Here is a 144179-nt window from a genome sequence, read left to right on the forward strand (position 1 = left end):
CATGGTAAAGAAACGTTTTCAAATACACGACACTATAAATCTGAGTGGTCTAGGACGCCTGATGTGATATCTGCGATGTTACCGCAGATGATACAGTTCCTGTCCTGCGGAGGAAACGACCAATTTTACAGTTCTTATACAGCATTTGGAAGTTATGCAAACCCTAATATGCATACCCCAAGCAAAAATCGTGTAATAATCAATAATTCACATTCACGCTTTAAGTATATTTCCATGTAAAAATGGAGTTAGACAAGGTGAAAAAAAACCTTTCTCCTGTCTTGTTTGCATTTTTCTTTAATCTCAGTTTCCGACATAGAAAAGACGTCTAACTCCATCTTTAAACAATCCTAATTTCGGGGATTTGATACATCTACCCAAAAGAACTTGGGATAAAGGATACTACAGACATTATGAGGGGATTATCTTGACCTACTCTTAGAGATCGATGGTAAAGGAAAACTATTGACCAAACTTACAACAAACGTGATGACTTTTCATTCAGAATTGCCAACTTTCCTTTTGTCTGAGGTAACATCCCTTCGGCACCTTGCGTATGGAGTTTTCATATCACAACTCGTACGTTATGCCAGAGCTTGCCGTAGCTACGTAGACTTTTAGTATCGCGCTAGACTTCTTAAAATTATGCTTCTGGAACAGGGCTATGTTGCTACAAAATTGAAGTCATCACTACAGAAGTTTTATAGTCGTCATCATGAACTCGTGGATTGTTACAGTGTATCCATCTGTGCCATGAAAACTGATTTGTTCAACGTGTCATAGTTTCCCTTTCCTCTTTCGTCTACCCCGGACTTGACTTTTTATGAGCAACTTGGCGGGTTTCTGGAAAAAAGGACACTTACGTTACCGGTGCACCTGGTCCATGCTCCAAGTTTTTAGTGGAGTCCGAGTTGCTCATTTATTTTTGTTACTTTGTCTGTATTATTTTAGATATTTATGTTCTTTTATATGTTTGTCTGTTTTCCGTGTCTGGTCTTTGTTCCTCGGATTACATTCTTTTGATTTCTGCTAGAATCTTGGTTATCTTGATTACTCTTTCAGAAATGATTTAGAAAATTTAATGGACATGCATGATGTAGTAAGCCTAACTTCATTATCGAATGAAATTTAAAATGAATCAAGTGTATTTATAAAAAAATATGTATATTATTACATGCGGATGATACTGTATTTCTATGACGGAAACTAGATTGTTTTCATCAATATTGTGTAACTTGGAGACTTAAAGTCAATGTAAAGAAAATAAAAAAAACAGCCTTCCAATGTCCCCAACGTAAAAAAAGTGTGGAAAACTTTAATTTAACTGAAATTTTCTAAGTTCAAGGGCCGTTTCTTCTGTAAAAATATTCAACCATAACCAAAGTTGAACTTAATCTCTAACTCTTCATAATAAGGTCATATACCAAAAACAAACTTATTTGATAAAAACAGTTTTAAAAAATGCGGAAGACGCGGACGGACGCCCGCCATTTCCATCACGACGCGTCGCGGGGGACAATGAATGTGTGTTTTTGAAATGACAAAATGCCAAATAATATAAGATTCTTGTATGATAACAGGAATATTGACTTGTAAATGATTTCTACAATTTAGAGATACAATAGCAAGCAGATAAAGGGCCAAGGGTTGTATATGAAATTCTAAAAAAGGGTAAATATTACAATTTATCGATTTCCTGACAGTTAGGTTTGTTTGATAATACTGTAAAACCCATTTTTCTATATGGCTCAGAAGGCTGGGGCTTTAGTAATATTTATTGTGTTGAAAGAGTACATTTTAGGTTCAATAAATTATTACTGAATTTGAAATTGTATGATACACATGTATATCTTGTAGTTATTCACTTAGCTAAGATATGAAGCAGTGAATTATCTCTCACTGGATTAAACTTTTAACGGAAAACATTAAAAACTATATTATGCATTTACAAAATCGTCTTATTTATAAGATATTTGACGATTGTATCATACATACGAATTTCCCAATCAATTGTAAGTGATACATGGTTGATACTGACCATTGAAAATAATCTACAAGGTGTGGAGCAATATGATTTATGATAATTTAAAAGGCATAAACTATAGAATTTTAAACGAAGATTTTTGTTTCGAAAAGATTTTTTTTGGTTTTTTTTGTACAGCAAAAAGATTTTTGTTTCATTAATATAACAGTACAAAACATGTTAAGCCCCAGAATATTAACTTCACGAATGACCCGATCTATGACCTGAATTATGACAATCATGATCTGACAGAATAGTGTAGTGAGTAGACTGGGTACATTCTAAGACATTCACCTATTACAGATATATATATAGGTTTATATTTTGAAAATCCGTCCTTCGTAAGCGAACCAAACAGCTATATGTGTCAAGCAGTTACATGCACATGTATCAGGTATCAAAAACTGCGAATACAAACGAGTGTTTAACACGTGTGTTTCGTCGCTAGAATGGAAATAAACTCAATCATATAATATTTTTTTAGGTAATATCAAATAATTCAGATATTTTGTAACATTTATGTGTATATTCTAACGATAGTGAAAGTTATTTTTCTTCTCAATAAAAGGAAACTAAATCTTATACATGTAAAATATTAATACAGTATCATACCAAGGAAACACATCCAATTTACATTTGTCGTTAAAAGAAAAGACGAGTGTGCTGACAAACAAACACACAGACAGACAGACAAACAGAAAATTTATTTAAAATCGTCGGTATACAAATACAAACACAAGCGCTGTAGAACTTTTTACCGACATGTGGAGCTTGTACACAATTCATTACAACGTTGACAAAACCGTTTATAACGTCAATCCAAATTCAGAATAATTTCCTTAGCTAGAAAAGCCAATCAACGTACTCTTTGAATGGACATTTTACGAAACGCGACATGCTGTGTGACAGTCTCTATTTTCATCATGTTCACGAACATTCTGTCAAAAGATAATTCAAATGCATGGCCATGTAATTAGTATAAATTAACATGGTTCAACAATAGAAATGCGAGATGCGAGATAAAAATGAATGGCCCAGCAACGTTCTCTTTTTTCAACAGTCATACGATGTTCGTAAAAAAGAACCACATATTAACCCATAAAATTTGATAGAGAATTTCGGCAATTTTACTATAATGGCCTCAGTCGGTCATAAATATTCTGATTTGACCAGACTTGACCTTCAACGATCAGCACGACGGCTGTCCTGTAAAAAATGGAACTAATTGACCTTCAGGACAACTTGACTTCTGTTGGTACAAATCACTTATTTTTCGTCAAATATAACACATTTATTACATATAAACATCAATGAAGTATGTTGTTTCAATGATATGCTTACTGCTATACTATTACTGCTTACGTGTATAACTCAGTTGTGGTTGCTATAGCTTGTAATTAGCTTTTGCAATAGAGGAGGGAAATGTGATTAAGAAATTAACATTTTTGCTGAGTTTTATAAACCACGATTTACTTGGGGGTTTTCATTACCGAATTCATAAGTCACACTAGTTTGGCCGACGGTTTTGACGAAGGAACGCATTAGGGGAAAATAAGTGAAATCGTCATAAGTTATACATTCAGGAACATATATGTTCAATTCAAATTTTTAAAATGAAAACATGGATGTTTAGATACTGTTCCGTTTTTTTTTGTACTCCTGAAAGCGTTCAAGTCTTCAAATCCAAAATAAATTAAGATACATAGATCCTTTTTGGAGATTTTCGGACTCTTTATTGCGTTCTAGTACTAACACCCTTCAAACAATAAAATACTGATGCTGTTATCTCAGGTCTCCCCTTTCGTTTATGGACTGAAGTGAAAATTAGGTTTTTTTTTTCGGTTATGGATTATAATACCCTTATGCAATTGAATTGTTTCAAACAATACAAATATAAATACAAATTGAAATGGATTAAAACAAACGACCAAGGCAAAATGCCACAGAATACAAAACAAAAAAATAACATAACTGAACATGAAAATAAAAACAAATAAAAAGTAAACAAACTAAGTGAAATTAAGTAATAACATGTCATATGTTATGATCGTTCTCGCCCATGTGTGTAAAATGTTGATGTATTCCTTAAAGTCGACATCAAAACGCGATTGATTGATTGATTGATCATTGGGCTTTAACGCCCGATCAGCAATATTTCGGCTATATTCAGGCGATGAACATGAAATAGGTGATAAAATGAACATGAAATGATGATGATGAAATGAAAAAAGGGATGGGACACAATAGGGTCGACAAATTTTGATTGCCACTAGAAAAAGAGATGGGTAGGGTCGGGCAATTAGCCACCCGTGGCGGAGCGCAAAGGTTCCTACTCCTGTCGAATACCACAGCAGGGTTCTTTAACGTGCGAGGAACGTAGCATCTTTCCCAACACGGTGCACCACTATGGTTTGCGGTCCGGTTTTCCGTATTATAGCCTGACAACCCCAGCATGTAACATACCAGGGGTACCTATTCCATCATCTGGGTCACACAAACCAGTTGCTCTGTTCTGAGTACTATTCAGTCGCCTCTTACAACAAGCTTAGCGCTGCTGCGGGCCTATTCTTTTGACACCCGAACTCGCACAGGACGACTAGACTAGGGTTATCAGCAATCGCCGGTGAATATCACTGCAGATATTTAATTTTTAATGCAAAATATCACAGCCATGACACACGGAAACGAACGACTGAACATAGAAAAAACTTGGTTTACTGCTCGTTTAAACACCATGAAGAAAATATTTTCAAAATGAAATATTGCTGAAGTCATTACAAAAGACCACGGTTATTGAACTATTTTTCAAAATTTGTTTTATTTACAAGTAATATGCATGATATAGACGGAGCAATATTAAACACATCATGATGACAAATCTTTCTTACAGCTCTGAGAATGACAATTTTCATAGTATTGAAAAATGATGATAAACATGTCATTTGAATGTGAATATACTCGATACGTGAAATAGACAGCCTAATCTACATAATATAAGTTTTTGACCCGTTCATTTCGGTCGCTTACTCAAATACTCAATATATATTTCGTATGCTTACATTTTCCTGTATAAATCGATTCATCACCAGAAAACATGCAATATAAAAAAGAGCGATAAAATAAACGGATGAATATTTCCGATATTTTTTCGAATTTTTCAGCCGTAATATATTTACACACAGAGAACTACACCTTTGGCGTTTAGATATCGTGGTTCCCGGGACTACGTTCCAGGTATTAGCTTCTAGCTATACACTGTCATACTGAATATTGCGACCAGTCTAGCGTTTAGATAACACATTTTAAATTCTTACACTATACATTGAATTGTTCCGTAAAGATCATAGGATAAATGTTTGAAAAATATTAATATGATTAACACTTAAGGTCCACTTACCCTCTACATTAATCTTGCATGCTACAAAAATGAATGAGAAATGAAACAAAAATAGCTTAAACACCCTCACTTTCCGTGTCAACGCCTCGTAGATGTTAGGATGTAACGATGCTCAAAATCAGAATGTTTCATTTCAAGGCAAGGTTGCTATTATCAAACATATTTGTCATGTTATCACGTAATATGACATTATTCTAATCACGACGTTATGAAACGCGTGCAAATTAACAAATCTGATTAAACTATATGATGTTTTTGATAATGTAAAACATCCACTCCGCTGACCGGGAAGATGTTCAACCTAGCTGCTTTCTCGTTTGATCTGTGAAAAATTCGGACATAACATATACTGTTTCCGGCAAAAGGCTAATAAAAACCGATTTCACCTTTGCATTATCGCTAGATTCAGCCACCTCAGTAGTAGTTAAACTAGGAGCACATTTCGAAAAAGGTGAGATAAACTATAGTTTATTATATTTTGAAAGCAGTGAACCGAATTGCATTTTCATTTCATATTAGAGTTATGTAAACGAGTCTAGATTCTATGTCTATGCATGAAGCTATCACCTAGGATTATACATGTATGTGAAACATTTCGGCTTCTCACTCGGATGCCTTATAAGCAAATATTTAAGTATGAGGATAGACGACCTTCCATTCAATTATAACTTGATTCAGTATCTTCAGGTTTATATCTAAACATGCATTGTTTATGTTTTGTTGCGCCGGAACATGTACAGTTCTACTGTTTAACAATAAGTCTCGAAGACCGTTAACTGATAAAGTATCGATAATATAGTAAGTGAGTATGTAGTAATAACTATTTTGTTGTTAATGTAAATAGAAAAGTCCGGGAAAACAACCGTGCAATATTCATGGGAGCTATAAATAAGTACCAATGCGTTCCGAGATTGACTCCGATGGTCAAGTTTTTGACGCCGACCATTCCAAAATGCATTTTATTTGTTGTTGTATGCTCCGCATGGATATTAAAAATTCAAAATTTCAAAGTGAGATGTACATTTGTTCTCCAGTATGAATTTATTAGCAAACTAATTTCCAACAGCCATCCGAACCTCTGGAACTTCCTTAAAAGACTTTATATTGATTTGCTGCACCCATGGGTTTTCATTTCACCGTCTTTGTATGTGGTAGTGCGTCTCAAAACGTCTCTGATCAAATTATTTTTAGATATCAGTCCGTCGAAAAATATTCATTTTTTTTCTAAAATAGTGAGTTGCGATTGTGTTTTTGTAAATTGTTCTTTGTGCTGATGTGACCACTGATTTACCGCGGTTACGGCAATAGCATGCAAATGTTATTTAATCACCACTGGTATATGAACGCCGCAATAGGAGAGGGAGGATTTAGTGCTCTGTAAGACCTATGTTTAACCCACTAATTCGTTTGCAGTGTTTGTACCAAGTCAGGTCCATTGCAGTACCAGCTCCTCCGGAGGTGTAATATCTATTTTGCCAGAGTTATTTTTGTGTGCTGATATGGATAGAAGTGTCATCAAACGAAATACGCTTTTATATATTCTATCGAAAATAATGCCGTGTTATTCAGCAAACATGAAACCATGAAGAAAAATGGGAAAGTTTTCTAAATTACTAAAATTGCAAAAATACATAAACACTATAATACAGAAAACATTGGCGACCATATTTGTGTGAGATTATTTTAAGATTGATATCAATTTCAAATTGCATACTATCCCTTCATATGTAGTAACATTTCAGCTGCTTGATAGTGCTGATATTTTTTTTTTCAATTCATGAGCATTGCTCGGAATTTTACCACTACAGCGATTCGAAGGCGGTCGTCACATTGCAGGAGCAGATTCACGTACGGGCGTACCGGGCGTACGCGCCTTCCAACAAATTTCTTGCCTCGCTCGGCTTTAATTCTATTAACGCCCTTAACATGAAATCCTGGATCCGCCCTTGAAATGATCTTTTTTGGTCGATATAGACGATATTCCAATTTTGGGAAAAAAACTCCTTTATGCCGACTTATCTGCATTTCCGGTAAAGATTTTTTTTTTTTGGGGGGGGGGGCGGGGGCAGCAAGTCATACAGAATAGAGCAAGCGAGATTTTCACGCGGGGCGGGAAAACGTTTTTTATGGATTTAAAGTAAAAATAGATTTCTAAATGCATCTACTATCTACAAAGGTAAATTCCGGATTTCTCGAAATGACATAACATCTATTAAGAGTTCATTTACAATAGCACAAACTACATACTTTCACCAAACTTGATCTTCAAAGGACATTACAATGGGGGTTTTGTAAGTCGTTCTGTTCCCTTTGTGCAGTAGAACTGTACGAATTTTCCTATTGGTACCCTTGACATTGTTTTGCCCGCGAATATTCCTAATTTCTTCTTACACCCAATATGGCTGTTTCTTTCTTTGTTTTTAATATTACGTGTACATAAGGAAACTGAAATCATAGAATACTCAAATCTGTCAAGAATATTTCTTTTACAATTTGTTTCTTTTTTATCCGCATCTCAGGACGTGAGAATTTTTTAAATCGTCTGGTAGTTTAAAAAGGAAGATTTTTATGGTGAACTTCTGTTGAATCATGGATTACATATTAAAAGACAAATATACCTTTGAAAAACATTTTGTAATTCGTATTTTAAAAGAGTAATCAAGGGAACCAAGGTTATAGCGGTAATCAAAAGAATGTAATCCAGGGACAAAGACCAGACATGGAAAACAGACATTCACAACAAAGAACATAAAGTAACTAAAATCATACATACAAAGTAACAAAAGTAAATGAGCAACTCGGACTCCACTAAAAATTGGGAGCATGGACCAGGTGCACCAGTAGGGTAAGCGTCCTCTGCTTTTCTAGAAACACCCGCCGAGTTGCTCATAAAAAGTCAAGTCCGGGGTAGACAAACGAGGAAAGGAAAACTATGACCCGTTAAATACATCAGTTTTCATGGTGCTGATGGATAAACCATAACTATCCACGAGTTCATGATGACTACCATAAAACTTCTGTAGTGATGACTTCAATCTTGTAGCAACATAACCCTGTTCCAGAAGCCTATTTGTTAGAGTTCTAGCGCGATACAAAAAGTCTGCGTAGTTTCGGCAAGCTCTGGCATAACGTATGAGTTGTGATATGAACACTCCATACGCAGGAGCCGAAGGGATGTTGCCACAGATGAAAGGAAAGTTAACAATTCTGAATGAAATGTCATCACGTTTGTCGTAAAGTTTGGTCAATAGTTTTCCTTTACCATCGATTTCTAAGTGTAAGTCAAGATATGAGGCTGACTTCACAGTGTCTGTAGTATCCTTTATCTCAAGTTCTTTTGGGTAGATGCGATGTATCAAATCCCCTAAATTAGGATTGTTTAAAGATAATACGTCATCTATATAGCGGAAACAGAGATTGAAGGATCTAGCTAAACGATATTCTGTCTTTCTGATCAGATCATTTATAAATTCAGCCTCATAACAGTGAAGGAATAGGTCAGCAAGTAAAGGAGAACAATTTGTTCCCATTGGAATGCCGACCGTTTGTTGAAAAACACGTCCACCACACTGGACAAATGTGTTGTCGATTGAAAATTCCAGCATTTTGTAAAAATCATTTTATCTTGTCAATCTTCATTTTGGGATGGAAATGTTTTATCTAAAATCGGATCTTCTTGTGTAAGAACTATTTTTTGCATGGTACCAACATCATGGTTTTTGTGTTTTGGTCACACCATGAATCCCAATGCTTAGCAAAATGAAAATTTCCATTGAAAACATAAGGTTTCCGTTTAATTCATGAATTCAAGAATCCACGCACTAACACAATTTTGATGACAAAAATGATAGGGAAGAACATTATTCCATACACAGTGTATACAGTAATATAATTTTGAGGTACCTTTATGGGAAAGTTAACTACTGCTGTTCTAAATAATATACAATTATGGAATGTATTCGTTTTGAAACAGTTTAAAATATATTGCCAGGCGTAATAATGTAATGTGACGTACTGGTCATACAAACCGTGTTAAATCTATATGCAGCGAGTTATGTATAAGAAAAAGTATCTATTGCAGGTGGACCAGTATGGAGCGACTTACTGCTATCGTTGCATACTTAGTTTTCGTTACCGGTATCCAATGCATTCGTAAGTAGCATACAATTTATAAGTGCAAATCACAAATCATTTTATATATCAATGATGTTTTAGTATACTCAGCCCTAGTATGAAGTTAAGCCATCATTAAATAAAATTCTGCAATCCTTTTCTCAGAAAGTCTTACGTGTAAAATTGGTCGTAAGTTATGACATCATGATATATCAAAATATTGTGACGTCATAACTAATTCTACACTTATGATTTGTTTTTGTGAAATCGACCATTGGTCTTCACGTTAAGAACGAATCGTTTTGAATGTGTCAATCAGTATATATATCCAATTTTAGTCATTTCTTACAAAAGAAGATTACAAAGAACCAATGCAGAACAAACTTAAGAAAAAGAATGAATCATTTTTGATGTTACATTTATTGCAGCAAAACCTATGCCTATGCCTATGCCAGGCGGTGGAGGTAAAATGGGTGGCGGTATGCCAATGCCAATGCCAATGGGAGGTAAAGGCGGCATGCCGATGCCAATGGGAGGTGGAATGTCAATGCCTATGCCAATGGGAGGTGGAATGCCCATGCCAATGCCAATGGGAGGAAAAGGCGGTATGCCAATGCCAATGCCTATGGGTGGAAAAGGAGGTATGTCTATGGGAGGAGGCGGTATGATGATGGGTGGCATGATGATGCCAATGATGCCAATGAAAGGTGGCATGATGCCAATGCCTATGGGAGGTGGTATGCCAATGCCTATGGGAGGTCCAATGCCAATGGGAGGAGGAATGCCAATGCCGATGGGTGGAATGCCTATGCCCATGGGTGGCATGATGCCAATGAAAATGGGCGCAGGAGGTGGAATGATGCCAATGATGGGTGGAATGCCAATGGGTGGAATGATGCCAATGGGTGGGATGATGCCAATGGGTGGTATGATGCCAATGGGTGGTATGATGCCTATGATGGGAGGTATGCCAATGATGGGAGGTATGCCAATGATGGGTGGTGGTGCTGGAGCCGCTGGTGCTGCAGCCCCTGAAATCGAATTTGAACCACCAGAAGCTGCTGGTGCCGCTGGTGGCGGTGCTGGTGCTGGCGGAGCAGGAGTAGGTGGTGGAGCACCGATGCCAATGGGCGGTATGATGATGATGATGGCTAAAATGCCCGGTGGTATGATGCCAATGGGTGGCAGTGGAATGGCAATGGGAGGCAAAGGAGGAATGCCTATGCCAATGCCAATGCCAATGCCAATGGGTGGAAAAGGTGGAATGCCGATGCCTATGCCTATGTCAATGCCAATGGGAGGCAAAGGAGGTATGCCCATGCCAATGCCAATGCCAATGCCAATGGGAGGAAAAGGTGGAATGCCCATGCCAATGCCAATGCCAATGGGAGGTGAAAGTGGTATGCCAATGCCAATGCCAATGGGAGGAAAGGGTGGTATGCCTATGCCAATGCCCATGCAAATGAGTGGGAAAGGAGGAATGCCAATGGGAGGTGGTATGCCTATGCCAATGCCAATGGGTGGGAATGGCGGTATGCAAATGGGTGGACCTATGCCAATGCCGATGGGTGGTAAAGGCGGTATGCCGATGGGAGGAGGTATGCCACCTATGATGCCAATGGGTGGTCCAAAGAAAAGTAAGTATACATTTATTTCTTCGTTCATACGTGAATACATACAAGTTTTTTTTTCGGGAGGCATAATTGTATATTCTGCAAATTCAGAAAGGGAAATTTTACATTGGATTATTAAGATATAGAGTGCAAATGAATGTCTTGGCAAAACAAAATGCTAAAAGGGAGCAGATTTTAGAAATAAAATGGAGTCTTGATAGGCGCTATTGAACTGATACTTTGTACATTTAATTACAGTATTGACTGTGTCTACAGTAAATTCAATTCGTAAGATAATTTTTCAAAAAACATTGCCGTAATGTCTTAATGTATAATAAAGCATTACAAAATAATTTATGCCAAGATATAAATGAAAAATATAATCTTGAATTATTTTTTTTAGGATACAGAAGATATGCATCTAAAGGTAAGCTTTATATCCACTTTACATTTTATTTCTTTGTACAAATCAACTCTTTGTTACAGTAGTTGCGGTAATTTAGTGGGATTTTCCTCTGATTTACAAGTAATTACTATTTCACATCTCACTACTATTGCAAAAAAAAAAAAAAAAAAAAAAAAACTCCACGCTTGAAAAAAACATTAACAACAATAGTCTGCCAATAATCTATCTTTTATCTCAACATGAATGTTTGATACCATGTTTTGACATACTACCAAGACCATGTTTTGTCGTACTGGATGTAATACTTCAGTTATAGAACGCCACAATCGTCACAATGTATGTTATAAATTATATAATTAACCTGGTAATTTACTCAAGATTCATACTTATGAAACGAAGGGGACTGAGAAAAAAACTGTAGATTTCTTAATTTTAAGATGTTTCATATTATAACAATTGAAAGCCAGTTGATCAATACATACTGCAGATTTCTTTTTAATTTCAAGATGTTTCCCGTTTTTGCAATTGACATTCAATTGATCAATACACACTGCAGATTTCTTAATCTCAAGATGTTTTCCGTTTTAACAACTTAAAACCAATTGATCAATACGTACATATATAAAAACTGAACAAGTCTGAAAAGACTCCATCAAAATATAGCCACAATTAAGAGTTCAAACGAAATTCCATTTCAATTAACTACTGTTTGAATTGGATAAGGAAAAGGCGGTGGTATGCCAATGGAAGGTGAGAAAGGCATGGGCGGTGGTATGGAAGGCGGTATGGGAGGAAAGGGAATGGAAATGCCAATGATGGAAGGTGGAATGGGAGGCAAGAAAGAAATGATGATGCCAATGATGCCAGAGATGGGTATGGGTGGGAAAAAGGAAATGATGATGATGCCAATGGAAGGAGGAATGGGAGGCAAAAAAGAAATGATGCCAATGATGGTGATGATGCCTGAAATGGGTATGGGAGAAAAAGGCATGGGAATGATGGAAGGTGGCAAAGGAATGATGATGCCTATGATGATGATGATGCCCATGGAAGGCGGTATGGGTGGAAAGAAAGAAATGATGATGCCAATGATGCCAGAAATGGGTATGGGTGGGAAAAAGGAAATGATGATGATGCCAATGGAAGAAGGAATGGAAGGCAAAAAAGAAATGATGCCAATGATGATGATGATGCCTGAAATGGGAATGGGCGGTGCAAAAGGCATGATGGAAGGCGGAAAGGGTATGATGATGCCAATGATGATGATGATGATGCCTGTGGAAGGTGGAATGGGAGGCAAGAAAGAAATGATGATGCCTATGATGCCTGAAATGGGAATGGGAGGAAAGAAAGAAATGATGATGCCAATGATGCCTGAAATGGGAATGGGAGGCAAAGGAATGGGTATGATGGAAGGTGGCAAAGGAATGATGATGCCAATGATGATGATGATGCCAAAGGAAGGTGGTATGGGAGGCAAAAAAGAAATGATGATGCCAATGATGCCTGAAATGGGAATGGGTGGTCAGAAGGAAATGATGATGCCTATGATGCCTGAAATGGGAATGGGAGGCAAAAAAGAAATGATGATGCCAATGATGCCTGAAATGGGAATGGGTGGTCAGAAGGAAATGATGATGCCTATGATGCCTGAAATGGGAATGGGAGGAAAGAAAGAAATGATGATGCCAATGATGCCTGAAATGGGAATGGGTGGTAAGAAAGAAATGATGATGCCAATGATGCCTGAAATGGGAATGGGAGGTAAGAAAGAAATGATGATGCCAATGATGCCTGAAATGGGTATGGGTGGAAAGAAAGAAATGATGATGCCAATGATGCCTGAAATGGGAATGGGAGGAAAGAAAGAAATGATGATGCCAATGATGCCTGAAATGGGAATGGGAGGAAAGAAAGAAATGATGATGCCAATGATGGCTGAAATGGGTATGGGTGGAATGGGAGGCAAAGGAATGGGCATGCCAATGGAAATGCCTATGATGGAAGGTGGAATGGGAGGCAAAGGAATGGGAATGCCTATGATGGAAGGTGGAATGGGAGGCAAAGGAATGGGAATGCCAATGATGGAAGGTGGAATGGGAATGCCAATGATGGAAGGTGGAATGGGAATGCCAATGATGGAAGGTGGAATGGGAATGCCCATGGGTATGGGAGGCAAAGGTATGCCTATGGAAGGATCTATGCCAATGATGATGCCAGGAAAAGGTAAACATTTTTTGTTTAACACGTTTGCTTTTCTCAACATTAAATTTTGAAGTATTGCTTTAATTTTCAGTGAAACTGAAAACAACAATAAAATTGATTTTTTGTATGGTTTTTAATTCATTGTTTTGATACTTTCGTTAATATGCTTATTTTTCATTACTTTAATTGCGTGCATGGTTCAACTTTGATCTCAGTTACTTAAATTGCCATTCTTCCTTTCTTTTCAGGAATTTACTAAAGAACTATGAATAAAACACAATCCCAAAGGTCTTTCAGTGATTTTCAAGCTTTGCATTGCGTCCCGATATAAATGTTTTCAACTATGTATATTTTGTTTATGTGCTCCAGTTTGTAAATTTACATAGTAAATGTTCTTGCAAGAATCAATTGTCTATATTGTTTTTTCAGTACTGTCACAGTTCAAAAATGTTTGTGAAAATCGTTTATCCTTAGAGTAATTTCATGAAAGCATAAAATAACATTTATACAATCTGATATGTTCAAGCCAATAACCATTCGATACAACGTTGCATTTACAATCATAAAGGTTAACCGTACTATTGCAGATCTTCATTTGTTTTAAATGGTATATGTAGCCGATAAATTATTTCGATACACTTGAAAGCGTTACTGCAAGGATCAATTCGGTAACGCTTACTTTGCATTATCGTAGTTATACAAGGAGCTTAATTATAAATATTAGACCCTTAATTTTCAGTCATTTTTCGATGCACAAGACATTTTTTTAAAGAATAAAGAAAGTCAACTAAAACATAAATTGTGAAAACTACAGTATTGAGATAAAGAGTAATTTTTGCCATGAAATAATGAATTCAGCTAAATGTAAGATTGTATATTTCATTTTTCGGAGAAAGCTGTGACAAAAAAGTGATAATAAACAACTAGTCAAGATTAAAAGAAATACAAAAAACAAAACAAAAGAAATACAACTGTAGATAAATAAAATTAACAGTGAACCATCACTCAGATCGAGTTCATCCAAAACAAAAAATGACAGGACACAACAAGGGTAAATTAAATGAGACAAAATAAACACAAGTAAACTTAAGGAGGTAGACCTAGGGTATGGGACACAACTCTTAAAAATCATCGGAACGTTTGTATTCAGCATTTCACATCAATCTTACGTAAGCATCTTATTAACTTGGATTTATTTTAGTCTATTTCAAACGAAAGTTTGAGAGGCTTTAGTGAAATTGGATATGAAACAAACATATTACTGATTTTATGAGCTATGTCCCTTACTCTAGGTCTACCAATAGCAGCATGGGGTTTTTGTCCAGTTTCCCTTAAATCAATCATTATAGGAATTTTAATGTAAATGTCATTCTTCAGTTCTAACATATACGTATAGGCAATATAAGGAATTATAACTGCTGTCATAAATTTGGATGTTGTTTTCTAATGCGTAAAACATTATCAAAATAAAAGAAACGGAATTATAATCGGCGAACACTTGACTATCATATTTTGTGTCGGTATCTCGAAAGTGTAAGAAAGTTAATGGTAGATAATAATCATCTGTTCCCAGAGTACAATTCTGTATTTATTTAATGTTTTCTGTGTAGTTCCATTTCTGTACCAGTCGTCTTAACTTTGTTTTATCACATGACTTCGGAGACTTTTTCATATCACTTGTCTAGTACATTTAAACATATGGAAACAAAGGAAACAAAATAGACAATGAAACAAAATAGCATTATTTAATCAAAAAGTGTGAATATTGTTGACTTTCGTCTTTGTGGTAGGCTTCTTACCCAAAAATTCATATTCCAAGGAATGGAATCATGAAATTCCATGAAACTAGAATAATTAATACTGTGAAGAAAACGTCAAAAGAAAAAAAAAACAAATAAATAAACAAACAACAGAAATTGTCACAGAAAACTATGAAAACATATGCAACAAAATCATTTAATTTTTTGCTGTTTTTGTTTTTGTTTTTGTTTTTTTTTTCATCTATTTTAATGAAATGTTAACAGCAGATCTAGCATATAAACAACAGATATTACAAAGAGAAAAAAAAAAGTTATTTACAATTTATAGGTAAGATTGATCAAATGTTTTATTCGTCTACTTAACTCACCTTTCAAAGTACTAATCAACACGACTTGCTCATTTCTCATTTGCATTATTAAAACCTGTAGTTTTATTATGAATACAAACATTTTGGCATTATCATCAAAGATATATCAAAAGATAAATATATAGGAGCTATAACGCAAAAATCATTTGAATTTAAATCAGTACAGATCATAAGGGTAACAACAAAATTACTGAACACTAATCCGATCCATAATTTAGTAAAGTCCAAAATAAATCTGACAAAATAGATATTACAACACCGGGGGAGCTGGGGTCCCAACGGTCCTGACTTGGTTGCAGGCATTTGAAAAGAAATGGAGAATTAAATCTAGGTTTTACAGCGCGTCAAACCTCCCTCTTCCATTGCCGTATAAATATGTTGGAGATGACGTTTCAAATAACATTTGCATGCTATATTGTCATAATCGGTAAATCTGTGGTCATATCAGTACAAAGAATAATTTACAACAAGCAATCATTAATTATTATTTCAGAAGTAACTGAGTATTTTCAACCAAGGACCGATATCTGGAAAAAGAATTTGGTAAGAGACCTTTTGAGACGCATTTCTTTATGCACCTGATTCAGGAGTCTTCTACGCAGACCATAAAAGAGCAAAAGAAAAGAAATCAAAGAATAAAACATAAAGATAATTTAGAAATACGTGACCAATACGTGAAATCAAGAGAAGATCTACATATACTCTGTAAATAAAATACAATTACATATAAAGCTAAATATACATGTAAGTAAAACATGACTCGAATTAAACAAAATCAAAACCCTTGCGAAATGAACTCCAGTAAAACCAGAAGTGACATTTTGTGCTTCGGACGAACAATCATGTTCTGTTCCGCCAGCGTTAACCGTCAGAATATTAATTTATCAATCGATTCAACACGACCTCACTGCATTTCATAATTTTAATGTGCGAGTCAAACTGAGTCCACACTCGATTTCTTTATACAGTGTTAACAGCAAAAATGTCTTAATTGAAAACAAGCAAACTGAAAAAATACAAAAGCAAAAACAAAAACAAACGAAAAAGAAAAGATTTTATTAAAACGTATAAATTTAATTAGAAAATTATAATCACGAGTGCCGATGAACTCATTAGTTTAGCAAGTGTGTAGAACTTGTTCCGTGCACGAATCAAACCTTCAAGATTTTCTCCATAATTTATGTCTACTTTTAACAAATCATTTTTTTGTGGGGATCGGCGAAAAATGTTCGTGTTGAGACGTTTTATCGGGAGACAGTTCGAATATATTTCATGTTATCGAATCTTCGTTGTACAGGGAAAATTCGATAATCTGCTTCCATCTGATTTCTATATACCATGAAAGAGTAATCAAGGGAACCAAGGTTATAGCGGTAATCAAAAGAATGAAATCAGGGACAAAGACCAGACATGGAAAACAGACACACACAACAAAGAACATAAAGTAACTAAAATCATACATACAAAGTAACAAAAGTAAATGAGCAACTCGGACTCCACTAAAAAATGGGAGCATGGACCAGGTGCACCGGTAGGGTAAGCGTCCACTGCTTTTCTAGAAACACCCGCCGAGTTGGTCTCTACATAAATGTAAAATAATATATATACAGATAAATATGTATACAGATTTTTCTTTAGTTAAATATATGCTTGAGACTATATTACTGTAACTTTCATTGATTAGAAATCACTTTATATGGATAATTTAAACGGACGATTTACGTTGCCAGTAAGCATATAAGTAACAATTAAGTTTTCTCACCTACCTTAATACCTGAGAGTTTCAATGAAAGGAAATACCAAAGCATACATAGACAGTTATATTGAAAGTTATTTTTTTTAAATATCATAACTTATGTAATTTATGAGTCGAAAGATCGTATATACTATAAAGATACTAATTTTTGCTATTTATGAAGTGGGCAGAAAATCGCTAGAAATAGTATACGCCAAATTGATTTGAAACATAATAAAATGCTAACCCTTATTTTTTTTAATTGCGAAAATTGATGCCTTTAAACACGTCCACTTGAAAGAAACCTCGAAAATCAGCAATCGCTAAAATTAAAACTTGAACAGTATGTATTTTGATATGTTGTTCAAAAAGCTTGAGAGTATTTAGGTTAACTTTAGGATCAGAATAATCTTTCTTCTAACGATCAATTGAATGAATATACACTGTAAAATACAAAAAAAAGTAATCCTGTTATGCCATGACATCGTTTATTATTTTCCATTTATGTAGAGACCAATGAATTACCTTGCATGATATTTTTTACGGCAAAGAAAATGTCAAAAACTACGTTAAAAAAAGGACAATATCTTAAAAAAAATTTCTACTGAAGCACTTAATGTTCAATGATTCTTCAGTGGACAGCTAAATGATAAGATGACCTTGCATTTAACGTTGACTTGAAAGGGAGATTTTCCTAAAAAAACATTTACCTCAAGCTATTAAACGTTAATTTGTAACTTTTATGATATGTAAGTGTAACAAAAAAAAATTACTGAACACTAGTCCGATTCATAATCAAGTCAAGTTCAAAATAAATCTGGCAAAATAGATCTTACACCACCTGGTACCGCAATAGTCCTAGACTTGGTACAGGCAATTCAAACGAAATGGTGGGATAAATCTAGGTTTTACAGCGCGCTAAAGCTCTCTTCTCCTTTGTGGCGTTAATATATTAGTGGTGAGTAAAAAGCAATTGCTTGCTATTGTCATAACGGTAAATAAGCGGTCACATCACATTAAGAACAATTTACAAAAAAAAAAAAAAATATATACTCATTATTTTAGAAGATAATTTTTTTAAACAAGGACTGATATTTAAAAATGAATTTGGTAAGAGACATTTTAAGACGCATTTCCTCATACCCCCGAATCAGGAGTCTGTTACGCAAATATTTATGGCGTTCAAGAAATTTCAGATTAGTTAGTACTTGCTCTAGCTAATCAATCATGAAATGTAAACACCATATGCAGGAGATATAGGAACGACATTGACGCACAGGTAAGGACAATTTATGATATTGAAATCAAAGTTGTCTCTTTTATCATGAATCGTAGCGATGAGATGACACAAGTTGTGAAATTCGTGATGCAGGTCTAAAAAAAAGATGCAGAAAAAGCTGATTCTATAGTCACCTTTATCTCGAGCTCTGATGGATATATCAATTTATATACATTGAGTGCAATGATTATGAAACTATGCCAAGTACCATATAAAGTAGAAATAATGATGAAGATCCACTTTTTCGCGAGAATCTGTCTACCGCAAAATACATTGGCAGTAATCATATGAGATAAAAAGTAACAATTCAATTTTTTAACCTACCTTAATATCTGTCAGTCTAATCAATAAAAGGCAATACCAAAATGACCTTTCATTTTAACATTGCACAGAAAAATAAATGTGTACAATAACTTTAATCACTCACATTAACCACACTCTTACATCTGTTACACATGCTATTAATCTTACACGGTACAGGATAACACAGCATGTAGGCTAATGGAGCTTTGCCATGTAAGACCTCATTGACCATTTATTTCTAGGAACCTGTTATATATCCTGCCTTGTTGTTGTTGAATGCATGCTCAAGCATAAACAGACAGTTTAACTTATGTTAACAAATATGTTAAAGAACGATTTAATTTGTTACTTATTTTTTTACATTCGATTATGTGTGGTAAACTTTGATGAATTTGTATAACGTGTGATAAAACAACATTGATACGAACAGGTCGTGTCTCCCTTCGTGAAATGTACTAAAAATTTCCGAGAACAATATTACATTATACGGGATTTTATCCCTCAATCATTATGTCATCAATCTGAAATACAAAGTGTCGATTACAGATGTGCATGCACTTTTTAAACTGTATTTTAATTCATACCAATGTGTGACAAGCAATCAACTCCACGAGATGAATTAGGGATACATTATCATAAAAAATACAGTTTTATCGCCCTTAAATTGTAGGATGAAATAAATATGAGGATGTTGTATGTGAATCAAGTCTTGAATCCAGTATGATGTTTTTTATTTGGTTTTTGACTTACTAATTCAAAACGAAATCATAAAAATTACCTGAATAGAGTATCATTTCTGTTTATCCGGTATACTTTACACTTGTTCTTTCCTCCTACGCTTTACACGTGACTTCATTGTAAAACTAGTTTGAACTTTAATGACCATACTTTATAATACATCAAGTTTTCATTTGACTTTTGATTCATACTAATTTTTTGTGTGAAGAATTTACGCTGAAAGTGATCGTACTCTTTTGGGTTTGAAAAATTCATCAAACGAAAGAAGTGAAATCAATACTGTTTGTAGCATTATGATAATTGGAGGTACAACATAGCAACTTATAGTTTACTAAACAAGTTTAAAAGTCGTCGTGAAAAGTTTCGTTGTTCATATATATATATGCCTGCATAAGTGATGGTGGGGAAGTATTAATCAAATAAAATATACATAGGTTACTTAGTCAGACTTATTTGACCCTAAAATGTATCCTATATTATATTTTTCAAAATTTGGAGTTAAACAAATGTCAAAAGATCTAAAACGCCGAGGCTTCATTCCTTGTTTTCCACATGGTAGAATCTCTCAGTGATAGATTTGGCTTCCTATTTGTCTATTGTTGGTTTTGAGTACAGCTTGTATATATTTTTTTTTGAGATTTAGATCTTCCTATATATTTGATTCTAATGACTATAGTGAGAAGGTAACTCCTTGTAACACGTGTACGGCATATCTAAATTTGCAATATATATCGACAAAAAAATAGTGGAGTCCGAGTTGTTCATTTGCTTTTGTTATTTTGTATGTATGATTTTAGTTATTTTATGTTCTTTGTTGTGTATGTCTGTTTTCCATGTCTGGTCTTTGTCCCTGGATTACATTCTTTTGATTACCGCTATAACCTTGGTTCCCTTGATTACTCTTTCTCCTCGTATTGGTATTGTAGGCCTTCGGTTTCATGTCTTATAATTTTTTTTCTTAAGTAAAAGATACTGAATTCGATTCTCTGGACTTATATCGTTGACTGTCTAGTCAAAGTATTTTAGTATAAGGGTTTTGCAAGTATCACTTCAGTATAATACTCATTAAGAAAAGAATTTTGTGAACAGTGTATAACTGGCATTTTTAAAGAAATATATTTTCGAAATTTAGCTGTTTCATAAGACCGCACATTTAAAACCGAAAATAAATCTCTTTATCTACAGCAGTTTTCACTCCTAATAACTACTTCAGACCGCAAAATTGAGATTCATGAAATACACATTTAAGACAATTTACCGCAAATCATTCATTTCATAAACTCTACTTGCTTACTGGTAACAGATAGTCTCAATAAAGTATTTGAAAGACACAACTGTACTTCTTCCATTAAACAGAAGTATGCAATACAAACAATTAGAATAATTTTATTATACAGAAAGAATTCCTGTAGGTATATCTACTTTATGCAAATGCTGTTATTTCGTAGCCATAGTTATTATGTATTTAACAAATACAAGTTCCAAAAACCCGTATAATTTGGCGAACGAACAATTTAAAGTACACACATTTTATCTTTACTCAAACATTAATTTTTGGAATCAAAATATAAACTTATCCTCTTTTATCCCTTTAAAGATTAAGAAGCAAAGTTCTAAGCATTTTTTTCAACAATCTGAAGCATGAACCGTTTCTGCATTAAAGGTACGCAAAATTGTTGACCTTGTAAATTTAAAAAGAAACAGAAGCCCTTTTATAAAAACATTATCATTATATTCTATTTCTCCTTCCTCACTTTATTTCCAGCTTTCCCTATAACATTCGTCACAATTTCATATTCTGCATTCTGCAAACACCAAGGTCTGTTATAGGTACGAACATTCTTAAAATGACCTGATTGGTAACAGGAAGTCCAAATAATTATATAGTACTATAGGACTTCATTATATACTAGTACAGCTTGTCAAATAATCTCGTAATGACAATCGATTTGTGGAATGTATTTTAGTTCAACATAACAGTTACAAGCATTTCGTGTGATGAACAACCTTAAATAGCCTTAAGTTATCACAAATAAAAAAGATTAACAAGTCTGATATCTTTTTATCCGGATGATGCTGGCTTGCAGTTATCCCACCTTTGAGCGTTGGTTTGTTAGGGTTGCCCCCTTCGAACTGACTAATTCCTATCAAATATGACGAAATGATTTAAGTCTTGCATAATGATAAAACTTATTAAACTTTATGATGTTATTGAAAGTGTTTTACACAAATACTATTGACCGAATGCATGTTTAATCTAGATTACCTCACGTTTGATCTGAAGGAAAAGTCGGTATGACATGTTTCATTTCCGGCAAAAAGCTAATAAAAGAGCACTTCTGCCTGTCCTTACCGCTTGATTCAGCCACCTCTTAGTAAATTAACTTGGAGCATAACCCGAAAAAGGTGAGATGATTTATTTTTTTTAGCATAAACATGCGAATTTAATTTTACTTTTATTTTTCAACCGCTCTCTACTAAATACATGATTGTCTTCCACATGTACTTTGGATATACATTAACCTAGGAGCATTTTAAATGTTGTGCATTTTTAAAAAAGATAGCAAAACTTAGATAATAAAAAGTATGTTATAAAAATAAGAGCAATATTATAAATGCTGCATTCACTTTGTTCGTTTTGTTCAATGTTCTCAGCATGCCACACCTTGACTTAAGTACAAAATTATCTTTAAATTCCTGTTTTTTTATTGTACTTATTAGGCAATGTTTTGTTGAAGGGTTAACATCGTTGCAAAATCATAAGCCGTGATTGTTTTTCTTTTTGTCTGTATATTGTTGATTAATTTATGACTGTTTTCTTGTATACAAACTGTTTAAACAAATGTAAATATGACGCATACGGTCATATTTTGTTAATCTTAATAGCAACTATATATTTTACAGATTTTGTTGTATATACAGTGAACACGTCAAAACCGAAATCCAATGGAACATTAGAATTTGGTTGCTTCGAAACCGAAACCCTACTGGACCTTAGAATTTTGTTGATTTAGATAAATTTACTCAGGTTTAAAATATAGCATAACTGATATGGATTGACTTTAGAAAGTTCCATGGTTTTGTTTTATTCAGGCTTTGGTTTTTTCAGGTTTTCATTATAATTTTCCATAATTCCAGGTGTACCAGGATGAATACATTTACAGCCATTATAACCTACTTAGTTATTGTCAGTAGCGTTCAATGTTGGCGTAAGTTACAATTGTGTTAATATAGAAACCAAAAAAGATATAGTTATGTGAGCCTCATTTGGAATTTCAAACTTCAGTTCTTATAAATTTTGCTTTACATTTTTGTTTTTTGTTTTGCATATATTGATGAGCGGTTTGCAATTTTTTGATTGTCAATCTGTGAATTGTTTTGGCTTGTTAATTTGTTAATACGCTTGCAGGGTATTTATCGGCAACTGTATCGTTTTACCAATGTTCTTACAGCCTAAAGGCTTCTATCTCTGGCTTTTGCAGTCATACTGAAAGTAAGATCGGCAATTTCCTACCTCAATCTTACTGCACCGATAAATAGAACATCGTCGGTTTTGAATTCTTGTCAGAACACCACATTTTGCTCTGTTGGGCTCAATAAAATAGTTTTTATCCCGTCTTTAAAACTGCCGATATGCTTGGTCTTACACCTTAAAGTTATAACTAAATACCGAAAAAGGTTGTTAGAGTTTAAACTGTCATTGGTTAAAGCATGGATTGGTAAAACTACAAATTTGATTTTTTTTTTAACAAAACGTAAATATCCATCGCAAATAAACGATTTATACACGCCAGGCTCTAAATATAAACATTGATGATTTATTCAATGGAACGGATTGTTACTCTCCCCCCTTCCCTTTTGAATGAAATGTGTGAATTACCATAAAAATGTATATCATTTATTCGGTAATGTAAAGTGTCTTTTTTATTCAGAGAAACCAACAAGCGGTGGAGGTAAAATGGGTGGTATGCCAATGGGAGGTGGAATGCCCATGCCTATGGGAGGCGGTATGCCCATGAAAATGGGAGGAGGTATGCCAATGGGCACAGGAATGCCAATGATAGGAGGCAAACAGATGACTGGCGGTGGCGGCGAAGGAATGATGATGGGTGGCATGATGATGATGGGTGGAGCAAGACCTATGCCCAATGGCGCAGCTCCAGAAATCGAAATTGAGCCTCCAGAACCAGCTGCAGGTGCCGGAGGTGCTGGGGCTGGAGGCGCTGGGGGTGCAGGAGGTGCAGGAGCACAAATGCCAATGGGTGGTATGATGCCCATGGGAGGCGCAGGAATGCCTATGGGTGGTGGTATGCCTATGGGAGCTGGGGGAATGGCAATGGGAGGTGGTGGAAAAGGTGGAATGGCTATGCCAATGGGAGGAGGCATGCCAATGGGAGGAGATATGCCTATGGCCATGGGAGGAGGCATGCCAATGGGAGGCGGTATGCCAATGCCAATGGGCGGTAAAGGAGGAATGCCAATGGGAGGAGGTATGCCAATGCCAATGGGAGGAGGCATGCCAATGGGAGGCGGTATGCCAATGCCAATGGGCGGTAAAGGAGGAATGCCAATGGGAGGAGGTATGACAATGCCAATGGGAGGAGGCATGCCAATGGGAGGCGGTATGCCAATGCAAATGGGAGGAGGTGGTATGCCTATGGGAGGTGGTGGAGGTGCAGGAACTGGTGCAGCCCCTGAAATTGAAATTGAAATTCCGGCTCCTGCTGGAGGTGCAGGTGGTGCTGGTGGACCTCAAGGTAGTACCGGTGGAGCAGCTATGCCTATGGGCGCCATGATGATGATGGGAGGTGGAGCAGGTGGTATGCCAATGGGAGGTGCAGGTGGCGGTGGTATGCCAATGATGATGGGAGGTGGTATGCAAATGCCAGCAGGAATGGGCGGAAAAGGTGGTATGCCCATGGGAGGAGGAGGGGTCGGTGGTGCTGCAGCTCCAGAAATAGAAGTAGAAATTCCATCTGGTGCTGGAGCTGGTGCTGGTGCAGGAGCAGCTGGAACTCCAAAACCTGTTGGTGGAGTAATGATGATGATGGCTAAAATGCCACATGCTGGCGGTGCAGGAGGAATGATGCCTATTGGTGGTGGATCACCAATGCCAATGATGATGCAAGGAAAAGGTGGAATACCAATGGGAGGTGGTATGCCACCAATGATGCAAATGGGTGGACAAAGTGGTATGCCAATGAGTGGACCTATGCCAATGCCAGCGGGAGGTAGTATGCCACCAATGATGCAAATGGGTGGACAAAGTGGTATGCCAATGAGTGGACCTATGCCAATGCCAGCGGGAGGTGGTATGCCTCCAAAGATGCCTGTGGGTGGACAAGGTGGTATGCCAATGGGTGGTGGAATGTCAATGCCTATGGGAGTTGGAATGAAAAGTGAGAAAAGTATTCACATGTAAATTACAACAGTTTCGTTTTTTTTCAGAGTATGTTTAATTTAGGCAAGATATATACATCCGAACACATAGACACATAATTCTACCATAACTATCTTAAAACACACACAAGCAAATAATTTATTATTGTAAAAATTAAATAGAATTCGACAGATAATAATTTATTTATCAAAAACAATCTTATTTGGTCATTTAGTAAAAAGTTGTGGTAAAGTAAAAGAGTATGTATCTTGTACAATAAAACCTGTCCAAACCGAACCCTAAATTAAATAGAAACCTGTCCGAACCGAACCTAAATTAAATAGAAACTTTTCGTAACCAGACATATATACGCGTTGAAGCTTCACTTTGCTAATTGGAATCATCATCATAAACATATGCGACTACAACCGAAAGTGTTTCACAGTAAATAGTAAATTTATAATATTGTTTTTTTTGTTTTGCAGGATATTAATTAATAAAAAGTTTAGAAAGATGGAAATCCCAGAGGACTTTCAGTGCTGTTATCATTTATCATCGCGTCCCGGTTTAATTGTTTACGACAATAGTTTTTGTTTATTTATTCGTTGTGCTTTACGTGTTTATAAATAATCAAAGTATATGATCTTGCAATGCCTTTGTTTCTTTCTTACCAAGACTTCTAACAAAATCAAAATGAATTATCAAAAATATCAAAAGGAAAAGGCAATAATAAGATATGGTGTATTTTGACCACAAACTACTTACTTCAATAAAGCAATTAATTTTATCTTTTCATCTTTTCAATTTGAATTCGAGTTGCGTCACAGATTTGCCTACTTTGTTGAAAATAAAAGAGATTTCAAAGTTAACCAGGTATACAAATCTGCAGAAAAGTGTAGAACTCTTTTTCTTTAGAGGTAGTGTCCTTTTAATTCTTTTTTTCAAATAACTACAACACTGGTATTACCAATAGTTTTAAAATTAAATCCTAAGAACCGTAAAAACAAAATTACTAAAATGATAGAATCTATACAGTAGTCAAAAGGAAAGTCCATGTAACAACGGCAATATCAAGGTAAAAACAGAAAAGTTGGGAAGAGCCCTCAAAGGAACTAAGATTCTAGTGGAAATCAAAAGAATGTAGTCCAGGGACAAAGGCCAGACAAGGCATTTAAAACAGACACACACAACAAAGAACATGAAATAACCAAAATAATACGTACAAAGCAAAAATGGTAAAGTAAAATGGGGAACTCGGATTCCACTAAGCTTGGAGCATGGACCAGGTAAGCCAGTAGGGTAAGTGTCCTCTGCTTTTTTAGAAACAAATATCGAGTTGCTCATAAAAATTCAATTCCGTATTGACGGAAAAAGGAAGGAAATATATGACACGTTGAACAAATCGGTTCTCATGGTGTGGTACAGATGGTAACAATCCAACGAAAGCACCAAAATGGTAATGACTATGACAATGCATTATTAAAAATATGTCTTACTTACAATCTTTTCTGATACTTATAAATGTATCTAATTCATATCGCCAATTTTCCTGTTAAAAGCACCAATGTATCAATCATCATAATTCTATTGTAAGACTCCCACCCAAAGCAAAATTAATATATCTGATTTCTTCAACGATTCTAACCTAACCCTAGAACTTAATTTGTCCGGCATGCCAAAAATCTTCCCATATCGAGTTGACTATATATCGAATGATAAGGACAAAAAATGGCAGCGCCTATCAGGCTTATTTATAATTTGTAATAGTGTCTCTGTGAAGAAAATGTGTATTTTTATATATATATGTTTAATTTAAATGCTACTATAATTAAATATTTCGTATGTTGTTCATGTAATTTAGCTTTGTAATAAGAAAATCAAGCCGTAGAACAGTTAAGTTTTCTTAAGTCAAAAGTTAGAATGTGTATTTAGGACAATAAGATGTTTTGATTGTGGTCATAAATGGGCTGATTTAAGCCTTTACATCCCTCGTCTTTATAATTGTTGTAAGGTCCTTCTAACTATGATATTTACACATATAATTAAGATAATTAAAAACAACGAAACTCAAAAAGCAAAAACAAAACAAAAACAAAAATTGATGGATAAAGAATGACCAAGTAGAAGTTTTAATTAATTATATATAACTATAAAACTATAAATCTCCAGGATTTAAAAAAAAATATTCGAGACTGATTTTTCTTGAATAAAACTTGATATCAATTAAATCTATGCTCGGTAACAGCAAGTGGTGGTTTTTTATGACAAAAATTATCATATTATACATGTTATTATATTAACAATAATATATGTGTAATATTGTTAAGAGGAGCAAAACATTACAATACCGAAATTAATTTTAAAACAGATTAAACTTCCTAAAATTGTTAGATATCCTTTCAAATAACGTATTTTTTGACAACCAAATTTATATCACTTCTTGATTATGTTAATACAAAGGTTTATTGTTTCTATGAGTTCAAATAGGTCAACCTAATGTAAGGGACATAACTATTTAAATAAGTGACATGTTTATATTATATTTCACCAAAGCCTATCAAGCTTTCATTTAAAACAGAATGAAATCAGTCCAAATTACTTTGATGCTTACGTGAGATTTGTGTAAAATGCTGTATACAAACGTTCCAATGATTTTTAAGAGTTGTGTCCCTTACCCAATGTCTACATCCTTAACATAAACGTTCAACCTCCTTTGAGGAAAGCTAGGTCACGGTATTAACGTCAGTATCAATCGTCCGATTGCTCTAGGTTAAACCAGACTTTATTTGAGTAACCCCAGTACTGTAATAGATAATAGGTGTTAGTTTTAACTTGTTTCTGGGAACCCTGCAAGTAGCTCATCAATACTCAAATTATTTTCCAAATTAGTGGATTGATCATATTTTGTTTAGTTTCAGTGTGCTTTACATTTAGTATCTGCTTATTATGAGAATTCTATGTTGACGTGATAAGTATGCATTATGTCTTCAGAAAAGATAACTGAGGGAGCATTTTTAAACAAAAAACAAAAACATCGAAAATAAAGAACAAGCGATAGAAGAAACAAAATGAGACAAAATACACAAATTTAAGCATTGACTAGAAAAATGGTATCAAAAACAGCAACAGAACATTTTGTCTTAACTGTTGGGGAGTATTGGTGCGCGCTAAGTATAAATCTTTGCAAGGAAACTTCTTTTGCTGATCCAAATTCATACCTCGCGGAATTGTATGCCACGGATGATCATCGACTGCCCTCCAGTCAAGAAAATATGGTCCATATATGGAAACTTTTTCGTACATTGTCCACGATAGTAAACCTAACGGAGAACTTGCTTGATTGAATAATACAATGAATTATTTTACTCTTACAATTGAAAACTAAAGAGTGAGAAAAAATATGTGTTACACAAAATTGCATCCTCATGTTAGAATTCAGTGTTTTAAAGAAACTGTTAAGAGTAAGATCATTTGATAATTTCGAAATCGGCTTATTTTCTAATTATGTTTATTCGAAGTACAAATCTATGATAAAAAAAGCAATTCAAACTGTAGTAATATGGTATTGTTAACATGTTACTATAGTTTGAATTGCTTTTATATTATTGATTTGCACTAAGAATAAACATAATTTTCACATCTTATTATTAAAGATTTATTATTTGATATAAACTTATTTTAATGGTTTCTGCCTTCATAAAGACAAATAAGAAATGATTGATTGTTCTGTATATATCAGTAAGATACAGTATAATGTAATAATATTTGGATGTTGTTTACAAGCTCGTTTTCAATTTTTGAACAATACAAAAATATTTCAATGGCATATTTTTCCCGAAATATTTCCCTATATGAGGGAACATTAAAAGGGTGTCCATGGAAGACCCAGGCACATGCCACATTTTATTTTCAATACCTTTTCATCAATTGGAGGTCACACACTCTGTGTGTATATATAATGTTTAACAGTATATTTTACTTGTTGTTTTGTGGCTGCTCGATTTATGTGAGAGTACAATATTAAATTATGTAGACCTTATTGCTTTGTGTTATATATTGGTTTAAAAAAAATGTTTTCTTAGTTTATTCCAATCAATAAAAACAATCAAGTGTTTGACCGATTTTATTCTACAAAAGCAAAGGATGATATATTTTAGATCAGGACGAATCTCCTGTCAAGTCTGACCACAGTGTAGTATGTTTTACGATAGGTTTCTAAATGTATTTGCAATCTTGACAGTTACAAAATTTCATTTACAAAATCTAGAACAAGATGTCACTGTCATTTGGAGACTGTCCTGAAAAGAAAAAAAACAATTAATAGAAATTATATATGAAAAAAAAGACAAAAAAAAACAAAAAAAACGGAAAGACGTTAACATTACAAAGAAGTAAAATGGAACTCGTGCTAACTATGAGTAATGCTATCTAAGCTCATTTCCCCCAACTACTACATACCCCTTTTGACAAATGACCTTGAAATATTGATCACAATTTATAAAGGAACACCTTGTCTTAGGTAAGCTCCATGGTTTTACAATGGACCCCTCCCAAAAAAACATATTCAGATAAAAACATGAAATAGGAGTACAATAACTTTATTTCTTTACATATAAACTGTTAGACATGGGTACCCTTAAAATGTCAAATAAATGGTTTGCTATGGAAGTCCCCTACAAAGCCAAAAAGCAAAAACAAAAACATGCAGATTAACATGTAAAAGAAAAGTTTGACATTTTTATGTTAAATAAATAAACTGTAAAGGTTGCATCAAATTTTATTCAGCGATGTTCAAAAAGTAGCGGATAATAGAAGGAGAAACCTCTGTATAACGGGCGGATGTACTCGGATTTGATAAGTGAGGGTATGATATATAACATAAAAAATAGTATGTTCGAGCAATAGTCAGCATCAGATATAAACCAAAACAGAAAAATCTCATTAGCTAGACTAAAACGAATCAAAACGTATACTTTAGACCTACGAAATACGCCTAACTATGAATACATGTAAAAAAATTATTTGTGTATTATCTTTAAAATTTTTGTATGATAAAACTTTCAGAAAAGTAAGTAAAAAAAATAAAGACAGCAACGCCAATTTTTTGTTTCATCATGTTCTTAAATGTGGAATCATACATAATCAAGCAATGCATATAAGCAAACATCACGTACGAATGTCGACTATATGCATGTTCAAATCAGTACAGACATGCTCATTAAGTTAAAACATATAAATGTTGTGACATATTAACCACGATTTTACAAGGTTTTACATGTATACTACATATTACACGTTAAAACCATGTCTGAAATTAGTAGTGACATTTTACAACTTGTTTAATGTTATAATTCAATATAATTTAAACTACTGTAACTGATGTGCAGAATATAACCGAATCTATGACAATTCATATTAACCGAATTCGACTTAAACGTTTTTATAAGTAGCTACAAGGGCCTTTTGAAAAGCACAAGTAGTGTGGTTTGATTTTGTGATGATAGAAATTGTATGTTGTTATATTTTACTGAAACTGAAAATAATCAACGTAGAATTCGAATTCTGGTTACCTTGATTTCCGCTTAGTTATCAATGGGTGTTTATCCTAAATCAACACGAAAATGAGTGGTTGCCTAGATGTATTTACGCGTGATTTTTGACAGCGAAGAAATAAATGAAATTTCTCCAGAAACTTGAATTGACAATTCATTTATTTTGTGCTGTCAATGTGGAGACTTTCATATTGAAGTTACTTGAATTAGATTATACATCAGAAAAATTACAATGTGATAAAATAAAGGCTATTTAGTTATTTTGTTGACCTTTTTGTATGCATTTGCTGATTAAAGGTGAAAAAAAAATAAAAACCTGAATACCATGAGCAATCAAATTCAATATTGGCAGCACAATTTTCATGTCTTTAGCTTCATGCGCTTTCTGAACGTGAATGTTCCGACTGAAAAACTGTCATTTGTAGCGTTTCTAAATGTCTCCAGTTTACATACAAAGATTAACTGTCTAATCGACGTATGTATAAGACAAGCATTTTGTTAAGAACGATTTCTTAAATATATAATATTTTCATAACTGTCCTGTCGTTCATAAAATTTCAAAACTCACAGGCTAAAAGGTATTTCTGACAATCATGAATTATAATTCAAAAAAGGTAAATGGTCAGATTACAATTTGTTTGTATAGTTAATCAGTTTATCAGTAATATGTACATTCAAGGTAAATAGTCAACTTATTCTGTATTATCCAAATCACAATAATCAAGATTTATAAATCAAATAAGGAGTACTGAGTTGGTTCTTTCCCACTAGTAGTAAGGTTTATTGATCCATCTGATGGAATGATGTGAAATGATAGTAATCAGTTACGAACAGTGTTCGATTTAGCGCCATATATTTAAATTGTTCATTTTTAGTACATCTTGTATATAATTCATTTTTGATACTTGAAGTTCCTCAGTATTTGCTTCTAATTCTGTTGAAGAAAAGTTACTCCTTGAATCACGTGCGTTAAGATACCGAAATTCGCAATATCTATATGATTGATATTTTCGTATTTCGATTTCATGCTAAAGAAACACATTATTATTTTTATTATATATATATATATAATGTTCAAACGTGCAGTTGTCCGTTGTTATATATGTTAAATGTGCTTTTGTCCGTCTAGTGTTGTGTGTTTCTTTTAAGTAAAAATCAGCCTAATGTCTGAATCAAGCATTAAATGAGTTATCTAGCTTCTTGGGCTTGATTGTTTACCTAAAATTCACTGACATTTCTACATTTTGATCCACCAATCGCAGATTAAGACGAATTGAGTATTGGTCTGCCTAAACACCAGGCAGGGTGTAATTCATCAATGAAACTGTCTAAACACATTTGTGAAGTCCTAAAAACAACTCTTCCCATGTTAATTTCCTTAGATCTGCTTTATATCGTGACTGGTTATAGTGTACACATTCTGGCGGAATAATTTACCTTACTTTTCTGTAACATTTTATGTAATAGAATGTAACCATATTTTAAGTGTTTATATCTCCATTGGCCAACTGACATTTTCACTTATATTTCCAAATAGAATTTCTATGAGTCATACTGAAGGATTTCCAATCAAAAAGTATTTGGGAATAAAAAAATGCATCAATCATACGCTTCTTGTTTTAAAGCAGAGCTGTACAAAAAAATTGTAATTAGGTGTATTGGATAGATATATTGCTTGGTGTTTACTTTATTCTTTAAAGATTCCAACCGAACGGAAATAGAAATAAAGCAAGATGTAAATTTCAATCACCAGCACATCTGAACAGTTATCTAATTTTCGTCCAGTTAAATCATTCGAGTTCGATAAATTGTATTCACTAGTACCTTACGCTACAATATTTGTAGTCAATCCGTTTAATTCAGATGAATTCGTTTATTTCCAATTGCTTGAAAAACCTTAGCAATTGTAAGTCTGCTCATGATATCCTGAACTAACTAATGTTTTTAACATTCCGGTAAAATTATTTTGCCAGATTTCTGGAAGAGGGTAGCATTGTATATCAAATTCATAGGAATCATCCGTCTTCATACACTCATACTACCACACAGTACACGTGCTCTTCACTTCACTAATTAAACCAATGAATCCGGGCATTTGAAAGTCTACAGAAATATTCAAAAGAAATGTGGTGTAAATATGTAAATATTTTAAAATAGAAAACAAAAACATGCCTCGCACTGATAACACCTACATCTATTCCCCTCCTCTACAACAGACCTTGTCATATTTGCGTGGTGACGGGATCTTTGTAAAGGTCTGACTAAACGCCATCCAATCGCATAAAATTATGTAATTATCAAACTCGTGCAAATTAACGAAACTTATTAACCTTTATGATGTTAACAGGCTGTGTTTTACATTAACACTATCGATCTTGCTGATGTTTTCGCTGGCTTTCTCACGTTTGATGTGTGAAGAATTCAGGCTTGACATGTATCATATCCGGCAAAGAGGTAATAAAAAGTTGTAAAATCTTTATATTTGGGCTTGATTCAGCCGCCTTCTATTGGAACATTCGGATTATATTCACGGAAGGTGAGGTAAAGTTTTAAGATTCTATAAAATGTAAAACGAAATTATCTTCCTGTGATTAAAATTTAAGTGGAACAATTTTCACTGATGAATTCAGAGTATTAGCTTCAAAGTAGAATTTTATTTAACAAGAAAAGCAATAACTCCATATTACTTCAACATACTCAAATTAACTTGCTTAAATCTCGCGCAAAGTTCACATTGTATCTGAGTGTTTAAAAATAATCTTTAAAAAAGCGTGCAGAATTTTAGGTAATTTTAGTTAAAGCTTTTGTGTTAGAAACATAATGTTAAAAAACACAATGCATGAATATCACGTTAACGTCTGCAGCAAATATCATCCGATTGAATGGAATAAAGAAAAATCTAACTTCAAAACAAAATTGAAGACCAATGACATTTTAATCCCGGTGGGGATGTTGTCTGTTTAACATATGCACCATACCTATACTCGTTATATTAACCAACGTAATAGATATTCTAGTCATCAGAGTAGGTTTTTTACCCTCTAATTAATACTGTAATTGTTTACGATAATGCCATGGATCTTTATATATTTTGGTTTTATATTTCAGGTGGCCAATATGGATCGTATTGGAACAATAGGAATATTCTTATACTATATGACAGGCATTCTGTGTCTGTGTAAGTTTAAATCGTTTGAATTAACAAAAATGCCATTTCAAGGATGAATGCGGCATTTTCTTTCTTTTTTTGTGTTATATTTCTGTGTTGCCTAAAGGTAATGTGTTAATCTTGTCATCACTGTAAGACCAAACCCATTATGAGATAATTTTAAACTTTTTTATATAATCAAATCACAAATAACAAAAAAACCAATTATATAACACAAAAAAAAAAAAAAAAACAACAAAAAACAAGAAAGTCATATTGCCATGCTCAACACTATACCATCGAATTGTTGCCTTATTACGCTTTTCTGTTGGTCAACATTGTAATATTACGTATAAGTGTACAGTTTGACAGATTTTTACTATTGTTTGTTTCGTTTGTTTGACTTGTTTGTTTATTTGTTTTGTTGTAGTTTTTTTTAAATGATATTTTTTTTAATTTTTTGTTTTTGTTTTTGTTTTTGTTTTTTTGCTTTTGTTTGTTTGTTTGTTTTTTGTTTTGTTTTTTATTGTTATTAAATTACTGACAAAGGAATAAAAAAATCAATAACAAATGATGTGTCTTATTTCCATGGTGTTTGTTGAATAATGTTTTTTTTCTTTAATTCAAAGCCCCTATACAAATGCCACCGAACGCTTTGCCAATGCCAAAAACGATTGACAGCACTGTTAAAATGGGTGGCGACATGCCAATTGGAATGCGAATGTCGATGCCAATCGGAAGTGACAATCCTATGCTAATTGGAACGGGCAAGCCTTTGCCAATGAATAGTGGTATGCAAATGCCAATGATGGGAAGTAAATCAATGCTAAAAGAAGGTATGCCAGCCACAATGTCACCGGGAGGAAATGCAGGTAATATGATGATGGGTGGCATGATGGTGCCATCCGTGTCACCTAATAAATCTGGTATGGCATCAGCTGTTGGTGATATGTACATAGATGGAATGCCGATGGGTGCCATGATGCCAATGATGGGAGGAATGCCGATGCCTACGGGGGGAATGATGCCATCGATGGGTGGCATGATTAATAGTGGAATGCCAATGAATGGTATGATGCCATTTATGGGAGGAATGCCGATGGGTGGAATGATGCCAATGATTGGTGGTATGCCAATGGGAGGAATGATGCCAATGATGGGTGGAATGATGCCAATGATGGGTGGTATGATGCCAATGATGGGTGGTTTTGGAGCTGCCCATCCACCACCTCCTCCGGGAGGAGAGGTTGAATATGAGCCACCAGAAGGTGCTGCTGCTCCTGCAGCTGCCCATGCACCAGCACCATCTTCAACTACAGGAGCAACTCCTACTGGCGAAGCAGCCGCACATGGAGCAGGAGCTGGAACTGCAACTGGCGTTGAAAGCACAGCTGCAGGTGCTGCAGGACCAGAAGCGGTCCCTGGAATTGGCCCCGCTGGTTCAACAGGTTCAGTGCCTATGAACAGTATGATGGCACTGTTGGCTAGAATGATAGGCGGAATGTTAGGAATTGGAGGAGAAGGAGGTATGCCTATGGGTGGAATGCCATCGCCCATGCTTGGAAAACCGGGTATGTCAATGGGAAGTATGCAAATGCCAATGGGCGGAAAACCAGGAATGCCAATGGAAGTAATGCAAATGCCAATGGGAAGTATGCAAATGCCGATGGAAAGTATGCAAATGCCGATGGAAAGTATGCAAATGCCAATGGGCGGAAAAGGTGGTATGCCAATAGGAGGTATGGAAACGCCGATGGGTGGAAAACTGGGTATACCAATGTCACAGGGTAGAAAACCAGGTATGCCAATGGGAAATTTGCAAGTGCCAATGGGTGGAAAAGGTGGTATACCAATGTGGGGTATGCAAATGCCAATGGGAAGCATGCAAATGTCAATGAATGGAAAAAATGGTATGCCAATAGGAGGTATGGAAATGCCATTTGGTGGCAAACCAGGTATGCCAATGACTTTGGGTAGAAAAAGTAGTATGTCAATGGGAGGAAAAGGCGGTATGCCAGTAGGAGGTATGGAGATGCCAATGGGTGGTATGCCTATCCAGATGGATGGTAAAGGTGGTATGCCAGCAGGGAATCTGCCAATGCCAATGAGTGGACAACTAGGTGTGCCAAGAATGCCTACGCCGATGGGCGGTAAAGGTGAAATGCTTATGCCTAGGATTGGAAAAGGTGGAATGGCTATGGGAGATCCCATGGCATTGCTGATGGGAGGAAAACTTGGAATGCCAATAGAAAAGGGTGAAATTGGATTATCACCAATGTCTTTGAGTGGAAAAGATGGAATTCAAGTAGGAGGTATGCCAATGACAATAGGCGGAGGAGGAATGCAAATGACAAATTCTATGTCAAATCCGCTATTTAAAGAAAGCATACCAATGTCAATGGGTAGTAAAAGTGGAATGCCTTCGATGCTGTCAATGGGAGGCAAGAAAAGTAGGTGAAAAGTTCTTTGTTTTTGTTTTATTTTTCAAACGAATTTAAGTTTTAATCTTGTATTACAGTAAAAAGACTTAATTCTTGTAATGTTAGTCATGGCCATGATCAAGGATAAAGCGAAATAAGAGCTTACTTGAACATGCAAATTAAGAAAAGATTTATACAGACCAAAAAGGAAAAAGCAAAATTCCTCATTCGTGCTTCCTTATGTTTATAGCATTCAGATTACAATACATTATACAGCGCGACCAAAGAGTAGTCATTAGAAAAATTTGATTTTGAAAATTGAAAAATTTACTACATGAAGTTTATTCTACTGAATCGCTGAAGAGTTTAACAGTAGGCGGAATTCGTTCCTTCTAAATACGTAAAAAAAAATACGATCAATTATATTCATTCACTTACAATGCATTATAAAACTTTCTACTTACAGACCTTACCAAACATATACTTCTTTTCTAACAACGACACAATTACCCTTGATTCTCTCTCATTCAATGAACAGGTAAAAATTGATTATTTCCGATCACATGATCACTTATTATACAAGAAAGTTCTCTTCAGTTCAGATTATTTAAATCAATTCGTCATACGATTGTGCCATGCATGTCTTAAATTATCCCTTATCCCATATCCCTCAAGCCTGAAAGAACTATAGTAAATACAAATCATTACATGATGAATGTCTATATTCATTATTTATATTTGGATAACTTTTAGAACAATATACAACTGTTTGACGATTTTCACAATTCTAATTCATGTACATCTTTTAAACTTTTCAGGGTTTAAAAGATCGTTATCAGCAAAAGGTATGGCTATTTCATAACCTTATTTTCAAGCACTGCATGCATAATGCATGTAGAAGGATTTTACGGATGAACACACTAGATAATCAAAACTATGCGTTGAACGTATAGTTAGCAACCTCATCATTCGTAGACCGTCAATTATTTGTATATCTGGATTGGGAAGCTAATGCCTCAATATTTATCTGCTGATATGTGGTTTGCTGTGCACTGACTGCTTAAACTGTCATATTTCTGGACATTATTTATTTTTATAACTTTTATATACAGTTCTCCCATTACCATTCCCTATTTTCGAAATATGGAGATATCTTTTATTTATACGAGTTGTCTTCTTCTATTCCAGGTATCTTGTAGAGGATGAAAAGTACAAAATCACGTATATATTTGTAATTTTTAATTGTGTTAGGCTTAAGACCCAAAATACTTTTGCAAACCTAAATTTTACATATTTGGATTGAACACGGGTATACAAATTGCATAAGATTCCATTGTGGGTTTACAAGACACTGCTATCAGGAAAAGAAAACTCTTTATATCGAAAATAACTCCTGTTCACTGCTGAAGGAACATTCTCATTATTTGCATGTATTATTGTCATTTTAATCTATGTTTTAAACATGATATAGTATTTTGTTATTATAAATATTGATTGGGTTAATGTTAATGTTACCGATTCATATATATCCTTCATTGGCAAAACTGGATTGAAATAAGGCAAAATTATTTTAAACCGTTTAAATTGTTTATCACACACTACTTTATAAATCAAGATGGGTTCAGTATTAACGTAAAAATAAAAACCAATCGAATTTGCATACAGACAAAATACACCCCAAATCGATTCCATAAATTCAACGATGTTGTTCTGATTCTTTACAACATTTAAGTAAAGCAAAAACAGTTTTGAATCACGCAGAAAATAATTAAACATACAAATAAAATATAACTTAAGATGAATCTTATCTGTTAATCACAAATACCTCAAATTGTCGATATGGAAATATTGTAAAACACCTTATCAGCAACTATAGGATACAAAATTTAGATCAGAATGGAACTGTATGTATGGTTAAAATCATTGTGTTAAGGTTTTAAAACGTGTCTTGGGAGTTCTTTACTGTCACTACATGTATTAAAAAACCCAAACAAGTGGCAAATATAAGAACACGCATTAGAAATGGTACATAACTCTACTTTTAGATGTGGTGCTGAAACATGAATTTTATGTACATCCAAAACAAGCTCACTCATAAACCTTTGAAATGTATATGTATGTTTGTATTTGCACACCATGAAAATGCTGAATTAAGATAAAAAGGGATGTTTCGAAAACTTGATGTTCCACAAATTATTCCCACAAATGTTCGTGACTGCTCACATCCTTCTTCCAGATTTGAATCGGATTCGCTCCTAAAACTGGTAACTGCAATGGTGCTCTAACCAAATAATGACTACAATATGAAAGTCAGTTATATCAGATTATCGTATATAAAACATTTATATAAAAACCAGAACCAAGAAGTAACAGAACAAATCAGAGTGGACATACAGTAAAACCTGTCTTGAGGAGGTAGACCTAGAGTAAGGGACATCACTCTTTAAATCAGTGATATGTTTGTATCATTTTAAATTTCACCAAAGCCTATCAAACTTTACTTTGAAACATTTGAAATCAGTCAAAGTTACTTTATTGCTTTCATGTGATTCGAATGATTTGTAACAGTTGTATCCCTACCCTAGATCTAACTCCTTAAGTGATTTCCAAGGGAGATAAAAATCATGGTCACACTTGACAGGTAGTCTTCATATACAGGTTGATGTTACATAGAACATACTACACAGGGATACTTTAATCATACAAGTAGTCCTATAAGACAGTTTATATGTTGAATATATGTGGTAACATTAGCAAGATAAGTGCATTTTCAATTTTTCAAACGCACTTTGTAATACAAATCTCCACGTTCAACACACAAAGACTAAAAAATCATGTAATATCAGAAATATAATCAATTGCAATTATCGATTGGTTGTATCTTATATTTTAAATAAACAAAACGTTAGTGCTACTATTTAGATCTTTTTTATTTGGATATCAATATAATAATTGCGAAATCAAGGTTAGCAATCATAATAATAATGACAGAACAGAGAGATATAGCCAGAACCTTTGGTAATCTGTGGTCTTTTTCACAAAGCATCATAAGTGTAAAATTAGTCGTCAGTTATTTTGACGGCATAGTAGATTAAAGTATTTTGACGACTTGTTTTACTCTTACAATTTTTTGTGAACATGCCTGCTGGTAAAAGAACTTAACACCAGAAAAAAACAATATAAAAATAGTCAACACCAATACTTGTGTAGAGCTTCTTTTGCCGTAATTTTTGTGTGTTCGGTGTATTTCTTGGTTGTTGGGGCCTTGAACGAAACATGTAATCATAACATGAAAATGTTTCCTAATAATTGTAATCAACACACACAGCCTACAATATTATAAAAAAATATATTATAAAAAAGATAAGGCAATAAAATTGACAATATTAAAGAAACTATTTCTACTTTTTTTATGTAAAAGTACTGTTAAGTATTGGAACCAATGCATTTTTATGTTGAAATAAATCTTAAACGAAACTTGTTATGTTATATTTTTTTTATTAAACGATACTTTATAATGTTGGTCTAGTTGTGCAGAATTGTGCAGTTGTTGTTGAATAATGATTCGAATTTAGAGCTTACTATCATCTTCACTTAGATCAAGTTTTACATATTGAATTATAAGTCGTAAAGAAGATATACAAAAAAACTTGATCATGGTATAAAACGCAACAAAAATAAACAAATAAGTAACTAACAACTGTCTTTAAGTAAATAAACAAAATGCAATCGTAACCAAACGGGTGCACAGAATAAGTGGTTTAAATAAATGTCTTCAAAGGAAGTTTGTAAATGTTGAGAACTGCAATACCATTACTGAAAGAGTTCAGTATTATGTTGAACTTACTGAATATTGGTATTTTAAATTTGTTGCTATTAAAAAAAATGTACCTAACACTTTTATGTTTTTTTTTCTTCTTCAGAGAAGCCGTTTAGGTTTTATATGTATCTAGTATTCAAATTCTAAATATTCCTTTTGATTTGTTAGGAATAAATAGAAGAATGTCATCAAAAGTTGGAAGGAACGATAATCAAGACATGATGTCAATGATATCGTCAGAAAGCACAGGTAAAAATACAGAAAGCCTGTACAAGATGATGCTTATGGTAAGGATGATGTCTGTTATGGGTATAGATAGAAGTCAAACTTTAGAAACGATGAGAAGTGGTAAAGAAAGAAAAGGGGAAAAGATGATGCCACAAATGGGGAAAATTGAAACAAATATGGAATTGACGGCCAAGCGAAATAACGCCAACATGGCAAATGTAAGAACAGATGAAATAGGCATTGGAATGAGAGAAAATGGAATCAATTTGACGATGCCAGAGATGATGTTGATGATGCGGATGATTGAAAGAGAAAATACGAAAACAATAAAGGAGACTATGATAGAAAAAATCAAACGAATGCACAGAATGAAAAGTAAAATAGATAAAATTCAAATGGATTTACCAATGATGATGATGATGATGCAACAGATGGAAGAAAGCTCAAAAGGAATGAATACGGTGAAAGGTAGAAGGGACAGCGCTCCAAACGTTGTTTGGTCAATACGCAGCAACAAAGAAATGGAAATGTTAAGGAAAATGGCGGACGAAATAACGAGAAAAGGGGAACCAGTGATGACGCCATTTATGACGACGACACCTGAAATTGAAATTGGCAGTAAGAGAAAGGATAGGATGGAAACAATGACAAGAATGATTCCTTTAATGAGATTAGAAGATAGAATCAAAGGAATGATGGTTTCCGGAATGACAAAGAACGACAAAAAATTAGATACGAAGACAATGTCAGATGCCAATATGGAAATGATGAAGCTATATATGATGATGAATGAAATGGAAATGCGTGGTAGAGACGTAGGAATGATGATAAAAGGGAAGGAAGACAAGAACAAAAAGATAACACAAAAGAGTGAAATGTCTGGGAAGGACAAAGGACTGAATATAGAGGAAAGAAGCATGATAGAAAGAAAACATATGATGATGCCGATATTGGCGGACAATGGAAAGGGAGTGGGCACTGATGATAGAATGTCAATGATTTCCAGTAAAGGTGATGCTGGTGGCAAGAATGAAATGAGCATGCCAACAAAGGAAGAACAAATGAATGCAAAAGATGTAACAATGTTTATGAAGGAAAAAGAAGTTGCTGACAAAAGCATTATTGTACCCTTGGAGAAAGGTGAAATGAGAGGCAAGCAGGAAATGGCAATGCCTAACATAGGAGGAGTGGACGGTAACAGCATGATGATGCCTATGTTGATGATGATGATGTCAACAGAGACAGGGAAAATGAACAGTGACAAAATGGATAACACAAGAAGGAGTATGAAAGGAAGTGGTATTATGATATCTGGTGAGAAAGAAAGCAAAAGCATTAACTCTGGTCAAGGAATGATAATGCCGATTATGATGATGATGCCAAATGTTGAGTTGAGAGATCAAGATATTGTAATGAAAACTGACCAAACTGAAAGCCAAGCAAAATTAAGTGCAAGTAGATTTCAAGAAGATGTGAAAGGCCGTCCTGATAAATCAAGAATGTCTGTGTCTGATACTGAAACTGAAACTATGATAAAAAAAGCGATACAAAATGTATTGCCTATGACGACGGGGGGAACGGAAGGCAAGCAATTTGTGGTGTCGAAGAAAGAAGGGAAGGACGTCAAAGGAATGACTGCACGTATGACAAATATTGATAATGGAAGAAAGAATGGTAATAATGGAAATGAAAACCCGATTACAGAGGCTGTTATTAAAATTCCAATGCCGGATGGAGATGTAGGAATCAAAGGAAGAGGAGCACAAATGACTGGATTTCCTACAAGACAAATGTCAGGAAACGATATGATGATGCCCGTGTTAGGTTCACAAATGATTTCCCAACCTATAATTATGTCACAAATAGACAGAAACCAAGGCACCATAGGTGATATAATGACTATGCTGGAAGGAGAAACTGGTAGCAAAGGAATGGAAATGTCCATGGTGGAAGGTGAAAAGGGCAGTAGACAAATGGAAATATCTATATTGGAGGGTGAAATCGGCTCCCAAGACATAGCAGTTCCCATTATGGAAGGTGGACCACAAGTTGAAAATACACGTCGGCCAGGGCTAGAACGTGAAATGACCAGACAGGGAACCACAATGGAAAGTGGTAGAGGAGAAAAACAAATGGAAATGCAAATGTTAGAAAGTGGAATTGGACCACAAAACATGATGATACCCGTGATGGATCAACGAACTAAGATACCGTCAATGGAACAAATCAGAGTAAATAGTATGATTCCTATGTTAGATGGACAGGCTGGAAATCGAATTGGAACGGCTATATTTGAAGGCAGAATGGGGGCCAATTTTCCCATATTAGAACGAATGAGAGAAAATCGAATGGAGATTCCCATGATGGAAGGTGGTAGAGGTAAAAGTCCAATCGAAGTGCCGATGCTTGAAGGTGAAATAGGAATCCAAGACGTCATGATGCCGTTAATGGGAAGAGGAATAGACGGACGAAAGCGTGTAATCCAAAATGTTGAAGGTTCAATAGGACAAAATGGCATGATGATTCCAGTGTTAAATGGAATTGAAATGCCAATCATGCGCCACGGAATTGGTGTTAATGGTATGATGACTCCTATGTTAGAAGGTATGCAGGGTAGAGGAATGGTAATGCCAATGATATTGGAAGGTGGAAGGGGTGGAAGTCTAGGCATACCAATGTTGGAAGGTGATATTAGTGGCAGAGATAAGGGGGTGTTCTTGATGGATGCAATGGGACTCCCTATGGTAGACGGTGATACGGGAGGAAATGGGAGAGGAGGGCAAATGATGGATGGAGAAATTGGAAACAATGGAATGATTATGCCATTAACACCAGAGGGAATTATTAACACAGGAATTCGGCTACCTAGCGAAGGATCATTACCCCTGATACCCGGTAATAGAGGTATACATAATATTACAAGATTTCAACAATAGTTTATAACTTAATATCTTCTTCTAATTCACACTGATACAAATAAATCCAAGACGGCAATGTTATTCCAGACAATGCATCATCATTACATCAATGTTTTATTTCTATCGAAATAATTAAGAAAAGCAGTTTTATCTAAAGCATGTTGTAATCATGTTTTTTTTTTCTATTTCTAGGGGTGCATTACGGCTTTATGGTTTGAAAATCTGTATGCTGACTATGATTTGTACTTCGTCCCGTTTTATTTGTTTTAATTATAATATTTTGCTATTGCAACATTTTAAAATTTGTAATAAAAATTCTTGCAAGAACAATATTTTTATTAAAATAAGCAATGAAAGAGACTAAGAAATGTGTATGTCAACCTCAGCTTAAACATGCCTTTATTGTACATTTCTTTAATAACAGGTATGGTTATATTTTTTTTTAATCTTGATGTCTCGTTCTTTCCTCTTTCTGACAAAAACTATTCCGTAACGGTAATATATGGAACGATTCACCACATCTGCTTCGTATTATGGGAAAAAACTTCCCCAATAGTTTTGCCCAATTTAAGTACAATACGACAAATTCCTTGAAAACTAACCACTGTTCAACACAAATATATTGCACGCTTTACTTAATATTTCTGACAGTACTTTATAATAAGTATTGTTTATTTAAAGTGCAACTTAGAAAAAATCAATAATTGCAGAAAAGCAAACAATGATATCACAATTGTCATAACATGCAGTATAAAAATATGTGTATTATTACATGTAGTTTACCAATCAACCTCACAATAAGCCGGATTTTTGGACAGCTAGCACTCAGATGTAACAGCCAACAGGCGTGCGTATCACTCTTCTCAGATTAACTGTTCCCATTACAAGCACTCTATCTCCTATATACGGGAAGCCGAACGAAACTTGATCTTTTTTGTAATCAAAATCAATTTTGTGTACACAAAATTGAATTCTGTCACAACAAAACCATTTTTGTAGTACAAAACTATGTTATAATGACTTGTTTTATGATCACTTCAATTTTGTAATGACGAAATTCATTTTTAAGACAAAATTCAATTTTGTGAGATAAAATTAATTCTGTCACAAAATTCAACTCTGTATCACAAAATTCAATTCTTTGAGACAAAATTCAATTTTGTGTCACAAAAGTCAACTTTGTATGCAAATTAGTTAACTGAATCCTTCAAAATGTGCAGCATCATGTACACGTGTACTACAAACGTTAAGCATTCACTGCAATACACTGGATAAGGTACTAATGTGCAAGGTTATAATAAAGCACATAAGTAAAAGAAATATCGGATATCGTAATCGTATAACCCACCGTGTCACTTAATCCTTCAAGAATGCAGATAGATCATTTACGCGTTTAATGTAAACAAAAGAGAAACAAAAGTTAGACACGTACTATGTCGGTTTTTCATCTCGCCCGACCTGTTCCACTCAACCGAATGTCTTGTGTCACACATCAATAAAATCGGAATGAAATGGGGAATTTATCTGTATCTGGCAAAAATCGTAAGGGACTTTTATAGATAAACAAATTTCACCGCACAACATATTTCTAATATTACATTCTTGACTAATCTGACGATTCGTTTCTTTTTCCAGCACAATTTGGGACAAAAACATTGATACAAATTATCCTGTCAATTTTTTACAAATTTGGTTGGGATTAACAGGTCGGGTAAAAGCATTTTATAGTTGCGTTGAAAGATGTCAGGAAATGATCACGTGATTCACCAGGAAAATAAATCTGTTGAAACTGGAGAAGGATGACAACCAACTTTTTTTCTGACTGACAAAAAAAAACTCGTATTTAGAGTTTCAAACTAGTTATTCTCTTAATCAGAGACTCTGGTAGCTCACACAAAATATCTTGGATAATATTTCGGTTATAAAATGTGTGTATTTCAATCTCTAAGACCCAAATTAGAATAAAAAAATACAATGAAAGGCCAACTTTGAACCATTTTATCTGAAAGAAAAACGTTGATGTCCGGTTGACATGTCGCGTAAAAGATAATTATTACTTTATTTGTTATTAGTTACTAGTTAATACTTATGTGTTATTAGTTATTAGTTATTAGTTATTTGTTATTTCTTATTTGTAATTAGTTATTTAGTAATACACATTTGTTCATACTTATTTACTATTAGTTATTAGTTGATACTTTTTTCTTGATTAGTTAAAATTTAGAACGTATGTAGTTACTTATTTATTTGAGCTTATTTTTTATTAATCGAACATCGAATCCATTTCAAGAGAAATATGGCTTGTCCATTGTCATTCTTATCAAATAACACATAAATCCTAATAAATGATTCGAAACAAATAAATATTGAGTAGTTAGTCCAAATGTCCCTCTAGGGCTTCCTTACTATCAGGCGCAATACACACAGAAAAATATCTTGTCCGAAGTGTCGTATTTTTTTTTTGATAAGAGTATTGACAGGAGGTTGGCATCACAAATCTAAAACTATTTTTTTCATTTGAAATGCAGCGTAGACGTTTTTACAAAAAGGCACAAAAACAGGGTAGTGGAAAGAGTAATACAGAAGTATGAAGGAAATGTCAGTGAGACAACAATGCCAGTATTAGTATAAATATGTAAAATACAACAGGAGTTAGTCCTATACACGGAGTAGGGCTTACTCCAAACACCAAGCCCTTATCTTTTCAACGTCAAATTTATACATAACACTCAGAAGACAACAATCAGAAAAAGGATACACTAACAAACCATGAAGACAAAGGCTACCTACATTCTAGCGGAAATCAAAAGAATGTAAACCAGGGACAAAGACCAGGAGGGTAAAACAGACACACACAACAAAGAACATGAAATAGCCAAAATAACGTATATAAAGTAACAAAAGTAAAAGTAAAAAAGTAAAACTGGACTCCACTAAAAACTGGTAGCATGGACCAGGTGCACCGGTAGGGTTTATAATATGATAAGCAAATATCAAATAAAATCAAACGTCTTATTAACACATAGGTCTGCGTGCCGACAGTTTAGTTGGCATATAGGGGACTTAGTATCGAACGACGTTCAAGCAAAAGGGTTTAAATCGGGTTATGGAAGCTCATCGAGCAAAAACAAAAATACAAATAGAAAGATAGAAAGAGGAAAAAGAAAAATTGGAATAACGTTTCATCAAACTAAATAGATCATATTTTAACGCACTTTTTGACATTTTGATATCACTGCGCTGATTGAAACATCGACAAATTTCTAAACCAAACTGGAAATATACAAGATTTCAGATTTGTTTTTATAACTACAAACTAGAAAATATGTAAGCAAAGCTCACTAAAAGCATACCCCGCTTTCCATCCAAGAAACCTAACATGACAAAACAAAGTCGTCAAGCCGGAACGTTTGAAGTATACCGGTATAGCACCCCTACTTTAAGCTCAGACTATCAAGTGGTCATTCTGTGATAAGCAGTTGCAGAAAATACCTGACCCCCTTGGTAAACGAATGACGAAGTCCATGTATTGAATGACGGATCCCCAGTGGTCATTCCAGTGGAAATCTACAATTGATGAATGTGCATTATGACATCATGTAATGAAGAATGTGTGCTAGTTGCATCGAAGTTTCGGAGGATCTGCTGATATTAAAATGGCCACCCTCCAGTTGAGGAATGGCGAAGTTCCTGTTTTGCATTAGAAAAACACAAAAATCGTTCCGATAGAAATCCAAAATAGTAGGTGTACAATGACATCATGTGAAAAATGGTGTGCATGTGAAAGATTTATTGGTTCCATGCAGCTGTTTTGAAAGAGGAGCGGATGATAATCGGAGCCAGACGGACAACACGACCACTACATGTATATAAGCCTCTCGTTTTCATGCAAACAACTAACCATTAAAAACTTTTATAACTTGTTTAAAAGTATAAAAATGATGATTTTACAATTTAAGCGCGCCAGGACTATAAAAATACATGTTGAATCCTTATTTCTATTTTCTGCACTCAAAACATTAAATTTAAAAAAAAAAAATGTTTGAACGCATCCCAATCACATGAATATTATTGACGGCTAAGTTATTGACGGTTAGTTTCAGTGAGGGCTTGTACCGATGTCTAGCTTTACAATGGTCCATTGGGAGCCATTTAAAAATTAGGAACATAACTAAATTTTAGATTATGCAGCATGGACGAAAAGGGTGCTGAAACGAGAAGCAATATTATAAAAATAATTATAAAGGATCTCGAGCAATAAAACCGAAAGTAGTAATCATTTAAACTAATACAAAACAAAACAAAACAAAACATGCTAACCAAAACCAGTTTTAAAAAAAATCCAGTTGAGCAATGCAAACATCAGCTGAACAGTAGAATGATATACTAGCTCGAACGTTATAAGCTCTCTACACCACTATACCGCATGAAACTTTGTTCCATTAATTAAACGTGTAATACTAAACAGCAGTTTAAAAAATTAAGTATACTTACACTTACCAAAACAACAAGTGAGTCCCTTTCAACTACAACATAAAATACACTGCGTGTCTACTTTTTAATGTTTTTGTTAGAGTATATAAAATTAATTCAAATTGAAAATTTTATGATTCATTTGTATGTTCCGATTAGAGTAAATGTCATTGTCCTTGTTCGGGATCTACTTTCATGTCCATTTCATAATAATTTGTCAATAAAATAGTTTGTTTACCTTTTCATGTCTTCACCTTGAGGTTAAAATTAATGACGACTTTGCAAAACTTTGCGGTTATAAACTTTGAAAATTGGTTGTTTTGAGATTTCCGTAATTAGAAATGAAAATAAAGTTATAGTATAAAAGGTCCATTGGCAGTCCATATCTACATTGTACAGTCCTCCGCAGTTCGCTACCACAAGCCTTGTTAAATATAAGGTAAGTTAACTTCTTTTCTTGTGAAGTCTATTTATTTTATTTTGCATTTTTACAACTTATTAAAGATATTCATGTCCATTAGAAAAAAACGGACATTGTTAAGCGGAATAAATGCCCCAGCGTAACTATGACTTTTACACAAAGGTATTACATTCAGAGACCAAAAGGTCTTCAACAGGTGTAAACACACCTTTATCAAGCTCTGAACAAAAGTAATATGTACATTTCTAGAAGTTTTCAGTTGAGAAAGCAGGCAACACTTTCTATGTATCTTATAAGATATTTCTAAAGCCTTTCAAAAGAGCATTACATTATTTAAAGTACGTGTATACTAGTGTGTTAATAATTAGAACTTGTAAAACGAAAAAGATTCGCTAAAAAAACGAACAAAATACTCAATTACATTTCTTTAAAATGATAACGTATTTGTTTGATAAAATACACCTACAGTATTTTTTTCTTAAAAATTAAACCTGTCTAATGTCAATATACGTGTACATGTATTAAAGAATATAGAGTACAAGCAATATCTTTCTTAGATCAAAATGAACTGTCTCCAAGTCATCTCAGTGGTAATGGCAGTCATGGTTGCCGCCGCTAGTGCCAGCGGTTACGGCAGAAGAGGTGGTGGTTTGGGTGGCCTTGGTGGAGCTGGCGGGTTTGTCAGTGGCGGTGGTGGAGGATTCCGTGGTAGCTTTGGTGGCGGATTCTCTGGTTCATTAGGTAGTAAGTAAAGTGGTGTTGTGAAGATTTAATCTAATGTTCCTCGGTGATTTAGCAGTAGCATGCTGGATCCGGGTGAAATATATGTCATTAAAAGATCACAGCATTCACTACACGGTTGAAATCATCAATTATATCTAGAATAGAAAATTTACATTGTCCTTGTTCAAAAAGAACAACTTCCGTGTTGTGATAATTCTCAAAAGGTGTTATTTTATTATATCCATTTGTAATGCCAATGGTGTTTATTTCCCTTTGATTACCAAAGAAAGCAATACGTTTGATATCTCCAACGACCACAATACCTGGAAAGTTTCATAACTATCTGTTGTACATTCCAACAGGACATGTAAACTGTCACAACCTGTTTACGCAGATTCAAAATCGAAAAAATATTGAGATGAATTAAGTTTACTTGCGGTTCTACAGCTCTTCAAAGAGAATATTTGATGTCAGTGTTTCAAAATAAACAGCTAATTAAATCTTATAATATTAATGCTTTTGTCTTTAATTGAGTTTTAGTCTTGTTACTAAGTAACGAAAAGACTGGCGACGTAAAATACAATCATATTGTCTTGGTTACTTGACTTTAAAATAGAAAAAAAGTGAAGGTATCACTTTATGAATGAATATCAGCATAATATAACAATATCCATGATTTTCCTAATAGGTGGTGGATCAGGACTAGGAGGTGGAATGGGTGGACTTGGAGGTGGATTCGGGGGATTAGGTGGTGGACTTGGAGGTGGATTCGGAGGAGTAGGGGGTGGATTTGGCGGTTTAAGTGGTGGACTTAGTGGTGGGTTAGGAGGCGGTCTTGGTGGAGGATTAGGAGGCGGCCTCGGCGGAGGATTGGGTGGCGGACTTGGCAGTGGATTAGGAGGTGGTCTCGGAGGTGCTGCCCTCAGAGCAAACCTAGCTGCTCGTCTTGCTTTGTCAAGCGGTTTGGGTGGTGGATTAGGCGGAGGTCTTGGTGGTGGATTGGGAGGTGGTCTTGGCGGTGGATTAGGTGGTGGTCTTGGTGGAAAGAGTAAGTTTTCTTTTACCCTGAGGCATTTCACCGACTCCAATTTGTCTATGTTCCGTAAAATAATCTTAGGTGAAAGGAAAACACGATTTGGTAATAACGTTTTTAGGATAAAATATTGTAAAAAATACTAATAGTAATCCTTGTTAGAATTATTCGGGTAGTGCGTGCACATAGTTAACGTCAAGCCTTGGCAGTTTACAGATCTATGATCTAGTTCTAAATGATATTGTAGAATGCTCATTAGAGGGGGGGGGGGTCGGTTCAAATCAGTGCAGTCGTATTTCATTACACAACTAACTTGGTTTGATATAAGACTATGACCAAACATGTTTTATCATAACTAATATATAAGGTTCATCCTGAATTAGTGTATTCGTGGCTTTATTGTCTTGTCTATCTCTCCCAACTATGTAGGTTTAGAGGTTTAAGTATTGATAATGAAAACGTTTATATTTAGTTGTATAGAATTCATATGATAAGTGTTGTCTATAGAAGTTTCATTGACCGGAAAATTTCCATTTACCAGCAAATCCTATCTGCTTTTGCCTATCACATTTAATTCAATTAGAACTATTCACAATACTTTTTTTATCATTACAGGAGCCTATTGAAGGACTATACCTACAAACCGTATATGGTATAGCTTACTGGCTGGTGCTTGGTTACTACATTTCATAAATCATCTTTAAAATAAAAACTTCGTCATAAAACCTTTCGTTATCTTTCCATAGTAGTGTAATGGACTGGAACTGTCAAAGATGAAGTCAAAGCCATCAATCCTCAGTTACACAAATCTTTTAAATCAACACTGGTTTACATATACTGTTTCGCATAATCATCAAGTTTCCGCCACATGAAATCCAGTTAATTATAAATTACTTTTCAAATATAAATAGTGTGGTTTTATACGTTTAGCAATTCAAGCTTACAAAATATTATCCCATTTGGTATTAAATGAAGTCCTATAATTCGAAAATGTAAAATGCGTGAAAATTGAAAAAAAGCTCACGTCTATAAAATATATGAAAGGAAAAACTCTGAAGTTTCATGGAAAAAAATTATGGAAGTTAGACAAATGGACCGACGGACAGGTGAACGTGGACAACTTTATACATGTAACACTTTCTGCCCAGAAAGAGGCATATAAAATTTCAGTTAACACAATTTAATTATCACGTTTGATTCTACAAGAATAGTATGTTTTGTTGGGCTCAGCTTGATACAGCCGCAGAGGTCGAGCCCTGGATAGTTGGGCCAAGTATGGATACACTATGCAAGCTTGATACATCTCTGAATTTCTATTCCGATTTTTAAAATATATGACAAATAATAAGAATTTCAATGGAATCAAAGTGGCATCTTTTTCATAAATGCTTCCAGTTAAAACCCACAAAATAAACTCCAGACTTCAGTTGGAAGTATGGCAATTCGTGGTACAATTTCCAGAGAATCCATTCACTTTTAGTCAATTTATTGCCTTGATATCACGAAACAAGAGCTCCCGGGAGGCTGAATCGCTCACATTGTTATTTTTTTTTGTCTTTCAAGGGCAATAACTCTGAGACGGAGTTATCCGACAATTTTGACTCAAAGATTACTTTGGTAGGACTTATCATAAGGATCATTTCATCATTTGAAAGTTTCATCCTGTCTATTATAGTTTTCAAGATATTGGCTGATAACTGCTAAAACATAATTTTTGCCTTCCAAGGCAATAACTCAAACAAGGAGTCGTCCAAAACCTTGGTTCGCTTGATTGATCTTCCAAAAAGATTTGATCCCTGCAAACTGTTGTAGGCTTTATCACAAGGATCATTTCAGAAATTAAACCGAATGGTTTTGGAGATATATGCGAAAAACTTCTGTCTTACCCCTACAATCTATTTTCAGTAACGACGGCCATGTTTTTCGACGGATCAAAAATCCGCACATCAATTATATGCAGGATACCCTAAGGAACATTAATACCAGTTTGGTTTCAACTGGCCGAGAAGTGTCAGAGGAGATGATTTTGGAAAGAAAACATTAAAAATTGCAAAATAACGTTGCAAAATGGCAATAACTCCAACACGGCACGAAAATTTCACCACAGACATCCATCATAATGCTGAACACTTTTACTTCAGTCAGAATTTGGCTAAACCTAATGGTTATGGAAATATATGCAAAAAAAAAAAAAAAAAAACTACTGTCAGACCCTATGTTCTATTTTTAGTTACAACGGCCGTGTTTTTTTCATGGATCAAACATCCCCATATCAGTTTCATGCAGGATACCCCCAAGGAACATTCATACAAAGTTTGGTTCCAATTGGTCCAGTAGTGTCACAGGAGAAGAGTTTTGAAAAATTGCTAACGACGACGAAGACGATGATGGACGTGAAGTGACGGCAATAGCTCACATGGCCTTTAGCCAGGTGTGCTAAAAACTTTTTTATGGCCCGTAATTCATAAATAGTTAATTAATCCCAGCATTCCTTTTTGGTATCATTGAAGTATAATATCATGACATCTAGATAATCATTAGGCTTCCACGGTGGTACCATTGCATGTCTCCCCTGGACTTGACATTTTATGAGCAAGTCGGCGAGTGTTTCTAGAAAAGCAGAGGACTCTTATCGTACCGGTGCACCTGGTCCATGCTTCCAGTTTTTAGTGGCGTACGAGTTGCTAATTTACTTTTTTTTACTTTTTATGTATTATTTTGGTTGCTTTATGTTCTTTGTTGTGTTTGCCTGTTTTCCATGTCTGGTCTTCGTCTCTGGATTACATTCTTTTGATTTCCGCTAGAATCATGGTTTCCTTGATTACTCTTTCATAAAGTTCCATATACTTTTACTCATAAACAATTGATAAGTTGTTGTCTGGAAAACAAATTGTCTATGAACGATGGACAGCATCATGTCATTGAACAACCACATTTTTTGCAACTCAATAAAAACGAATAAGATTAAAATGGATTAGTTTTATTCATTAGGAATGATAGTGACATTATTATAAATACAAAATTATATCACAGATAAACTATTTATAGACTTCTACAACACAGTTATGAACACATGTCAAAAACGGACACAGCATACAAAAATCTGGACAAAAGCTTTTAAGCAATCCATATAAAAACCTTGCAGAAGAAACAAGAACAACTTTTAAGCTTAAACCAACTAGAAACAAATGTGCTGTTTAAATAGATGCCAAAATATCACAACAAAATTTGATACATGTATATGTCTTTATAGCATGAAAAAGTGCCTTTTTCTGAGAATGTTCACTAACATGCAAGATTTTCACACAGATAACAAAACTTCACAGCTGACATGACTGAACCAAGAACAGTAAGTAATGACTAGAGTAATGTGCTTGAACAAACACATGAGTTATCAAAACATCTCTCAATATTTCTGAGCTATTCCATTAAATAACAATGAGGAAGGATAGCTAAGGATTTCAATGTATAATTTTTCACATCGAACTAATAGGTATACAGTGAGTTGTCTTCCCTCCTCCTGAATGACATCTTTTTTTCCCATCAGAAAATGGTTTATTGCTAAAATTAAATTATTTCAAGACATTAGTATGTGAAGTACATGAGTATAATGTATACAGTCTAAATTTAATCTGTAGAAGAAATTACCTGAGAGCCCAAGTAATACATTCAATGATTAATCTACAAATATTTCCCCAAAACTCATCAGGGAGGATCTAGAATTTCAGTTTTAGGATGATGTTATTAGAATTAAAGAAACATTTTTGGGAGAGGAACTTGTAAAAAATCAACATTTCAAAAAAAAAGATTTTAGGTGGGCGTAACCTGGCAAACCTATCTTTGGATCCATGCTTGCTCTTATGGGTACAAATAGATCCACATAGCCAGTAGTTACAGAAAACCTTAAAGTAAACATCTATAATCCGTGTTCTGACAATAACGCAAGTATAAACTGATTCACCAACTTTAACAGAAACGCTGAGAAAAGAAAAAAACAACAAAATATTGAGTAAGTGTTTTGACAATAATGCTGGTTGTGAGAATACTACTACATGTAAGTACAGAACAGTCAGTGTAACAACATGATAACAAAAGACCTGAGATCATAGAAAAGACCATGATGAAATTCTATACCCATACGTCATTAAATCTTGGAATTGACCATTTTATACTATTATTTAGCTAAGGTAGTCTGCATTGATTGGTTACCATTAGGTCAAATATTTTATATCGAATGTTTAAAATAGTGAAAGATTTTAAAGCAGATTAAGCAGGATAAAAGCTTCACATTTAGACTCAAGATTGAGCTTGGTTATCACACAGCTACAAATGTACTTTTACTTTTAATCTTCATTTTATGTGTTCAATATAATAAACTTTACAGGTGACAATCATTGTGATCTAATGGCGTTTTTTGCAGTATCTAAAAGAAATTAACCAAGAAAAACACCAATGAAATATTTTAAATGGTGAAAGCTTTTTTTTGCATTAAAAAAAGCAAGACACTGTAATGAAATACACTTCCCCTAGCATAAAAATGATCAACATACATTCATATATAAGTAAACATAAACATCTATGTAAGTCTTACAAGATGTCCTGTTCCATACATAGTGGCTGTGCAACAAAATTTAGAAACAGCATAAAAACGATATGATCTGCATATGTTCACATGCATGTATCACTCATCATAAGCTGATTTTAATGCAATTTTTAAAAACAGAATGCACATGACCTGTGCCATGGAGATTTTCAACATTTTAAATCATCCTACAGTGGCTGTGTAATAAACTTTAGAAACTATTTCATCATGGTCCTCTCAAAAATAAAGATATAATAACAGTAACACACATATAATCTCTGTTTAACAAATACTAACATTGTAAACAAACTGGTTATCACAAATCTAGTCTACTAGCACTGGTAATACTGGGGGTATAGAAAGTTGTCTACTAAAACAAAAGCATGCATTTGTGGGATACAGGTATACCAAATTTTGAAGAGTTTACCAAAACTAACAATTCCATTCAAAAGGACCTGAGCCTGGAATTTCCTGAACAGGCCCAGAACTTATATTTTTATATAAATATAAAACAATCAAGCTTAGTTAAGAGACATTTGACAAAGTGTAAGAGAATAATCAAACAAATGTTTTTTTTTCATGAAAAAGTCTTATTTTTCTATCTTCATGTAGGTGAAGAACATTAAGGATAATGTGTGGCACCACTTGGTTTCTGTAGAAAAATCATCACACAGAGTCTAAAAGCATAATTCATACTGTTTAATGGCTATTCCTTTCTCCAATGGAAAACTTATTATCACATCAAAAAAAGTTTGGGTTTTTTTATAAGAAGTTAATTATCCAAAAATGCAACAATATTTTGTTTCAAAATAACAGATATAAATTTCATTGGACAGTAATATCAAAGAAGACATACCTTTGTAGTCAGATTATTTAGTTCTTCTATAGGCAAGATAACCAACTTAGTACTTTGACGTCATCAAAGTTAATGGGTCCACAGTCCACAATTCAAATGATTCCAAACTAAACAAGTCTTTGATGAAGGGACAAACCTTAATTTCAACTTCAAGTGATTAGATATTTAATTATCAGGATTATGTTTAATTTTTGAACAGGTTATGCTCGCAAAACCAACTTTGAGGCAGTTTATAATGTTCATTAAGTGCTTCAGGGTTTATGAAGTGTAAACTGCCCCAAAGTTGTTTTTTCCGTCATTACCAGGTCAAAAATAAAAAAAAATCCCTATATACATTGTCAGATGAACTAAACAAATAGTCTCTCTAAAAATTAACCTAACCCTTCTCACACTTACCATATATTATATGTTATATTTGAAGTCATGATTGAAGATGTAACACTTACAGCTTTACAAATTTTGCTGGTCATAACACTCACATATACTGACTAACACCAAGGTAACGATATAATAATGAAAGACATAACAACCTGTGTTTTCTACGCCTTAAAAATCATGTAGTACAAGTATTATTTCAATAAATGCTTCCATATCTTAAACCAACAAATTTTCAAGGCTGTCATTTGTGGTAACCATAGTAATTTTGTCAACTGCATTCAAAACTTTGTAAAAAATTTTGTCACTCAGGGTCAAATTGTCCACTTCACAAGTTGTATAAACTGTACTATACTTATCCATTGGAAAACCTTTGTCCAGTGAATACCCCAGGGCCCAAGAACCAACACACATACCGATTATAAAATGAATTTACTCTATCTGAAGGTAAGTCCAGAGTAACAATAGGAAGATCTGGATAAATGTAGGAAATCTAGAGAGAGGCCCCTTTTCTTCTAAAGAAAGGGACAATTCTTGGTAAAATGGTAAATGCAAACCACAATATTAAGCTTGATCTGTATTTTATTGTCCACACTATTGCGCTAAACTTAAAATAGATTTGGTTTAGTGGCCCTATAAACTTTATTTTGGAGAAAGAAAGAGAGATACACTAAACAGAAGATTGTGAAGATCACCATTTACTCTATATATAACAAAAACTCTAAGCCATTGTTTATCCCAGGAACAAAGTAGAGGAATCATCAGGTCACTGAGATTAATAGTTAAAATATATGGTTAGCCTTGTTAATAAAGTTCATGATTTTCTTTTTAAATTTATCTTTAACATCTATGAATTATTGAACATGTAGTTCTCCATGAAGATTAAGGAAGCATTTATTGGTAGAGTTTAACAACAATATCTTCTCAGTTAAGTTGTAGCATTCATAAATTTCATCGGCTTAATAGCTTCAAGGTTAGTTTTGTGATTACTCAATGTCACACAGAAGCTTGAGTAATATTGGAATGGTCATTGTCCTCAAAGACACTTTGTTATTGTAAAACGCATGCTTTCTTGAAATCTGATTCAAATTCATCTTCAATTTCAGACAAATCTGGCTCCTTGCCTTCCAAATTTGGCATAAATTTGCTGAATTCAACATCTTGTTGCTCATAGAATAAGATGTATGCTGAATTAGTGTCAACTTGATCAACTGAAATTTCCTGCAAACAAAAATAATTTATGATGGTAAGTATTTTTTGATATTATTTCATAATGCTTAGCCTTCTTATCATGCTTATATAAAGTATTTTTACACCCTTTTCAATTTTTCTTTTAATGATTAGCAGTTTGTCAACTCATCAAATGCATCTGTAGTGATGGCGAAAAAAAAATCCACAAAGAAAAAAAGGGTATGGTAATTTTGTAAAAATATCTGATACCTGATAAATATCTGATAATTCTTTCTATTGCTGGTGAATAGTGACATTTGTTTAAGTCTTAACTCTTCCAATTTTGTGACAGGATTTTTATGAATGAGTCTAAATAAAGTTTGATATAATGAGTGCTTCTTTTTTTTTCAAATATAATTTAATGGGAGGATAGAACAACAATGCTTTTCACCCTATCCATGAAGTCTTTTATTGATGAATGAAGACTAATTTGAATAAGTCAATGGAAACCATAAAACATGTAGTTGTTTTTTTTTCTTCTTCCATCTAAATTTTTTTTAAGGGGTATAAATCCCACAAAAGTCAGTAGATCATAAATTTCTAGTAATATGCAGAACTACTTATCATTTCCTTACTACCTAAAAAGTGTCATGAAATTCGGTGCAGCAGTTTCCAAGGAGTTGGGCTTACAAAAGTGTGGTGGACAGTCCAGCATGGCGAAAAAATTGTCTCCAAAGTGGGGGCAGACAATTCTAACCTCTCTATTTATTTGTATTGTTGTAAAAGCCATGTTCAGACATAACTGGTGCATATTATCTTTATGTTTATTCTAAGTCTGAATTAAACAGGTTTGGGGATTATTCAAAGTAATGTATAAACACTGTAATACAGGACCTTACCTTACAACTACTGTCATTGTAAAGATACCATTTACTATTTGGATTTTTAGCATAACATACATAATGTCCTCCTCCAAGTATACCTGTGTGACACTGAAAGCAAATGTAGTAAACAAGATTCAAATTCAGTTTATAAAACAATATGCTACTTGCTACAGTCTCCTTTTTTAAACTCTCAGCAAAAAAGTTTGGGGTGTACATAATAATCACTGTCTGTCTGTCTGTCTGTCTGTCAACTTATTCATTTCTTGTCTCTATCTTGTCTAGACTAATAGCTGATATGATCAAGGAAGGGGTAATGGGTAATGCGTGAGCTTTTCATTATATTGACATGAAATCATGGAATTATCCAAGGGTTAACTTCAGAGACTTTATATACAAAATATGCAGTTTAAACGAACATGCAATCATCAACTACCAATGTCTACTACTGTAAATAATTGAATTTTTGGCGGCAGTTTTATTTTTGCTATTTTCACTGTCATAACTGTGAGGCCAAATTTAAAGTGTAATAAATATTCAAAGAATTAAAAGGATGATCCCAATTAGAGGAAAAGCAAACTTTTAGTAAAAATTTGATAAAAAAAAGATGAAAGGAAAATTTCCCAACTTACAGTAAATGTGGTACATTTAGATGATCAGTTTAAAAAATAAACTAGTTACACAAATTTTGTTTCTTTACAGAGTGAATTTAAACTATCAGTGGATGTAAACAGTTTTAATCAAGGTAACATTCATGATAGCTTTTGAATATGATAACTTCTCAAACTGATCTGCTTATGTACTTTACTTGCAGAAAGAGAACTAGCCCCAGTTTCATAGAGAATCACAAATTGAGATTCGTCAAATCCTTCCTCAAATCAAATTTGGACCAATCAAATCACTTGAAATTGAAGATTTGAGGAAAATCTCAACTTGAGAATTTTTTTATGAAATACAGGCCAGTGGTTGTATCAGATCTTTGTGTAGTTTCCTACTTTTCATACTAAACTTACAGAAAGAGAACTGAGGTTGTATCGGATCTTTGTGTAGTCAGTTTCATCACGATTATTATTACAACTTTCACATCCATCTGATGCATCTAAAACAAGAACATAAATAAAATCTAGGTTTTTTTTTCCACAACCTATCTACATGTATATGTGTATACTTGAGGTTGCAATACATGCAGCAGGGTTAGAAACCCTTATGAAACAAGGTATCTTAAAGCAGAAAATGCTTGCATCTTAACTCAACTGTCAAAAAATATTTTGCTTTCATGAAATAAGTGGTTATTATCAAGTTTACAAAATTACTGACGACAGACAACTGCTTAAGAGTCGGAATGCATGTATACATAAAACTTGACAAAAAAAATTCTTATCAATTAATCTCCATCTTTAAAAAAAAAGGAACAGCTTTCCAATGTCTCCTGTGAAAAAAAAAGTGAGGAAAACTTCAAATTCACTGAAATTTTCTAAGTCAAAGGTCCGTAACTTCCATAAAAATCATTCAACCGTAACCAAAGTCGAACTTAATCTGTAACTTCTCATAGTAAGACTACATACAAAATTTAAAATAAATTGGTGAAAGCATTACAAAAAAAAAGTGAGGAAAACTGTAAATTTACTGAAATTTTCTAAGTCCAAGGGCCATAACTTCAATAAAAATCATTCAACTGTAACCAAAGTTGAACTTAATCTGTAACTCTTCATAATAAGGCCACATACCAAAAACAAACTTATTTGGTAAAAGCATAACAATAACTAGATAAAGTGATGCCCCCACATTTAACCTTCATACAGCTATATCATAACTCATAATTGTAAAAAGCACTTTGTCAGATGTGTTATTGTGTCTGTGAGACACAAATGATGCCCCTGCATGTGGTTTTGAGTAAAACTCAGCATAGCTGAATGAAACTTAAACTCAATCTGTAACTAATCATGACAGACTCACATACCAAAAACCAGTCAAATATCTTCAAGCATTTACAAAAAAAAAGCGAAAAACTATTATTTCAATACAATTTTTAAAGTGCAGGGCCCATTATTTTGGTAAAACTCAGCGTAGAAGAATGAAACTTATACTTGATTTGTAACTAATCATGACATACTCACATACCAAAAAGCAGTTCAATATCTTCAAAGGTTTACAAAAAAAGTGTGGAAAACTGTCATTTCCATGAAATTTTTGAAGTCCTGGGCCCATATTTTTGGTAAAACTCAGCGTAGCGGAACGAAACTTTAACTCGATCTGTAACTAATCATGAAAGACTCACATACAAAGAATCAGTTCAATATCTTCAAGGATTTTCAAAAAAAGTGTGGAAAACTTATGGGACGGACAGAATTATTGACGGAATTACAGACGGACAGGGGTAAAACAATATGCCCCCAACTTATCGTTGCAGGGGCATAAAAAGTGCAGGAAACGCGGACAAATGGACGTCTGGCATTTCCATGTTTGCGACACGTTGCGGGGGGACAAAAAACAAAAACAAAAACAAGAAAGCTTTATAAAACAAACCAATCACAAGGCTTGCTTCAAATCAAATGATTATTAATTTACATACCAGACTTAGGTGTTATACTATCACATGAAGGTATAGTTCCATTTGGCACAATAGCACTATCGGCACTTTGTAAAGTGTCTTTTGATTGGTTACAATTAGCATCATAAATGTCACTTTGCTTTTCACTAGCTCTTTGCACCACATATTTAGACGGATCAAATTTCTCAAAAGGAAAATTGACGATTTTATGTGACTTCACCCATCTACCATTTAAAAACTGGAATCTTTTTAAATTGATTATCTGAAATAAATAGAAAAAAAGATTGTAAAAACTTAATTATACATAAAATAAAGGAGACTACTATTTGATATTTAGGGGAAGGCTTAGAAGGCTTCCTCGGATCAAAGTATTTACTTTCACAATGTTAATGTTTAAATATTTATTTTTCACATACATCCAATCAAATTACTGTAGAAGTATTCATTTTCGTGGTATACTAATTTTAGCGGTGAACAGAAAACTGCGAAGGAAAGTACCCAAAAAATTGAGTTTTAACACAACTGAATGCTTATTTTTTGTAAACCGCAAAAAGGGATACCCACAAATATGTTCACTTGACAGAATCCACGAAAATTAGCAACAACGAAAATTAATACTTTTACATTATTTATTTCATTTACGTATAAGCACGATGTTTGAATCAGGGTGAAGTGAAAGGATGAAAATTTTCTCATCAAGATTAAAATATTTATTGTTGAAAAGGTTCTAGTGCAAATACTTATTTTTAAAAAATAAATCATTGTCTGCCTTTACAAGCTTTACAAAATAAGTAAAATTAGGACAAAACTTCGCAAAGTTTCGGCAGTAAACTTGTTCTACGAGAATCGAAATACATGTAAAAAGAATGTATGCACAGTCAATGAGGAAAGAATGAGTGCAAAATTTCAGAAATGTCTGGTGAAAGGTTAAGAAAGCAAAAACAACGCCACCTTGGTCCTATCAGTATATCTGTCAAATCTTAGGAAACTCTCATAAAGAGCGATTCACTATACTAAATGTACTTCAGATTTGCCTTAAACATATAGCAGAAGGTAAGCAGAAAACAGAGAACAGGTGATACACACCTAGCTTACCAATATTTAAAAAAAATATACATATATTAAGACTTAAAAACTGTATAAAGTTACAAATACCAGTGAGTACATGTACATTGTATGTATATTACTACCTATATGATTCTTAGACCATAATATTTACCAGGACTGGAGGTAATCTCCATATATCTAATTTCTTAGAAGCCAGACAGTGTTTTTTACACTTTGAGCAGTAGTATAGCTCATCTTCGCCCAATTCTTCCTCCTTAGTAAAGGCCTGTAAACATGTGTCTAGATTTATCGGTTCTTTCTGCTTTCTCCTACTATCCTCTACACTAGCATGTTCCTCACACAACTAAAATGTAATTGTTTACTTCAATGAGCATACATATATTATTAGTCGTTATATATACTAACCTATTCATTTTGAATAAATTGAACATAATGTGGATAAAACAATAGGTGCTTTTACAAAGGCAGAAGGGAGCTTACCCTACCTGTACACCTGGTCCATACTATAATAACGTTTTTTTTTTCTTAAGTTCTTTTTATTTCAATATTTGTTGTATATGTCTCTTATTTTTCATTAATTTTTGTCTCATCCCACAACTTTCAAGTTTTGCATTCCCTCATAAATTGTAAGTACCCTTATTTTTGCTGTTTTACCTTTTCATTTAAGAATCCACCCCAAAGTAATTGTAATTACAGTATCATTTTCATTTTTCATGTGAAATTCACATGGATGCACATAAACATTAATGTGATTTTCACATTAAATTCATGTGAACTCTCTCACATATTTTATTTGCTCAGTTCATGTTAAAATCATGTGAAAAAATTTTCCTTGTTCTCTAACCTACCCTTTCTAATGAAGTCTGATATCGGAGATGAAGTGCGGTAGGATCCCAATCTATTGCTATGAATGATGAACCAAAATTAAAACTCTCACTGCTGCAATTAAGTTTACATCCTCGACAAAATCTGCAAAGATATCAGATATGAAATGGGAAGAGTGACTAGAATCAACAAACTAAACTGGTCAGCTGAATTATGTGACACTTTAATTACATGTGCAGTGAAGAACTTGTGTATGACAGGAACTCAATATAGTTTGTAAGATTCACTCATAAATTTAAAAATTCAATGAATTACAATGCATTAAAACAAGAAAATATACTATTGCTTGCTAATTTCAAATATTAATGAATTTCCCAAGTAATAAATTGACTGGTTAAAAGAAAAAGAACATAGTCTGAATGCTTCAACTGTGTCAATAGGATATCAAAGTGCATATCAAATGGCCTTAAATGTTTGGTTTTTTTATGCCCCTACACATATATATATGAAAAGGGGTAAGCAGTTGAATGTAATTATAGATCTTTTTTCAAGAAAATCATTAAATTCATTTGACTTGAAGCTTTGTTGCAGCATAAAGCATTTTGCAAACGAGTAAAGATTACTGTGAAAGTACTTTAATTTGTGGATACCAATTTTTTTGTGGATTCTTGAATTATTGGTTTTGAATGAGAATCTCCTTTTCATTGGGAACCAAATTTTGTGGTCTGGCTTAACCACGAAAACCATGAAAATTGTTATCCCAAAAACAAACGTACTTTCACAGAACTTCATTGTTTGTTTATAGAGGCATGAAAAAAAATATCAATTGGAAACTGAATATTTTTAGGCATGAAGAAGAAAGTATATCTATACAAACCTATGCCAAGGACACCAGGCACAAGTTAAACCATCCTTCTGTACTACTTTCAATGTGAAGGGATACTCATACCCAAGGCTGTCATCACTACAAAGAAATAATGAACATGAAATATTCAAGTTTATACCCTCACTGGAACAGCAATCCAACAAACAGGAAGTTGATATCGAACTAAAACCAAAACATCTTACAAAATATGCTCTACCTACCTATTTATAAAGCCATATACCAAATCAATCAATTCATTAGAGTTAAGATAACTGTGACAAAATCATACCATTTAACCTTTGGTTCATATTGGAGAGATGGTCTCAAGTAGGAAATTTTTAGGTAAAGCTATTTTTTTTATATAAAAATTCAATTATTAAGTATTTTTCACAGACAATATAATAATTTTAACCAAAAACTTTTATTAAGAATTTTTCACAGAAAAATATAGATATTTCAACATAAAGCCTCCCACAAATATTACATTTTATGAGGGAAATTGTCAATTTTTCATCCATTTTGTGGGAATCTCTCCCCCCTCTAATGTGGGTGAGTTAACAGATATCCAAAATCCAGACAAACAGAATGTGGATGGACAAGTTGATTGGTGTTGAATGGGGTATAATTAATTAATTAGTTGGAGAACTAACAGTATGCAGGCTATCCTTACTACTTAGTAATCAACCAAATAGACTATCAATGAGATTTGTAATCATTTTTGTTTCCCTATGTCTTGTAACACATGATGGGGATATTTACAATAATAGTATTTGAAAAAAAACAATTGTAATTACTTGTCAACGTTTACCTTCACCTCATTTAGATTAGCCAAAAGCCTTATTAATAACATATACACATACTATCATAACACTTGCATGCATTCATAATTGCAAACCGTTGAGCTAAAAACAACCTAAATTTCAACAATTAACTTAAGGAAAAACAATAAGACTAGTGATTTTTCTAGTGCTCATCATTATATTCATTGAGGAAAGACTTTTCAGAATGACGAAAATCATCTGGTCTCATTTCGTCACCTGAAATCTTTGAAAGTACAGAATTATATTAAGAACTGTATCAAGTGGAGAAAGTGACAATTTTATTACCCAAAGCTAATTACCCCTTGCAACAGGTGTCAAAAATTTGTTTATACAATCACCAAATTTGCCAATTACACTAATCACGCACGAGGAGTAAATGTTGATCTCTTCACCACTCAAGCGTGACTCTAATGCACATGGTGAAAGTCAATAAAGTTAATATGCTGGTACAAAATTTCTGCTGGGGAAATTACTTTTCTTCTTGTTAACTTTGTATCATAATGACAAAATGTTATTTATCAGTGTGGGTAATTTGGCCAGTACACAGGTGGCACCCTATTTTGTAGATGCATGTCGGCAATATTAACAATCTTGAAAACATAATTTATGCTATTAATGAACTCCCCAGAGACCAATACTATATAAATATAACTAAAATGATGACTCAAATTTGTAATTAACTTGGATTGGATCCTAAAATCACAATTGAAATGGTGCTAAAAATAGTATTTCATGAGGCAACACAGGGAAAATACCTATTTGAGAAAATTTATATCTGTCCAATGTATGTATAACTGGTGCATGTTAAGGCAGTTCATATCTATAACTATACACTGTGCTAGATGTATTTTTGTCTTTCTACAAAAGGTGGCCATGCAGAAAACAGCATTTTTTTCAATATTAAAGAATTTAAAATTATGCCAAGGATGTATAGAGAATGTAGTCCCTGATTAGAGTGTTAAAGGATTTCTATTTTTTATGATTCTTAAAGGCTGTTTTTTTTTTTTTTTTTTAAATTAAATCTCGTATATTTGCTATTTGGATTGTCTGGAAAACATGTTCCCATAACAGTGAAAATGTGCTTTATTCATATGCAATGTACATTTAAGTTTTATTTAATGTCTTTACACAGTGCTGTAAATAACAGATTATACTGAAATATCTTATGTCAGATGCAAATACTACCGGTACATAAAAAAATGTACCAATAAAATGGTCCTATTTTCTCACGTGAAAGTGACTAAAGCTTTTAGTCCTGGAAAAAACCCTGAGACTGTACATATTGACCATAACATATCTATTCAATAGAGTTATGTCAATTTTAGATATCTAAGTAGAACTGGACTAGAAACACATTAAAGGAATGACTACTATAATTTTTTTCTGTCTATGATGAAATAAGTTGAAACTCAACCATGTGGTCCACACAAAATATCCTGCAAAGCAAGGAATTTTCACTGAGGTTATTTCACAGACAGAAAAAAAATGTAACAGTCATTCCTTATAATTTACTTTTAGCATCAAAATTCAATAGAAGATCATCGAAAAATGTTGAGTGTGTCACAGTTACATAACAAAGATGATAACAAAATATTTTGTCAAATCAGAAATCATGTTACTCCTGAAATTAAATTATTTTGCTCTATACACCACAAATGATACTGATAATACTTTTGCCATAATTTCAAATTGTCAATATTTTGTACTGATATTATCCTTACCAGTCCTGTGCATGATTAGTTGTTTTAGCTTCTGATGGAGGTAGTGGACTAACGAGTCGAGACACTTGTGTCCAGACAAACTGATATAGACACTGGTTTGTTGTGGCGTCAACACATGGTAAAATGATAGGTGTACCAAACAAACAGGGCCGTGTCTTTTGTACTGACAGGAAATACACATCCATCAATGTCTGTGAAAAAAAATGAAGATGTCAATGCTTTGATACCATCTAAAGTGGTAAAATGATAGGTGTACCAAACAAACAGGGCCGTGTCTATTGTACTGACAGGAATACACAAAAACTAAAGATGTCAGTGCCTTAATACCACCTACAGAGGTGAAAATCACATTTACAGGTAAAAAATAAAAATCACTCTTTATTTGCATGGTTGGTAATATGAATAAGCTGCAGCATTCCTGTGTTACCCCAATAATAATACTTTGCAGCATTCCTGTGTTACCCCAATAATACTTTGCAGCATTCCTGTGTTACCCCAATAATAATACTTTGCAGCATTCCTGTGTTACCCCAATAATATTACTTTGTTACCCCAATAATAATACTTTAAAGCATTCCTGTGTTACCCCAATAATATTACTTTGCAGCATTCCTGTGTTACCCCAATAATATTACTTTGCAGCATTCCTGTGTTACCCCAATAATATTACTTTTACAAATGACATAATTAAAAGTATCCCAAGTAAAATATGAGGATTGTTTTAAAAGTTACCACACAATGTATAGTCATGAACTAAAATAAATATTTCATCACTTCTCTCCATGACACTGATTTCTGATTATGTGGGCTTACAATAGCTAATTCTATGGCAAATAGAAGTCAAGTTTATTCTTACTTTTAAAATAACTAATGGAAATTATGTGAATTTTGTCTGAGTTCTAGCACATAATATTTTATCTATCATTAATATGTTAACTACTCATTCCATTGCTATTTCTGAGAAAAACAATTTCAGACACAGATCGATGAAATTTGACCTGCAATATATACACTGACACCTGTCAGTTGTGAATCTAAGGACCTACCATCTTCCGATGGACTGCTATAACAAAACCATTAAAGACATCACCGACAGACTTTGACATAGAATCTGGACTTGACAGGGTACCAGTCAGTTCACTGGGATTTCTGGAATGTGTAGGTGTACTACTACTCGAACTGGATCCATTGTCAGACCGGTTACCATCTTCTCGGCTGCCATTCTCATGACCTAGCTTCTCTATGAAAAAGAAGTACCAGAAAATTAAAAATTGAATCTTTTCTTGAAGATTTTTTTATTATACTAATTAACTTCTGGTCAAAGAAAAGGCCTATCTAACCATTCCACTGAGCCAACGTTCATAGTTTTTTTACCATTTAGGTCTTTTCATTGAGAATTCTTTTATTTCAATGGTCTTTATTTCATCTTGATCTAAAAATTTAATGATTCCATATAAAGTTTTAAGAATGGAATCTAGAATTTAAGAAGGCCTTTCTTAACAATTTTGGAAAATTAAATCTTTAGATTTTACGGTGACAATTTCCGCAGGAATGTGATATATGGCATAAGTCTCCTCTAATCCAAAGTGCTCAAGAATTTTGTGTTTCTACAGTGTATAAAATCTGCAGGTAAATACTTTTTTGTCCTCATGAGACCCACCCCCCCCCCCCAAAAAAAAAAAATAATAATAAAATAAAATAAGGATCATATAGATTTTACGAAATTGAATCCATCTTGAAATGCATTTGTCACATCTCTGGTTCAGTACTATAAAACAGTCAGTTTGAAAGACGTTTTGTTATTCTTAGACAGCACTTCAAATTTGGCTCACAAATTTTTGGTTTGTCAAAATTGAATGCAGTTTTGTGGTTCTTGACTTAAGATGACTTACATGAAGCTAACCCTTTTTGTAATGATTATTGACTTAATATGACTTACTTGAAGCTAATCCTCTTTGTATATCATTAAGGCCAACACTGGTTTTTATCCCTTTCTCTTCCTCCAGGGTTAGTGGCTTGATATCTTCAGGGGGAGGTAACTCATATGCATATAAGGTTCCACCAAGAAGTGTCCTAACTTTCTGACCATCTTGAGGTAATGTCTAAAAAACAAATATATAAGAAGATTTTTATTAATGGAATGTATAGAAAGAATAAAACTAAAACCAACTGTGATTCCAACATGCTCCACTTCCTAGAAACCATATAGGAAACCACAATGGCATAATGTGAAAAAGAATGTGAGATATTATCATTTAATTCCATTTAGAGGTTTGAGAGGAGTTAGAAATTAGAACAGATGTATGGACATACAAACAGACAACATGATCACTATATACCTCCAACTATTAAAGCAGGAGAATAAAAATAAAAGTAGCGAAGTGTTCTATAATACTGTAGTGGAACAATTGCTTTTCTCAAGTCCTGAGGAGAAGAAAGGTCTGAAGTTCTAGGGTTCAAAATCTGTGCGACTCCTGTTATGGTGGCATGAGACCAAAAGACTCCAAACAAGTATTAATCTTATCTTGGATTATCTACTCTTTTAAGGAGACTGAAATAAGAAATAACAAGAAGTCAATTGAATGATTGTTGATAACTTGTGCTGAATGTTTCTAAAAATGAGGGGATTCCTACACATCCTGGCCAACATTTTTCTTGAGGGTGGGCAGTGAGGGGTTAAACTTATAATTATATATATAATCAGATGTAAGGCAAGTCTTGATTAGATCAGATAAACTGTGTACTGTTAAAACCTCTCAATAAAACAATGTATTTCCACTTTATCTGGTCTTCTCTTTTTACCATGACCACAAACTTAAGCAAGCTTAATTTTACACCTATGATATAATTGGGAAATCTTTTAATAAAATGTTAGACAATTGTGCTTTTTAGAAAAGTGACCCTAGATTTCAAATTGTTTTTTTTCCCTTTTTTGTGCACTTCAATAATACTATATAATTGTATGTATTAAAGTTTGTGAAAACTGATATGCCCTTTAAGAAATCCTGTCAGCCCCATCTGACATTAACAAGATATATCCAGAAAAAATAATGGAGGACTGATAGAACCAACCTTTCATGAACTCATTGAATCAGAGGGAATCTGGTCTTCAATCCTACATTCTGATCCTTAAGAATTATAGGTTTTTCATAAACTTGTTTCCCCCACTGCCTGTTTTACTGGGACTTCAATATTTGAACAAAATATGGACACAATTTGACAAATCATTTTTCTGATAGCATTTTGAAAATGAATGATATTGATTTCAATACAAATCAAGCTAGGCTTCTGAGTGATGATATAAATTACGAATGTTTTTTTTTTTTTTTTTTAAAACTTGTTACCCCCACTGCCTGCTTTACTGGGACTTCAATGACATTTGAATAAAATATGGACACAAATCATTTTCTTACAGCATTTTGAAAATGAATGATATTGATTAGAATACAAATCAAGCTAGTCTTCTGAGTGATTATTTAAATTAAATTCTGCTCTATATTATACAAAATTGTGTCCTATTTCATTACCGCTGAACACTCGTGTAATTTATTTAGACATATTTTGTTAAGTGGAAAAGCTTTGGTTTAAATTTAGAGGCAATCATCTGAAAAATGAGAAATTCCATGCCAGGTGTTATGACTGTAACACACTATAAATATCAGTAGTCTGCCGGGTTATGTAAATATCACCATTATCTGTCATCTAGTGATCATATCATATTAAAGGATATAGATAGTCAACTACAGATCTGACAACAAATAAACCTGGAGTATTTATTGATTTAAATAGAATGCTTTGATATTAAGTTCATTTACCAAAGAGTGATTAACACAGGGTATAACTCACAGGCAATGACCACCATACATCAATATACTTCCTTCAAGTCTCTCTGTAATATATGTGTTCTATCAAATATTCATTAACTATCCATCTGCAGCACAGTAAATAGTTAACAGTTGTCAAATTTAAACACAGAGAGTTGCAGCAAGTCTAGTTGGTCCACAGATACTGACCAAATAAAAAATAAATTAACACAGGGTAGGAGGAAATGTTACCAAAGGACAAATCTTAAAAACATTAGTTAGCATTTATATTTTAGTTCAAATTGGTTGTTACAGTTAAAACTTCAAGTATTCCAAAAAGTAATCAAATAGACATAGGGCATTTTGGCTAATTCCAATAAGTAACAGATATACAAGGGCACAACTTCTCAGAGGTTGAACAGTAGAGGCAAGTATCATGAGTATGAACACATCAAGCATGGTTGTGGTTAGATAAGAATTTAACCAGAATTGAAGTGCCCTTTTTAACCCCTGAATCCTAAGTGATTCATGTCACAAGCTACAAAATCAATCCAAGCCTTCATTCTTCATGTTCTTTTTGTGGTAAAGTCATGACATCTTATGGTACAATTTATGAGATCTGAAAATATAGTCTAAAAGTTTTTATCTGGACATTCAAAAATACTGCCTTCTGGCTCTAAAGACGACAACAATGGTCCTATGACTGCAAATTTTGACTATTTGGTTAATGTAAGCTTTTCAACATAAGCAAAGCAAAATACAAAGGTTTTTAGATGAAAAGACTGAAAACTTGAAAACTGAAATAATTCTGCATGTACTGCTAAAAATAAAAGGAAAAATGAGGGGCACTACACCCCTATATTTTTGGTCCAGCAGCTGTTTTTGCTGTTCTGACAAGTCTAAGAATCCAAAGATGATCATACTGACCCATCTACTACAAAACAAGTTGGGTTTAATCTGTAGAGCAGCACTACTCAAGAAATAATCCCTTAATGACATGTTATATTTATTTAGCAGTTACAATATGACATGAGACAATTCCTAGAAATTTACTCCATTTAACTGTCACAAGGTACTTCTAAAATCTTACTGTCTGTAAAATGATCCGTGACAGATCCATATTCAAGCCATAAAAATAGAAAAATATTCCAACAGAGGAAACCAAGATCAATTCATTAAACTACTGGGAAAGGTTAATAGGTTTTTAATCAATAAAATTAAGTTTATGTTCAAATCTCATTTTTGTATTTTTTATTGGATATATATATATATATATATATCGTTTAGTGTAAACTGAATTTTTTGTCATTTTGTCATTATTTTGAACATTATAATTCAATTTAAGAAACAAATCAAATTTGCAACTAAACGAAGGTAGATCGATCACAAAAACCACAAGAAGATGGCAGGATCATTTTTTGATTTACAGTATATATACATACATACATACTATCTTTGTATAGATTTGGTGTTGTTTTTACACCCAATACAAACATAATACATTAAACTCCAGTAAAAGTGTCCTTCAAGTCAAAAACACAGGATTAAAGAAGAATTAGAAAGCATCATGATTGTAATCATAACACCATATGGCTACAAATTTTAATGCTAACATTTTGACATTACCCAAGTCAACAGCACCATCAGTATGCATATAAATACATCCGTCCAACAAAACCCACATTTCTGCCATTAAAAACACACGTGTGATGTATAATAGACTCATATTCAATTATATATTATTCAAAGGAGTTGAATTTTATCTTGAAATAATTGTAAGTAAATATTACTGATTGTGTCAATTGTATCAATAGTTGTAATTATCATAGCTAATAATTTATACTTGCATGGAAATGGACAAAATGAATTCAAATAACTTTAATTAATTACTTTTCTATCTTTGTTAAAAAATTTCTTTTGTACACTCGAATGCCAACATCTTTTGATCTACGGACAATTTACCAGTAAAATTTTGTTTAGTGTTCCAGGAATAGGTGTCAGTGGTTATCACAACAAAGGTACATGCTTATCAAAACATTCATACTAATTAACAGATTGGTAAATTACTGGTGACTTATTTCAGTTCATATTTCAGATAGTTGTTAAAATCTTTTTGGCTGTTTCTTCTTAAGCATTTCTTCTCAAAATCAAACATGTACATGTATAGCACAATAGACTTTTGAATTATTTTGTAGTCCAATAACTGGAAGATATTTCAATCTATCATTCTACTTTATGTAGAAATACTAGTACTAGAACAGTTACTAAGTATGAGGTTTTTGTTCAGTTTAATAATATATTTGTAATTGCTACAAAATGTAGAAAATCTATTTTTGCTGTAAGTGGTTTAAGGACTTTACTCTTATTACCATAACTTGATATCACATGAAGCATAAAAAGTAGAAAATAAATATATTCATATCAATTAGTAAAAATGTTAGACTGATAAAGAATGAGAAATAAATCATTAATATAAAGTTCAGAGTTTGTTATAATGTTCATTGAAGTAAATTTCTGAATTTCTTTAATATTTTTGTATATGATTTATACATTTCTTAAAATAAAATTTTAAAAAATGCTAAAATTCTATTATATTTTTACAAATTTTTAATAATTCAGTTTTATTATATTCTTACATATTCTTAAAAATCTGTTGCTTTCCATATAAAAAAGTATAAAATGTTATCAACTTCACTAATTAACCTCAACAGTTAAATACTTGTAAAACATTTTAATTGTTCTAAAAACACCTGTTGTTATAATATAAACATCTACTGAAATATTTTTGTCGGCAAGGAATTGGTAACATACAAAATGTTAGCATTCGAGGAAGACACCCTACCTAGTGGTGTCTGTCAAGAAATACTGGATTATAAACCACAACATGATTTTTATACCCCCACTTTGAGTGATAGGAGTGTCTTTCCTTCCTTCCTTTACACAGAGGGTATCCATCTCTTATCCGTTATTCCTCCTATACCACTGAATGGAATTTAATAAAAATTTTGTAGAGTCTTTAAAAAAAATTTCAATTGTGCCTCTCCTTTTTTTTAGATTTTGAATAAAAAAATATGTTGAGGACAAAATATGCATGTTGTAAAATGGGGGAGTGGGGATATCAAGTTAGAGAGCATTCAGTTTTATCTCATCTGACTTGCCAATTAGTGCCAGCAGTTGATTATAACATACTCACTTAGAGATACTAAAGCATATTATAAGAAAAACAAATACTTTTTAGGTCATGATAGCATTTCTAATGAAATAAGCTCTAATTTGGTCTACCAAAGCATTATAAAAATGAAAATACAGACCAATCTACATGTACAAATGTCTTTTATATGTTACAGTCTCGGGGGTATTTCATCTAAACCTCTATCATATGACTAGTCAGACTACACATTCAAGACTTTTTCAATTGAAAATTTGTTTTATTCAATTTTTCCAGGCACAAAAACTTCAGACATATTTAAAGAATAGTGAAACAAATTGTTATATCAAACCAATATGAACCAGGTTATGTCAACCCATATAGCCCACACAACTATAGGACTACCTGCCATGCTATTACTTACCACCATCCTGATTAATACAACACATTCACTAAACTCAAGTACAGCTATAAACTCTTTGACAGCCAGAACAAGTACTGTTACATACATATTACCTACACACAACACAAGTATAGCATTAAATACTACCCTTCAAGATACCAACATTCGGCTCACATCACCTTCACTGAACTTCAGCACAAACAGGTCTTATACAGTTCCAAATAATATCACACTTACTACACCTGCTACTTTCTGGAATCTTGATATGATGCCATGCTTGTCCATAGACTGTATCTTTGAGCGTTATAGAAGAAATTCCTACTACGAGCTGCTGCATCTGTCTCTATTTCTGGGATTTATAGGGCTTATTGGAGGCATAGGAAATATAATTGTGATCATGGTGTTTGCAAGAAACCGTGTAAAGAAGCCTTCAACATATTTCATGCTGACTCTTGCTATTATAGATTTCATGGTCTGTGTTGTTGTGATTCCTGGAGTTATAGCTCGAGAATGGAAAATTAAATTCTACACAGATGTTCTGTGTAAGGGATTAGAGTTTATGAGATCATTAATGATCCCGGCATCTGCACTGATCTTAGTTGCCATAGCCTTTGATCGTTTCTTTCTAATTTGCATGAGCACGAAGGAAGTTATGACAAAATTTACTACAAAAATTGTAATATTTGTCATAATGGTAATTGGCATGTCATTGGGTGTTCCACCATCCTTATTTATGAGTGTGTATGTGAAAGATAATGATAAGATGCAGAACTATCAGATATGTTTGAAGAGTGATAAGTATATGGATGATATAGCACAATATCAGTACTGGTACTTTGTTACAGCTCTGTTCGGTATCATGACCTGCACCATTCTAGTACTTTATATACTGATTTTCAAGAAAGTTCTTCAGCAATCAAGAATGTGGAAAAACCGTCGACCCAAGATTTTTCCCCAGAGACGTAATACTGCAGGAACTTTTGAGGACATATCAGTCACTAGGAGGACATCAGCCAATGAAACTAAGGTTTTAGACATTTCAATATCATCAACCATAGTCAATCCATCTGTGAAAATGGAGACAAAAAATGACCCTTGTACTTCTGGAGTAAATAGTAAAACTCTGAAGGCAAGAAACTCAAAGCAAGCAATGACAGCAAGTTCCAGCAGTACAAATATCAAAACATTATCAGATATTCGTAAAAGATCCACCCACGTCAAAACCACTCGTATTCTATTTATAGTGACACTTGTCTACATTTTCTCATTCCTGCCAACATTTTTGGAGACAAATGAAGTGTTGGAACCCAACAGATATTTAACCCACGTGTACTTCGTAAATAATGCCGCAAATCCAATAATATATTCATTTATGAATGCTAAATTTCGTGAAGAAGCCAGGAGAATGTACTGTAAATGTATTAAATAAGACATGATTAGAAGTATCATATATTGATTTTCTTGTTTTTCAAGTCAGGAAAGTGACACAAGATACATTATTAATATGTGAAAGCTTAAACCCTACATGCTACTGAAGAAACAAAAATTCAAACACTTTCAATAACTTTTGTCAGCCCAGTTATCGTTACTTTCCAAAATGGTAAAATTTTGTTATGATACACATTTTTTATCGTTCTAATGCATTCTCCTTATTGTCATGACCTGAAATATGTATGACTAAAATGTCCACCATTTTAAGGAACTAAGGGTTGTCATGGTCCAAAATGTCTTTGGGTCAAATTATCCAGTAAGCTGATTATAATAAACATTTGGGTGCCATGTTTTGATGATCTCTATCTTGGAAAAAGCTTAGATTCAATTTATATTTAATCATCAAAGCTAGGGAATGTTTTCCCAGACTGGTGTAGCTCTCAATTACATTTACAAAGCATACAAAAATGGAACTGCCATGATGCTATTTTTTAAGCTCACGATTTTACATACACAAACCAGATATGGATGGTTTTTCTGCCCATAAGTATTCTGAACCCAGTTGATAATACAACCATTGGTACTCATTTTCGGAGTGTATAACTGATGAGACATTATAAACATGATCATCATTTCACAGCGTAAACAATGTATATTTGGCAGTCTGCCATAATCAAAGCAAGATTACCACATGTATAGAGTATGAAAATAAAATGTTGCAGCTACGAGACAAATGCAGTCAAAGGTTAAAATGCGATAAACAAAAAGAGCTTTCCTTTCCCTCATTCTCTCCTGTGAGACTTCTTTTAAGACAAATTAAAATAGTTTGCTATAAACTTTATAAGGTCTGATAGAACTTGAAAAAACTCCTCACTTCTAAGCCACACCACTTCAGTTATAAAAACATTCTTCACATTTCCCTTCAAAGAAAAACTTTATCACAGAAATTCAAGCAAATACAGTAGATTCTGCTTAAATGCATACCTATTTGCCAGTAAAAATTATGCAAATAACCGGGCTATTCTTATAATCAAAATTACGATTTAACCAGAAGTGTGAGTTCAGGTAAGATGACGATACTGTGGATCAACCAGGGATATCACTGTTCAACATTTCTGATCTGGTATTTAATTGTTATAGACCTTCACATTGTATTGTTCTTTTATCAATAAATAATAATATATATTGTGTTTGTCTTGTTTATTGACCTTCTTTACATCGTGTGTATTTATAGGTAAAACCATGTGTTTCTCATCTATAAATAGGCAAGTAATTTCCTGACCTTTCTATGAAAGAAAATCCCATATTTCATATTTCAGCCAGGATTCAGTGTAATATTCATCAATGTTTGCAGTTTCTGGGCTTTTGAAATGGTCTGTGCATTTTTATTCCTCTGTTCAATCACCACTGTACACTGATAGTTGTGTATTATATGTGTCATTGACCTCAATATATTCCTATGAAGTGTGGATAGTATGGGGCACCTTAGGGTAGTTGAATTTCATTAGACGTTGTACTGAATGAATGATGACTTTTAATTTTCGGTTGATATTTATGCCTAGTAACCCAAGCTCACTAAAAACTGTTCAGCTCATTAAAGAAAATTAAATTTACATTGATAATCATTTGTAGTCGGAAGAATTTAAATAGGGACAAAAAATACCCCAAGCCGAACCCCAAGCCGCATCACAAGGTGATGTTTGGCATGTCGTCAGAAGTCATTGTTGACCTAGGTGCTTGTTTATTTTAATGTAATTAAAAATCATTTAAATCCTCTTTTATGTCCATTATGTTTTTAATCCATTATTAACACCTCCTGATTGATGATAATATAGTTTTTACAACAATAAATATGATTGACATATTTATGACCCGAAGGCTTAAAACCTGTCTTTACCTGGATGAGGCAAAATTCTCTATGCAATAAACCGAAATGCACCTGCAAGGCCTATGCAAATAAGCGATTTTTTCCCTAATAGAATAATAGGAAATGGTTTTGTGCAGGAGAAAATTATGCTAATAACCGAAATATGCAATAAAGCGATATGTGATTAAGTGGAGTCGACTGTATATGTAAAAACACCAAAATACCATACATGTACCATAAAATAGCATGAATAGTTTCAAAATCTTGGAAAGTATCATGAAAATGTAATAATATCAAAACTCTTACCTTGACAATGGGACCATTAATTTCTACGAACAGGATTTGGTTATTGGGAATTCCTGTCAACACCTCTAGTTCCTTCTTCAATGTTTTGTATTTTTCATCCATGTTTAGCCGCAACCCGTACTTCACCGGCACTGAGCCCTCTATTCTTATCACTACAAAAAAACTCAAATTATGTAAGTAAGTTCACTGAGTGATATCCCTCTCCGAAATACCAAATGTATTGTATGATTAAATCAAGATGGTTGATTTAGGTTCAGTGTCCTATGGTAGATGTTTCATGCATTTCTGGATGAACACGGTCAACCAATCAAACAGACCCTGCTTTGTAACAGTCCAAATCATTGAACCAGATTTTTACTGTGCTAGCCCACACAAGTAACAACAACAGGAGTCAGAAACATTATTCAGGGATGATTTTACGTAGTCGTCAAACAAAGCGGTAATTGTTAAAATCGTATAAGTAAACAGTAAAAAAAAAAGAATCGTAACGGTAAATCAGGAATTATCAGAATTCCGCTAAAACGTGGAAAAAAATCATCCCAGATTATTCTGGCTGGGCCAACTTGTTGATACTCTATCTCCTATATGCTTCATGGAAAAGCAATAACTGCCAGTTTTGAAGTCTTTGGAATAATTCAGCTGAGGGTTAAGACCAGAACCTACTACAATCAACACAAGCACTCTACCCCAAGCCCATATATTACTGTAATTATATTCAATGTTAAATTTCCAGAATAAAAAAATGAAAGACACTGTTTCTCTCCTTTTTAATAACCTATGTTACAACAAACATTCAGTTTTTCATTTCAATTTAATTTTCAAAATATCCCTTAAAATGTTTATTATGTACACATTAACATCGTGAATTTTGTATATGTAGCATCAAACATTTTCTATCAAAAAGAAGAAGATTAATCTGCTGTAACAAAAAAAAATCATATTTAAGGGAACACATTTCCCTCAACTGATAGAAAATGCAAATGATTAGAGAAATTGTATTAACTAATAGACCTTCAAACGAAAGGAAACAAGAAATACTGTAAATAAACTACAAAAATAGATTATCTTCAAAAGAGTTTAAATCATGTTAAATCCACAAGTTGGAAAATTTCCCCTTGCAGATATCAGACAATAACTGTATTCTTTCATACACACTTACAAATGATGGGTAATGTTACAATATAATTCCAATAAATTCCATTACACCATATACAAACAGTTGCATTTACAAGATTTTAACATTTAAGTTGGATTATCTCCATTTGTCAGCATCAGCCAATATTTATCTTCCTTCATGCATATCTCTATATGACTTTAAAACTTTAACCAAAATCCATTCAGTCCGTCCATCAATTTGTACGAGTTGTACTTAACAGACAAAATATGGATGGAAGTAAACAGATAGACAGTCTGAGAATTTCCTATATAACCCATGAACTCAATATGCTGGGCACGTAACAATATGACCGTGATGACATAAATACCTACCAATTAATTCTAAATGTATGCAACTATCCATGGGTAAAGGTAGAGAAAGGTAGTTAAAGGGATCAAATCTGACACTGGTGTGTCCACATTCCTGACATCGGACCTGTGACTTCAGCTGACCATGAAACAAATCCACAACAATAGACTGATTTCTCACTAAATGGTTTTCCCAGGCCTGAAATTAGATCAAATTCAATTATTCTAATGTTAACAAATAAAGTCTCATAACCTGCAAAAATTAATACATGTAGGTACATGTCTCCAGTGCTGGTTAAATTCCAATAAGTCACTCTACCAGTTTACAGGAGGAGACAAAACAACTGCCATGAAGAAATGGACAATTCACTGTAATTTTACTGGATATATAGAGAAACCTTCATTTCAAAAAAGTTAGTTTGACCCACAAATCACAAACTCAAGTACCCAACGAAATGTCATTTTTCTCTAACCACAAAAATTGATACCAATGAAATCAAATGAAACCAGAGTATTTTTTATGGCATTTTGTCTTTTCATATTAAAAACAAACCTCTTGAGCGACAACATCATCTGGTCTACCATCACTGTCCTTTAATTCCACATAAGGCTTGTCATGGACTCTAAAAATAAATAAATAAATGTATGCAGTGAAATCTCAATGTTTATACTTGCTGATTAAACAGGTTCTCCAAAAAAGATACTGGAGGGTAATAGCCCTTGCAGTATTAGCAATGATAAGATGATTCTTAATTATGAAAGAACGATTTTTCAAGTGCTAATTATAGTGACTTTTGTAATTGTAAAAATAAATTCATTTAGAAAAAAAACTTATGCATATAATATGGTAATATCTACATAGTTCAAAAAATCATTTCGAGTCACTGGGTTGATGCCACTGCCAGAAAAACATCCACAAGGGTATTCACCAATCCAATAGTCAGACATTTTTTAACCAAATTGAACCAGATAATTTACCAAATATTGCAGTAACATAAAATTCAAAACCCTTAAATCTCTATGGCGTCATGCATCATTCATTGTATTGCACATGGTAGAACTTAGAAGCACTAAATTTGGCTACTTGTTGCTACAAAATTGAAGTCATCACTACAGAAGTTTTATGGTCGTCATCATGAACTCGTGGATCGTTATGGTGTATCCATCAGCACCATGAAAACTGATTTATTCAAAGGGTCATAGTTTTCCTTTCCTCGTTTGTCTACCCCGGATTTGACTTTTTATGAGCAACTCGGCCGGTGTTTCAAGAAAAGCAGAGGACGTTTACCCAACCGGTGCACCTGGTCCATGCTCCCAGTTTTTAGTAGAGTCTGAGTTGCTCATTTACTTTTGTTACTTTGTATGTATGATTTTAGTTACTTTATGTTCTTTGTTGTGTATGTCTGTTTTCCATGTCTGGTCTTTGTCCCTGGATTACATTCTTTTGATTACCACTATAACCTTGTTTCCCTTGATTACTCTTAAATACAATTTATTTTTTTCTATTTAAAGCTTCAAATGTATTTGGTTATAATGCTGCTTTATTTAGAGGTTACTCCTTATAACATGTGTACAGCATTCAGAAATATGCAGCATTTATATGAAAAGGTTATTTTAGTACAAGATAAATAAAATTTGTTTTCTGTTTTTCAGTACTGTAATAATACATTTCACTAAGATATATAAACCTCACAATCAGGTGGAGAGCAATACATCATTCAAATCTGTCAAGAATGTGGATGTCAATCATACAATACCAAAACAGAATTTAACATTGGTTAAAAATTGAAAATTAACAAGGTTCTTGTACATGTTGTAATGGAAGTAAATTGACAAGTACCTATTGAGATCTTCATGTAAACCATCTAACAGAAAACTAAGTAGTTCCTGTGAGTCATGCTGCTGGAAACCATTAAATCTAGGGGCATATTTCCCTATAGTCCACTATAAAAGATAAAATGTTTTACAGTTAACTTGGCATTACATTTCTCTGCAAGATACTGATCAATGGCGAATATTTTGAATACTGTAAACTGCGAAAGTTTCTCGCAATCTTTTTTTTATAGCAATTTCTGCAATAAATTTACTTTGAGTTTTTAATAGTTTCCAAAATCAGATTACAATGTTCTTCAAAGAAATATTTGCAACAGTTACATTACCGTGTTACAAGTCTTTTCGCAAAAATACAGAAAATAAACCTGTCACTGAAATTCATCAGTTTACAGTATTTTTAGATTAGTTCTTGCAAGTCATGCTGCTAAAAGCCATTAATCCTAGGTATAAATTATATTACATCCAATGTAGAAAAAATGTTTGGTACATGTATGTACAACTGTAGACTATGAAACATTACTGTGCAGGTGAATCCAACAGTTTTGTTTTCTTTCAGAATTAGGATGCATATTTAGATGTTGACATCTTAAATTGGTGTAAAAATCAGCCTATAGTATGATATAGTTCAAAGCAGAATGTGCCTTTTAAAATGATAAATGATCATACCTGTTAGCCCCTCCACATATGGATGGGGAGACTTCCACAAAATCAATGAAACATTAGGAATCTCCCACATAAAAATGTAAAATTTGTGGGAGATTTTGGTTAAAATTACTACATTTTCTGTGGACAATATTAAATAATTGAATTATTTTTACAACATTTCCCACATTTACTGTTCCAAAGGAGGACAGGTAAGTAAATGGCAACTTCTTGTCTTTGTGGTTCTTTATGCATATTTAACATCAATGTACAATGGAATTTTCCCCTAAAATTCATATTTGGAAGACAAAAGGGATGAAAAAGAATCATACTCACAGAGTTCAATGTTCTGAGCTATCAAAAAGTTATAAACAGTAAACATATTTAATCTTAATAGCAACTATACACAATGTAAATGTATATCTACAAAATTCATAATTGACACATACCCGTAATTTCAGTGGAGCAAGAGTTTTAGATGTCCCACTCCATAAATCCTTGACTAGTTCACCATATCTTTGAGCAATATGTCCTTTCATTCCTAAGGGGTTAGTTCTGCATGTAAAAATTTAAAAGTGTAAGTACATACATTGATGATTCATATTGTATAATTGTACATGTGCAATCATGTAATATAATGTATGTGTTCAATCATATAGAATAATTGTTTGTGTGCAATATTGTATATTTGAATGTGTGCAATCATATAGTATAATTGTATGTGTGCAATTGTATAGTTTAATGCAAGTATGAAATTATACAGTATAGTTGTATGTGTGAAATCAAATTGTATAATTGTACATGTGCAATCATATAGTATAATGTATGTGTGAAATCATATTGTATAATTGTATGTAAGCAATCAAATAGTATAATTGTTTGTGTGCAATCATATTGTATAACTAATGGTATTCAATCCTATAGTATAATTGTATGTGTGCAATTGTATAGTATAATGCAAGTGTGAAATCAAACAGTATAGTTGTATGTGTGAAATCATATTTTATAATGTATGTGTGAAATTATATTGTATCATGCATGGGTGAAAGTGTTTCAGTTCAATATACATCATACCTAGCTATCAACTGCACCCTGAGAAGTGTTAGTAGGCTTATTTGGAACTAACCATACAGCTTATACATTGTAAAAACATAAATATTGAACTATATACAGCAAAATTTCACATTAGCATAGAATAAGTCTAGTAACCGACTTTCTAATCCTTATTTATCAATCCTTTGACATTCAAATTTTAAATAAAAAATATGACTGACAAGTTTCCAATTACGGAAGCCCAGGTGTTCACTTATTTTTAAGTCATTTAAACAACTTAGTATCTCCTTATAATGACATAGCTAAATCGTTTAAACAACTTAGCATCTTGTTTAAACGACTTAGTATCTTGTTATAACGACATACCTAACTCGTATAGACAACTTAACATCTTGCTCGTTTTAATGACTTATTCATGTTAGTATCTCGTTATTACGACATAACTGGTGTTGTAAGCTATGTCGTTAAAACGAGATGCTAAGTCGTTTAAACGAGATACTAAGTCGTTATAACGACTTAAAAATAAGTGAACACCTGGCACTAATGGGCTTCCGCATCCAATGCTTTTATACATTGTATGTATTTCCATTCACAATATTCATAACAGACTGTTAAAAAGATGGCATGTTTGAATCCTATCTAGATACAGTATTCAGCAATGATCAAATTGATATTTTCATGCTACAAACCTGTTTAGTTCAAATCTGTACAATCCTCCTATAAAATACTGGGTAAGGGGCCATACATTAGAAACACATTGGACAGCAGCATTCATAAAACATGTGTTTCCCAGGTTATTTAAACCTGTAGCACCTTTGTGAGTTGGACCTGAAGAGTTAAAAAATGTGTTCAAGAATCATTTTGATACAAATTATGGTGCATCAATTTTCATTGGTTCAATTTATGTGGTTGATAGTAGAAATACAAAAATTTATTGGTTCCACAAATTTCACCAACCTACAAGCATGTTTATTGGTACAAACAATTAAAAGTTCCTTCACAGTTGCAAACATATTTTTGGAAAAAATGCATTTGAACTAACAGCCAAGGGGTATTTATGAAACATTATTTTCTGAACAGTACCATGTAAAATAAGTACTTAATGACTTTCATAAACTATTCTTGAGACCACTTCTGTTAGATAGAGTGTATGCATTCATCAGGTACCAATCAATGTATTTGCATAGGTCTATCACCACACATTTTGGAAAACATAAGCACAATGTTGCACTAATATTTGTCAATCAAGGAACATTTAAAATAGACTAAAGTCACCTCAGGAAAACAATGGTTCAGAAGTAAGTCTGAGTTTTAACTAAATTTTGGTAAGCTATTACCAACTTTTCCTGCAATACTGCATTGAAATGGCATATACTAAAAATATACCTAGAATGGATTATGCAACATACCAGATCCTGCCTCCTTCCTGAGAGTTTTATTTTTAGCTAGTTGTGACATTTCTTCTGGCCAAGTCAAATCTTTATTTCGTACTGGAATAAATACAAATGTCTTCAGTATTTAAAATATGCAACCCTGTACACTTTAGAGATATAAATACATGCTTTTTACTATAAATAACAAGTTGATGCAGTGGTTCTGTTCATTTTTAAACTGCCCCTACTCATTACTTGGAGAAAATATGCATCATTTTCTGGAAATTGAGAAAGTTTCAGATATGTATTTAAAATACAGTGAAACATTTCCAAACTGAACCTGTCTTGGATTGTAGAATTTGTTTGATTTAGACAGGTGTTCAGTTTACTCAGGTTTGAAATACATGTATACTGGGAGAGTACCATTGTTCGTGGGGTACCAATTTTTGTGGTTTTCATGGATAGGCCAAACCACAAAATTTGGTTCCCAACAAATAGTAGATTCTCATTGATGTGAATACTGAAAACTTAAAAACCATGAATTCAAGAATACACAAATTTGAGTTTCTTCCAAGATCAATGAAAATTGGTATCCACGAATGAAAATACTCTCACAGTATTACAAATGGACATAAAAGGATTAAAATACTGTCTGAAATGGACAGGTTTTTTCAGAGTTTGGTTTAGACAGGTATAACTGTACTTAAACTGTCTATCAGATAACCTTCTGGCTATAGATACAAATGTAAGTATTTTTTACTAAGTAGGTAAAAATTTACATCCTTTGGGGAAAATTTTTTTTTTTTTTTTAACAATTCGGAAACTTTCTCTAAAGAATGCAGCATTTTTCTACATCAACAATAATTGAAAAGCAAAACAAAATCACTTGTATTTAATTTCCAGATAACTCCATGTATCTAACAAATTTCATCAAATATTGGTCATTTAATCAAGGAAAGACAACTCTATCCCCTGTAGTTTACTATACTCCTGGCTGTAAATGTGTACAACATGTACAAGTCATCTACCCATTTGGACCAACCAAAGTTGATAACACACATCTTTATACTGTTTTAAATATGTTTATTAGTTCACAAAGATACATAATTTTCAAGGTAAGACCAACTCTATTTCTTGAGGATCACTATTCATACACTATAAACCAACACAAAAACATTTTTTTTAGTATTCATGACAAGGATTTTCTTACTTTCAATGAGGACTTGTTGGTTCTCCTCTACTGTTACATCTTCTAATGTTAGGTTCTCATCTTCCAGTAATGTCATTATCTGAAAATAGTTAAACAATCAATATTTTATATATAAGACAAAACTTAGCTTCTGTTAAAAAATTATTTAATAAAATAGGCAAATTGGAAACATGTTATCACCTTTTAATTTTGAAAATTTTTGAAAAAATATTTAGCAAAAGTTATTTTTTGTTATTTTTAAAGAAGTCCCCACCCCTACCCCTCCAAAAAACCAAAAAAAAACAAAAAAGAACATGATGCCATACAAAATTCTATTTTTCATTTATTTGATTCAAATTAGCCTGAAATTTTGACAAATGCTGTTTGAAGTTTTATTATCAGAAAATTAAAACAAATGAATTGTACCATTATACAGTAATATAATCTAATCTTATATTAATTTTATAAACAGTACTAACAAGATTGTTATTCATCCTCCTACCCAAAAAAATTAAGTTGAAGTCTACATATCGTTACTAACAATCCTGTAAAATTTGAACATAATCCCTAAAGTGGTCTCTGAGGAGTAGTGTCAACAAAATGTTCCTATAGGGTAGCATGTACAACTTTAGCAAAGTGCCATAACTCCTGTCAAATCATTTTACTCAAAATGACAGCATAATATAATCAACTATTTTTGGCAACAAGCATCCTACAAAATTGAACAAAATCCAATGAGCAGTTTCTGAGCAGTCAAGTGTGACGGATGCACAGACAGACAGACAGACACACATGCATGTTTGGACACTGGTGTTTCTATGTTCCTTTTGGTGTGCAGTAGAGGAACAAAACATTTTAGAGTAAATCATCCTAAATACCAGTGACGGAATTTCTTTTTTTTTTTAAATCAAGCACTGAAGGAGGTAGACCTAAGGTATGGAACATAACTCTTGAAATCAATGATATGTTTGTATCATATTCAATTTCACCAAAACCTATCAAGCATTGATTTGATACAGAATGAAATCAATCCAAGTTACTTTGATGCTTACATGAGATTGATGTTAAATACTTTACACAAAAGTTCCAATAATTTGTAAGTCATGTCCTTTACCCTAGGTCTACCTCCTTAAATAATTCACTATATACATACATCCTCCTTAGCACCAACTTTCCACAATCTGGTATCTTCCCGAGAGAGCCTTAACTTTGTACATAAGAATTCATAGATCTGCTGAATAGTGTGCTGCCTACTAAAAGTGGCAGTATATGCCACATAACGTCTGGGTGTCTGAGTGTTGTTCGCTACTATGTTGGTCATTGCTAAAAAAATATAATAATTATGAATAGAAATAGTAATAACCAAATTAACCATGATAATAACTTCTGATATTAGAAGACAGTACATTTCATATAAAAAAAATAGAGTATTCCTTGTGAGTTAAATATATGACAAAGTATAAGCATAACATTCTGTATGAGTAAAAGTAACAAATATAATATATTTGTTATTTTTCTATTATGGATTTTCACATTGATAATAATACTTTACATCTAAGCTTATCTTAAAATAACTTAATAAACTTACACAAAGCCATTCCACCAATGCCAGACATCATACCAGTAAAGGTTGTCATAGGAACAGGTCTATTATTTACAAACTGGTGCCTTAACAATTTGACGGTGATGGGATACAGTTCTAGTTCTGGTTGCCCATCATTTGTAGAGGATGATATCACCTGCAATGTTGAGCAAAAAGTTTCATTGTACATGTTTTTAAAATTGGTTGCCCAAATTCAGATCTTTACCACTTGTAACAAGAAGTCAATGCCCAGTAGTGATACCCCACAAACCAGTTTTCAGTCACTAGTGTTTAGTCAAAATATAAACCAAATGTGCTTATTCAATTAAGTCAAAAATTAAATCTTTTGATAAGGAATGCCTACATGAAGATTTTTCAAATATCAAGTAAATACCATAAGCAGTTGCAGAAAAAACTTTTTTTCAAAAAAGGAGCAGGATAAAAAAATAGAGATTTGCATCATTAATCCCCTGCTGCGATAAATTCACCCCCCCCCCCCCATTTATGATATTTTAACCCCACAGATAACCCTCTCTAAAGGGTTTAAATATCATAAATAGGTTATGATAAAATAACCCCGGGGGCAATATTTCATACAACATATTGACCCGGGGTCAAAAATTCATGACACTGTCAAAGACATATAAACTCCTGAAGTTTTGTCATTTAGTAATATCAAAAAATATCTTTATGGATACTTTATATTCACAACATGACCTACATTTAAATGCAAATATTGGGGTTCTCCAGTTTCTACTTCATCTTTATGCTAATATAAATGTTTTAAAAAAAATGGTTTTAGTTTCATTCATCAGCTGTAATTTGTTGTTTACTTTGAAATGAGTATTGAAGTCTAGACTTACAGTTCTTTGAAGAGCAGTATTTGCCCCGTACCAAGCTGACAAAGCCCTCCAGATTGCCTCTGGGACTATCTCAAAGTCCTTTCCTCTGACTAGCATTACATCTCGCTTTAATCTACCACCTTCGTTTGTCAGTGACATAACCTGCCAATAAAAAAACAAAATTTGTTTTTATGGTTTTATATACAAAAAAAAATGTTTCTTACTTCTTTGATCATGGTTTATATAGAATCATATGAACTTTCTGATGAAAAAATTTTCCTTATCTACCTACCCAAAGCCAGGAGCTAAGGTCAGGTAAATGGAAACAAACATTATTTTAAGTGTGGCCTAATGGCAGGGAACTTGGCATAGAATGTACATGTATATGCATAATATTTATCAGTGTTTATTGGTGATAAATAGCATATAAAACCATTTTTACTTATTAATTAAGTACAAACATGACATTGCACATGTTGTGCTAGGCATATCCCCACTGGCACATCAATGCATGCACCAAGTTTGAAACCAATCCATCCATTGGGAGATGAGAAAAATTACAATGAAATTTGGATGGATAGACAGTCTAGGTATTTCAAATATACCACCCACTCATTGAGTGGGGGTAAAAAATAATAAATGTACATGTGATTTTAATATACCAGTAATGGGAATGATTTGATGTCAAAGGGTAATCGATTCTCATCATTTTTTTTGGTTAGTTTAACAATAACCATATATTCCAATACAACTTTTTATTACTCAATAGCAACAGGATTTTGCTAAATCACAAAAACTGTTATCAATAAATCACAGCAGTATTCTTGAAAGTTTTATGAACCTATAAAGATTAACTGATAGTCAAAATACATTAATCTATTGGATACCTACTTTTGATGCACTAGGTAATAACAAAGGTGAATTATCAATGGCACCGGGTTTCAATGGCAAAGAATAATTTGCCTGCAAATTCTTCTTTCGGAATTTGGGTGATGGGCTAGGACTCCGATTACCCAGTGTCTGCTCTGGTGGGTTAAGACATGTTTTCAGAGGAGCACTGCAACTTTGAGACTTGATAGCATTATTTGAGTTGTTGTGATTAGGACTAGCTCCACTGTAGGACTGAGACATGTTGTAATTAGAGGTTTTGGCATTGACCATAACGACGCTGTCATCCTCCCAAGGAACAGATTTGCCTGGATGTTTATTTTTGGTGATTCTATGATATTGGGATTCATCATTAACCAACCCATTCACATCACCATTAACTTCTGTTACATTCTACAAACAGTCATTATATAATACATAATACAAATATGCTTATCCAATCAATAAAATCAATGATTTACATAATCTACCCTTCTAAATTAATTTGAATAAATAAACAAGAAATGAAAAAAAAGGTAGTTTTCAATGCCAAATTTTACTTGAAAAGCTGTAAAAATTACCAACAAATCTGCAGACATGTATGATTACCTTATTACCACATAATTATCGCACTAAAAATAGACATAAACTTTATGATAAATACGAGATATATATATATATATATATTCTTACCATAGACCTTTGTTCTATATTTTACTTTTCATTTTGCAAACAAAAAATCCTACCTTATAACTGACATATTCATGCCAGCAGTTCCACCATTGCATAGAGATAAGATACCAGATCTGTCCCACCTGAAAAGCTTTCCTTGACTCTCTCCCTAACCATTGACTGAAATGTAATAAGTGGTACATGTAGAATAATTAAAGCATATGAAATAGAGTTTTGAATCCTAACTGATTAATTTACATGTTTCAAAGCAACGCCAGCAGACACATGAAATAGTTTTGAATCCTAACTGATTAATTTACATATTTCAAAGCAACAGTTCACAGTGCTAATTACAGAAACTTCAACATGGTTCTTCTTTTTGTACATATATAATAAGGCCCATATTGACCCATGACTGGAAATAAAAAAATTATAATCTAAATAAAATATGTATATGCCAATCCACTTCTGTTAGCAAACAAGAAAAATCTGAAATGTGTGATGCGAAAGGACTTAAAAGTATCAAGTTTTTGGGGCCTGATGAAACTTTATTGGTTTACAAACTGTTTGTGGTGCTATAGTAGATTTCATTCGAAATTTCAATCTCTGAACAGGAAAACTTGCATTCCCTTGGGAATGTAAATTATGACTCTCTTGGTATTCAAATACAGACAAAAACTGCCCGCTAACAAATACAGTTCCTTTTTTAAAATCTACATGGAGAACTTACTTGACTATACAGCCTTCCTCTTCTGTAGACTTTGGCTTTAATCCAAGTACTATGTGACATATCTAGATTGAAATACACATGGGATCATCCATATTTTTTATTTTTTCATTCAGCACCGCATTTTATATAGCAAAATTTTGCCATGGTCAAAATAATATTCCTTATCTGTCATCACCAAAGATCATAATGTAAAGTTCTTTATCTCTACTAAAATTTTTCAAAGTACTTGGACAAATCATACTGCTTAGAACATTATATGCAAGCACTAAATACTTTATTTAAGTACACCAGTATATGATAACAGCTGATAAAATTCACTTAAGAGGAGGTATAAATAGGTTCTACCCTACCTGAAAAAGAATCTATATTTCTCACCTGACTAAGAAGATTAAGAAAATCATCAGCAAGTGTATTATTAACTGTCCAAACCAAATACTCCTCCTGGGTAATACATTCATCCTGAAAAAAATACAAATTTTTAGTGAAGTTGAAAAGTTAAAATGGATTCATATATTAACAGTAGGTAGAAATATGGCAATTTATTTACAGAGTGGTATTTCCTAATAATGTAAACATTTGATGCTCAGATTTTGACTTTTCACCTCTGGCTTCCATCGTTCATCTAAAGGCTTATTTTGGTCAAAATCCACTTCTGAATGTTGATTTTTTTTATATTCATAAGGATGTGAGGAATAGACAGAGAGACAGACAGACAGCAGTATCATTACTTTATCCCTCAAAACATCCTGAGTGAAGATAAAATGATTATCTTTAGGATGAGTCATATAGTTTACTCTATTTTGAACATGAGCAAAGAGTCTCAAATGTTGATTCTATCATATCCAAATATAGAAACACATCAATGGGAAAAAAAAACAAATCACAAAGACAAGCAGGACAGGTGTATACCATTATATGGCCATTCCAGAAAGACAACAGACCTATAAAAATAAACTTGAAGATAATATTGATAGAGACGTCACGTCTGTCACACAAGATCCTGCAGAAAAGTTCCCAGGACATATACAGGTCAAAACACCATGGGAGTTATACATTGTTTCTTTGGGATAAACTGACATTAATTTGCTTTCACATACATGTGTATCTATAAATAAAATTCACCGATTATCAGTAAATTAAGTATAAGTAATTTCAATCATTGTCCCTCTAAATACTGTCATGATTTGACAATATCATATTTAAATCATTTTCCCAAACTGACCTTATCTCCATCATGACATGCTAAAATTTCCATGGCAACTGTTTCTGGATTCAAATTGTGGAAAACGTCAGATTCCTGCATAACAAATAAAATGCGTAAATATTTTCCCTATGAACTAAATGTCACGTACACATATGCATGTACATACATACGTAGGTAGTCATAAAATCTGTTTAAAATGAGAGAAAAACAGTTTAAAACTTATAATTTTCCTGTCTGAACAACCTTCTTCACACTAAAGTCTACATATTTTGTTGCATTATTAACATAACCTACTTGTGACTTTATATTCTACATGTAGGTAAAATTTTGGATCTCACACTAAATGAAATCATCAGTCTGTTAGAACAAGGAAAATTTCCACAAAATAGCAATTCAAAGGTTATGCTCGTAATATTTCAGCTATTGTCAGTTTCAATGTTATTTTAACTGCTACCGTGTAAAATTTGCAACCAGTGGTGCACCCAACACAAACAAATTTGTAGTTCAGATTTTGTTTTTCATTTCAATTAATTATATTCAATTTGGTCATCTCTTTTGTAACCTGTTGTAGAACATTTTGTAGTACTTACAAAAATGTAGTCAACAGGTCTACTTTAAATGTATACCTAGTAATTTTTGTTAGAACTTAGCTGAGTAAACAACTCGATATCTTCCTAACTGCAGTTTTATTATTTTTTTGCAAATGGTCACAGAATTTAAGGTATTGTAAAATTGATACCTTTTAGAGAATTTTTTGCAATTTTACATGAAACAAATGTAGTTTTGCTGATTATTCATCGTCAATCAAAGAGGAGCCACAGAAACTTTATCCTAAAACTGACATATTTCAACTAATACGTAGTCAAACCTGTATTAAGCAGTCACCTCTGGGGAATACTCAAAGTCACCTTTATAGAGAGGAGACCTCTGGAATGATGTTACAAACTGTGATATAGAAAGACTTTGATGTCATCATATAATCCCATATTCCATTATATTGTACTACCTCTGATTGTCATAGTATAACATGTATTTATCTTTCATTTTCAGAGGTAGATTTTTGTATTTATAAATATTTTCATTCAAAATATCATTCAGATAAAAATATATGACAATAAAAAACAAAGTATTTCCTCATTTCCAGTTTTATGTTGTTTTCACCGTCTACGTTATTTTAAATGTCCTCTATAATTTCCGCTTTTCTTTTGGCAAATTTAGTAATTGTGTTTTTCTGACATTAATTTCCTTAACAACGGCACAGGCACCTTTTCCACTATTTAATTGCCTCATTTCTTTCCATTTTCCATTTCCGAGACGTTTAGTCACAATTCAAACTTTCATAATTAAACTGAAGACTGACGTTTTTATGACCAGTGAGTAAATTTCACACCTTTACTATAAAATCTTTGTTTTCATACCAATACCGATTGAATCCCTTAACAACCTAATTATCTATATTTAAATGTTCTAAATATAATTAAATCATGTGACACAGTACTGTTAACAGGTCAAGTGATATACCGAATGTTTACAAAATGGCCGGTAAAAGAAGTCATAAAGCCGAAAATTAGGTGACCATTGGCCGTGTTAGGGAGGTGACTGCTGATTTTAGTTAAAATAAACCGAGAAATCAGTTGGGCGGGTTTTGAAATGACCATTAAGTGAAGGTGACCATTGATTTGAGGTGATTTGAGGTGACCGGCAGAGCAGGTTTGTATATGTATTTTCTATTACCAGGTCATGACTTCCTCTGTTCTCAGCCCGTACACTCAGCATGGCTGTTAACATCTGTATTAGATCTTCTTTACTCAGTTTTCCATCCTTCTTCTTACAGAATACTTTAAAACAGACTGAAATAGAAACGAGTAATGATTGGAATGTACAAATCCACAACAAATACACAGCCCTGATGATTAGCCTCACATGAATTCTAAATGTAGACTAGATTTTAAAATAAATGTCCTGTCCAGGTGGAAGACAGCTGAAAAAGGGCAAAGTCACTTAAATTAAAATAAAATTTGTTGATTATATTATTAAATGTTAATTACCGTATTTTGGTGTGTATAATTCGCACATTTTTATATAGAGATCATTTCCAGAGCATTGGGGTGTGTATTATGTACCAATATATAAGAACTATCTACGAAATGAAACAAATGAAAGGTTTTTCTACGAGAAAAAAAGATCACATAATGTAAACAAACAAATACAGTGAAACTTCTCCAACCGGACCCTCAGAAAACTTGTCTTCCCTCCAAACCGGCCGTTTTCAAAAGTCCCAGCCGATATACATTAAAACCTGTGTGTTTTGTCTTCAATAGACCGGCCAACCCCTATAACCGTACATCAGCCGATTTCTCAAAGTTTTAGTTACATATTTCAAATAAATACAACCTTTCAATATGAGCCGCCGGTTGTTGTTCACCTGTAATAGATGTGTCAACAAAACTGTAAATGATTACGTAATATTACATAATTAATAATTCATTCACTAACTGGTTTGCATTTCATCGGGGATAGATGATAATTGAAGGGACAGTTGTAATTTAATCCAGACATTACATTTTGTCACTTTAAATTGGTGTGTACACACGTCAGGCTACCAGGGTCATTTAATAGTACGATCTTTACGATCTTTTAACTGTCAATTAATGTGACCTGTACCAAAGCCAAAACATAGGGGTGAAATTATTAGACTTTGTTGATAGGTAATTTATGAAAACAATACAAATAATTAATTACCATCAATAGCCCTTTGATCTTTAATACACATTCTTTCAAAACTGTGAGCATTATTTTGTCGGCAGTACCGTTTACAAAATCAAATCATTTACAATGATGCAAGCTTTGAAATGTAATAAAAGGCCGAAAGTTTTGAATTGGCATTAAACATTTCTCGACCAACAATCTGATAAGGTGTAGGGTTATTGAACACATTAATGGAAACAGCTCTTGCATTGCTATTTTTCACAAAACCGACCAACCCTATAAACCGGCCATTTCTTCTAGTCCTAGTGGTGGCCTGTTTGGACTTTCACTGTATTGATCTTTTGTCTTATAAAATTCTACTGCAATCCATGTCTAAAAAAACTTTTTTTTCACACATTTTGACCTTTAAGAATTGCACAGTGTACAATTTATAAATCAGGGATGATTTCACGAGATCAACAAACAAAGCCGAAATTGGTAAAAACCAAGTTAATGTACAGTAAAAAAAAATTAAAATGGTACAATCCAGATATGAAATAGCAGAATTCCACTAAAAAGCAGAAAAAAATCATCCCTCATAAATGCACATTATACCCAATAATATATGTTACCTATTTCCTCTGTATACACAATTCTCCTCCAACCTAGCCCTAGGTAATGTCTGAGTGGTCATAACTCACAATGAAATATTAAGAATTCTCATTTAAAGCCAAACTGATTGATCATGAAAAATACCCACGAAATATTCTTTCTTCCATCATCTGAACTAGAACAACTATTTACAGAAGTACAAACCTACTCATATATCATGTGTGTATCTATATTATCAGAAATCAAGATCATAATACATGATAAGTTCTTACATTTTTGTCTTTCCATTCCTGGGCCTCGACAACAAGCAGATATTCCACAGGCCATCTCTTTAAAGTCTATGTGATTATCACAGTTCTCATCAAATGCTTTGAATAAACCTATAATAATGTAAAGAGACATCTTATTAATGATCAGAATATCTACCGTGTAGTTATGTAATTTACAATCTTGATTTACAATCCAGTTTTTAGTGGAGTCCGAGTTGCTCATTTGCTTTTGTTACTTTGTATGTATGATTTTAGTTACTGTATGTTCTTTGTTGTGTATGTCTGTTTTCCATATCGGGTCTTTGTCCCTGGATTACATTCTTTTGATTACCACTATAACCTTGGTTCCCTTGATTACTCTTTGATATGGAGCATGAGTATTATAGTTCTTGCACTACCATTTCCAGTCATTTAGGCCAAGATGTAAAAGTTTGATCAGTGGAAGGTTAAATCTGAGGGCTGTCAATTAAAAGATATGAGGTACATGTACCTGGGAAGGCACTTTTTCACCAGCGAGACTATCTGTAGAAGTTCTATTGATATTTTGTATTTACCTTTATGTTTTGTCAAGAGACAAGAAAAACCCCCATATACAAAGAATAAAAGTGTCTTCCACGGTCCCTTACATGTTTTATTGAACAGCCCTGAACATGAGCAGTGTTTTAAGATTCCTATTTCCAACCACATGATATGTGAAATTTCATTCAGTGAAAGTTATATAATTGGCTCACTTTCAATTTCATAGGTAGATTGATTGATTGATTAAAAACCTATGGCAGATATTTCAGGAGGAAAACAATTTACTAATCACTGCTTTGTAAAAGTACGACATGCAGAGCCAAATGTTAATGGTGCTAGCTCACAGAAGCAACAGCTCACCACAGGTAAGTATGTCATCCCACTCATTTCACAGGTAGAAGACTCTAATTTTCCTAAGCAGACAATAATGGTAGGAAAGTTCATTTTTAGTTGGAGAATTCCCATTCATAGCTAATTTTTTTGAAAATCCCACAATATTGATGAGAACAAGAAAGAGTTATACAGCAAGCATATGTAATCATAAAATACTACTAACATAATCAAATCAGACTACATTAAAATCATTGCACCAGGAAATATATATTAGAATAGTTGGCCTACATATGCTTAAAACCTCAATATTTGTGGGCAGTCAGATGATTTCTTAATTAAAGAGTAGTGGTCATTTGTAAATACATGGAACCAAAGCTTTAAAATGAAAAAAACTATTATCAATTTATAACAATCAATAGTCAATTTCACAAAAGAAAATTGTGTAAAATTAGCAATTAGTTATGTTGTCACAATACTTTGATCTATTAAGACAGGGTCATGTTTCATAAAACATCTCAAATAAAGATTTTCCTTAAATCTTTCCTCAACTCAAATTTGACCAATTTGATCACTTGAAATTGGAGATTTGAGGAACAACACAGGGTTTGAGGAAATTCTCAATGTGATATTTTTTTTTAATGAAACTCAGGCCAGGACTTTTTTTCATACACTATTTTTTGTGAAAAGGACCACTGCTTTATACTAACCCAATGTAAGATATATTGAAACATGTGATGACACTTGTCTGCAGAATGACAAGTCATCCAATTATGATAGACAATCTTGATCCCATACTAACCACTTAACAATTCAGCAATATGAGATTGGCTTGGCTGGAAAGCAGCAACTCTTAGGAATTACATAACAAGGACTTGTACATATATAACTCCAGCAATGAACCCAAGGGCCTACCACATGAAGACTATTGGGCATTAGCCTTACAAATGAACATTATATTGAGAAGAAATGTCTACCTTCAGCTATATCACTGGGAATCGGTGGGGAAACCATAGCCTGGAATGTTTCAAGGTCAAACTTTCCAGACTTGGATTGAGATTTCAACATCCAGTATCTTTTCTCTAATTCACTGATGTCTGTTTCTTCCACTGAAAAAAAAACAGAATGGTTGAAGATTATCTTTTGCTATACATGCAGTCTTTAAAAAACTTCACAAGATTTTATTTCACAACAAGCATTTTTATGACAGGGTTTTCCCTAAGAAGTTACTGGAGGTCAATTTGCATGGTTCAAGCACACAAGCCTGTTCAAACTGAGTTTTTTCTATACAACTGTATGCAACATTATTATGTTTTAATCTGTTCATAGCTATTTTTGGCCAGTTACAGCAAAAATAAAGGGAAACCCTGAATAATATAAAAACGTGCAACCTATCCCCCTTTTGTTTTCTGAGAAATTAAATATAATTACATGTATAAAGTAGACTTACAATGTGTAACACCAGCTAAAGTCTGATAGAAGGTGGGTGTATCTGTATCATTAGACAAACTAACAGTAATCTCCTCCATAAGTAACCATCTAGTTATTATGGTAGCACTGGGGTGGTTAAAAATCCAGGATCTGAACTGCTCAAAACCTACTTGGTCTCTCTGTTCAATTAGAAATAAATCAGGGTGAGAAGAAAATTTCATAGGTATTTCCAGAGAATACAGTAAGACTCAGTTATAAAAGCAAATAAGAATCATAAGTTGAACAAACTTGTCAGAAAAAATAACAGTGTTCCATGTCCCTTGCATTTAGGTATAAATGTGATCAAAATCTGTTAGTAAATGTGGAGTGAGAGGTCTTACAAAATAAATTTTGAGAAAAAAATTCCAAGGGAGGTAACTGTCACAATATTAGCCACTCAACACTGATTTTTTAATATGTCTGTGGCATAAATATTCAAGCAGTAACTTTTTTTATAACTTTCTAAAACTATTGGGAAATTTAGGTTTGAGAACACTTACAAAACATATTCCGAACAAATTTCAATTTCAAAGGAGACAATGCTAACAATATTTGCCAGTCATAAGTGATTTTGAACTTGACTGAGACATACATGGCAAAGATCTTTTGCATATATTAGATTCAGATCAGTATAGAAATTAGGGCATTTACAAGGTGTGACCAACAGACATACAAATGTTTTGGTTGGGGCAAAAATACCCAGTAAATCTAGAATCCTAATATTGAAAATTCTGTTATACCAATAAATAATCAGGTCTGTAAAATTAAAGCATGTATTACGACCTTGATTACAGTCTTTCTAATATAGATCTTTTTAACTAATTTTACACATACCTCAGAAAAGAGTTCTGATACAGCATGGGATACTTGTCCTTCAGTTTCTAGTATCCTTCTATCCATCTCCTCTTTCAAGACATTACTGTAACTGTCATCTGCATACATCCCAAATATCACTGCAATATGTAATTAATACATCTGAACACACAAAATTGCCATCAAAATATCTCATGAGACAAATTAGAGGCAAAGCATCTATAGACAATCATCAGTTGCTTATTACTGACAGTAAGTAAGTATATCAAATTTCAGACAGGGTATTCTTTTTTTTTATTCTAAAACAATGTAGACTGTAATAGGACATGAGATAAATATTAATGAAATGAATGTTGCAAACTTTGTCATGAAGCATGAATAAGCTGTTTTAACATGTTTAAGTCCTGCAGTGAACAACAAATAGATGTGCTGAAAATCTGGAAAGGAGAGAAACAATTATATATACATGTACCTGTACCATATCTGATACAAAAGACTGAATGAATAAACTTCAGGTTTCAAGCTACTCAAGAAAAAAATCATGGACAAGACTTCTCTTTCAATGAGAAGTTATAGACCTGACAAACACATAGAGGGCTGGACTAAAAAGGTAATTGTAGAACAGTCCCTTTAAGTTGAGGACTCGATGGTAAAAAATGTATTTTTCTAATGATATTTATGGCATAATTTGGTCATAACCAAATCTGCCACTTGTGCCAAAGAATGCAATATTTAATTAGACTAATTTCATTTTAGTTATTTATGATAACTTAATTGATTGTCCTATGTATCATATATATTTTTAACTGATTAATTACATTAAAAAAAAAATTGGTACTACAATCAAATAAATCTAAAATTTTGTGATCTGTGGATTGATATGACATATCATCAGTGACATCAAGAAGTGTAAACATCAGAGGAGAAAAGTGTTGCCAAGTTTTTCTTGAGAAAGTCTGAGTAAAATTACATGTGAATCATAAATACAATTCTATTACACAGGGAACACTTGATATTTCACTGCTATCTATAAAATAGGGACAGTGCCTACATATATGTAGAAACCATAAAACATGAGCGGCTCACAATCTATTTGTCGGAATGACATATTTCAGAAATATATGCCATCATGGCAGTCAGGATTGGAACGTGTTTGAACTGTAACGCAGGTGCACTATAGGAAGTGTTACATATGATCGTTGGACATTAGAATTATACATGAAACAACATAGTGGTGCATTTTCAACTAAGTCAAATGTTATTAAAGAACAAATTACTTCGTTCCTCAAACATGTAGGAAAAGCCTAAAATCACATCAAAAAGGTATCTTTAATGTACCATTTTAATTCTGGTGAGACACAAGAGTGTTCTCCCTTGTACGAATGAGTCCTTCTCCCCTGATTATATACCTTAACACTAATAGGATAATTAATTGGAGTGAAATACCAAGTGCTGAAGAATGTCTAGATTTAAGGAGTGTGTGGAACTTAAATTTAAACATACATTCTTAATTTAGGGAATGGCGGATTGATATTCATGTTGTGACGTTTTGACAGGAGAAAGTCCGAGAGTGAAATTACTAAATTTATTTTACAGCGTGAATTATCGAAATTTTTTAAACTGGGAACAATCAGTAAATCACTGCCATCTACATGACAATTGAATATGTATAACAATCCCAGTGCAGTTTTAAGGCTAGTTAACAGATTACATATCACAACTTACATTTGATCTTTTCTTCCTTATTTCCCTTGGTAAGAACCACCAGTCCACATATCAAATCCTTAAAACTCAACCCTTTAGATGATCCTCCAAGCCCTTTAAAGATAAGCTGAAAAGTAAGGCAAATTATTTAAAATTTCTATACATGTAAATTACTGCAGGTGCACATCTTATGATAAAACTTCCTGATACAATATTATGTGAACCATTATACATGTAATTAATTTTAACTAGAATGAATTGATATCTTCTTGGAACATCAGTTACTTTGTAAAAGACATACATGTACTTTCGTCTTTTGAAATTTTTTTAAAAAAGTAATACACTTTGGTATTTTAATTATCTTTCTTTTTTAGGGTACTGCACCTATATACATGTACATTGTAGTATAAGTTAATTGATCTTGAAACTTAGGCCTTTGAAAGTTCTAAATAATAAAACACACCACTACCTAATGCTGATGATGCAAAATCTCGGATTGAGGTACATGCAGTCAAGAACTTGAAGGGGATGTGACGCAAAAATTATCTTTTTATAAATGTTCATATTTTTAAAACTATAGTTTGTTTAGTTACAAGTGTAACAAACATTTTCTCATCAGCTAAGCACTAAATAAAATTTGAATGGTTGATTTGTGTTTTCACAACGACCTAATCAATATGCATAAATACAAACCGGAAGTAACACTAAATTTTCATACATGGAAATGCTATGTCATTGGTTCTCAATCTCCATTTTTGTACATTGAAAATGAATTCACATGCCAGAAAAAATTAATTCATCTTAGAAAATAGCTTGTATATATATATAATGCAATGCAGTCCACTGATCTGTGTATGGGTGCAATAATCTTGTTTAGAAAGTTAGAAGACTAAAGTTCTTCTGTTCTTTGTCAGCTTTTCATTTTCGTTAGGCATACATGTTCATCCTTGTCGTGAGTCAACAACTATTTTGAACACTACTTTTTAGGACTTAAACTTACAACTGAATTACTGGTACTGTTATCATTCTTTCTTTGCCGCTGGGTAATATTAATAAATAAGCCCAGTAGACTTAATTATGACCAAGACATACAACATGTAGCATGGGTGGCTTCTTTTATTCAAAGATTCAACTAACAAATAAGTAAGTCTCAGGTTTGTATACACTTTACAGTTTCGTTTTTAGGTGAGAGGTACATGTGTATACACCTCAAATCAATAAAAATATGTAAGTAGAATTTGTATATAATTATTGTGGCAAACTGTGGTTAAAATTGTCATTTATTTTAATGTTGCAGCTCCATTTAGGATCTCTCTCTTCTTATGGGAACAGTCTTCACTATTAAGCAGTAGTCCGAGGCCCAAGGCTTGTCAAAATGGCGGTGGGCCTGTAAAATTAACTACTACAGACCAACAGTCACTATATAAAAATTTGTGAAAAATGTATTTCGGGCCTGTGAACTTGAAAGTTAGTTCTAAAGACTGTGGGAATAACATCCCACCCAGGTCCAAAACCAATTAGTTTCCCATTTTACTTGAAATTATCTAGGTTCACTGGCCGTTCAGTTTGTTTTCATTCAGTAGGCTAATTTGTCATTTATTGGATGTTGTCAGCAGGGTTAGAGGAAACGATCATGTCCCATGGCGCACTGCCTGCATTTTGACTATACATTTAACTAGTGTAAGTTGTTTTGACCACATAAAGTTTCACTTTCTTTTCCCGTTACGGTCAAGGCTATTGGCGCTTTAAATAAGAAACATGTTCAGACAAAGAACAGAAAAAATACGGACACTCAGAGATGGACCTACATAATACTGTGAGCCCGCAGGGCCCACACGCCACACTTTTTGTGCGCCATACATGTAATATCCACGCCAATGGCGCAGTCTGGAATTAATTCTATAAAAAGAAATCAAAACAATAAAAATACACAGGTTCAAATAAAACTTGCACACAAATCCTCTGTACTTTTACACTTGCCATTTCGAAAAAAAAGTATGGTGAAATCAATATTTTCATTGAAGATTGAGATTGAAACAGTTCAAAATCTTAGAATTAAATTTAATTTAATTTATGTAAATTGTTCAATCTTACAAGACAGAACATAATGAAATATTCCTATATTATCTTCAAACACAAGTGGTATCGTCTCACTGTGGATAGTCTAGTCAGCATACATGTAATAGTTAAATATTTCTGACAGTGTTTACCATTTTATTCTCAAAGTGGTTTAAATTGATACAATTTTAAGTATATATTCACTGGCAAACCAAAACTTTCAATATTTTTGCTCTCAGTTGCAGAAATCATGCAACAAAAGCAGAAGCCCTAAACATTTCAAACACTCTATTTATGAATTGAGAACCAAAGACGTAACACGATCAAGTGACCACATGGCTAATTAAAATTAGTGTGGCTTCGGTCATCAGCCATTTTGAAATAATTTATCTTCAATTAAACAATGTAAGAGACTTCAAGGGACATTTTTATTGTATATTTTAGGTGTAATTGATCAAATAAAATAAAATACTAATAAAATGAATTTTTGTGTCACGACTCCTTTAATGACAGGTATGATGAAAGACCCCCTTGAACTTATGATTTATGCAAGTAAACAATTTTAATGCAATATTTCATATACATCATTTTATTTAACATGGAGGTCGAAATTCTATGAAGATTTAGTGTGAAGAGCTGAGGACTAGTTCATACAGTGTGTGAAATTTTCACTAGGCAATTGCCAAAGGCAAGTAAAATTCCATTTGTCTTGTGTTAATTATGGAGCACTGACCAAGGTGGCTAGTAAAAATTTCTTGAAGAGTATTGTAATGACCCAGGATAATATCGTTTTATTTATCTTAAATATCCCATTAGATTACTATCAACCTGACACATCATGTAAAATGTTGCAGGATAGTACATTTTGTACTTAAACCAAGCTGACATTTAAACTTTCATTTTGGCATGTCGATATGCAAACTGCATATATATATCGAAATATACAAAATATCAAATGATGATTACTTTAGAAACAGCAGCTGGTACTCCATCTCCAAGAACTTCCCTGGAGAACAAGTTCTCAGTCATCATCCCGCCAAAAGTTGATGCTCTCTTGAAGGCATCTTTAAGTCTTTTCTGTTCAACATCCCGTACTAAACCGGCAAGGAAAGATAGTATAGTATACATGTACAGGAAAATAATAAATCAATAAATTACACTAATGCTTTATGCACTACCTTGTTTCGGACATCCAGTTGACAACTAAAGTACAGAATTATTAACAGTCATTTAATAATAATTTATTTGTTTGTTACAAGTTAAATTCAAATAACTGGATTTTATCTCTATACCCCCACAAAATCAAGGAAAGTCACACTGTGCAATTGAATACAAGTAATGGTTACATGTAGCTTAACCTGACCATGTAAAAGGAATTAGTTCCTTAACTGTACTAAGTATGTTAGTTACTAAAGCCAGACTGAGGCATAGCACTAATTATAATCCATTGACATTGTCACAGTAACCTACACACATTAAAAACATTAACAATTTAACCTCATCATGGTCGTTAATTGATTTGTGCTATCTCAACTTTAACTGATAAATTATGAAAGATTTTCTGAAATCAAATCCGTCATTAACTGATCAAAAACAAAACAAATACGTTTATTTGAAGATTAAATGTTATAATTACGCTAGTAAATATAAACCACAAGAGAATATTATATACACATATTTCTATAATTTTATTGAAATGTCTTGTTTTGTTTAAAACGAATGATTAACAGGATGTAAATAAATTTACAGACGAAAAAACGTCAACATAAATTTATAATTATCATTTTCAATGGTTTGAAGCAAATATATTCTTACACCGCCTGACAGCTTCTTCATAAGGAATATACGATAGTTTTGATTCTTTCCCTCCCATCGTGATTGTTCTGTTAGTCTTATGTTGAAAATATGGACATTTTGAAATGTTCTAGATGTCAAAATTCGGCAGATTGTCATCCATGTTGCATCACGCGATGTTGATATAAATCTCGCGAGATAAGATGATGGTCGCCGAAGCGTTGAAGTTTTTCCCGCTATTTTTTAAAACCGTACATTACTTTAATTTTATGTTATGTTATGTTTCTTCTTATACACACCATGGTGTTTTTATGTCCAGGATATGCTTTTCACTTTTCAGTTACTTTAAAATTATAACATATAATTACAAAATTCAAAGTTTAGGGACTGGTCAAAATTCAAAATTTATCGCCACATAGAACTAGTGCAAATAGTTGTAGGACAAATACTTTTTTGATGTAATGCTTTTGTTGGGATACCACTTTTTTACTGATAATATCCACAGGACGCATGTTTTTTTTACGAACAAATACTTTGATGTAAATATTTTACTAACTTTAAAAAAAAACTCTTATAACAAAAATAGTTTACAACATATAAATGCAGTAGAAAATACAACTATTTGACATAATTCATTGTAATCGGAATAACTATATGTATCAAAGTAGAAATAGCTTTATCTCAATACCTCATTTGTAAGATCTTTGTCTGGGACAGTGACAGCATGCCTCCGTTGGGCCAACGTTGGCTGACGGTTGAATCGTTGGCTTTTAGTTGGCGTTGACAAGAAAACGTTGGCCCAATGTAGTAGTCCGTATTTATGAAAATGTTTCTTCTGAAAATGTTTATTTTTAACCAAAATGGTTTTAACTCGAGATACAAATGATTAAACACGACATTTTGAAGTTTTAAAAACTTTCATATCATAAAAAGGTTCTACGTTGGCCCAGCGTTGGTCCAACGTTGGCCCTATTATATTTGAACAACCATTTCATTTCATGTTTCTCTTTAAAACTTGTTTTAGAAGCGAATTCTGCGTGAGAGCATTGTTAAATTTTGATTTTTAAATCAAAACCATGATTACATTATTTGCATTATTCTACATTTGTCCAACCCAGAGCCAACAGTGAGCCAACACTGAACCAACATTGAACCAACACCGAAACGACTTTGGTAACAAACATGTTAAAAAAGACTTAATATTATTCTTGATGCAAAAATGTATGTCGGTCTCAAGAAAGTAAAACTAGAAAGCAAATCAGGATGTATGAAAGCAATTATTGTGTTGCATCTAAACTGCAAGTTATGTTAACTGCATGTTTAATATTCATGCAACAAGTATTCCATTGAATATTTAGAACTTGGTAACACATAATAATTACTATGAATAACCAAATCTAATTTATAACAACAGTGCACATGATTATTCCCCCCTTATGCAGCTTTGTAACTTTGAGATCACAATACACCTTTTCAAAACAAAAGTTGTCTCTCATTTTAAACAAATGTATACATATTTTCAATGTAAATTCATCCTAAACACAAAACATCGATAGGTATTATCATATGTCTATTCAATGCAAAAAAATGCAAATTTTCAATAATTAGTATACCAATGCTCATAATATCTGCTAATTTTATAATAGATTTTCTTGTTTTAATATTGTAAACTACAATCAGCTTGTCATTGGTATATTCTTATTGTAAAGAATTCATATGATAACATGAGTGGACTATTGTTTACCTCCGTTGGGGCAACGGCGGCTCACTTTGCACTTACAACGTTGGGTCAACATAGGAATGTTGTCTTGGGTATATGTAAATATGATATTTTCAAATAAAAACTTTATAAGAAAACCATGATAGGACACCAACTTTTTTCTTACCAAGTTGACATAGGACATCATTTTTTTTCAAGTCAGATAGCAATAGGGTTGCAACTTTTATTTAGGCTCTTATTTTTTTGCACCGGTCCTATGTGGCAATAAATTTTGACCGGTCCCTTATTAGAATCAAATCAATTAGCCCGCTATGCACAATAAGGCACCGACCATTTTTATATTGAAAGGGGGGCTTGGATATTTTTGAAAAAAATATTAATTTCACTTTGAAGAAAAAAAAATATATATTTTTTTGGCTGTGGCAAGAAAAAAAATAAATAAAGTTGCTTAATGGTGAAAAAATAAATAATGTTGTATTCTGTTTTTCATAAAAATAAAGTTGGTAGAAAAACAAAGAAAGAAAAAAAAAGAAAAGGAAAGGAGAGGAGAGGAATCTCATGTACATATAGTGATTGTTCCATAGACTGCCATTCAAAATGTTAAATTATGTATGAAAAAGTATGTAACAAATGTCTTTAATATCAACATTTTACATTTATAGTAGAAAAAATCATAATGTTATAATGAGCAACTAAATGGATATCAATATCCAGAGACTTTTGATTATATATTAATCCAGTTCCGTAAACAAACAATTAGAAAGATGCATAAAATACACGAACCACCACTAAACATTATAACGAACTACCACTAAACATTATAACGAACTACCACTAAAATTATAACGAACTACCACTAAACATTATAACGAACTACCACTAAACATTATAACCAATTTGGGTTTTATCTCCAATAGAGAAAAAATCAGAATACCATGCCGTCCGATTATTCCCCTTTGTAGAAATTGCGTAGACTTCTTTACTATGTTTTGCTACCAATAGTTGAAGACCAAGGAACTTATGTACGCATGTATACAAGCATGTTCAGTAATGAAATAATTAAGGCGACTGAAAATGTTCACTTTGTAATGAAAAAGGAAGACTATGCTATACTTTTGAGCAATGAGAACTTACTTCTAATATTATAATTTGTTCTATTAGAATTAGTTCTTCATGCGATGTGCAATAAGGACAGTCCCTAGCCCTGACATTTGCGACATACATACAAACGTAAGAACTTATTAACTTCATGGTTGAAAAGTTCCCAAACAAGCACAACATAATTAGTTCCGAGATGATGGCTTTATTGTCTTTAATGGGTCTTTTTATCAACTTGAAATGTTATTTAACATTGCTCGTAAGAACCTGAACTACTCAAATTTACTTATACGTTATCTAAGTCCTCAGTAAATTTCTTAGATATAGTCCAAATGGAATAGTGCGAAACCTTACGACACTTAAGACTTAATAGTAGTCCAATATGTGCCTAGTGCACAATCTCAAAAGTTTTAATTCATTAAAAAGTAACTCGACTGCAAAATATACGACTTGTGCTGCCCACTAGCGTGTGCTCTCAGACTTAAGTCAATAAAAAAATTAAGTTATTACCTTTTGTAACAAAATACTATCCAACATTACACACAACCTCGTATTTGTTACGAAAGCACTGGTCTTATATAATTAATTACCCTGAATGCTCTCAGCTGTTAGAACCACCACTAAAGCAGACCCTGGTCAAACCTTTATAATGCATGTCTTTCATGAACAATTAAACTATTAATATTACTCCATAGTACTTTTTATCTGTTGAAGATAATATCATCACATGTGTATACCCAAGATTGAACAACACTTAGGGCATATTGATTGTAATGGGTGACATGAATGCCAAAGTTTGAAAAGATAACACAGGGAGGAGAACTCATCACGAGGAAGGAATGTATTGGTAACATCAACGAAAATGGAGAACTCAGAATGCAGATTTTTGCTCCCAGAATGATCTGGTCATAGGAGGTACGACATTCCAACTCCCTCACAAGACAACCCGGGTTTCTCCAGAGATGAAAACTAGAAACCAGACAGACCACATTACAGTCACCAGGAGATGGAAAGAGCATGACAGACGTTAGAGCTTAACGAGGTGCTGATATAGCATCCGATCACCAACTTGTGGTGGCTAAATCGAAGATCAAGGTAGCCATGGTAACCAGACAAGATCAGATTAGAAGGCGAAAATACAACATAAGGAAGAGGTGCAGTAGACAAACAATAGGAAAGAGTAAATTCCAAAATGCCAAGAAGAACTTGGATTCTCAAAGAAGGAATACAAGCCATGCATGGTAATCTGACGGTACATTCGAGACAACTGAGAAGCGTAGGTCTGTTAAGATATAACTTGACCAGGTCAAGACAATATCGCAGAAAGAATGGTTGATGAGCGAACATATAAGCATTAGGAAAGAAGTAAAGAGAAAGGAATGGACAGGATAAAAGAACTTACATCAACGAACTCGCTTCAAAAGCAAAGAATGCAATGGGCAGAAATTACACAAAACTGAATACAACATCACTCGCCAACTGACAAGTAGAAAGACCAACACATTCAAACCAGTGAAAGACAAAGATGGCAATGTGATAACAAACCTAGATCGACCACTTTTAAATGGATAAGATATATCAGATGCTCCTCATCCACCTCCTGGAGAAGACCTTGATGTTGATACTGGCCCAATCTCGAAGGATGAAATCATAAAAGCCCTACGAATAAAGACTGGAAAAGCCCAAGGACCGAACCAATGTTCCACCTGAGGTCTTGAAGATCAACCCGAAAAAAACAACAACATTTTGATTGATTTGATTGTTGGGGTTTAACGCCGGAGCAGCAACATTTCACCAGTTCTGTTGACACTCGGACCTGCACGGGCCCCTACATCACCTTGCATTACCTGTGTGAAAGCATCTGGGAAACAGTCGAAATCCTTGAAGATTGGAGTTTAAGCTGGAGAGGGATTCAGCTACTCTCCAGATTCCGATGCGGTCGATCATGTATTGACCAAATGGGCACATTATGGGTCAACATTGAGGAGTAAATAGAATGGCAATCAGCCCTCTACATAAATTTCGTGGACTTCAAGAAGGCCTTAGAATAGCTAATAGAAATGGAAGGTACTAAGACACTGTGGAATCCCTGTCAAATTGTAAAGATTATCCGAGGACTCTACAAAAATACCAATGTCAAGTCATCCACAATTCAACACTCTCACCTTCCTTCAATGAACATACAAGACATACTCCAAGGTTGTCTCCTGTCACCCCTTATTTTCTATATAAGTGTGCAAGAATTTTAATCAGATATAATATACAATCATGAATTTACTTATAGATTGCTTCATGCCTAATTGATATGTTTTGGGGTGCTAAAGGGCTATAGACTCTTGATTGGCCATGCAAAATTGATTTTGACGTGGGCTACTTCCCTGCACAATCCCAGACTTTCTCGTGCTATCGCAAGGAAACTTTCCGGCCTGCACGAGTCCCAGTCTTTCTCGTGTTCTGTATGGTTTAGAAAAAAGAAGCAGCTCCTCATCAATTCCTGCCTACCGACAAAGCCATGTCTTGTTTAGACCAAGTAAATTTCATCCAACCCTCACCAAAAATATGGGGTTGTTGGGTGGATTTTATTTATTATTTTTTTTACTCTTTAATAGATATTTGCAGGCCTAATTTTATCTGTTTGGTGTATAGACATGTTCTAAATTCATAGCCACATTAATTTCAGAGAAGAAACATTATTTTGGTCACCAAGAATTGAAAGATTTGTATATTATAGTGCCTAAATACAAGAAACTGAAGTGAAGAAATCCTGACTTTGAAATTCCCGTCCCATTTAAAGACAAAGTCGTCATTTTTAGGAGAGTGAGGGGTTGTAAACCTAATATCTATCTGATTATCTGAGTCTTTACTTTCACATGTCCTCCCTTTATATTTATATAATATTTTTACATTTATTGTTTATCGTAAATTACTAGCAAAAAAAAAAACTGCCATATCTACGAAAAAAATTAATTCAATTGCTATTGAAAAATAAATTAAATAATTTTAAGAAAAGCATGAAAAAAAATTATTAGCAACATTGAAAATCTCAGTTAATCGTATTTTTTCCTGAGCTATATGGTAGTTACAAGAAAAACTGGTTTAAGCAGACAATTTTTTTTCTGCAATTGTATTTTAATGCATTCAATCTCAGGAACTAATCATTATGAACAAACTTAAAGCAGGCTAACGCATCTTTCATACTTTTATCATAAGTAATTTCAATATGCTTGCCCTAAAGCTTTTGGCATTGTACGTTTGCACAGAGAAAAAGTCTATAAAAAATAGAAAAGTTGCCTACACTACATATGAAAAGACAAAGGAAGATTGCACTAGAATCATAAATATTATCAACAAATTAACACCTGTATGTTTACATGGCTTAGTGAAATTAAAAGTCTGATATAATTCATAATATAAAAAATGTTAATTTATTTTTCCAGTTTTGAGATCCTATATGTCTTCTTCCATGTCGAAGATCTTACGCCGAGTGTCTAAAATGAATTTAATTACAAAATGATGATAATGATAATTGCGAGTTGATAGATTAAATGATTGATTGTTGGGGGTTTACGCCCGAGCTGCAATATTTCAACTATACTCAGGCGATGAACATATAAAATGAATGATAAAATGAACATGAAATGATGAAATGAAAATGGGATGGGACACAAAGATAGTGGGGTCGACAAATTTTGATTGCCATGCACTGGAAATAGGGAGAGGTGGGTAGGGTCGGGAAATTTAGCCTCCTGTGGTGAGGTCCTATGATTCCTACTCCGGGAGAATACCACAGAAGGGTTCTTTAAAGTGCGAGGAACGTGGCATCTTTCTCAACACGTTGCACCACTGTGGTTTGCGGTCAGGTTTTCTGTATTATGGCCTGACGATCCCAGCATGTAGCATGCCAGGGTTACCCCATTCCACCACCTAGGGTACACAACCCAGTTGTTCTGTGGACAGAACTCCCTATAGCCCCTGGTCAGGGTTATGAGCACTATTTAGTCGCCTTTTACGACAAGCCTAGTGCTGCTGCGGGCCTATTCTTTTGACACCCGCACCCGCTAATTGCAAGTACACGATGAAAATCAAACATATATACATTGTAAAACTAATTACATTTGATAACTATTTGGTGTATGTTATGAATAGAAGACAGGGATAATAAGGGTTGGTTCTGTGACCAGCGCCTTGAATCCCTCTACTGTATTGGCTAAGTGTACTGCAGTGGTATAGTCTATTCCATTGTATAATTGTGTGGGAATTGAGTATTTGTAGCAGTCTTCTGAGGTCTGAATGAGCTTGTTGTTTGGATTTTTGTGTCTTGTTCTACTGTCTGAGAACGAGTAAGTTTGATGTTGGTACTAGTACTGCTACAATATTTAGAATAATTTTATAAACGTCTGACTTGTAAAGGATACCAATTGTAACTTTGAAAGCATGTCTTTGACTGAACTTGTGTTGTGATACATATATACCGGTAGGCCATGCAGCTGATGATTGTCTTTTTACAGATTATGTTATATTAATTATCTGCGAATGATCTCAGTTTACTGTATTACATTGTATTCAGATAGTTGGGTTGTTTCGTCAACATTTCCGTCGTCAATTACAACTCATCGTTTACCATTGAAATGATGTTTTAGTTAACAGGTATATTTAGTAATTGTATGAGTTTGTAGAGACCAACATCATCTACTGCAGATTTCTTGTTGATTCTGTGATGCCATCCTGAAATACATAAGTACATCGGCATGGTTTTTGAGAACTCTCCATGTTATATCGTCTTTAAAGGGACAACTTCAAAGCAAGGACTTTATATATTTTCTATGATATTTCTAATTGTTTTCTCGGTCATATTTCTCCAAACTTTCAACTAGGTTAGTTTGTTTCAATTCAGTTTCTCAAGAAGTTTAATTACCGTTAATTAGTTTAACAAATGTTAATTCGATTATAATTTTTAATCACGACAAATTGGCATTTTATTTTTCGGAAATACTTTCTTTTTCTTTTATTTAATTCTTGTTAAATAACCATTTTCTTAATATGCAAGGAAAAAAATCGGTATTGAAATTCATATATTTTAATGCAAACCATAATACACCCACCTGTTGTTTTTTCCCTGTATTGTATATTTTATACATACCCCCATTTACATATATCTTCGATCGATGTTTAGATCATTAGTAGGCGAAACGACCCGAGGCGAACGGGAATGTAGGCGAAACGACTATATATCTTTATTTCTCAATAAACCTCTTTACAGTGGTATAGAGACACTTAACATTACAATGTAGTACTAATGGCAAAATATATGATATGTAAAACAACATAATTTGGAATATCAGTACAATAGGTTACGAAACAGTGTATGAAATCATTACAAATGTACATCAAATTGTTTCATTATTACACACATTTATTACCCTGGAGAATATAGCATTAATTAATTTATATAATTTACTAAGATCCGTGACGTTCTTAGTTTCCATTAAAAAATTTTCGTAAACAAAGTTTGTACAAAATAACGCGTAGTTTCTCTTGTTTTCCCAATATTAATTTCGACCAGTAATTGACTGTTCTCAATTTGATGCAAAATATCAAGAGGTTACTCCTAATTAATTAAATTCATTTACTATTTCCAGTTCGGATTCATTACACGTAAAACTCAAATTATTCGATAATTTTCCTTTGCTATAAATACATGTAACAATTTTGTTTTTATTTATATACTCGATACCTTCGTATAGTTCATTGATATAAATTAGAAATAATATGGGACCAAGCACAGTGCCTTGAGGGACTCTAGTGATGTTACTGATATGTTACTTGATGTTTCTCCCTCATTATATTTTATTCGATAAAAACTCTTTATAACTTATGTCTGCAGTTATGAAATATGTCGAAGCAAAATAAAACTTTCTTGTGTACATAGAGTGGCGAATCAAAAAGGGACGAAAGGGTAGTCATTCATCAGGGGAAGTTATTCGTGAGCTGTTTCTCGGGGACAAGATGATGAATAAAAAATTAAGGCAAAGACGTTTTCACAGAGTTATCAATTACAAGGCTTGAAGAAGAAATATTGTATATAGCGTTCAACATCTTTTAAATTGTACAGTTCCTGTCTTTTTCGTTTTATCAAAGTATTGTTCAACGGAAAGCTAATTCAGAAGAAAGGCGCCATTCTGTAAAGGTTACAACGTGAAACAATCCATTGTCATCCTCTCACAATGGCTGACGATAAGGTATCAGAAAGATGAAAGATTGTTGAAGTATCAATATTGAAATCTTTTTATTTTGTTATTTTTATTTGTCCAGATATATCTGCAGTAATTAACAATACTGGCCATGAAAGTATAGATATTAAAGAGATCTTCCAAGTTGTATTCATTGGTATCAGTGGTTTTGTGGTAGCATGGTCCTCTCGAGAGGTTGTGGGTTCATGGCCTAACCAAAAATAAAAACGGAGACTTTAGAGCTTTTCTGCCAAGTGTGTTGTATCTCCAGGACTAAGATTGAGTGTGAATGACCACTGGTTGGCTTGGATATTGAATATCTGTTTGGGGTGAAACATCAGACATGCCTACTTAGCAGCTGTTGCTTCAATGAACTAGCATAAAAATATGTCAGCCTTCAGGGAGTCAAAACCTTTTATTACGTTGGATGGACAATGGGTCCTACTAACTTTGAAAATCGGTAGGACCCATCAAATTCTGACAGTACACACTTTTTCCTACGATTTTTACTATATAACTAATTATATGGGGTAGACATTGCCTAAATCAGCCAGCAAGGACATTACATAGATGGGGGGGAGTGGGTCAACCCGGATGAAACTTTTGCTTCGCAAGTGCAATATTTTTAATTATATTTAAGCAGCAAGCAAAATCTATATTTCTATTTGAAAATCTGTCTTGTTAATTAATGGGGGAGTTTTTTTTCAATAAATGAATAACTTGAACAATTTTTCCCCAAAATTCCAACCCCATATCCCCCTTTCCCCTCGCTTTCAAAATGGTCAATAACTTTATAACACTTTGCAATACTTTACATTTTTTATACCTTAAGGGCATCTCTAGCAATATCCATTTTATTTGTGGCCCGTCAGATCAATCTGGACAGATACCGAAAATATTGTAGTTGTCCACTGGATGGTTGGAATATTTTACACATCATGTGACATAAACAAAATTCAGACGACAGCTGGAAATTCCAAACAAGAAAATGATTGCCTTTCCTATCTTAGAAAAGCTATACTTCGATTTTTATAATATGATCGGAGTTATATTTTTTTTTCTAGGCCGTTTAGGTTCTTGACAACAGCAACAGGGGAACAGTGGAGATACACATACATACATCCACATGTTTCCCGAAGTTTTTGAAAACATAATATTCACTTCTTTAAATAAGTTTAAAAAAATAGAAAAAAGACTTGAAAGCTATCAGAAAAGATGAATTTATTTTTACTGAAACGTAATCTTAACCTATATTTTTTATTTGTTTGATTAAAGGAAATGATGATTTTTCTTCGTAAGGACAGTCACTTTTTGTCACTTCCGGGACATGGCTTTTTTTCGTTAGTATATTGCGGAACCTTAAGGGAAATTTAATAAGTACACGTAATAACCGTAGAGCTCACACTGCTTCGTGGCGCTCGCTATTAATCACTGATTAAGTCTTCAAGAGGTTTTATTTTGTTATAGTACAAATGTATTACCTTTTTTTCCAGTTATAAATAAATTCAGTGTTGAGATAAAACATGCTATTCATATCATGATTGAAACAGTTGCGGAAAAAGGTTAAATGTACATTATGTAGCTCTGTACCATGTGGTTGATGATTGTTGCTCTGTTGATCATACTCATCTCAGAATACACTTTTATTTCATTATTTTATTAAGTTTAGTCCCTCGCAATTCTCAATGACCGTCACATTTGTTATTTTATCCAAAAAAAATATTGATTGAAATTTTATGGTGTGATATGCTGTTGGGATAAAGTAGCATATTTAATATTGATATACGCAATACAAACTTCTGATTTCTAGTCAATGTTCAGGTCACGGGCAACAGTAGAAATCAGTCAAGTTAACAAATGTATGTTGGTAACTTCATCCTGTGTAACTGATTGGTTAATATTGGACAGTACTCCTGTGAAAACAACAACTGGACACGAAAGTAAAAGCTACCAATAGGTTAAATACATGTACATGTACTTTACTTAAGTGTTGGATGGTGTACATGTGTATAAAGTACATTTTGGTAATTGCTTATCAACTCATTGAACTTTTCTGTTACTTGTATGTATTATTGTACAATCAAGATTGTCATATTGTAGCAAGAAGATGTTGAAGAATGTCCAGAAATCCATTTTGAACCAGTGATTAAATTACCCGAGGTTGAGGTTAAATCTCTTGAAGAAGAGGAAGAGGAACTCCTAAAACTGTATGTACATGTATACTAGCTTGATTCATAGATGAATGTTCATGTAAAGGCTTTAGAATTAGGAGTGAAATGATACTCTGAGGTCCTGAAAAAAGATAGTATTTTTCATCATTTTCTGTGTACAGGGCAACCTTCCAATTTTTTGATTAGGCCTGCAGGGGCTGCTCTGGCATCCAAAATTCTGTCGCCAGAAAAATCGCCAGCTGCCATTTTTTGTTGCCAATTTTTGGAAGTTTGAGTCAAAGGGTGCCAAAAAAAATTATACTTTTTTGAAAAAAAAAATGACAGTATTAAGTCCAATGATGAATTATCTTTGTCAATTCATCACAATAACCTCTCCATTCATGGCATACATGTACCCACTATTCACTCTGGATGCATGTGTAAAGCACTTTTTTAGCTCTAGTTTGTCACTTTCATATGCATATAATAATAAAGTACTACTCCAGAAACTCCGGGTATTTTATTTCTATCAAGGAATTTATATTACTGTTCTCATTCAGTCCCTGATTTTAAAACATGTTCTCCTTAGTCCTTTATGCTCTTATTTTACCTTACAAAATAACTTGATTTTTATTATATTTTTAACAAACTTGATTCTCTTTTTCAAGTGATAAAATTTCTAGCAAACTACATTTTGTACCATGGACCATCAATTGTGTCCCTGTTTAATTATCTTGATATCTGAATGGTATTTCCTTAATTAGATTTTGGGAATCCCCATTCTATTTGTTTACCGATTTTCCCGCCAAAAAAGTCACATGGCAAAAGTGTAAACAAATGTCATCCATTTTCTTTTATCGATTCCTTCATTTCGAAGTGTTTAGACACTTCGTGATGGGATAATCATTGTTAATTGGATTTAATTTATTCTGTTATTAGGTAAGTCTGTTTCTGAATGTATCACAGGGCTGTGAAGCTTGTATATAGCCACTTGCACATGGTCATAATTGTGTTTGCCTTTGACCAGATGGTGAGAGTTTTGATTGGAGCAATAATATATTTACATTTGATCGACACCTCCCATGAGGATATTGTCAGATACAATCACCTGGTCTAATTACCTATAGTTGCCTTCAGTCCTAATTTGGTCTTGGTCAGTTTACTCTGACCAGGTGTCAACACAATTGTTTAATTAGAGAGAATATCCATTGCTAATAAACTTCCTGTCAATTTTAAAATACAAAACCTAGGCACCAAGAAAATCGCCAAATGGTTATTTTTGTCGCCAGATAAAATAAAAATAGCAAATTGCGACATTGGCGAAGCCCAGCACAACCCTTTGGCCTTGTGGTACTTGTTTTTGGTAGTTTTCTTAAGAAATTTTCGAAATAAAATAAAGAAAATGGAGACATCAAACAGTAGGTCATGGAGTCAGGACTTGTTTCTTATCAAATTAAACTCTATACCCCTGCAAGCTGTAGATCTCATGTGTGGTAGTCAATATCTACAAATATACATGTACTGTAAACTTCCATAAGTGTGTTTAAAATCTATCAAATTATAAAAATGATTACATCGTATTGTGAGGTGACTGTATTGTTTCAGCTCTATTTAGTATACTTATTTCCAGTCACATATACCTGTAGCAAATGGTATCTATTTCAGGAAGTTATATTGAATGTTAAATAGAGGTTTGAGGCAGTGATATTCTGTTGGAATTTTCATTTTGTTTTTTTCCTGGTCCCACTTAACCCATTATGATTTCTTGTTCAAAATATCCAGTCTCTTGATATAAGTTGATCAAAAGTATCAATAGTAATGTTCAAAATTTATTACTGGCAAATCTTACTTCGGTTCTGTTCAAGTTTTTATCCTGTGTAAAATGTCTGATCATAATTAAAATTCAAAGCTGTTTAAAGTTTGAATGATGTGTTCAATGTTCATACCTGCCCCAACTGCTCAGGGTTTGACATCTGTGGACATATCAAACTGTACCCTGTGAAGCATTTTATTAGAGCATATCAAAAATGCAGGTATTTTTTTTAGGCTTATTATACATATGTATACATAAAGTGTATGATGCAAATCTCAGACAATAATCGCAAAGCAATGACTGTTAGTTTCACCTTAATTTTGTAGACGAGCCAAATTGTTTCGATTTGATAACTCCCTAGATCCTCCAGAATGGAAAGAAAGAGGAACAGGAGACTGTAAACTGTTAAAACACAAGGAGACGGGACTGATACGTGTGCTTATGAGGAGAGACAAAACTCTGAAAGTTTGTGCCAATCATTACAGTATGTGTTATTTTTTTTTATCATTGCTAATTTTCAAGTGAAAAAATGAACAAATTAGTATTAAATTTCCCCAAAAAAATAAGTTACTATATACATTCTGTAAACAAAGTAAGGGATATCTCTGTATACACCAGATATTTAACTTTCTATAAGTGACCATTACATGTACATCCAGTTACTCTTGAACTTGTTAGGCTCACCTTCTGCAAGATTTAAATGCTACCATATGGTATCATATTCAATGTTTTTAAAATTTTATTAACCTGTTGAAATAATCTTCTGTACGATTAATACTTGTTCATTAACAGTAACATCCCAGATGGAATTAAAGCCAAACTGTGGCAGCGACAGAGCATGGCTATGGAGTGTAGCAGCTGACTACGCAGATGAAGAAGCAAAGCCAGAAACATTAGCTATTAGATTTGCAAATGCAGAAAGTATGTTGTAGGATAGTGTGCCTTACAGACCATGTGGGGAGGGTGGGCAGCCTTGCCCTTTTTGATGGGCTTTGTTACGCCTCATCTTTTTCTGCCAATTTCCCTTAAGCAGGTGTTAATGCTTGCTTGGTGTGCCTTCATATTGGCCACTAACATACAAGAGTGCCTCTTTAACCTGAATTACCTTTTCTTTTTTGAAAAGTTCCACTGAACACTATAGGGAATATGAACTTGACTCCTATACCACTGTATGATGAGTCATGGTTTAGAGTGCTCCAAATTAATATCTTTCATATTCTGAAGCTACTATAAAAGTTAAGATTGTTTCTTTTCAGTTCAACTGTTCATCACTTGGTGTCCTCAGTTGTCGTTAACAATTTTTCAAAACTCTTCTCCTCTGACATTTGACCAATTACAATCAAACTTGGTATAAATTTTTGATATGTAGAAAAATATGCTGTTACTAAAAATAGAGTATAGGGACAGACAGATGTTTTTGTTTTTTTGTTTTTTTTTTTGTGTATATCTTCAAAACCGTTAGGTTAGGCCACATTTTGATGGAGTAACAGTGTTTAGCATAATGAGATCTTTCAGTGGTCAAATTTTCATGTAAATCTGTTAAGCCATGTTGGAGTTATTGTCCGTCTTTGACATATTTTTGCTGTTTTTTAATGTTTTTACTTTAAAAAAAAATTTCTCTTCTACTTGACAGAATTCAAGGAAAACTGATATGAATCTTCCTTATGTATGAGCATTAGGAATTTTTATGCCCCCCGCAATGTTCAGTTGGGGGCATATTGTTTTACTCCTGTCCCATTCAGGGTATATAGTTATCCCGCTTAATTCCTCCTACAGTATTTAGGGTACTAAGTTGATACTTTGCAGAGTGATCCTTTCCTTCAAACTTCTCAACGACTAGCTCGAATAATACAGGACTGTATAGGATTTAACAAAGCCCAAAACAAGAAATTTCACTAGCCCAGATTAACTTTTACTAACCCCAGGCTTCAGGCTAGTGGCTAAAGGCAAGCACTGTCATTGAAGATGTGCATATTATCATATTCATTTCTGTCAATATTTCACATTTTTATGAATAGTTGGACTTAGTCATTTTGTCTGATCATAAAATTGTTGCCATTATAAGAATTATAGCTTGTTAGTATAGATTGACTTTTATATATGTCAGAAAATATATGTGGGGGTTTCAAATGTGTCTCTAAGACGCAACAATCTTCTCATAAATGAATTTTGACAACCAAACATTATGCGTTAGCTGTGTTAAAATGGAGTGCAGGGGGCGTCCCCTTGTCTAGTTTTTCCAAGAAATACATGGTCGCTGTAACAGAAATAAAAAGGTGTTTGTAAACTACACTGAAATACATCATTATAAGGAACAGAAGCAAATTCCAATACCAAATTTATGACATTTATGCACTATTCTTTATTTGTCTTGGACATTTTTTGTTCAAAGATGTTCCAGTTAGTGCCATAAAAATAGGGAGTTAATTAGCAGAGCAAGTTCCTAGTACTTGGCTTTGTCAGTCCCTCTCTTACATCTGACTTGTAAGGTGAATCCTATTTTGATGTGGCGATTTAAAATCTGTAAGGATTTTTAATCCTATTTCATATATCAATATTTTATCAATGGCCGGTCAAACTGTATGTTAGAAACCTTTCAAAGTGTTTCAAACTTATGTTAGTTTAAGTTTCTTGATTAAGGCCTTAACCCATTAACAGACGTGATAGGAAATATTTCTAGACTTGCACATTGTTACAAGCCAGCAGTAGTTTGTAAGTGTAAGGTATGATGTTGCTACACTAAATAGTATTGTTGTTTCATAATTTTATGCTGACGAGTTTTTGTGGATTTAACAATTGGCAGGGTGGTATATTTTTGAATTCATACCTTAGTAATCAATTTACTTACTGAACACTAATTTTTAACATTCCCTGTTCAGGCATGCCTGCCTAGAATCTTACAGGAAATTTAAATCATGGAAATTTCTATTCTTATGAAGCCAATGGAAGTACTGTTAATTCAAAAAAAATTCTGGACTTAAGTCAGGAGCTTTCAAAAATTCATTTGATTCCCAAGTACCAGTGGTCTTGAAAAGTTTTTCTTTTATTGTCCTTTATGCACTAAGGAATGATGATAGAAATGTGACGGGCGGACTGAATTTGATATGTAGATTGTCACATAAATATCTGACCTGAAGTGATTTTTAAAATCCTACTAAGGAGTTGTCATGAATGTTAACTCTGTTAAAATAAGAAAAATAAGAAGAAAAAAAAAGATTTTTTATACTACTTTGAATAATGGATTGTACATTAGATCTCTAAATATATGTATTAATAGACTGTCCATGTAGAAACTACTGTATTCTTCCATGTATACCGCACACTTTTTTTCAACTTTTTCTTTGCTCCAGAAGAGGGATGCGCGGTATACACCAAAACAATGAGTTTCTAGATTTTTATCTAGAGACATAATTTTCAGGTCCGTAATTTTAGTGAATCAGAACCAAAGTCGTCAAGCCATTGTATTTTTGAGAACAGTTATGTGAAATAAATAAAGTTTTACTGCTATTTAACAGTTGTTTTATCCATCAATGATGTTTTCTTGCATTTCATAATTAGTATGAAAAACCACGACTAGCTTCTTATTGTTCTCTCAAATCAAGTCGTCTAATTATAACTTCTTCACATGTGTGTGGTGGAGTGTTAAATACACAATACCGGGAGTGCCAACCTGTCCTCGGGCCCATTGTCATTTAATTATCAAATAACAAAAGATCAATTTAAAAGGTAAAACAATTATTACTAATCCTTTAATCCGCTTGATGAACTGTTTCCAGATATCAGATATCAATACACAACTTGGCAAATTAAAACATCTTTTTATAAACGGTCGGACTTGACGCCGCTGTTTTAGTGAATGACCTGATTTGTATTCGAACAGGAAATGTAAACATTTCAGCCGACTCAGATCCAATATATCGCTATTTATAAACTATTTTAATTAATAAATGGCTTGCTAATGCAGGGAAACATAGAAAATACTTTTATTTAAAAGATTAATGATGAAAAGATACGCATTTCGGGGAATTTACCGGAATCCTTTCATCGCAATGTGGTATTCTGCTGGTGATTTTTCCTCACTTCCCAGTGCGCGTTTTACACGGAAACTTAACTTTTTAGCCGATCTCCCTTGCCAAGAAGGGGGTGTGGGGAATACACGGAAGATCCTATAATATCGGTGACACAGTAAATTTTATCCCAGACATCTTTTTTTTTTCCAATGTGATGTTTACTATCTGATATCAGAGAAAAATTGATTTTTCTGTATCAAAAGTGAAAGACTCGGAAAACATGTACAAAGTTCCTTAACAAAGTAACTAAATTATGAGCAGATCAAAGAACTGTTTCCTTTTATTTTAAAGTTTATTTGCTATCTATATATTTGATTTCATTTTACCATTCCATTAAATTACTAACCAATATTCATTTCCTAGAAAATATGAGTTTCTTATCTCTTATTAAAGCACATTTCTTGGTGGTCAAAGTGCTGGATTTTGTGTTCCTGCTCATAGCTATACTGATATACTATTTATGATTTCCCTGTGAAGCCCTTTAGTTGACAGTTGTAAAAAGATTTATATACTAGTAATATGAAGAGTTGTCTCCCCTTTGAATTGAATAGTGTCTTCTTATTCAGTCATAAGAAAGATACTAGATATTTGGTGAATTTCAATACTCTGGCATTAATTTCACAAAGAATTTATGTTTAAAGTTGATTGTCACTAATGAAGTCTCGATAAAAACCATATTGAAAAGTTGTAACTTGTAATGATGTTTACATTTCTGACTTTGGTGAAATCAACTGCTAAATATTTTAATTATAAAAATAGTGGTCTTTATCCCGTAAGTCAACTACCTCTATAATCATAGGTGGACACCCACTCAAAACTCCTTAAAATACTGCTGTTGAATTGTTGGCTATTTCCAGTGACTGTGTCAAATTTTTACTCATAACGAACAGGTGCTTGCTTCGATATTTACTGATGAGTTCAGAAATACAGTTTTACATTTCTTTGTATTGTTGATATTCAATGAATACCTGTTTCTTTTGCAGATGCTCAGAAATTTAAAGATAAATTTAATGAAGCCAAGAACATAAATCAGGAAATAATAGATAAAGAAAAGTCAAGTAAGTTATTTTTAGGGAAAATTTTAATGATTCGTTTAATAATTTGCAAAAAAACTGAAAATGAACAAAATCTCATTCATTTCTTCAGTAACACAAATGCGGTTATTTTCTTCTGTCATGCATTGGAATAGATATACAGAGGATTAGGTATGATGATAAAAATGTGACGGGCGGACTGAACATACAGTGTAGATTGTCACATAAATATCTGACCAATATACATCCCAAGTTCATTCTTTTACTTGAACCTTTATTAGTCTCCTACTGGAGACTCTAACTGAAAGGGACTTAAGAATTGCACTCCTGTAAGATCATCATGGATGTCAGTCCTTATGGCTAGCATTTTTTGGAACAGATCTGAGTTACGAGTGTGCATAGTCATACATGCATATTGCACTCTTGTATGGCATCCTATTGCAACCTTGAAATAATGTACTACATACTCTTTCCTGAGTGTTGTAAACTATGTACTTGTGATCAATCCAATAATGAACAATTTGTGCATACAGAAATAGAAAAAAAACTAAAATTAAAAGGAATCTTTTATATCACTCCCTTATTTATTGTATGTTAATAGAATAAAATCAATTGTATATCTATGAATATTAACCCCTGACATGACCAGCTATGGGATGTCGATGATAGATCTTCTACCAATGGACATTAGGAGTGACTTAAATTTAAAATTTTAATTTGATTGACTTAAAACTGAAGAAAATTTGCATGTTCTCCTTATTTCAAAAATATAAGTGACTTTTCCCTTCATATGAATGTCAGTAGACCGCAGGAATGATGATAGAAATGTGACGGGCGGACTGAACATATAGTGTAGATTGTCACATAAATATCTGGCCAATATACATTTGTATACTTATCTGGTTGACTGGTCCCACCAACTTGGAAAGTACATGTGTTAAATAATAACATTTTAAGAAATAAAGCACATGCAATTGAGTTGCTGCCTTATGATCATATCAGCTGGCAATCTTAAACTGGTATGACATTAAATTTTTATCTATTGCTTTGGACATGATAAGCATACAAAAAAAGTAAAAGTTTTTGGAACTATCAATACCAACCATAACTAATATCAGTACAACATTATCTCCTTGTGCAAGCTTACTCTGGTTCCCGCACAAAAAATACTTCCTTACTCTTGTCAATCCAGTATGTGGACTGGAAAGCACAAATTGTCCATTATGTATTAGATATCTGCCTCTAAATGTGAAACTACCTTGAATAAATAATTTATTGCTTATCCAACTAATGTATCTGAATAAGTTTATATTTTGCAGAACACTAGTATTTATATTGCTGCCATGAACATAGGTGGCAAGGGGAATGATGATAGAAATGTGACGGGCGGACTGAACATTCTGTGTAGATTGTCACTAAAATATCTGACCTACAAAAACCTGGTTCAACCCACCTTATATATTGAAATGCCTGTACTAAGTCTGGACCATTGCGATGGTTTTCCAACTTTCTGGTTTTTGCCTTGATATTGCTATCTTTTATACAGACTTTCCTTTTAACTACTGCCTAGATTTTATCAGTTAGGCACTTCATCTACATTTGTTATTGCCTACTTTAATTTTTATGTTGTCATTTTTACCAAGTCAGGACCATTGCGGTACTAGCTGCTCCAGTGGTGTAATATCTATTTTGCCTGATTTATTTTGGATTTGACTTGATTATGAAAAGGATTAGTGTTAGATAATTTCTTTGTTACCCTTTTTTTAATGCTGAATGGCATTGGAGGAATATGATATGGTATGGGGTATTGTGTGCATGACTGCATACATGCATTTGTTTTCAACTTTTGACTTATAAGTGCTCTAGTCTCTTATTCATTTTAATATGACAGAAAAAACAATGGTATGGGGCTGTGGACAGTGTTGTGTGTTTATTGTCATCCTTAGACAATTGTTTTTAGTGCAACAACTTGAGTATTAATTAGTTGAACCGTATACAGTTGTATTGCCAGGTTCCAAATTGGTATTGAATTTGAGGGTTATGGTGCCAACCATTCCAAAAATAAGCATTTCATAAAATTGAACTGTATAACTCAATTTAAAGCATTGTTTCATACCACAAAATTCAGACTGGGATTGATTTTGGAGGTTAACACTTTAGGAATAAGGGGCCTAGACATGCTAAAAGGAGCTAGAAACAGTAGATGTCCTGAAGTCTGGACAGTAACTTCACTATTTTTAAATGGGTCTCTTTGAAACTGTGCCAGAAAGTGCAATACCGCCGAGGAAGGTTGGAATTGATTTTTGGAGTTATGACTAAAACAACTTTAGAATGAAGAGCAAGAAACAAGCAGTATCATGATGTCTGAACAATAATTTCAGTAGATGTTAATGAGTCATTTTTGAATTGTTCTACCTTGTATGAGGTGTTATACCATAAAAGGAAAACAGGGAATTATTTATAGGGTTATGGGCTAAAAAGGGATGGAAACAATCATTTACTTGATGTATGGACCAGAAGTTGACTATATGTCTTAGTATATGGATCTCTTTTTAAATTGTACCACAAGGTTTTGATTGATTTGTAGACTGGAACCATTTATAAATTAAAGGTCTAAAAGAAAACATTTACTTTCTGGTCAAAAACATCCTTTGTCCAGCTGTATCATAAAGGAATCATGGTGTGTCCATACTTTGCCAAACTGTTCAGGGTTTACATATATTTGATGGCTTATAGATTGAAGTTTAATTATTAGTGCCATGCCATCACTTACATGTATGTCACACTGTTTGCCCATTGCAGACAAAAAAACTGAAATGACCCATCTAATGTGTAATGGTTGAAGTGCATTAATTCTCTTTATTTCCAGCTTCTATTCCTAATGGTGGTGGTGACAAGGAAACAGAGAAGGTTACAGAGAAACTTGGTGAAATGACTGTAAAAACTGACAATAGTCAAAGTACTGATGATAAAAAATCTGGTGGTGATAAAAATGTTGAGGAGAAAGAGACTGAGAAAAAAGAAGCTGAAAAGACGAATAGTTAATTCATTTTAATTCCAAATTATTTATTTCAGTTGTGATGTGTGCTGTCACATGAGATAATTTTTAATCCATAAACAGAAGTATGGAAAGTCAATTAAAGGGAGATAATTCTCCTTGATAACAGTCATTGGTGACTTCATATCATGTAATTCCATGTTTTTTTTTCCATGTACTAGAGCTATGATATAGCTAATTTAAAAAGAATATTTCCTTGTATTACAAAGACAATGTGAAATGTTATTTATTCTATTATAAAAGCTTTTTTTTTAATTAATAGCTAATATCCTCTTCCCCTACCTCACATTCTTTAGACAATGTATCACCTAGTCACCATAGTATTATTGAGAGATGAAACAATGTGTTATTTTCATGGCCAGTCATCTAGGTTGTGGGTCACACAATTTTCAGAACAACACATATAATTTCAGGGACTGACTTAGTTTTTGTGAATTTTGTCATATTGGGCAAGTTGGTGTATTCCATATTAAAACCTATGTTGAACTGTAGGTAAAAATACTTAAAATGTGGTTTTTCTTTGCCAAGTATAATTTAACTTAACTTTCACTTGTTCTGGGCAATAGGACATTCATTGTCTGATGCTGATTTTTTAATGGCCAGTCGGCTTGACTGTGGATCATACCGATCTTAAATCTATCAAATTGTTTGTACTGCTCAGGCTTAGGTGCCTTTTTGGATACTTATTATTAGTCCAAAAACTGAGTTTATATTATCTAAGCTTAGTAATAAATATGAACTTTCTGTAGTTAATATTTTATGTTTCTTTATGGGCATGTATACATCATAATACTTATGTATAAGGATGATATCTTAAAATACAATGTATGTTTTGAATTTTATTGTTTTGTTCAATACTCCATAGTAAATTGCTGATGTGAGATTACTGAAATACAAAGTTAATTATGATTTGGTATCTTATAAACACACTTATATGGTATACTCCTATCTGAAGGAGGTGGTCAGGGGTTTCATTATTTTTTCGCAATACAGGTACCTCTGGTTTTGTAGGAGGTACTTTTCACCATTTTGTTTCATAAAAATGTATGAAATTTTAAAATGCTGGAGGTACCTTTCAGTCGTTTAGAAAGGTAAAAGTACCTGGTGCTGTCTCTTAAAGAATGGCTTGGGTGGTATATTGCTTTATCTTTGTCCATTACATGTACTTTCGTATCAGCTACTCAACATTTTGACAGTCTTTATATTTGCTATATTGTGGGATTGCTTTGGTAGCAACAACTTTATGAAGAAAATCTATTTAATAAATAAGATAATCAATTCTTTATCCTGAATAAGCAAAATATGATAGAACGCTCGAGGATATAACTGGTGCCCCGAATAAGTGCCGCACTCTTGTTGAATCTAGGCGTTGTTTGGCACTTGTGATTCACTTTTTCCAATTATTTATCCTTTTATTCCATCGCCTCTGTATATAAAAGTCATCTCACAATCATTGACCATCAATGAAAATGATTCAGGTGATAAAACTTCACCTTGCTTTTACAGGTACGTGAGGATATCATTAAAAAATACTATGGTTTATTTGCATAATATACAGTACCAATATACCAATATATGCGGATTTTCTATCAACGTCCAGTTCGAATATTATATCGTAATGCGGGTATTCTATCAACGTCCAGCTGAAAAGAATTATAAATTGCTGGCCATGGAACGTCGTTTTAGAGTTAACTACTCTCAGAATGAAAGAATAATAGAATAATTAATTGGAAAGAGTGGATAACCGTAATATGATCACAAGTTAAATCTTCTTGGCACGAGTGATCATATTTTGGTTGTTCACGATAACCAATTAATTATCCTGTTTATTATGTAGATTTCATCCATTATTCATTGTTATTTTCAACACATTTAAAATTTTGTGAACGGCGGATTGATATTCGTGGTTTGACGTTTTGGCGGGAGAAAGTGCGAGAGTGAAATTACCGAATTTAATACACAGTGTGAATTATCGAAAAAAATACACTCGGAACAATAAGTAAATCACTGCTATCTATATAATAAATATTACGGAAGAAGTTGCGGTAAATGTTTCAAAACACATCACGAATCCGAAATATAATACTTAAATTGCATATCTGCATCAAAGTATTCATCCGATCATTCAGGTAAACAGAGAAAACAAGTATTTGTGGAAACAATGACCTGTTTACCTATTATGTGTCGTTGTCGGATTCGTCCACTAAACTAGAAATTACTTTTAGAACTGCAATTTAGCGTTATCAAAGACAGAGAACTGAGTCAGAAAAAAAGTAACAAAAAGTCCTTGGTCGTTGCTTTGGGTTTATGAACGTGGTCTTTCTAATTATAAAGTAATAGTAAAACTTTAATTGTCGACGTATTTCATACACGTAGTCAACATGCATGTAAACAAGACATTCGTCTTTTGTTATTATTTGACCTCAAATATTAAGTAGCTGTCTATGTAACATTCATGCAAAATCTGAAAAATGTGATACACCCCAAAAAAGGCTACATATTTTTATTTTTGTAATTAAGTTGTTTTATGGGTCTATATTGTGAAATGTGTAATTATTCATTCAAATGTGCCTGCGCTTAGGCGATAATCAACATTGAAAATACAGTAGATTCTATTGTATTTGAGCGTCATTTACAGAGTTATCTCCCTTCATTTTGAAATATACAGTGTATTCTATATAATTTTTATCTCCTAAGAGCACGGGCTATATGAGAAACCAAATGTTAATTTCTGTTTACTATGACATTTAAAACAAAATATCAAAAATTAAAATATGTAGTTTTTTTACCCATGAATCACATTTTGCATGATCCTTAGCTGGAGTGCTACTTAATATTCTGGCGAACGGCGTTGTACATAGTCAAATAGGCGACGTCACAAACCTAACGTCGTTCTAGAATTTTGAAATTTCTGGCAGTGAATGGGTTAGGCAGACAGTAAATTCAGAAAGAAAACTACATTGGAAAGTATCGAGTTCGGCTTTTGGTATGCCAACAAGCATGAAACAATTGAATGCTATTTTTTTATTCATCATAGATATATATGAAGGCACTCAGAATTTTGTTTCGAAAATAAAATATAATCAAACTGCTGGTACATTTGTACATATCTTAATTATTTGATCTCTACACAAGTATAGAATAGATCTTTTAATTGGTTGACTATTTGAAAAAAAAATATTTGGAACACATTGTGGACGCAACTTCTGAAAACGCTCTACGAATTTTGTTCAAGGTTTGTGGTACTGTTATGGGACTTAGTAGATTTCGTACATGCAACCACTGTGTACTCATCGGATACCACTCAACAGATTGTGTGCAAATTTTTCAATTGTACCACAAAGTACCATACCCCAAAATGAAGGTCAGCATTAATTTGGCGGTTGTGTCTCGAACCATTTAGGAATTACGGACCTAAATGAGACCACTTTGGTTCTGATCGAATTCTTATCCTGTGTGAAATTTCTAATTGCAATCAAATTTTAAAGCTGGGTCAAGTTTTAATGGATCGTTCATACTTGTCCACACTGTTCAGACTTTGACCTCTACGGTCGTATCAGGCACGTCTGAAGCATGTTATTTATTTATTTATAATTCGACCCCTCATGGAAATCTCTACCTGCAATTATCAATTAGTATCGGAATATTTCTCATGCACAAGGGATCAAAGAGGTTATTTGAAAGACCAGTTTAAAAAAAAAAATCATCAGATATTTTTGGCTGGTATTTTTTTTCTTTACAAGGACTGAAGTAACACAGAAATTTACTTTTACTCCATCATTAACCGTTTTAGAGATTACGAGGTACAAAATCATTCATAAAAGAACACTGAAATTTTAACTTGAATTGAATGTCAAAGTATTGTGCAATATCGTGTTCATAATGAACTGTGAGTCCCTATATTTAAGTTTGTCAGAACTAATATATTGTGTCCAGACTAGCCCCAAGTGAACATACTTCTCATGCATTTGGTTGTATCATGCGAACATGGAACTACGCATGCTCTTAAAAATTACACATTTCAAAGTTCTGATTTAGTGAACTAGTAAGATAAAAATTTAAAAAAAATGTTTTGATCACGAACTATAATATGATATCCAAATTAAGAGGTATATCAAGACATGGTGATTGAATTATACTTTACCCAACTGTTCATGGTTGGACCTCCACGGTCGTTTCAAGCTGTTCTCTGCGAAGCATTTTGTTGAACAAACGAAACACAACAACACAACTGAGTAGTCCGAACAACACCTTTCTAAGTTTTCAATTACTTCTGAAGCACGTGTATAAGAAAGAATATGAAGTGTATGCAGTCATCCAATCTATAAAAAATATGTCATAATATCTATTTGAGTAAGCAGTACGTCTGGTCTTTGTCCCTGGATTACATTCTTTTGATTACCGCTAGAATCTTTGTTCCCATGAACACCCTTTCAAATGTTCACAATTTGTGTCTACGATAATGGAAAACTATATATAGAATTGTTTTCATAACAAACGCAGTTATAGTTGTACTAGCACAATTCAATTAATTGGCTTAAATACATCTGTATTGTTTACATCAAATTTTTATTCCACAATAACCGTAAAATGTTCACACTGAAACGTTTTTTTCTCATTTGATATAAACTGACACGCTTCCTGATTACTTCGATCATACTGAACATGTTTTATCGAATTTACACAACAAAACCACTACTTTTTCAGTTCTATAGTTTTTATAAAAATCATATCCGATTACAATGGGAGCACACTAAACACTATCTATACAGAACCACATACACGAATACTACATTCTAAATTCACCGGAATTTGAGACCTTTGCGTCACTTGTATAGAATAATAGGTGGATATAATAACTCACCTTGTATAAATAAAAATATCAAACACAATACGCAGTCTGAACTCCATATTCATTGACAAAAATTGTTGACTGGCAGTGTATAGAGGTGGTATACCTACATGCGTATGTTTTTCTAATATTGTCTATGGAAAAGTACATTAAAACAAAACAAAACAAGCAAGCGACATATTTTGAGAGAAAAATCTACTAAATTTAAAATTCCCAAACTGCTTTAACATACAAAAACTAAAAAAAAAAAAAAAAAAAACTGTAAAGAGGTAGATCTGAAGTATTGAAATTACCACCAATAAGCACTCTAATTTGCGTAAGTTAATTGACATTCCGACATTACTTATTAATAACATTATTGTAAAACGCCGCAAATAAAATCCCAGTACTCATTCCAGCCAAACCACCAAACATAGCACCACTTCCGGTAGCAGCGCCTATTCCAGCGCCACCTATGGCTCCAAGCACGGAGTCTTGATCCACTCTCACCTGTCCTCTATTATGCCTTAAGCGGTAACATCTGTCCCATATTTTATATGGATCTGTCTCGTTCTTAATTTTCATGTAGGTCATTAGTGGGCCCGTAACTAAACCGAGAACAAGACCACCTCGTCCCATTCGGGTCATCTTATTCTTTACTCCTGGCCAGTTTCTGGTTTCTTTCTTTACGCATGCACTTATTGGTCCTACGAGTATTGTTCCTAGTAATCCAAACGCTTGAACAGTTTTTGTTGTGACATGGATATATAATTCTAGTTTAGGATTGGGGATTTTTTCCATCTGTTCATCAGTCAATGTCATCCCTGCCATGTTCTTTGCCCACTCCGAACTCATCTTTTTGGCGTTAGACAAATATGAGGCTGACTCTGGAATAGGAACAAAACAAAAAACAATAATAGAGACGGTGCTGGTAAAGCACTAGTAAGTCAAGCAACCCACAACCAGCAAATTTCCGCGGCATTTTCAAGAACTTAAATTAAAAAAATGCCAATCAACCGAAATTATTTTCACATTAAAATGATCAAACTTGCTATTTAATGTAAACGGTGCATCAAGGTCGGGTGTAGACAGTTTGGAAAGGAGGGATGCCAGCTGGGGTTACTCAGAAAAAAAGGGGGGTTGCTGAGACATTATTTGCCATTTTATGTCAATTTAACACAAGAAAATGACAGATTTTTCAATAAGAAGGAGTGTCAATAACCTGCTATCTCCCCTTGAATCCGCCACTGTGCATACAAAGATAATCAAATGCACTTGCCGTATATTCAAAATGACCCGTAAATTAAACATTCTGACGGTGTTAAAATATAGAACAAGAAATAAAACAAAGGAGTGACTTCGTTTAACCCATGCATTTCACAATTAATTAAATGCATTCAGAAAATGAGTGTTTTCATTTTAAAGGATTCATTTATTGATCGATTAGTTTGATTTTATTATTTATATATTTATAGCGTACGTGACCACACAGCTTACAGTACACATGTCAATATTTAACTGTTCTAAAAATAACGTCCACGCTAAAAAGATTACTTACCTTTGATTATACAATGCGTTTGCCTTTGCAGGTCAAGAAGCAACTGAACAGTTGGTAATAATTAAGCCAAGCCAAAAAATAAAAAAGACCCGCTCTGACCAGATATAAACTTCCGTTTTTCTGTTGAACTTGAAAATATATAGTAAATATGACCTAGTTTACGGTCTGACGATCTATATGCGCAGTAAACAAGGGAATAAATCGACCATATATTTTCGAAAAAAAATCTATTTTTGATACTAGTAGTGCAATAATTACTAGCAAAATAATCATTATATATGATTGTCACGACAATTAATATAACATTAAATTCACTGCAAGAAATTTATTGTAGTGAATCAACAATCCACCTTAAGAACCTTCCGAACCTTGTGGCTAAAATAAAAAAAATAAAAAAAACCCAAAAACAAAAAAAAGCAAAAAAAAAAAACCAAACAAACAAACAAAAAGAAAAACTGACAATGATAGGGAACAATACATTTATTTTCAAAATAACGTATTTGTCATTTGAAGAAGTATTAAAGGTGTTTTAAACTGTATAACTGACTGAACTGTTGCACAAAGAGTACCAAGTGACTGTGATGATATATTTTTGCAAATTTCATGTTTTGGAATATTACATGTTAAACATTTTGTTTATTTTATGAAATCAATTGTATAAATCAAAGTTCACTTAAAGATTATATCTTCTAAGGATTGGAATTGAAAAGCAGTCAAAAGGATGTTTACAAATTAACAAGAAAGAAACAGAATAATACATTTAAAAATATCTAGATCCGTTAAGCAACTCGAAAAGATTCATGAAGACGTCGATTAAGGAATAAGATTATCAATTAGTAGATTATAAACGGGATGCAGAGACGGAGATAATTCGGTATATAAAAGGGTGTTGCAGCCAGTTTACTTCTGGCTTGCAATAAAAAGTATATATCAGATTCTCTTCTCTCTCATTTACAGGTATATAATGGACTTTAATTCAAATAGATTTTGAATTCCTTTTTAATAAATTCAAATTATTACGAATTACGATCACAGCAAAGCAAATTTAGATTTTATTCAGTAAATTCATATTATCAGGAAAACAATTTAGCCCTTTCTGCTTAGCACATCTTTGGGTTATAAGTAGTTTTACAAATATCTGAATTAATGAATGAAAATATTTTAGTTATTAGATCAAGGGATCAAATAATAGTAAATCAAATCCGTTTAACTTTATGTTATATTTAGTTATTTTGGAACGTTTATTGTTCTATATATTGTTATTTTATCAATCACTTCTGGTTTGCAATAAACTATATATAGGATTCTCTTCTCTCTTATTTACAGAGTGAACAAGATTTACCCAAAGCCTCTTTGGCAGTTTTGTTTATGCTTCAAGTCCAAAAATAAGTATAACAGGACGATGCATTAAAGACATACCATTTTAGGGTACTGTGAAATAATAGAAAATCAATTTTGAAGAAACTTAATATCAATATATCTGTAAATTTCAGGCGCTTATTTCTCAGTTTCAAGGTGATACTAATAACATTTTCATAAAAAGGAATTTTTGCAATTTTACATTTTCTTCCATATCACACGTAATGGGTAATTGCTTTTCAAATAAAGTTCTTCAAACAAGCTTATTGTTATATTATGGAAAATTTTGACGAATGTTATCCTACATTGTAAACATTCTGAACGTAGCCATATTTTCTTTACTTTATTTTCTCAAGGGAACTTACGTTGTGTAAAGTATAATATTGTAACAGGTATGGTGAGTGGTCCGTTTCTGTGTATACTGTAGGCATATGGATGTAGAACAAACCAATTAAAATAAACGATTAATTTATTACAATAAATGCGTGTTCTATTCAGCAGGATATATATAGCTTGAAAACTTATGAAGTGCCATCCCCAAAAACCCGCAAGTGAAAGTAAACGTAAATGACGTCATTCATAAACATTGAAGACGGTGCCATGCTGCTTGGTTAAAAATATACCATAATGATCAATATTTGACGTTTGGAAATCAAATTTGTCAATACTCTTCAAAGGTAATTTTTTTTCACATGCAATTATGACTCTTCTTATCACGGAACCTAAAACATGTAGTTACATCACAAATGGTGTTTTTTTTTTACATGTGCTTAAAGCATGTTGAATGAAGTTGATTCATCCAAAAATTTAAGATGATAATCGTCACATTTACAGTAACAAGGAGACCTCATGCATATTACAATATCAATAATAGTTAAATTTTGTTCAGTTTATATACATATTGAAAATATGCCCCTACTATTTTGAGCAAATTATGTACTTGCTTAGTGCTTTATAGATATTGAAGATACATACATGCTGACAAATATATGAGGTAACACCGGTTTTGACATGTATGGGTGTTGTATTTGTTGCTTTTTCACTATGGCACCTGCTTGTTGGTTAAGTAATACATTGTCACTTTCGAAAGGTGTCAATACGAGATTACTGTGCAGTATTGGTCGTTGAAGGAATGAATAGAAAATTATTCATTTTTTTCAATTATTGTGGTAGTAGTCCCATATACATTTTCCTCGCATCTTTGTTTCACTGTAATTAATTGCGAATGCAAATATAAAAGGGACAATATTAGAAAAAAATGTTTGTAATGTCAAGAAATAAAGTCAGTACGTGTGATTTAGACATAACGTTTCAATTGTGGTAAGAAAACCTCTATACGAAAAGGTGGGCAGAATGTAACGGCGCACAAAACATAAAAGGCAATATAAGAAAACACAAAACGTTACACTTACAATACTAATTGTAATTAGGAGTTTTAGTTTTTTCCTTTTTTTGTCATCTTGGCGATCGATCGAGTCGGGATATATGACAGATTGCAGAATGCACGTAATGGCCTTTGTATTTATTTGCTTTCGGTTACTTGTGTTAAAGATTGCCACTGCAATCTGATAGTTAATATGAACGTTTAAATCCGCGATTCTTGAAATTTAAGCTGTTCAAACATGTGGTTCAGTACAAAATTACAAGAGAATCAAAATGTGTTAAATTGAAATCTATAATAAATATGCAATGAGCACTAGTTTGATTCCGTATAAAAATGAAAATGACAACGTTTTTTAACATTTCAATTTCAACCCAAACAATACATCCATTTGATAATAAATTTATTTGAAATACTGTTAACCAAACACACTAAGAGGTTTCTTTTGTATGGATCAAAACCGTGGAAACCTCAAACTTTTAAATTTCTTCTCATAAATATAAAAATAAGTCATCGAAAAAAGCAAACATTTTTATTTTTATTTTTATAAACCCCTTACTTATAAGCCAACATTTTGTATTTCCGTTTATCTTAACTACCAATATGTCGTATTTTGCTGTTTTAAGGTTCGTTACCATGAAAACCATTAACGCAGACATTATTTTATGCTTTAGATAGTTTGACAACTCTATGTTAAGAATACATCATATCGAAAAAAAACCGAAGCCTCAGCAATGGGATGATTCAAATCCCAACAATGGTCTTAACATGTGCATATGAAACAAGAGACGATCTACATGCACAATTTAGCGAACCCAATAAAAAAATTACATATAAATTTTAAAATAAAAACAGAAGATATGGAGAAAAGACGTCACACACACACACACACACACACACACACACACACACACACACACACACATAAAAAAAAAAGAAAGAAAAGAAAAGAAAAAAAAAAAAAAATAACGATCCACGAGTTCATGATGACGACCATGACATTTTTTGTATTGACCTATACTTAGAAATCGACCGTCAAGATAAATTATAGACAAAACTTTACGACAAACGTGATGACTTCATTCAGAATTGTCAACTTTCCTTTCATCTGTGGCAACATCCATTCAGCACCTGCGTATGGAGTGTTCATATCACAACTCACACGTTATGCCAGAGATTGCCGTGACTACGCAGACTTTTGTATCGCGCTAGAATTCTAACAAATAGGCTTCCGGAACAGGGTTATGTTGCTACAAGATTGAAGTCGTCACTACAGAAGTTTTACGGTCGTCATCATGAACTCTTGCATTGTTCTGGTGTATCCATCTGCGCCATGAAAACTGATTTGTTCAACGTGTCATAGTTTTCTTTTCCTCTTTCGTTTAGCCCGCACTTGACTTTTTATGAGCAACTTGCGAGTGTTTCTAGAAAAGCAGAGGACGCTTACCCTAACGATACACCTGGTCCATGCTCCAGAGTGAAGGAATAGATCAAAGAGTAAAGGAGAGGTAGAGTGATAGGTGTAGAATAGAGTTAACTTCGAATGTGATGGAGACCATTTATGGAGACATAGTACACCTTAGGTGATGTATAGTGGCAATGACTATGACTCCTTATCCGTCTTGGATTTTTGTCAAATAAATTCATCACATTTATGTTATTACTATATTGGCTTGAAAGGTTTCCTATACTATTAATGTTGTCATTGCACCCGTAAGGTATTGCAAAACCTAGTTTGCGTATCCAGTATACCTTTTACTTAGGACAGGACTGCTCGTTGGATTTTTTTTTTAAGAATACGCACTTTCGTAAAGATGATTGAATGATCCTGTTGATTAAAATGTTGGGAATTTGGTAGTAGTAATTCCTGAACGATGACCGCACATTCGTTTGTTTAAACGTTCTTGTGTTTCACCGACATATACTAGACCACATAAGTGTTAAGATATCAAGCAGTTCATTGTATAATTTTTTAGTATATGTACGTTCATAAAATAAATGTTCATGGGTCTCATCACATGATTTACAAAATCAACATTTTGCTAGATTTTACACAACCAATTTTCAAAAAGAAAGTGTTGGTAGGTATAATTTTATGTTGAATCTTATATTAAAAATATTTTAAATATGTAATTCTACAACATTTCTGCAAAAGTAAAGAATTACTCTTCCATTCAAAATTCTTTATGTCAGTACACTGTTGCCATACTTCTATTTTGTAAACAAGCAAAACAAAATTAGTTTTTACCAAGTCATACATACAGATATCTAATACTCTTTGCACATTACATCTTATCTAAAAATGTATTAGTAATTAATTGTTATGTACTTTAACCTTAGCTATTTCATCTGATGACATATCCCCCAGTCCCTCTTTAAGACTAACTGCCCTGGGGATACTTAAAAGAAGAAATACTTGAGGAAATATTTGGTTTTATTAATATGGCTAATCTTATCAAATGTATATAATGATTTACTGTTCGGATCAATCAGATCAATCAGATTTTCAACACCTTTTAATTTTCAATAACAGTGATACAGAATACTGTTAAGAGTCACAAAAATTCAAAATAACCAAAACACAGAGATCTATAAAAAATGACATATATCTCTCCAAAGGAATTAATAGAATTCACAAGTTAATCCATCTGTTCCAGGACTCTTCCCATCTTTTTTAAGAGATTCCCCACATTCAGTATAAGTAAGATTACCCTCAAAGGATTCTTTCACATGATCTGAGAGGTGAACATTATGATGGAAAAAATGGATTGTTCTGCAGAGTTGGTATATAGTAAATATCTTGTAAAGTTTAATTTTACATAAAAAAATTCTTTGCTCATTCAAAATATCAGTAACATTAGAATCCTGTATCTTCAATAATTTTAGACACAGTTTTTGATAAAAAAAATTATCTTTTCTAAACAATAGCAGATATTGGAGCACTTTTCTTGAGTGATAATAAAAATAAATCTTCTCACACACACACACACACACACACACACACACACACACACACACACACACACACACAATATATATTCGACTTTGTTTAACAGGAGAATGTTGTCGCCATGTAAATTTTCTCAAGATTATAAATCCTCTATGGATCTACTAAATTAAATGTTTCCATAATATCTAGAACAACTTTTCTACTCAAATTATGCCGATCATGTAAAATATTTGTGTGTGTCTAAATATTTCTCTTGTACAAAATTCTAATTACCACATAATATAATAGATGAATATTTTAATAATACATGTAGAATTTTTTGAAAAAAAAAATATTACTGATCATTTCATGTTAAGCATTGTTGTAACGATAAAGTGACACTATTGTCAACATTTGGCTTTTTAAAGTTAGATCTAATATATCTACCACCAAAGTAAACTAATGTTAATGGATGTCTACACCAATACCCTTTTTTTAACAAATTATATACACCAGCACTTTGACTATTATAATGACTGAATTAATTTTGAATCCCCATTCATCCTCCCAACCTTTTCAATATTCTTTGTACTGTGTGTCTTTTGGAAACAAATTAAAATCTTAATTTTTACCCCTACCTCAACGAAAGACATCAATCCTCTTTTTTCTTGTTTGAATAAACCCATAACATTCATGGAAAGTATTTTGATGTTTTCAGTCAAAAGTATCACTAATGACTACAATAGATATAAAAGTAAAGAACGTAATGGCAAATACAAAATAGGAGATGGCATACACGCATAAACACACATACATGTACATAAAACAAGTTGACACAGTTGAGTATTGTACATTACATCGCAATTTAATTGGAGTAATCAAGACATTCTATATACATTGACACGTAAAGAACGTATCTAACATTATTATACCTCAACGTACTTTTTCTTTACAAAATTTATGTGAATAGTTTAACTATTCTGATGAGTTGCGCGTCAAAAGACCATTGTCCGGTCAATAGATTTCTAACGACTGCTCTAACCAAAATCATTTAACCACAAGTGTAATTTTATTTCGCGGAATTTTCGGTTTTTAACACCCCATTCAGTATTCATATTTAATTTATTCAAGGTGTCTCCTTGAGGTAAAAAAGATATGACTGTGTATGTGATTACTATAATAGGCATATGGAGTTACTGATTACCGCTATAATCTTGGTTCCCTTGATTACTCTTCCGTAGATCTAGTACGTTGTCTCTTCCAGCACATATTTGTCTTTTTCGGTAAAACACTCACTATATATTTGGGGAAAAGTAAGTTTAGTTTCCCTCCGGGTATCTTGGGGGAAAATAAACTTACTATTCCTCAGGTCTTCATACCCAGTCAATAAGTGTAAACTCTTGACATAAACTATTTTATTTGATCAGTGAAATACAGCAGTTTTATCTCTCTTTTATCACAATTTACGTTCGAAGGTAATTTCAATAAATAAAGAAACGGAAATGGGTGTTTGCAATTCACGGCAAAACAACATGATTAGTCAACACTCAGCAAGACATAAATTTCAATTACAACATTATCCTCAACAAAGAAAAGTAATAATACTAACTACAGTAAAGGGTATTCCACAAAAATAACCGTTGGTTGAAAATAAAAAAAAAAGTTTTTAATCAGGACTTTGTTGTTGCTTTAGACAGAAATTAAATTCATTGATATGACATACTTGTATAAAGTTTCAATAAAAATACTAAGTGGTTGTTAAATACATTTTGCACGGAAAAATGTAAGAAAGGAGTCTTTGACAGACTAATAGACAGAGGGTTAGGGCAGGAATAATATAAAAATTTCGAAAAAGCGGATGGAGAATTATATTAAACTGTTGAAACTGTTTTAAATGCTATCAAGACATTGTGCAAAGTTTTTAATTTTTATAATGTTTTTATTGGTCTGGTAGTTACATATCTTTATGGCTAACTTCCTGTAGTGCGTCATTGTCAATGTTTTGATTAGAGTTCATATGTATGACACTCTGTATATTGTCACTCATGTTTGTCAACGCACCTTCAAAAAATACACATATCTTTTTGAGAAATCTATCATTATGACAGTGTATTTAAAAAAATAAATAGGTATTTAAATGGAATATATTATTGTTAAAATCTCACAAATGTATACAACATATATGCTGACATCCAGGTCCTAAATGATGTCAGTCTGGCGTAGACATTTGGATAGAAACCGGAACATGTGCTTATTCCCCAGGATGTGGCACCAGCGAGATAAGGGGTTCCAAACGGGTAGGAGGTCATTGGTCCTCCAGAGTCACCCTGTCATGAGAAAATTATATATATTGGTAATTTATTCAATATATTAAAACATCAATGATAAATATATTTTATAGAACTTGTCTTCATGGTTAATATTCCGACATTTAGATGAAAATGTGGATTTGAACAGTTATTTCTTATTTCCACAGTTTTGTATTTGTAAATAACATAATATAGAATAACCATTTCTTAACGTAACACAACGTATCTACGACTATTACCATACACATATATTGTTTGATCACTGACATACATCAGGTTTGTCTCTCTTTTACCGAAAATCATTAGTTCGCATTTTGTATCGATAATAATTTTCTATTATGACCCTCTCTACGAAACGCAGTTAATCTCACAAAGAGAAATATATTTACAACATATTGGTCGGTTTATTTACACTTTGAGCATTTAAATATACATTTACAAATTCGGAACCGCATATGACGTTCAAAAATTACGTAAGACGCTTCAACAGACGTATACAAAAATGCTAGAAGCTTGTAATATAGGGAAAAAGAAGGCACAGTATTAATTTTGTCAGTTCGTCAAAAGACCGTAGATATTGATAATGACAAAGAATTTCGAAAGGCTTGTCTGCATAGGTTATAAGAGATGAAAAACGTCTACCGCTTCGTGGAAACATTCAAACATACGCTGCAGGAAAATTTTCCTGATTCAAATATACATCTGTGATCATAAGTGACTGCTGTATATATGTTTGCTTCGCTAACAGATCACCACCTGGTGGAGCATTCTGGGTTTGAAATGACTGTCATTCGAACATCCTGAAAGGATATCTGGTGAAGAACCACCTGGAGAAAAAGTGACAGAAGTGCAGTTGTATTTATCACAGAAATGTTAATATTTTCTGACTCATCCTCTTTATGATTAAAACGGGAAATAGGAAGGTATTAATGCATACCGAAGGAGAATTGAAAGGGAAACTGAAATAATTATAACAAATATAATAAATATATATAATAAATAATTTTACTTTTACTTTACATAAAAATGACTATTAACTGTAAACGTGACTTCTTTTCATTTCAATTTCTATGAAATACATATCAAAATATGAAACGAGAGAAAGTTGAAATATCTTTGCCAATTGTTCAGTTCACTTCTTTAGATATTTCGTTACGTAAATGCCATTTATTCAAAGGAAGGATAAATTATTTCCTAAAGTTTACTTTATTACTAGCAGTTAGGATCAGAAGAGGTGGATAGGTATGCTACTTACTACCACTCAATCTTCCCAATCCAGACAAATAGCAGTCATTATTATCAAATGAATTTGGTACAGGAACAGGAATTTTGTTTATATTTGAGTTGAAGAACAATGGTGAACTCAGTTCCAGACAAGCGACATCATTGGGAAAACCTGCGGCGTTGGAGCTGTAATTTTGATGCTATTATATGCAATGAATGATCATATGGTGAAATCATTATAGTCTACATTACACGATAGTCACTTTTCAATCAATATAGTCTATTATTCCAAACTTTTGACTTAAATCACTTAAACTTAACTAGAGATTGTGCCAAAAGAGTTCTCTTTATGAAAAAATAACATTACTACAGAAAAGGTTATTTAACTCAGTAAAGTCAGAAAGCATAAAAGGGTTAAAAAAACTGAATATGAAGTCGGCTAAAATGTAAAATTAACTTCAATTAACTTTAATTATCTGTTAAATTGTTATACTGACTACAAAGACATGTTATCTTTTTCGCATTAGAAATACACAAATACATTTGATTTTTTAAACATTATTTAAAAAAAGACCGCCCCCCAAAAAAACCAAAAAAAACAAAACCAAAAAACAAAAAAGAAAGCAAAACAAAACAAAACACAAAACAAAAAACAAAAAAACAAAACAAAACAACAAAAAACAACAAAAACAAATCAAAACCAAAACCAAAAACAAAAACAAATCAAAACCAAAAACAAAACAAAACAAAACAAAAAACAAAATAACAAAAAAAAACAAATACAAAAAACAAAACAAATACAAAACATTTTTATTATTTACTCTAAACAAACACTGCCTGTCAAACGAAAGCAATGATTGTGACCAGATATGTTTTAGATATCACGTATTGTAGCTGGTTCGAAAACAGAGGGTGTTAGGTCAAATTGACAATTTTCCAAGGCGACAACAAACTTACAACGTACAGAACTTTACATTTTCATAACAAAATTCATGTAAAGGTGTCACGACATGACAGCTATAACGGAATACTGTATGTCTCAATCTGAATGCATATGGCAAGTGGAAAAAAGTTATAATATGAATGTTAACCACTACATGATGTTTCAAGTCTCGCATTATATTTTTATATATTTACTTGTTTTTTTTTCGCCAGTGGAGTTTTTAAATGTTCGATGTATGCTTAAACAATTGAAAATCCTTGAAAAGTTTTTTACTTGTAATGAGTTAAATGTAAAACTTATCATATATTTTGTGAGTTTCTAAGTAGGATATTTGGAATTTGTTTTTTATGTTGCTACAAGATCGAAGTCACCCCTACATACGTTTTATGGTCGTCATCATGAATCATGAACTCGTGGATGGTTACGGTGTATCCATTTGCGCCATGAAAACTGATTTGTTCAACGTATCATAGTTTTCCTTTCCTCTTTCGTCTACCACAGATTTGACTTTTTTATGAGCAACTCGGCGGGTGTTTCTAGAAAAGCAAGAGGACGCTTACCCTACCTGTGCACCTGGCCCATGCTCCCAGTTTTTAGTGGAGTCCGAGTTGCTCATTTGCTTTTGTTACTTTGTATATATGATTTTAGTTACTTTTTGTTCCTGGATTACATTTTTTTTTTGATTACCGCTATAACATTGGTTCCCTTGATTACTCTTTTAACTATGTGTGTCCGATTTCTGCATTCTAGCGTGCAAATACATAAAAAAATTATATCATTAATTCAAGATTAATAAACTAAATAGGTTTCGATATAATAATATAATATAAATATAATTGTCGTATAACAATGAATTCTTAAGTAAATTATGCAAGAATTATGATAAATAATTCAAAGGATTCACAGGATTTTGAATGATCCAATCACACTTAAGGCATTGAATAGACGATAAGCGTTGGTTGATTGATTTGAGGAATTTTTCATCGCCGCAAACTTTTGGTACTAGTATGAATATGTGTATAGTCATAGTTGCGGGTGAATTGTTAAAACTGTTTCTGATTATACCTGTTCTTAGAAGTATAGCGACTATTGGTCGGCATACACGCACTAATAATGCTTACCGTTCATCGGACCTAATATGTCTTCCTGTCGTTATTTGATTTTTATTAGTTCACCGTATTTAAATGGGTGTCATCGTTCTGTTACCATTGACTTTATTACTTGTGTCGCCGGGCCTTTCAGAGCTTACATAAAGGCTTGGTTACACTTGTTTAAGACCTTTTTGATGACTTCTATAAGTATTTATTTTTACTCCCAGTTTTTAGTGGAGTCCGAGTTGCTCATTTGCTTTTGTTAATTTGTATGTATGATTTTAGTTACTTTATGTTCTTTGTTGTGTTTGTTTGTTTTCCGTGTCTGGTCTTTGTCCCTGGATTATATTCTTTTGATTACCGTTATGAACTTGGTTCCCTTGATTACTCTTTATAACGATTATATGATGGAGCATTTGTTGTGTTTCACCATATCTGTTTCTTTTTCTTCTGCCCCCATTTTCAAGCCTGCATATAACATTTGTTGGAGGCTACGAAAACTAATTAAAAATTGAAAATATCTACCCTCATGTTTGCGAATATTGGTTTTAAACTGATTTACTGCAATCAGTATGGTATTTATTGATGTATATAAGGATTGTTATTGAAAGCGTCATGCACTTTTTCTGCATGTAGACTGAAGAAAGCATGGCAAATATAGATCTTATAAACATCTATATTTACCTCTATAACTTACAATGTAAGGTCTGATCATGTTGTTGAAAGTGGTGTGTGTGTGTGTGTTTGTGAATAATGAATATGCGTTTGTCATCATATGACATCTTATACATGTTAGTAGAGGCTGCGATACTAATTTAAATTAATTTCCACCGTCATTTTACAGGCTTGAAGTCGACTTTGGTATGAAAGGAATTTAACCGAAAGCAATCTACGCTTTAACCTCTTTTAGTGAATTTATTAACCAATGATATCAAGGCATTCTTGGGCATAAAAGTAATAATTCAATTAAATACCACTTTGCGAATTACAATGAAAAAGCGCAAGATATCAATCCCGTCTGCTCAATAAATACTTGATGATTTTTACCAAGTGTTTATGCATTTTGTCTATCATGAAGATAGCAAAAATTAGTTATCAAAGAAAATGCAGCAACACTTAGGATATTTGAGGTAAATGTAAAATATATTCCCCCTTCCCCGAAAGGACACTTGAATCAAGATATTTTCATATGTCGCAATCCCTAGAGTATACATGCCTCAGTAAATATTGATCTTTTTAGTATTTTCTGTTAACAAGCTTCACGATTGATAGTTTTGGTGTTTTCATGATGACAATATTCTAGATGAGATTTGTCGCAAAGAATTTATTCAATTACTTCATTTCATTCCACTGGTCAATATCAAAGGAAAACTACCCTTGCATAATAAAACCTCGCAATTGAACCTACTGAATACTTTGACATTTTTTTCCTGACGCATCGCTAAACCTACATTTCCTTATCTAGAGGGTTCATGTGCTCAATCAAAAAAGAAGTCCGTCAATATATCTATAATATATATATATATATAAAACGCGTTAGTTTTGTTTTTAGTAATTTATATTCGTTAAAACTTGTGATTTCTTCTGTAAGAGTTTTTAAAAATTGTACCATTGCTTTGACCTTCAAAACTTCGCCCTGCACTACGTTTGACCGAGAAAGCAGAAGCCACACCCAATCATTTTCATTTACCGGTAAGTTAATTTCGAGTTTACACTGAAAGCAAGACTGGGGTGCATTTACAGTCCATACAGATTTTTGTTTCAATTAGAAAGCTATTTATTGCGTAGAAAATAAATTTCTTCAATAGCAATTCCAAATCAATTGAATGATTTTCAAACCGGATGTATTTTTTCCCTAACTCAATGATAATGGTAATCGGTAATTTGGAAACTCAAACGCATGTGATACCAATATTTCAACAAAAAATGTCAAACATCATACGTATAATTTAATTCCATTACATACAGTCATATTTCAATAAAATGATATTGGATTTTTATTAATGATATTCCGATCCATGGTTTGCAATAAACTAACCAGTATGAATTACTATTTAAAAATATCATTATATTAACGACATTTTCAAAGCACCTACTAAGTGATTGATAATAACCCATTTGAACGAAGATGAGCTTTTAAAATAAGTTCCTAATAAATATATTCATAAAAGATAATAGTTTAATGAACGGAGGAACACAATAACGAGAACGATGTGACAAAAGTAATGGTTTTGATTTCTCTATTGTTAATATATTCCATTCCTTTATGGTGATATTCCTGTATGTATATATACATGTTCAGGAATATCACCATATAGGAATGGAATATATTAACAATAGAGAAATCAAAACCATCACTTTTGTCACATCGTTCTCGTTATTGTGTTCCTCCGTTCATTAAACTATTATCTTTTATGAATATATTTATTAGGAACTTATTTTAAAAGCTCATCTTCGTTCAAATGGGTTATTATCAATCACTTAGTAGGTGCTTTGAAAATGTCGTTAATATAATGATATTTCTAAATAGTAATTAATACTGGTTAGTTTATTGCAAACCATGGATCGGAATATCATTAATAAAAATCCAATATCATTTTATTGAAATATGACTGTATGTAATGGAATTAAATTATACGTATGATGTTTGACATTTTTTGTTGAAATATTGGTATCACATGCGTTTGAGTTTCCAAATTACCGATTACCATTATCATTGAGTTAGGGAAAAAATACATCCGGTTTGAAAATCATTCAATTGATTTGGAATTGCTATTGAAGAAATTTATTTTCTACGCAATAAATAGCTTTCTAATTGAAACAAAAATCTGTATGGACTGTAAATGCACCCCAGTCTTGCTTTCAGTGTAAACTCGAAATTAACTTACCGGTAAATGAAAATGATTGGGTGTGGCTTCTGCTTTCTCTGTCAAACGTAGTGCAG

At 33.1% G+C, this 144179-nt stretch overlaps 7 protein-coding genes and 1 pseudogene across 8 annotated transcripts; 5 read left to right on the forward strand and 3 right to left on the reverse strand.

Moving 5' to 3' along the window:
- Positions 1–5818: 5818 nt before the first annotated feature.
- LOC148607748 (uncharacterized) lies at positions 5819–14155 on the forward strand. The gene is made up of 6 exons (XM_088545544.1): positions 5819–5871; positions 9502–9572; positions 9962–11170; positions 11550–11573; positions 12276–13778; positions 14006–14155. The coding sequence occupies exons 2-6, from the start codon at positions 9512–9514 to the stop codon at positions 14014–14016; spliced, it is 2808 nt and encodes a 935-aa protein (XP_088401670.1). The 5' UTR covers positions 5819–5871; positions 9502–9511; the 3' UTR covers positions 14017–14155.
- Positions 14156–22310: 8155 nt separating this feature from the next.
- On the forward strand, positions 22311–26090 carry LOC148607749 (uncharacterized). Its single transcript, XM_088545545.1, has 4 exons — positions 22311–22346; positions 23079–23149; positions 23873–25339; positions 25806–26090. Exons 2-4 carry the CDS (start codon positions 23089–23091, stop codon positions 25811–25813), a joined length of 1536 nt encoding a protein of 511 aa, XP_088401671.1. The 5' UTR covers positions 22311–22346; positions 23079–23088; the 3' UTR covers positions 25814–26090.
- Positions 26091–48227: 22137 nt separating this feature from the next.
- Positions 48228–50781, forward strand: LOC148607750 (uncharacterized). Of its 2 annotated transcripts, none has more exons than XM_088545058.1 (4): positions 48228–48318; positions 48858–49044; positions 49712–50071; positions 50672–50781. In XM_088545058.1, the coding sequence occupies exons 2-4, from the start codon at positions 48864–48866 to the stop codon at positions 50680–50682; spliced, it is 552 nt and encodes a 183-aa protein (XP_088401184.1). In that variant the 5' UTR covers positions 48228–48318; positions 48858–48863; the 3' UTR covers positions 50683–50781. The 2 variants fall into 2 exon arrangements, with proteins under 2 accessions (XP_088401184.1, XP_088401185.1); XM_088545059.1 differs by having other exon boundaries at positions 48858–49041.
- A 2239-nt stretch (positions 50782–53020) lies between these two features.
- On the reverse strand, positions 53021–102614 carry LOC148607751 (ubiquitin carboxyl-terminal hydrolase 32-like). Its single transcript, XM_088543877.1, has 34 exons — positions 102459–102614; positions 101610–101737; positions 98607–98712; positions 96903–97021; positions 96049–96208; positions 95576–95707; positions 93753–93860; positions 91915–92030; positions 90199–90273; positions 89352–89435; positions 88977–89038; positions 88321–88426; positions 87599–87988; positions 86729–86869; positions 85872–86022; positions 85437–85606; positions 84305–84383; positions 83131–83211; positions 82411–82549; positions 81118–81223; positions 80034–80137; positions 78747–78816; positions 78218–78392; positions 76730–76881; positions 67711–67873; positions 66818–67011; positions 65772–65962; positions 63242–63328; positions 62388–62508; positions 61691–61882; positions 60493–60733; positions 58934–59019; positions 57939–58031; positions 53021–57090 (listed from the first exon to the last, which is right to left on the reverse strand). Exons 1-34 carry the CDS (start codon positions 102514–102516, stop codon positions 56920–56922), a joined length of 4551 nt encoding a protein of 1516 aa, XP_088400003.1. The 5' UTR covers positions 102517–102614; the 3' UTR covers positions 53021–56919.
- LOC148607752 (orexin receptor type 2-like) lies at positions 73079–75689 on the forward strand. Its single transcript, XM_088546049.1, has one exon. It carries the CDS (start codon positions 73079–73081, stop codon positions 74552–74554), a length of 1476 nt encoding a protein of 491 aa, XP_088402175.1. The 3' UTR covers positions 74555–75689.
- Positions 102615–111211: 8597 nt separating the features above from the next.
- LOC148607753 (ran-specific GTPase-activating protein-like) lies at positions 111212–124447 on the forward strand. Its single transcript, XM_088543867.1, has 6 exons — positions 111212–111494; positions 113586–113692; positions 115775–115932; positions 116241–116369; positions 120502–120576; positions 123422–124447. The coding sequence occupies exons 1-6, from the start codon at positions 111480–111482 to the stop codon at positions 123595–123597; spliced, it is 660 nt and encodes a 219-aa protein (XP_088399993.1). The 5' UTR covers positions 111212–111479; the 3' UTR covers positions 123598–124447.
- A 4189-nt stretch (positions 124448–128636) lies between these two features.
- On the reverse strand, positions 128637–130139 carry LOC148607754 (uncharacterized). Its single transcript, XM_088543868.1, has 2 exons — positions 130000–130139; positions 128637–129328 (listed from the first exon to the last, which is right to left on the reverse strand). Exon 2 carries the CDS (start codon positions 129294–129296, stop codon positions 128802–128804), a length of 495 nt encoding a protein of 164 aa, XP_088399994.1. The 5' UTR covers positions 129297–129328; positions 130000–130139; the 3' UTR covers positions 128637–128801.
- A 7682-nt stretch (positions 130140–137821) lies between these two features.
- LOC148607755 (chymotrypsin-like serine proteinase) lies at positions 137822–141695 on the reverse strand (annotated as a pseudogene).
- Positions 141696–144179: the final 2484 nt, after the last annotated feature.

Source organism: Perna viridis, chromosome 9 (assembly GCF_037379345.1).
Source record: "Perna viridis isolate PV_CMFRI_1.1 ecotype Kerala chromosome 9, ASM3737934v1, whole genome shotgun sequence".
Lineage (NCBI taxonomy): Eukaryota > Metazoa > Mollusca > Bivalvia > Mytilida > Mytilidae > Perna > Perna viridis.

Coding starts and splice junctions, on each gene's coding strand:
- LOC148607748 (XM_088545544.1), top strand. CDS start 9,512: ATGGAGCGACTTACTGCTATCGTTGCATACTTAGTTTTCGTTACCGGT. Junction 9,573..9,961: donor TACCGGTATCCAATGCATTC/GTAAGTAGCATA, acceptor CATTTATTGCAG/CAAAACCTATGCCTATGCCT. Junction 11,171..11,549: donor AATGGGTGGTCCAAAGAAAA/GTAAGTATACAT, acceptor TATTTTTTTTAG/GATACAGAAGATATGCATCT.
- LOC148607749 (XM_088545545.1), top strand. CDS start 23,089: ATGAATACATTTACAGCCATTATAACCTACTTAGTTATTGTCAGTAGC. Junction 23,150..23,872: donor CAGTAGCGTTCAATGTTGGC/GTAAGTTACAAT, acceptor TTTTTTATTCAG/AGAAACCAACAAGCGGTGGA.
- LOC148607750 (XM_088545058.1), top strand. CDS start 48,864: ATGAACTGTCTCCAAGTCATCTCAGTGGTAATGGCAGTCATGGTTGCC. Junction 49,045..49,711: donor ATTCTCTGGTTCATTAGGTA/GTAAGTAAAGTG, acceptor TTTTCCTAATAG/GTGGTGGATCAGGACTAGGA.
- LOC148607752 (XM_088546049.1), top strand. CDS start 73,079: ATGAACCAGGTTATGTCAACCCATATAGCCCACACAACTATAGGACTA.
- LOC148607751 (XM_088543877.1), bottom strand. CDS start 102,516: ATGGGAGGGAAAGAATCAAAACTATCGTATATTCCTTATGAAGAAGCT. Junction 97,022..98,606: donor TAAGGAAGAAAAGATCAAAT/GTAAGTTGTGAT, acceptor TACATATTGCAG/TGATATTTGGGATGTATGCA. Junction 76,882..78,217: donor CATACATTTAGAATTAATTG/GTAGGTATTTAT, acceptor GTTTTTTTGTAG/TGATAAGAATAGAGGGCTCA.
- LOC148607753 (XM_088543867.1), top strand. Junction 113,693..115,774: donor GAAGAGGAACTCCTAAAACT/GTATGTACATGT, acceptor TTAATTTTGTAG/ACGAGCCAAATTGTTTCGAT. Junction 116,370..120,501: donor TAGATTTGCAAATGCAGAAA/GTATGTTGTAGG, acceptor TTTCTTTTGCAG/ATGCTCAGAAATTTAAAGAT.
- LOC148607754 (XM_088543868.1), bottom strand. CDS start 129,296: ATGAGTTCGGAGTGGGCAAAGAACATGGCAGGGATGACATTGACTGAT.